We start from the raw sequence: 144,179 nt of genomic DNA on the forward strand, positions 1-144,179 counted from the left end.
CAGCCATGCAACATGATGGCGCAGTGGAAGAAATAATCATTTGGGAATCAGTAACATCTGTGGGGCTTTGGATAAGTCCCCTAATCTCCTTGGGCCTTTGTCACTCCATTTTTTTAAAGTAAGAAGTAGATGGAATGCCAAGAGTCTGCCCATATCCAGTTTCTTTCTGGTCAGGTACTTTTGAAAAAATGAGATGGCTGTAGTAATAATAATAATGATACTAGCTTTAGGTGATGGGATAGTAAGAAGACTGATGCCATTTGCTCCCAACGCTATTCTGACTACTTTGAGTCATATTTGATATATTTGTATTTTTGTATAGTTAATTTCCCTCCTCAGTTTCACAGATGGTAGGCATAGAATCAAGTTTACCTTGGTCTTTTCATTCCATATGATCTAAAAATTGGAGTCCCTTAACATTTGTAAAGTAATATCTGAATATTTGACTTCAAAAATATTTAAGTATGAGTTGTAAGAACTTTATAGGTTAATATTTATGTTTTTTCCAGAGTATTTAATGGATGGTACAGACCAATTAGCTGTAGGGTTTTCATTCAAGATAAGTTTTCATGACCGGTAAAGTAATTATGGATTATAATTAATCCAGTCACTGTTCCCAGGGTCTTTACTCCTATCCTGTATTAGGATTCCTATAATCTCCTCAAAGAACAGAAAATATGGTTAGAAGGAAGGTTGCCTTTCATTTACACTTTGTCCCCCAAGACCCATTTTCATAATCACTGCTCTAAATTGCAAATTATATTGACTATATGGTTTGTTCCAAATTATTAGAAACAGTTAAATTCAGCTCCACAACAGTAGTGCTTCCAGAAAATGATTAATTTGAACTCAGATTTCCTTCACCTTGACCATAAATTTAAGATGCAGCAAGTAGAGCATTCTGCCCAAATTTTCAAAACTGAGAACCCTCTTTAAAGTGAGCCCCTTTCAAAACACTAGGTTATAAATATTCTACCTATGATCCTAAGGGTTTTGGGAAACCCTGAACACATATTGACAGAGTAAATCTATTCAGATGAGTCACTCTTTACGGAAAATGGAAGTCCTTGGTTGTCCTCATTTGCTAAGAGAACATGTAACAATTGGGAAAAATCTAAGACGGTTTCCAAGGGCATGGAGAGATCTCTTCTGTATCTTTTGGATTTTCAATCCCTGGAATCTGAAAGGTCCTGTCTGCAGCGAGAAGGCTTGTCTTTTGAAATTATGCTTTTAATACGCCCTCAGAACAGTTCAGTCTATGAATATTCATTGTCTAAATATGGCTTGGTTTATTCTTTTTTTTTTTTTTTTTTTTTTAATAAAAAACTCATTACCTTAGACAGATTTACTATTGTCTTTCAGTTCAAAAAATTATAAGGCAATTTTGTATACAATTTGAAAGCACGAAGTAAAAAGTTATATGAATGTGCTTTCATATTGCCTACTTGTGAAAAATAATGCAACACTACCATAGCGCCGTTGGATACTAAATTTTTTCTTTCAACCATTTTATCTTATACTAGAAAATATATAAATCATTTACATAACATTAAACATTATGCAAAGGAAGGCACAGCCGGTTATAGTGTATATAAGCACAGTGCAGAATTAAGGGGATGGGGGGAAGCTTCACATCCTTATTAGATACAATGAAATCCATTAAGAAAAGTTCTTCACTGTCAACAGTGTTCAACACTTGAGAGCTAAGAGAATATAAAAACATGAAAAAAAATCATTTAATGCAAAACAGGTTTATATATATATACACACACACTGATACATATATATATAAACTGTCGAAAAATGCTAACTCAACAAACTAGACTATCCAAGTAATGGAAAGTGCAAACCAAAGTAACAGGGTTTCACAATGTCCTTGTCACGACACAGGAAAATTGGCCCGTTGGGGTGGATTTCTTCTTATATCAATTAATGAGTCCTTTTATGCAGAGAGATCATCAGGATTTCTGAGCATTTGAAGAAAGCAGTCCTGGGGAAGAGGCTCTATCCAGGCTGGGGATTGGCACTGGTATGTGGCCGTTGAGCAGAGTTGGAAACTAGACAGGGGAGAAAAAGCAAAATGTCACCATCACAAACCAGGCAGAATGGCAGCCCCATGATGTGAGTAGGAAGGCACACGGCCCTTGCAGCCATATTGATTGGCTTTTAAATATCAAGAGGAAACTTCACATGCAGAGGCTGATCCCCACTGACACTCTAAGTGAACGAGTCAATAATAATGAGTCATTAATACCCTAGGAATATTCCATGGAACCTGCCGGTGGCTCTCCAAAGGGTGCTACAGAGAGCCTTCCAGGCAACTGTTAGCTACAATGGAGAAGTCTTCTTGTCCTTTGAGATTTCGAGAAGTGGGGCAGCGAGGTGGCACAGCGGCATGGCCCTGAAGTTGGAAGGACCCGAGTTCTAATCTGGCTTCAGACACTTAACGCTTCCTAACTGTGGGATCCAGGGCAAGTCACTCAACCCCGATTAAATTACCTCAACAACAACAACAAAAAAGATTTCGAGAACTTCTCTCCTTGTGAAAGATAGGTAACGGTTCTTGACAATTATATCAATCGACGAATACGGGCTCTGAAAGGGCTGTGATTATGAGTCCAGAGATAGACTGTGGTCTGAGGGGTCAGCTTGGTCAAGATTGATTACTAAGCCACCTCTGGGGCTGCAGACTGTTGGGGCTGGAGGAATTTGACTTTATTAGATTATTCCCATACTGATAAAATCAAGAGTCTTTTAAAAGTATTGGAAGTACACACTTTAAAACAGGGAGCAGAAAGTTGATTTAGTTAATCTGGAATGTAGCCTCCATGGGACAGCTCTGCTTGAGAACAAAGTCAGAAGGGTTGCCAGTTTTAGATCTGATGGCCTATATCCATCAGATATATATAGCCATCACCACTCCCAAATGACTTAGAACAATTAATGGCCTTTTTGGCCTTTCAGGGGGCAGATAGTAGGTGGTACTAGACCTGAAGTCAGGACCCGAAGTCAACCAATCTCAGACCCTTACAGGTTGTTTGTTAGGGCTGATTAACTTCTGCCTGCCCCAGAATTCTTGACTGAAAATGGAGATGATGATATCATCTAACTCCCAGAGCTGATGTAAGAAGCAAAGCAAAGTTGGTGAAGCACAGTGCCAGGCGCATAGTAGGCACTTGATACATACTTGTTCCCTCCTCCTTTAAAGACTAGCGGGAGATGCACATGGTTGGATGTGGCTTATGGGAGGTTCTGGGTGATGCTGCCGGGTACCTAAAAGGCGACTAATAAATACTTGGCTGACTGACAGGTTCTTTGGACCAGGCATTCTTGGCCTAGAGTCCATGGAGGGCCACGCACTGGAATAGGGGACAGGATGGGCTGGGAAGTGACCTTTATTTTCATCAACCTTTGATAGAAATTTAGCACTTTCATCAATTACTAAAAACCTTACAATGAGAGAGGATCGTGAGGTTCTAATACAGGCTGCCCAAGGGGTAAAAGGTCCAGAACCTCTGGATCATCATCCAGAATCGCCTCTAAGCAAAACAAAATGGAACTTTGCCTCCTGTCTCCAAAGAGTTTATACTCCATCAAAAGGAAACAAGATGTTCTGTCATAGTCAGCAAGCATTGGCTAAGCACATACTCTGTCAGGCTCAGAGGGACTGTGATCGAGGGAGACAAGTATAGTTAACAGAGAAGGGGAATAAATGCAAATAATTAGGAGGTAGTTTGGGAGGGGAGAGAACAGGAAAGGCTTGATGCAGAAGATGGGTTGAGCCGCTTCCTCAGCAGGAGCAGCAGTGCAGGTGCCTGGACAGATGGCAGAAGGGAGGGAGAAGGAGCAGTGTCCACTGAGGCTAGAAGGGCAGTTTGGGGGAAGGCTTAGAGGCAGAGGAATCCCTGGTCAGAGCTCTCTGTTTAAAGGAAATTACTTTGGCAGCTATTTGGAGACACGAACCCCTCCTAAGGGTGAGCACCGGAGCTGGACCCAGTGGGAGCATCCCTAGCGCTGGCACAGGTGAAGAAGCCCCCGGCACCCCACAATCTGGCATCTCGGGCAGTGCCCGAGTCCTGCCGGCTGCACGCTGCTTTCGTTTCAAATTGAGACGTGAGCAATGTTCTACCGGCTGCGGGTCAGGCCCTGATAAGTGAGTCACCCAAGATCACACGGCCAGTGTGTGTCCTTCGGCCCCACACCTATGGGGACAGGCAGGCAATCCCAGCATGTTTCTCCTCTTGCATCTTATCTAGACCCATAATTATGGGTCTTTTTCAGGGGGGTAAACAGTAAAGAAGAGTTTCTCAGCTTTTTCTCTGCTGGTGTTTTGGGATTTACCTCACAATTCTATTTGTTTTTAAAATTTAAAACTTTATCTTTAGGGAGTATATGTGTGCACATGCGTACACGTGCCAAGTACCGACTTTCAGTCTTTCATTGACTATAGCCCGTCTGTCCCTAAGATTGTCTTAATTACAAAGTACTCTCGGGGAAGGATGATTTGTTCTTTTCATCTGCCCTCGTCTTCTCTGATGTTCCCCACTAATTTGCTGTAAGTGTCATCTCAGATTTCTCTTTTCCCCCAAAACTCAGACAACAGCTTTTTTTGTGCTCTGGCTAAGGCAGCTGAGATCTGTCAGCTCTAACCTTAAAGATTCAGATCCCGTTTTCTCTTCTAATTATCGCTACAGGAAAGTTACCAGGATTGTTGAAAATTTCATTACAGGCCAAGTTTGTGTGCTTGGTTCTCTGATTCTAGGACATTTGTGGCAGAAACAATCTTTGGAGAAGTAATTTCTGAAGCAAATTATTTTCAGATTTGACAAATTTTAAAAATTGCCTGCCCTATTCCCAAACACTCAAAACTGTCTTCCCTTTCTGTCTTTTCAGAATGCTCCCTTTTTCAAGCCCTTTTACAAAAGGGGAGAGGATCTGGCATTGTCTACCCACCATTTTCCTGACTAGCCTTGCCCCCAAATATACTTAATTTAACCCAATCTTTTATGCTGCACTTAATAACCTAGGGCCTGTTAAAGTGGCAAGTTTAAAAATAAATGAAAAATCAATAATCTATTAAAAACCTACTATGGGCCAGATACTGGAAGTTCAAACAGAGCATGCTCTGAGATGAGAAGGCTCCGCATTTCATGGTGGCTATAACTGAGGCCATTCTAACATTCAGTAAAGACACAGGCCCGAGGATCTGGTTTGGATCGGGGATTCCCATACAGCGGAGGGCAGCTTGACAGGCTCTCTTCCACCATCACTCCTCCCCGCCAGCCACCACACACATACATAGTGTCCAATTCAGTCATCATGAATCCCAGAAGCTGGGCCAATCCCTTCCTTTTACCCACCATGGTTTGTCCAAGATATGCATCAGAGGCAAAGTCAGAACCTCGCCCTCCTTGTGACACATCCTGGAAGGGGGAACCGGGGCTCTGCTTTGTGACTGAGGCAGTGGCTTACCACAGACAAGATGCAGGTCTGCCTCAGTGGAGGGAGTTACCCCACAACTGAGATTACAGGTATAGGCAAAGTTAAAAGTTAAATAAATCAAGAGGCCTCGCACCTGGGACTGCAGCTACTGAGCAGTGGGGGGACCCCTCTGTCCTCGACGACACCCCAACACTCCCCCTGGGGAGTTCCAGTTTTTGCTGATGTGAAAGTGCTCTCACAAAACAGGAATCCTCTGGCATGACCCTCCCCGTGTGTCTTTACCTGAACAGGGGCTAGACCTGACCTGTCATTGACCCGCAGAACCCCCAGGTCAGAAATCCCCTTTACCATGCAAGTGGGTGCCTCCTCAGCAAGAATGGGCTTTTAAAAATGTCAGCTTCGATTTCGGCCTGTCTCAATGGCTCCTCCTGAAGCTGGCCGTACTGCCGAGAACAGACACGTCCCCACCCCACCAGCCGTCCCCCTGCTACGGCCTGGCAAAGATGCCCAGATCCCATCGGCCACGGTAAGATGACTAACTCCAAGCAGCCTGAGACTTGAAAGCAAAATCCCTTAACCTTCCTTGTGTTGCCTTAACGTGTCCTAAGTACCAGGAAACTTTCCTCCAGACCTGGTCTTGGGGCCGCCTGAAGAGGAACAGGGTCTCCCGCAACCCAAGCAGGATCCAGAAATAACCCACAGAAAACCTAAATCCCCTGCTGTGTATGGTATGTGAGCGTGCCGGCCGGTCTGTTAAGGGAACCACCACACAAGAGGCGTCCAGAGCTGGTGCGCGAGAATGTTTGAGAGCCGAGTGCCCAGCTCCCCTCTGATATGCTGGAAGGCCGGACCTGGGTTCCAGTGTCACTCCTGACTCGCTATAGAGAAAGATGTCCAAAGTGCGGCTCATTTTCTTTGCCCTCCAATTTCTCTCCAATCTGTCCCCCTCTCAGCCACTAAAGGGATCTGCTAAAGCGCAGGTCAGTCAGATGAACACAGTGGTTCCCTGGCATCTTGAGGATCAAATAGGTAATGCTCTGGCATTCAGGGGTCTGCTTAACCAGGCCCCCCTCTACCTTTCCAGTCTTAGACCTTCCTTCCTTCCAAACATCCTATCAACAAAACCGGCCTGTTTCCTGGTTCTCAAACAAGGTACTCTGTTACTTTGGGCTTCCTCTAAGGCACGGCTAAAATCCCGCCCTAAAAAGCCAGGACCCTTGAAGCTCCAGTATCTCCCATTTGTATGCTGCTTGTACATCCACATTGTCCCCCGTTAGAGTGTGAGCTACGTGAGAGCAGGGACTGTCTTTTGCCATTTTCTGTATCCCCAGTGCCAGACGTCTTATTAGGGGTTCAATGCCAGCTCCCTGAATGAGAAAACACCACGGGGATGTGGGGTGAGCCCCCAGATCTAACGCCACTGTGTGACTTGTCACATAAAGTAACCTCTCCAGAATACTCCAGTTCATGGTTTCTTCAAATAAAGAATGAGGGGATTGGAGTAAATGATCATAACATCGCATATGGGACTCTGTGAGCCTTGTCTGCCCATGGACCCCCTCCTCAGAATAACATTTTTAATGTACATCTCCATTTTATCCTTGCAAGCTCTCTCCCATTAGTCCGACACATGCTAGACTTGCTAACTGATCAGTTACGGGGCAAATCAATTATACTAAAATACAGCTAACTATCCATCCCTCCTCTTTCCTCTCCTCTCCCTTTGTGTGCACATTAAATGTGCATTTTTCTCAGTGCAGTTACAAGTTATAAGGACACCATTAGTATAAGTTTAGGGATTTTGTTAAATACTCTTCCCCCCGCTCCCCAACCCCCAGTCAGCAGTTCTTGGCGTGCATAGATCTTTTGGTAGACTACTCAAGTGTGGGCGCCCTTCCCAGAGTCATCAAGTGAAAAACATAGGATCACAAAGGAACTTAGATTCATCACATTTATATCAAAGTATAGGCCTTAACATTTTTTCCTAAGTTCCCAGACCTTATATATATGAAGAGTCAGTCCCTCCCTGTGTGATGATCTAATCCTCCCTATCTATCAACAAGCCCTGAGGTAAAGGAAAAACTCCCTGTTCCTGAACTACCCCCAGGGACCTGCCTCCGGAGCAGGGGCAAGCACATTCATGTCTGAAGCTCACCTGGAACAAAGTGTTGGGTCCTTGCAGCTGGGCAGAACTCAGGGGGGCCACGGGGCTCAGGCTGCTCCAGAAGTGAATGCTAGACAGCAGCGGGCTGGGCGTCAGCAGCAATCCATTTGGACTCTACAAAACAAAGCACATTACAGTCACCTCCATTTCTGCAGAAGTGGCCACGCTGCTTCTTCCAAGCACAATGGATTCATGTTCAGTATGTCGGTAAAAGAATCCCGTGATGTCCTAGCAGAGTGCCTTACACAGAAGAGGGACTGCGTGTTTTTTTCATTTGTTAATTCATTCACCAAGAATACATTTATTCTTCATTCATTCATAGAAGGCATTTAAATGCTCATTCATTCATTCACACAGAAGACTTTAGTAAATCCTCACTGAATTGAGTTGAGTTGCATTTGCCAAGTGCCTGCATGATGCTATTCGTAAATGAGCAGTTCCTGACCTCTTGAAGCTTCTATTCTTTTAGGGAAAACAAGCAGTTAACTTTCTTGAGAAACATGAGCAATTTTATCATCCCCCAAATGAATCTAATTCGAGAAGCATTTATTAAATACCTGCTGTTTGCAGTGAGACTAGACTCGGTGAAGAGCTGAAGCTAGAGAGCCAAAACTGGCATATGTCTGTCTCTCTGCCCTTCAAGAGTTCCTTCTGGGAAATTGGAGGAATAAAGCATGGACCAGACATTTAAATACAGGATAAAAACAACATATAAAGACAATCATCTCAAAGAACTGGGGATAAATAGCAAAAGGTCTGTGGCTCAAAACCTTGACTTTTTCAAAGGAGGTACACTGCCTGTTGAAACAAGTGTATTGCTTTAAAAAAAGGTTTCTATTGCTTTGTTGTTTGGCCATGTCTGACTCCTTGTGAGCTCTTTGGGGGTTTTCTCAGCAAAGATACTGGAATGGTTTGTCATTTCCTTCTGCAGTTCATATATAACATGAATTTCCTGAGCTTCAGAGAAGTTACAGTGACTAACCCAAGAACACAAAGAATATTAAGCAGTGGGGCAGAGGCCTGAACTCAAGTTTAAGGATTGAAAGCTACTTTTAGGGAAGATTTACAGATATGGAAACCGATTCCCAACGCCAAGCTGTTTCTATAGCTTCCATCTACCTCCCCTCTTCCCATCCCCATTCTAGAAAAGAGGTTCTTAACTTTAGGTGCATTTAGCTTTCAGGAGATCTATGTACCTGAATGGGGTGGGTGGGTGGGGAATTACATCCTGATTTTAACTTCAGGTGGGATTTAACATTTCATTTCATTTAAAACCATGTTTCTGAGCAAAGGTCCACAGACTATGAGACTGTCACAGAGATCCATGACCCATAAAGGCTGAAAATCCCTGCTCTAAAAGGATGTCTTGCCAGGCCAGTCTACCATTTTGGGGATTCCTCTCCTTGTTCCCAGACTGTCTCTTACCAAGGTGGTTGACAAAGGGATCAAAACCATAAACCAAATGGAATTTAAATCTTTACCCCCATTATTGTCATCCCTGCCCTATCCATGAGCCTTCAAATGCTTTCTTTCCTTTCTACATCACCCCCATTTTCAAATATAATTCCTTCCCCAGTATGTAGAAAGCAATCTTAGTCCCAGTAAAAAGGGAAGGGGGGAATCAATACAGCACAACTAAACAGCCTTCCATTTGACAATCCATTCAGTGCTCCACACCTAGGGTCTGCTTCTTTCTGCAAAGAAAGGATCCTGCAGATGCTGGAGACGAGTTCCCCTCTCCTCCCCCGCAAGCTTAGACTGGTTCCAAATTTTGTCCCAGCCAGGAAGGAGGATGGAAGAGAAGACACAAGTGAACCTTTTCTGGCCATGTTCAGTTTTGGTCTTTTTTTAAGTAATCTATCTTAAGCCAGATTCTTTTTAAGGCCAAAAATCTGGATTTCCCAGGAGACTGAGCAATGAGCAACTGAGAAATTCTCAGTCTGTAAGGAACACTGACCCCGTGCTTTCGGCATCATTCCTATTCTCTGCAGGGAAAGCTCTCAGCCTTAGCAGCTTAGGAGCTGCTCGTGACATGGCAGCCTCCCCTAGGGAGGCTTGTGATGTCAATGAAGGCCTTTGTCTGCAAGGGACAGCAGCGGGGGCCAAGAGTGTTGCAGACTGCATCATGCTGGATGCTTCTTAGGCCGAGGGCAGGGAGATCAGGACAAACATCCTGAGATCTGGAGCCCTAATTTGCTGCCAGGAGCTGAGGCTCCTGCTCCCACTTGGATCAACTCAGACCTGGAATCGGGAGTACGGAGGTGGAACCCTGCCCTGGAGAGCTACAGGTGATTCATTTAACACAGAACTCTAATCTTCCTCAGCCTCAGTTTCCTCATCTGCAAAACAGAAAGAATAATCACACCTTTCTTACCAGGCTGTTGAGGATCAGAAAACATGTAAATACTTTCTAATCCCTAAAGTGCTACACAAACGTAAGCTGTTCTTATTGTTGCAAACCGCATGAATAGCTGCCATCACTAATTTACGATTCCTCAATAGATTTTAGTCATTCAGCGAGCGTTCATTAAGCACACATGCCAGGCACTGGGCTATTTTGTTTCGAGTCGGCAGACACACAAGTCAACCCCACTACACACGTTCCCTGGCAAGAGTTGGGCAGAAGAGGCTGCCAGGTGGATGGAGCACTGGCCCTGGACTCGGGAGGACCTCACTCCGGATCCCAGCCTCCCTTGCCCAGTCACTTGGCCCCAATTGTCTTTAAAAACAAAGATTGAAAAAAAAAAACAAACTGGCTACAAAACTGTCCACAGACTATATGTGTCAGACCTGCTGCTTGTATAGATTCCTTTTTTTTTTTTTCTTTGTTTTTGTTTTATTTTGAGGAAAACATGAGGTTAGCTTTAATCACTTGGTCATAATAATGACCAAGCTCCACTTTCCTATGTCCTCCCTTCTCCAAGAGATGGGAAAACACACACCCCTCCCTCCCCCTCCCTTCTTTGCAGAGGTCAGAGATTCTGCATTTGGAACGTGCTACAATTAATCAGCCGCCAAGCTATGAAGTAGTGCCAGACACTGCCCAACATGCTGGGGATAGAAAACTGAATGCCTTATTCATTTTATATACTGCTCGGCATCTGGGTGGAGATCGGGGCTAAGAAGGAGCAAGACCTTGTTTCAGTCAATAAGCATTTTTATAACAACATAGTTATGTTTGTAATTATATAATTCTAACAACAATGTAATAAAATGATAATAATGGCTTGAATTGATATAGAGCTTTAAGGTTTGCCAAGAACTTTACAGTATTATTTCCTCAAATTAGGTGCTATTTTCTTTCCCATTTTAGAGATGAGGAAACAAAGGAAACAAGTTGACTTGCCTTGCATCACATAGCTAGTAAGCCTCCTAATGCTGCATCTAAAGGTCATGACCCCAAGTCCAGGATTAATTAAGTACTTACTGTGTGCTCGGTTTTATGTCACATCCTGCCTTCAGCACTTTCTGGCTATATGACTTGTATTCTCTCAAATTGTCTTATCAATTATTGGTTAGTTCTACTGAACTGCTTTTTAAAAAAATTCTTTGTTACAAGGTTCAGAAAGGAGGGAAAGAGGAAAGGTATTTTTAAAAATTTAAATTTAAATTAATTATTCAATTTAAATTAAAATTTAAAAAGAGTACTTTCACATAAGGAGGTAACCTAGTCCAAAGGAAGGAGAGGCTCTGGATTCATATCACTTCAGTTTAACCACTTTGGACCTCAGTTTCCTCAAGTGAAAAATGAAAGGGTTGACCTAGATGCTCTCTACCATCAGCGTGGGAGAATGGACCATTCTTCTCAACAGTTCTCCAGATCAGCAGTTGATGACGTGGGGAAGAAACGCAGCTCGTTCTGGGCAATCGATGCCTTTGGCGCCTGACAAGTGTTCTGACGAAGCCGCCAGGCTCTTACATTTGACATGTCCAACCACAAGAAGGCCTCTCATCAATTTTTCATGGCAGAAGTATTCCAGGGTCCCTGGGGTCCATATCCATGAAAAGCTCCAACCCAATTGGGAATCTAAGCAGAATTCTCCACACAGGGTACTCCCTCCAGAACTACAGATGGAAACTGCCCTTTCTAAGCCTAAACAGGGCGGTTCTGGAATTGCTGTGGCCATAAAGGTCACCATCTGGTGGCTGGACCTCAGTGGCGAGACTTCAGAAAACAAACACACTGTCTAAGCAAAAAAATCCAAGATCCAATCAAAGCGTCCAACTGAATGAAAATGGCCTGTGGAGAGAAGGTTGGCCTGAGTCAGAAACTCCTGGGTCAAGTCTCATTCTGTCTGAGGGAGCCTGGGCAAGTCCTCTCAGTGCCTCCTAGACAACTCTGAGGCTATAAACTCAAGAATGGGAACTATCTTGCATGGGGAGAAGGGTCTTCGATGGAGATTTCCCTATACCAATGAAGTCAAAGGTCTAGGCCAAAAAAAATAATAATCCTTGGAATAATGTATAGATAAGTAATCAATCACCAAGTATTAAGTGCCAATCACTGTGCTAACCTCCGGGAACATTCTATCCCTCCTTAAAGGGCATCTCCGATAAAGCCCTGGGCCTGAAGTCAAGAAGTCCTAAGTTGGAATGATCCTTCACACACTTAGTAGCTGTTAGTCATGACAAAGTCACTTAAGCTCTGTCAGCCTCAGTTTCCCCATCTATAAAACTGGGATAATGGCATCTACCTGCACTCACCCATTGTTGTGAAAAGGAAATGAGAGAGTGTTTGTATTATATGAATTTAAATGAAAATGAGAGGGTATTAAAGCACTATATAAATGCTAATTATCATTACTATTACATTCCTATGAAGCAGGAAGGGCTTGTGATTTTTACAATAAGGACTCCCCCCCCCCCCACGCTTACCCAGGGCATCATGTGAAGGTTCATGATCTGTCTGGAGTCATACAGCTAGTAAATGTCAAGAGTCAGTATTAAATCTCAAGTCTCCATTCTGAGCCCAGAACTCTCTGCTTGTATGTGACAAATGAGGTATTCAGCTCAGCATCTGAGGCCATTTTTTGATCATGGGACCTAGTCAAAGTTAATTGTGTTCCAACTCCAGAAATATGTCCTGTAATCAATTCTTCATAGCATCAAAGCCTTGAAGTTAAAAGGGACAGAAGCTTTCCATTCTCCCCAGTCTCACACGGAGTATGAAGTAGGATTGCAACCCAAGTTCTCCAACTGCAAAGGTGACTCAGCCAGCATTTATAGGCTAGTTATTTTTATATTGTATTATTTTTATATTTATGTAAACACTAATGCTGTGTTCTGGGCACTATAAGAAGTGCTAAAGATATGAATGAAATCATTCCTGCCCTCAAGAGCTTACATTCTTCTGGAAGGAAATACATCTTGTACACAGATCAAACAAATGCAAGAATATACTAAATAAATACAAAGAACCTAGGGGAGGTGTTTGATTGAGAGATTAACAAGTGAAGTAAGTTAGAAAACAATCATTAAGAGTCGACTTTGTTCCAAGCAAAAGGAAAGATAATTTTTTGTCCTCCAAGGACCCCAGACAGACCTTCTCAGAAGGAGATGGTCCCTGAACCAAGCCTTGAAGGAAGCAGAGATTAGGAAGCAGTATGTTCTGAGCAAGCTTTGGGGGCAAGAGAGAATGACTGGCCTAACAGGCCGGTCTGCTGAAGCTCAGACATGTGAGGGGGACTCAAGGGGCATATGCCATGCAATCAGTATTCCAAAATCTGCACCCTTGGAGGGATCTGAGATTTTTGCACATTTCAATGACAAGGGAAGATACCAGATTGTAGCCTGAAGATCCAATAACTTGAAGGGAATGTTTTCCATGCTTTCTAGGTTTAAAATGTTATTTGTAATATATGCAAATAAATACAGTGATATTAACACTTCTCTCTTCCCCATGAAGATCATGTCATCTTAGAGGAGAAAACTTGGGGTGTGGGAAGGTGGTAGAATCCTAAGGAACACTGACACTGGAAACAGAGGGTTTGAATCTCATCTCTGATGCTTTCTACCTTGAACAAATACCTCCCAAAATTTCAGTTTCCCTCTCTTGAAAGTGAGGGAGTTGAATTGGATAACCACTGCGTTCTTTCCAGCTTTAAGATCATGGTACCATGACCCCTTTACAAGAAGTCACTGAACTTCTCTGGGCCTCTGGGGGTTGAGATAGAAGGATTCTCTCAGCTCTCAAAGTGAAGTTCCTGCTCTAAGCCTCTGATCTTATGATTCAGACTCAATTTCTTTCTTGTTGCACAAGAAAAATCATGTCAAAAAGGGGAAAAAATGAGATGGAAAAAAAGCAAGTAAACAACAAAAAAGGTGAAAATATTATGCTGTGATCCATATTGAGTCCCCATAGTCCTCACTTGCAGATGGCTCTATCCATCAAAAGTCTATTGAAATTATGTCTCCATTTCTTTAGCCATAAAATGGGGGTGTTGGATTCAATGGCCTTGAAGGTCCCTTCCAGCTCTTAGTCTATAATCTCATGAACCTATGAACTTCAGAGGCTATTTTGTCCACTGCAAGCCAGAATCCCCTCTATAATCTACTTGATTATCCAGTTATCCAGGCTTTTTTCAAACTCCACCACAGATGGTGAACTCGCCATTTCTCATGGCACTTTTGGATGGCTCTAAATTTTAAGAAGCATTTCCTGGCAGCAAACCTAGCCCCGGGCCGCTACAGCTTCTACCATTGCTCCTGCTGCAACAGAATATTTCTTCTCCTTGACTGTCCTTAAAGAAAGTGATTGCCCATCCCTTGAGCCTTCACTTCACTTCCTTCAACCATTTCTCAGATGGCATGAGCTCAAAGCTCTCCGTTACCTTGTTTTCCTCTCCTCTGACTGCTCTCTAGTGTGTCAATGCCTTTCCTGAATTGTCAGGCCCAGGACAGAACATAATACTCCAGGTGGCATCTGATAACAGACAGAGAGCAGGAGGACCAGCACCAGCCTTGTTCTGGCCCAGTTTCACTCAACCTTTCTTGACTCTGTGAGCTGCCAATCTGATGAAGCTCATGGATCCCTTTCTCAAATTTTATTTTTAAATGTATGGAATAAAATACAAAGGAAGCTAAGTATGTTAACATCATTTTTGGAATTTTTTCAAGTTCTAAGAATTCAAGAATTCCTGATCAAATGAGATAAGATTTGTAAAGCATTTAGCACAGTGCCTGGCAAGTCTGAGGCACTATATAAGTATTTTCTATCCCTATCCCCTCCCATTTTACATTCTATGTTTATCTTAAATGGAGACTTACAACACAGCTTTTTTTTTTTTTTTTTTTTTTTTTTTGATTGCTGTATCATACTGCTGACTCACATTTGAACTTGCAGTCCGTGAAAATCCCCAGATCTTTTTCAGAAGAACCACTCTTGAACTCTGTCTCTCCTGTTTCTAGCTGTGATGATGATGAACCCAAGCATGAAACTTGGCATTAATCCCTATTAAAATTTCATCTTACTAGTTTCCTCCCCATGTTCTAGCCGGTCTAAAGTCTCTTTGGATCCTGGCTCTCCAGTCACTTGGCTCCTACAGATTAGCTTTTTCTTGCTTTATGTCATCTGCAAATTTGATAAGCGTGACTTCCAAATCTTTATCCAAAACATTGATAAAATGTTAAGCCATGTAAAAGCCAAGAATAGCTCCCTGGAGCACTACTCTCGGGCAGGGATTTTCTTAACCTTTTCTGGATCATGGAGTCCATTAGCATGGTGGGGAAGCTTCACAGAATGATGGTTTTAAATGTGTAAACAAGAATTCATGGAATTACTGGGGAAATCAGCTCTACTTACACAGTTATTGAAATATCTTTTTTTTTTTTTTTTTTTAAGTTCATAGACTCCAAGTTAAGAATCTGTGCACAAGAGATCTCCTTCTAAGTTGACATTTAATGATCACTGACTTCTCTTTGGATTCCAGCCATTCAACCTGTCCCAAATCCAAACAACTCTACTATTGTTTGGCTCATGTCACTTCTCATCCGCTTTATTCAAATGCTGTACTACAGTCTAATTGTAGCTACACTTTCCCTCTGCTCTGATCTACCATGCTAGAAACCGTGTTAAAGAAGATGAGCTTAAATCTGGCATGGCCTGCACTTATTGAAACCATGCCGGACCTTTGCGATCACTGCTTCCTTCTTTAGATGCACACTGACCATCCCTTTAATGATGTGCTTTGTTGCTGAGCATTGACTTCGGACTCGCTGGGGCTACAGCACGCAGCCATTCTCTCTCCTCCTTGGGAAATCACCATTTGACCTTATTCAGTCCTCCCTCTTCCTCTGAAAGCCTCTCACAATGGCTCAATCCTAGAGCAGTCCCATGATTCTAAAAAAGCCATCACAGCAGGCATAAGCAGGAGACCTCAAGAAGGGAAAATTTAAGAGCAAAAAATAAACCCAACCTGCCTTATAAGTGTTCCTTTGGTCCTAGACCCAAAATAAAAGAACATTAGAAAAAAAAATCTAATTCTATATTGATCCTGGGCAAATCACCAAACCTCTCAGTCTCTAAGATCACAAAGTGTAGGGCAGGCACCCCACTAGGTGAGGACGGGGAGTTTCCTCGTGGAATTTCCCTACGGTAATGAGATCACGGTTTTTGACAAAACAAAAATCTGAACCAAATAGGTGGAACGACTTCCTGGTTCTGTCCCCATTGGATGCTAGTTCACAGGAACCTAGATTTGAGGTTAGGAAGGAGCCTAAGAGCTCCCCTGGCTGGTCTCTTGTCCTGTGAACCAAACCCCTCTGGGTAGTGGACATGGGAGAAGTCCCTGGCAGGCAAACACATGGAGGTTTGGGTGTGTTCTTTTCCCAGCCCCTGCTCCCCTGCCCCGTTCCCGCTTCCCTGCTGGCTGGCTGATTTTCAGCCCCGAGAAAGCCGGGGAGCCACCCGGCCGGGATGTAATGTGGCAGCCCCCTCCCTCACATCCACGCCCCGCTTTATCTCATGCTTAACATATGACTTCAGCCTCAAATCATCACATCAACTGGGTAAACGAAAGAAGGATGTCAGCACCTAGGACTACATCAAGCTTGAGTCATTGAGGCTGGCTTGTTGCTAACAACGTCCCTGCTCTGGCAGCGGCGAATCTCCCTACTTTGTGACCGACTTTGGATTCTGCATGTGATGGATGAGATAGACGAGTCGTAGGGTTTCACCGGTGGAGGGAGGTTCCCTACGGTGTACGCTCGGCCCCGCTGAAATAAATCCAGACTGCCCCCCCTCCCCAGCTTCCTCCAGCCTCACATACACAAAGTGAATCCTAGTTGCAACAGTTGGGATTGCAGAGTTGAGTCAGGAAGGCTCCTGCCTCTGACCCTTGGAGATTGTGGGATTCCAAGCAAGTCCCTTAATCCCATTTCGTCCTCAGTGTTCTCTGAAAAGTGGGGAATGGTCATCTACTTCACAGGGTTTTGAAGTAGGGATCAAATGACAACATAGAAGAATTTTTTAAACTTTTAAAGCACAAATGAATGCTATTAGAATACTGGAATATATTATATTATTACTATGTATTCATATTAATATCACTAATATGAATATGTAATATTATATATAAGGAATGCAATTATAATTATTTTTTTAGCAAGGCAATTGGGGTTAAGTATAGAGAGAGAATCATATCACACAGATCACACATGTGAGAAGTCAAACCTCCTATGATGCTCCAGGGTTGGAGAGGGATGGGGTTATCTAATCACATTCTTAGCCCAATGCAATCAGATCTTCAGAATCGGTGAGGTGCAAATACCCCACCAGGACCGTCATCCAACCTGCCCCAGCCTAGTTTCAGACCATCCCAAGACTCATCATTTCTATAAAACTGGCCTCTGGTTTCCAAACCCTCTTTATGCTGAAACCTAGAGATCAGGACTAGCCCCGAACCATTTACCTGCTCTTAGTTTTTTTTTTTTTTTTTTTTGCTTAGGGAGGAAATACCTGATTTCAATTACACAGAAAATCATTCTAACATTTTGCGGCCTATCCCTGATCCTTACCACAGTTTTGTGTGTCACTTCTTGTTTAGGGGGACTCTGGTGAGGATGAAGCTCACAGGTTTCTTTAAACTGCTGTGGGCATGTCCCTCCCTCCTCTGAGCCTCAGTTTCTCCATCTGGAAAAATGATGGCAAGGACTGATATAATACTCTTAACATCTGCAAAGAGCTTTACAAATAGCATCTTATTTTATGCTCATATCAACCATAGGTTGTAGGGGCTATTGCCATCTCTACAGATGAGGAAACTGAGGCACAAGCTAGTATTAGATTTGAATTTGGCTCTCCCTGAGTCCACATTCATCCACTGCCTCCAAGTTTTCTTGACTCCAAGTCAGACGTGAGAGAGGAAATCATATCACACATAAAAAGTCCTCACTGGGTCACAGAAAATGGACTAGCTCAATCCCACCTCCCATGATGTCATCGGCTTGACCTGTCTGAGCTCAGTTTCCTTGTCTATAAACTGAGGAAGGTTGGCTCCCTTCCATGAGCTGGAAACCTGGCAGGGAGCCAGCCTCTGTCCACCTCGGGCTTCTCGGTCCAACGGTCTGATGTCTAGGATCCCAGGAAAAACTCAAGAGCCCCAGGCAGATGAGAGGCAAGGCATGGAGGCTAAAGCCAATGAGCCCCAAGCCGGTAAGGTCACCGCCATTCAGGTCTGCCCTTCTGGCTCCTCACTCCTAAAGCACAGCGCTCTGCGGGCCCTGTCCCGCTATGAAGCAATGTGTGTTTGACTGTGGCTAAGCTTATTTATTCCTAGCCCCCTCCGGCTGTCCCGAAAAGCTCTCCCTGGGAGGAAAAGGCCATCTGGCTGAGACATCTGTCACCCGGCGACTGCCAGAGCTGTTGGAATCGATCCGGCTCACCAGGCCTGGCTCCTCCTCCTCCCCCGCCGCCTCTCAGAACACGGGGCTAGACTCGGGAGGCAAAAGCCAGGGGCCGGCCTTGTGACCATGGGTGACCTTGGGCAAGCTCCTTACTGCTCTGAGTCTCAGCTCTGCCATCTGTAAAATGGGAAGAGAAAATTTTACACTACCTGCCTCACGAGGCAGTACAGGGGGAAACATCTGTTGTTTGTCAGGTGCTCACTGATGTAATTGCTAACATTTATAAAGCACCTTAAAGGTGCAAAGTGTTACATGTACATATATATACATAAACACACACAAAGATGTGTATTAAGATGTAAATTAAGTAAATATACAAATACACACATAAAGCTGTGTAAATATATACACATACACACACAAATGTGTAAATATACATATACATAAAGGTGTATATATATATATATATATATACACACACACACATAAATATATATATACATATACAAACATAAAGATATACATATACACACATAAAGATGTGTAGATATACATATACACATATCTTTTTACATAGATAAATACTTATCTGTGTAAATTTATATACTTATTTATAATATATACTTATATAAAGATGTGAATATATATATATATATTTTTTTTTTTTTTAAATTCATTTGATATTATGCTAAAGATGGCCTATTGTTATCCTTCATGCTGAGGACTCAATGGCAGAACAATTCCCCCCCCCAAAGATTTGATAAATGGCAGCTCCTATGTGCCATGCACTGTGCCAGCTCCAACACCAAGCACTAAACACTCCCTGCCTCAAGTAGGTAATGAAATAGGAAATAGTTAAGCATTTATAAAGAGGACACTTGAAAAATATTATCTTATCCACAACAACTCTGAGATACGGGTGCAGTTATTGTTCCCAGAACTTGAGGCAGACAGCAGCAGGGAATTGTCTGGGCCTGGATTTGAACTCGGGTTTTCCTGGTTGCAGGCCCAGCACTTTGCATTGTGGCACCCCCTAGTAGTCGAGCTGGGATGACAGAAGGTAGTCTACAAGGCCGGACTGCATTTATCAAGCTACAATCCAGCACTTGCCCAGAGGTCTGCAGGATAACCTACTTTTGCCAACAAGTAGGCCTGGAAATAGCCCCAGCCTGCTCCCTTAGCTTGGAAATCTGGCCCCCGGAGAACTCTGCTGGCTCGCTTCTCGGCCCACCAGACAAGCCTAATCCCTGCTCTACTTTCTAATTAACGGAAAACGCGCGAGTGAGACTTTTCTTCTCCAGATATCCATCGGGCCTAATGGGGGGTCTCGCCGTTCATGAAAGGAGAAGGGTGGGTTTTCAGACCAGTAGAGAGAGAGTTCTAGAGAAAAAGATGCTGGATTTTTTTTTAAGCTTTGACACAAACTATGTGTGGGGGTTTGAAACAAACCCCAGATGAGGGGGGAGTGGATGAACAGATTGTGGTATTATGAATATTCCCATTTTTGGATTGATTTTCACCCCCACCTCCTCCCTTTTGAAATTACTTTGCACATAGCCTGACTTGCAGCCAGGTGGTACATAGTGCATGGAGCACCAGACCTGGAGTCAGGAAGACAAGTTCAAATCCAGCCTCAGACACTTCCTAGCTGTGTGACCCAGAGCAAGTCACTTTAATTCCGTTTGCCTCAGTTTCTTCATCTGTAAAACGAACTAGAGAAAGAAATGGCAAAACCCTTCAGTATCTTTGCCAAGAAAACCCCAGAACGGGTCACAGAGAGTTAGACACGAGTGGCAATACCAGATAGACTGGGAGATTTACTGACTAAGGTCTTGAATTCAAATCCTGACTCTGTCCCGGTAATCATGTGGCCTTGGATAAGTCATGTCCCCCCACAAATCAATGATAAAATCATATATGTACAAAACAGTCGTTTTAAAACAAATTTCTTCATGACTTATTACCAGTAAATGTTTGATTTGTACACCTGTATCCCGGGTCTCTGTAAAAATGTATCATGGGAAAAGAGGCCAGGAGTGGAGAAATTTTAAGAGGCCCGGGCAGGGTCAATGACCTTAAAGCCCTCTACCTTTCTGAGCCCCGGGGCTGCTTCTGCCTGTGCAGGGGGATGAGGATAATTATACCCCCAGCTCACAAGAGCATGAGAGGGGAGATGATGGTGCTTTTCCATCGGAAAGAACTTAGAGATCGTAACCCGTGAATGAACCTTGTTAATTATGGAACTAGTCTGATTCAAGTATGCGCCAGAACACTCGTGGAGAAGTCCGCTGTCCCATGACACCCGGCCACTTCTAGAGCTGCCCCGCCAGAACATTCTCGGTGGAGGCGGAAAGGCCGCTGCTTCCCATGACAGCCGGGCCCACTTTCTAGAGCTGCCCCGCCAGAACATTCCTCGGTGGAGGCGGAAAGGCCGCTGCTCTCATGACAGCCGGGCCCACTTCTAGAGCTGCCCGCCAGAACATTCTCGGTGGAGGCGGAAAGGCCGCTCCTCGACAGCCGGGCCCACTTTCTAGAGCTGCCCCGCCAGAACATTCTCGGTGGAGGCGGAAAGGCCGCTGCTCCCAGACAACCGGGCCCACTTCTAGAGCTGCCCCGCCAGAACATTCTCGGTGGAGGCGGAAAGGCCGCGTTCCCATGACAGCCGGGCCCACTTTCTAGAGCTGCCCCGGCCAGAACATTCTCGGTGGAGGCGGAAAGGCCGCGTTCCCATGACAGCCGGGCCCACTTCTAGAGCTGCCCCGGCCAGAACATTCTCGGTGGAGGCGGAAAGGCCGCGTTCCCATGACAGCCGGGCCCACTTTCTAGAGCTGCCCCGGCCAGAACATTCTCGGTGGAGGCGGAAAGGCCGTTCCCAGCGACAGCCCGGGCCCACTTCTAGAGCTGCCCCGCCAGAACATTCTCGGTGAGGCGGAAAGGCCGCGTCTCCCATGACAGCCCGGGCCCACTTTCTAGAGCTGCCCCGGCCAGAACATTCTCGGTGGAGGCGGAAAGGCCGCGTTCCCATGACAGCCGGGCCCACTTTCTAGAGCTGCCCCGGCCAGAACATTCTCGGTGGAGGCGGAAAGGCCGCGTTCCCATGACAGCCGGGCCCACTTTCTAGGGACTCTCCTTGGGGAGCGTAGGGCCGCATTTGAACTCGGGTCCTTCCGACTCCAGAGCCGGGTGCGCCACCCGCTGGGCCACCCGGCTGCCCGGGCTTTATTCTGACATAAAGAATGAAATGTAAAGGCAGGGAGGGGGCGGGGAATGGAGGCCTGAGCTCAACTCTGACCTCGGACACTTACCGCTTCCGGGCTGTGGGACCCGGGGCAAGTCACTTAGCCCCAATTGCCCCAGCAAAAAAAAAAAAAAAAAAAAAAAAGAAAGGTCCTGGCAGGCTATTTGCTCCCTCCTGCTGCGGGCGCGGCCCCGGGACCAATCGGAGGGCTCTTACCTGTGCGGTGAAGAAGGCCGGCGTGAGAGACCCCGAGGGGAGGGCGGGGCTGTTGAGGGCGATGGAGCCCAGGTCGCTGCCGGACAGCACCAGCGGCGGGGCGGAGATCTCCAGACCTTTGGGTTTTTTAGCCTTCGGGGGGAGGGACGGAGGCTTCGTCTTGGAGCCCGAGGACAGGTTGAGCGGCTCCAGAGAGTCCGAATCCCGGCAGCCGGACTCGAGGAAGAGGCCCCGGGGGTCAGAGGGCAGCGGGGAGGCGGGCGACAGGGAAGGGGAGCGGGAGGAGGCCGGGGAGGCGGAGGAGACGCTGGCCGCGCCGGGCAGCATCAGCGAGGAGAGCTTGGCCGAGACGGAGGAGGCCAAGAAGGCCGAGGCGGCCGCGGCCTCCGAGGTGGAGGGCAGAGTCACCGCGGGCCTCATGGCGGGCTTCTCGGCCTTGTTAGTCACAAACCTGATGACCGTCCTGACCTCGTCCAGCGGAGGAGCGCCCCCGTCCGGCGGCTCCTCCAGCTTCTCCGTTTTGATGGGCTTAAAAGTGTCCGGCGGGCTCTGCAGGGAGTTAATGGTGAAGGAGGAGTAGAGGCCCGAGTGCAGGTACTCGTTGCGGCCGGCGCTCTTGAGGGCCGGCAGCCCGTGCTTGGGCGCCTCCCGCGCCTCGGCGGGCACCTTGCACTCGGCCTCCTGCAGCAGGAGGCTCTCCCGACTCAGCTCCACGGCGTGAGGGTCCATCTTGAGAATCTCCGGGAAGGAGACGAACTTGTACACGAACTTCTGGCCGATCACCTTCTTGATGATGTTCTGCGGACACAAGAGCACAGGCGGCGCGCGTCAGGGCCGGGAGGGAGGCTGCTGGTGCTCCGCGCCTCAGGGCGCGGCCTAGGCCGGGTTTCAGGGGTCGCGGGGCCTGACGGCGCAGAGGGGAAGGGGGGGAAAGGAAAGGAAGGGAAGGGGAAAGAAGGGAAGGGAAAGGGAAAAGAGGGGGAAGGGGAAGGGGAAAGAAAGAAGGAAAAAGAAAGCAAGGAAAGGAAGGGAAGGGGAAAGAAGGGAAGGGAAAAGAGGGGGAAGGGGAAGGGGGAAAGAAAGCAAGGAAAGGAAGGGTAGGGGAAAGAAGGAAGGAAGGGAAAGAGGGGGAAGGGAAGGGGAAAGAAAGAAGGAAAAAGAAAGCAAGGAAAGGAAGGGTAGGGGAAAGAAGGGAAGGGAAAAGAGGGGGAAGGGGAAGGGGGAAAGAAAGCAAGGAAAGGAAGGGTAGGGAAAGAAGGGAAGGAAAGGAAAAGAGGGGGAAGGGGAAGGGGGAAAGAAAGAAGGAAAAGGAAAGGATTGGAAAGGAAGAAAAGGGAAATGAAAAAAGAGGGAAGAGGAAAGAAGGAAAAAAAGGAAGGGAAGGGAAAAGATAAAGGAATGGAAAGGAAGGGTAGGGAAAAGAAGGGAAGGGAAAGGAAAAAAGAGGGAAGGGGAAAAGGGGAAAGAAAGAAGGAAAAAGAGGAAAGAGAAGGGAAGAAAGGAAAGGATTGAAAAGGAAAGGAAAGAGAAGAAAGGAAGGGGAGGGAAAGGGGGAAAGAAAGCAATGGAAGAAAAAAGGGAAGGCAATGAATGAAAGGAAGAAGAAGGAAAAAGAGAAGGGACAGGGAAAAGGAAAGGGAAAGGATGAGAAGGAAAGAAAGGAGAAAGGAAGAAGAAGAGAAAGGAAGGAAGAAGGAAAAGGAAGGGAAGAAAAAAAGGAGGAGAAAGAATCAAATCTAATTCTACTCTGGAACGTAAAGCAAGTATGTAAATCTACAAAATTAACATTTTTTTAAAAATTTCTCCTAATTCTTAAAGCTGCAATTCAGAAACATTAGGACAGACCCCCAGTATCAGTGCCCCCCACCCTGTGCCACATCTGTTCACTGCCAGGACCTTGGCTCTGAACCCACAATTCTACCAACTTAATTCCATTGACTCCACCTGACCTCATTCTCACCCTCATAGCTAAACCGATGCCAAAAGCAACTTGCTAAACTTCATGGCCAGCGGAAGTTAAAAGTGCTCCTAGGCCTCCTGGCCAAAGGGTTGCAGCACACTTTGTAGAAATGTATGGGTGACAGACAGCCTCAGAGGCAGGGGCAGCTATGTGGGGAAGTGAAAGGAGTGCCAGAAAGACACAAGTTTAAGTCCAGCCCCAGATGCTTTCTGAGCTGTGTGACCCTGGGCAATCACTTCACCCTGTTTGCCTCAGTTTCCTAATCTGTAAAATGAGCTGGAGAAGGGAAGGCAAGCTACTCCAATATCTTTGCCTGGAAAACCCCAAAAGGGGTCCTGATGAGTCAACACGACTGAAACAATTAAAGAACCATTGCGGCAGGGGCATCCTTGATTCTTTATAGGTTTTTAAGCTGAAAAGTTAAGAAGTTAGAAATGATTTAAGATATGGAGGATCTTTAATCCAAGTTGAAAATTTATAGATTTTTGCATCCATTTTACAGATGAGCAAACTGAAACCCCATAGGTTGATGAGCAAACATCTATTAAGTACCTACTGTGTCCATGCTAAGTGCTAGGATATAAAGAAAATTTTTAAAAAGGAAAAAAGAAAAGGATCTCACAGTGTAGTGGAATCTAATAGATTAATGATTTTTTTTTTTTTTTTTGAGGGGGAAGGGGAGAGGGAGCCGTTCACATGGCAGTAATAGTAGCATCCGGATCTGAACACTGCCTCTGTTTTGTCCACATTCCTATGCTGCTATCCATGTCCTGGTCAGACTCAGTTTCTCCTCTAGCTTCATTTACAACTGGAAATGGATTAGTGTAGTGGCTAGAGTTCTGGACCCAAATCCCACACTTCAGGTACTTACCAGCTGGCCCACTCAATCACCCTGAGCCTCAGTTTCCTCATTGGTAAAGTGAGGGGATTAGACTAAAGGCACTCCTGGGCCCCCAACAAGCACTAAACTTATGAGCCTATGACTCAGTGTTTCTGTTATCATTCAGTCATTTCAATCGTGCCCAGCCCTTTATGACCCCATTTGGGACCTCCTTGGCAGAGATTCTGGAATGTATTTCTAGCTTGAGTGACATAGGGAAACCCAATAAAAATGTATTTTTTAAAGTTAAGAAATTAGAAATGTGTTTAAAAGAATTGCAGCATATTTAATCAGATTGCTTGCTGTCTTGGGGAGGAAAGAGGGAGAAAAAATTGGAACATAAAAATTTACAAAAATGAATGTTGAGCACAAGGTTTTGCAAGAGTAAATGTTGAAAACTATCTTTGCATGGATTTTGAAAATTAAAAACTATTATTAAAATTTAAAAATAAAAATAAATGAATGCTGAAAACTTTACATGTATTTGGAAAAATAAAATACTAAGAAACAAGAAATGTGAAGTTTTCAAATAAACTCAAGAAGACTTGTATGAACTGATGCAAAATAAAAAAAAATAGAACTAGAACAATTCATACATGTACCATAATCAAATGAAAGAAAATTATTAAGATTATCATGTGTTCAGTCATGACTTCATATCTCCTGGAAGAGATTAGGGAGGACAATGTGTTCCCATTTTCAGACAGTTGAGGAGTCCCAACTCCCAGCTGGACTATGTTCATTTGTTATGAGAGAGGGTTTCTGTTTCAGAAGAGGTAGGCAGGTAGTGAGTAAGGATAGAAATCCTCAAAATCAATAAAACTTTAGAAAGAAAGAAGAGGTTTATATGATAGAAATAGACATTTAATTACTACCTTAAATGTCATCTATAATTTTACAAAAATAAATTTTAATGGGATTCATGATTTCATATGTAATCCCCCTTTTTCTGTTGTTTTTTATATTGAAGGATTGGTTTTTGTTGAGGATTGTATTTATTACCAACAATATAAAAGATAGAAAAAGAAAAAGCTTTCAAATAGGAAAGTAGGGTAGATCATGGAGGCTTCCACCATAAATAACCACAAGGTCAGGGCCTTTCAGACGTGAAGTGGAATCAGGAGACAGAGGAGCTCACTGGTCGCCTGGAATATTTCATAGCAATGAGTAAGGGGATACATGCTTTTTGTTGCCTGGCAACCTGGCAAGAGTTCACCTATAGTGGGCTCCACTAAGTAGCTTGATATGATTTCAGAATGGTTAAACACATTTATTCTACCTGGTAGGCGTTGAACAAGCTCATTTTAAATTCCCCATTAGGTTTTGATTCACGAGAAATGGATGGCTTGTCTATATGGGTATTTGGAGAGAGAATAATGGAATCAGAGATGGGGTACAATTATGGCGCCAGAGGAAATGAAAATTCAACCCAAAGGGAATATAGTCCACATGGGGGGTGGGAAAGCTAATGATGTCTTTGGAAGATCATTTCAACTAAAGGTTTTAGAATGAAACCCCTTAGTGAAAAGGACCTATACTTCACACAATTATGAATGCAGGAACCTGCTAACAGAATCCTTCACACCATTAATAATAATTCTTTTTCCTTTCCCTCATTAAAACCCATGCGCATTTATTTCTGTTACATTATAAGGACATTCTAAGATTATTTTATAGAATTGAAGAATCTTAGGGTTGGAAAGACTCCTTGGGTTGCCTCATACAACTCCTATTAGACACACAAATCCCCATGTCTTCTATTAAATATAATATCCCATTTTCCATTTTCCTTGCCTTCTTATTGCCCCCATCTCATCTTACCTTCCTTTCCAATCTTTCCCAAAGCTCATTGTCCAACATCCATAACAGGTACTATAAAGATGTTAATGATGGTTGTGAATCGGTCCAACCACTCTGGAAAGCAGTAGAATTAGGCTGCAAAATAACCAAACTCTGCATACTCTTTGATCTAGCTATTCTGCTACTAAGTCTAGATCCCTAAGAGATCAAAGAAAGAAAAGAACTCATCTGTACCACAATATTTCTAACATTTCTTTTTGTTGTAACAAAGAACTAGAAATTAAGGGGCTGCCCTCTCAGAGAATGGCTAAAATATATATAATATAATGTAATAGTATTGTATCATAAAAAATGATGATAAATGTAGTTTCAGAGAAAGCTGAGAAGACTTGTATGAAGTGATAAAGAATTACATGACTGGGATCAGGAAAACAATTTATACAATCAGAACAACGCTATTATAGCAAACGGCTCTGAAAGACTTAAGAACTCTGATCAATTCAATGACCAGACACAATTCCAGAGGACCCATGATGAAGCAGTCTATCCATACATCTGATACAAGGGTGATGGACCCAAGATAAAGAATGAGACAGACATTTCTGGATATGGCCAAGGGAATTTGTTTTGCTTAATTATGAATATTTGTTACAAGGACTTTGTCAGCTCCTTTGAGGGTGGTGGTGGTTCTGACATGTCCAACTCTCCATCTTCTCATTTTGGGGTTTTCCTGGAAAATATCTAGAATGGTTTGCTCTAGAATGATTTGCCATCTTCAGCTCATTTTACAGATGAGGAAATGTAGGCAAATAGGATTAAATGACTAAAGACAGATTTGAACTCATGAACATGGATCTTTTTTATGCCAAGTCCAGTGCTCTATACACTGTACATCTAGCCTTTTTTCTTTCTTTATATTCCTAATGTTTATTGACTGACTTTTTTTTAATGAGGGAAGGAAGAGAGAGGTCATGGGAAGAAGAGAAAATAAATATTTGAATTGAAGAAAAATTGTTAATTGAAGAAAAAAGTCTAAAAGGAGAAAAATCTTATTGATAGCTGTGAACCAGTTCAACCATTTTGGAAAGAGATGCTAAGAAAATAGCTAAAATACCAATACCGTTTAACCTAAAGAGCTCACAGGTAAAAACAAAACAAAACAACCCCCCCCCAAAAAAAAATGATAAAATTCAATTCAACCAAAGTTGGACCCAGCACATCTCAGGCCTAAGACTACTTTGGAGAATTTCCTCAAAGCTACCCCCCGCCCCCCCTTTAGATACTGAACAAGTCTCACACCCTTTTCTCCCAAGGTTTCTTTATTCCTTTGGAATTTCCAAATTTCTAATTTTAAGCCCCAAGGAAGAATCAGATAAATGAGGTAACTTTCTACAATTGGTAAATCTATACCCAAGGATTATCATGGCTCCTGAGGCCATTCGCTACCTCCAGAATTAGCACTGAGACGGAGGTTAACAACTAGAACTAAAAGAGAATGACCTCAAGGTTGAAAATTTTCCAGCTTGTACCTTGGAAGAGACAGTGTTATGTGAGAGAGCACTGGATCTTGAAAGTGTGAGTTCTGGCACTAACAATAGTAATGAGGTCAGCTCCTGGAGACTTTCTTGTCTCATAAAGTTGTTGTAAGAAGAGCACTTTATTTACCCATGAAATGGAAAAGGGCTAAGGAAAAATGTGATACCTAAGTGTAGATTACTGAATAAGAAAAAAAGATGAATATGAACAACCCAAAAAACAAGGAAAACCTTACATGATTAGTGGTGAGTGAAGTAAACACAAGCAGGAAATCAATATCCACAATGACTACAATTTAAATGGAATGGAGAGCAGCACAAACTGGACACTCTGTAGAAATGAGCAATATATCCTAAAGAAGAGATGGAAATGATGTACTACCTTCTTTTTGTTGAAAAGACAGCTGGCAACATGTGAGGAACAGTGCATATACTACTATGTTCAGTTAATATATTAGTCAATTTTGCAGAAAACTGCATTTTTTAATCTCTCTCCATGAGGAAAGAAGGAAGGATATATTTAGAAACAAAGGGCATGAGGGGCAGTTTTATGGTAGTGAGCTGACCTCATTGGTAGGAGGAATAGACTTCAAATTCTTCCCATGACACATATTGGTTGCGTGACTATGGGGCAATCATTTAACCTTTCTTTTTGTGTCATTCAGTCATATCTAAATTTTCATGACCCCATCTGGGTTTTCTTGGCAAGGATCCTAGAGTGACTTGCCAATTCCTTCTCCAGCTCATTTTAGAAAGGAGGAAATTGAGGCAAACAGAGTTAAGTGAATTGTCCTGGGTCACACAGCTAGTCTGAAGCTAGAATTGAGCTCAGGAAGGTGAATCTTCCTGATTGCAAAACTAGTGCTTTATCTATTGTACCATGTAGCTGCCTTAACCTTTCTTACTGCTGCCCTAAAATTATCCAAGATGCAAAGTAGCAGAGAGGGTGTTTATTTAGATTGGTAGAGGACTGTTCATCATAAACTGCCTATTTGCAAATGATGAAAAAACAAAAGGTATAAAACATTTTTAGAAAAAAATTAAATACCCTTACTTCTTTTCATTTCAGAGGTGGGGGGACTAGGAAATGTGAATTACAGCATATACTATTAGACCCAGCTGATGCATCAAATTTACTGAGCTTTTTTTTTGTTTTGTTTTCTTTTTAATTCTTTGTTCCAAGTAAAGGGACTTTGTTCTTTCCTGGAGAGAAGGGAGGGGGACACATTCAGAAATGAATGTGATATAAAAACAAAAAGAGATAAAAAATAAGACAGTCCTTTAGAAAGCAATTCATAAAGACAAAAGTGCCGGAGAGACATGAGAATAGTGTTATTCTTGCTGTGTTACAAGGGACATCCATTCCATATCACAAGGGCCCCTACATGAAATATTCTAGGATAAATATTTCAAAGAAAGAAGGGTAATACTATTATGGAGGTACCATTGCATACTAGATTAAGAGCCACCCATAAGTCCTTGGTTCACGTCTTTCTCTATTACATCCTAACTGTGTGACCCTGGTCAAGTCATTTAGTTCCACCATGTAAGTTCCCTATATTAATAATACCACGGGTCTAGTCCCTGTTCTTAATAATAATATGATAACAACATTATTATATGTTATATAATAATAATATTCTTCACCGTTGTTCATATTTAATGTTAATAGCGAATTTTTAAAAGATGCTCATTTGTGTTTTTGATTATCTTGATTATTTCAACACTTTTTTTATAATGTGCTCAGGCATTTAGTAGACAGATTAACATCTGGTTTAGGCATCTCTGACAGGCTGGGGCAAGGCAATATTTTATTCAGTTGGAACTAGACAAGAAATAGATGTGAAGACCCTAGCACATCACACTTAACATGGCCAACACTATGACAGTCACTATCCCAAACAGTCGAAATAAATTAAATGACATTAATGGGGCTTGAGGGGCAGTGTGAGCAGTACTAAAGCGCTGACTGACCTGTGGTTAGATTACTATTATGGTTTACAACACAGGAGCCTCATGGCAGACCCTATAAAGTGACACAAATGCTAACCAGATGCACTGGCCAATTGTGTGTGTGTGTGTGTGTGTGTGTGTGTGTGTGTGTGTGTGTGTGTGTGTAAGAAGTATGGGGGGAGATTAACATTCAAAGCCAGTGCTCCAATACTTAGCATAGCTCTTACATCTCCTCTGGGGCTGGGGCTGGTACACCAGATGCTGGGAACGAACACATTGTCCCACGACAGAGAAGCCCAGGGGAAACCCCAAGAATAGCCAAGGAGGCAACAAGGAAACTCGTGGTTCCTGTATGAACAGGAATCCAGTTATCCAGAGATCACCTGGAAGGCTGAAGTCACTAGGACTAAAATCAAAAGCAGGCTGTAAGTCGGACTGTGCCTTGGAAAACCAACAATAAAGCCACATGGTCCAACTCATGAACACCTTTCATGTTTAGAGACTAATCATAACTAACAGTCATAAAGCATGGGGGGTTCTGAACCTGGAGTCCACATGCTGGGGGATTGTGGAGAAAAAAAATCTTAATTTCAATTTAATTGGCTTCCACTTAATAATATGTGTTTTATTCTAAGCAATTAAAACATTATAAGAAAGGGTTCACAGGTTGCCCAAAGTATTAGTGACAGTAAAAAAGAACAAAAACAAAAACACTAAATAGCTCTTCAATATTTGCAAAGTGCTTTACAAATATTATCTTATTTCTGGGAGTTTTTGTTTTTCATTTATTTATTTATTATTATTATTATTATTATTATTTTGCTGAGGCTATTGGGGTTAAGTAACTTGCCCAGAGTCACACAGCCAGGAAGTGTTAAGTGTCTGAGTCACATTTGAACTCAGGTCCTCCTGATTTCAAAGTTGATGTTCCATCCATTGCACCACTTAACCGCCCCAATATTATCTTATTTAATCCTTCCAACAGCCTTATTGTGTTATTATTATTATTATTTTCATTTTACAGAGGAAGAAAACAAGCCAGACAGAGGTCAAATGACCTGCCCACAGTCACACAGCTAGTAAGAGTTTGAGGCAGGATCCACACTCAGGTACAGCTAACTCCCAGCCAACTAGGTCTCCTGGGGATCATGAGATGAGACGCCAAACAGCCCAACCTTGTCATTTTACACAGGAGGAAAGAAAAGTACAGAGAGATGGGATGACTTATCTGCCATCACACAAGGCAGTTAAGTAATTAAGAGGTGGGACTCAAATTCAGGCCTCCTCACTCCAAAGTTGGTATGCTGTCCCTCGGAAAGATTAATGACCTTAAGATTAATATATTATGTTAATATGTGATTAATAAAATGACCTATAAAATTAATAGCTTAGTGATCATTTTGGCAGTTACCACTATTGGGCCTCAATACCTATAATTTTTAAAATTGCTATTAAAAATTAATAATATATAATAATCATAGATGGGGAGGAAAAGGGGGAGAAGGAGGAGGAAAAGGAGGAAGAAGAGAATAATTATGATAATGGTGACTGGGATTAAATATTTGGTCTCTTTAGTATAGGTTAAGAAGTTCCTTCTTCCAATATAGAGCAGTAACTTCTCTGTAAATGATCAGTGGACAGAGTACTCTCCTTTGTGACTTCATCAACAAAAAAAGGCCATTTGGGGCCCCAGAAGTCCTTCTTCTCCATCAGCTCTCACCGAGCCCTAACTTTTGTAAGCCAAGGCCATGTGTTTCCATGCGCACACAACCACCTGCAGACACCAATCCTGTTTCTAACATCTCAGAATAAAACAAGCTGGCAGATAAAAGCTTGGACTCTTGTCTCCGGCTCTCCGCTCTCAGACGGAATTGGCTGACTCCCTCAGCTCCAAGGGGCTCCTTTCTTGTGGTTTACAGTGGGATTCTGTTATTCTCTGGCACCGGGGAGCTGCTGCATGTGGAAAGCCGAACCCAAACTAACTAGTCCAAGATGGCTAGCTTCAGCCCTTCCCTTTGCCTGTAGAAATGGAGTGGGTCGTAAGCAGGGCTACGAGGAGGTCCTTCCCAGCTTTCCCTGGCCCGCTGCCCCAACCATGTTTTAATAGACCATATGCCGGACTTGCGCTCTCCCATCAAAACCAATAGTCTGTCTTTTGGCATGCAGACCGCTTCTCATTGGGCCAAGAGCTCAAACTGCCTCCTGGCTCTCTATAAACACTCGTGGTTCCTTTTAATTTAAAATCTTCTAACGTGTTAATAAAAATAAAATAAAAAATGGCTCCCAAAATAAAAAAAAAAAATCCCATATTTCTTCCTACTGGGTAAAAGTGCTGTTGGCTGGGAGCTGAGTTATTTTAACATAACCGCTGACTTCTCTGTTACAGGGATGAGGCCTGTTTGGGGATTGTTATTAACTACTTGCTGATACCAGGATTTGATCCGTCTGAGGTCTTAGTTTCCCCTTCAATTAAAAAAACAGAGAAGAGATGTGGTACTAAATTGCTTTCATTGATAATTAGAAATTTTAGAGCTAGAGGTACAAGTATGGGAAGGGAACAAGCGTTTTTCTTTCTTTTCTTAAAAATTGAAATAGTGTTTTTTTTTCCCCTGTTACATATGTTAAGAAAATTTTTAGCACTCATTTTTTTTTTCTGTCTCAGTTTCTTTTGTTATAGGTGGATTAATTTTAATCACCACAGAAATAACCATTAGAGTAGATTAATAACCCTTATATGGTAAGTTAGAGTAAATAGGAATTTGTATATTGTTTTTGCAGTAAGTAATAATGAATATGAGGAGCTGAAATAAACATTGGAGGATTTTTGATGAACTGATATACAGGGAAATAAACATAACAACAAAAATACATATAATGACTATAAAAATATAAATGAAACATATTGACTTTAAGAAAGTTAGCACTCATTTTTATAAGATTTTGAGTTCCATTTTTTTTTCCTCTCTCCTCCCCTCCTCTGTTCTGAAGATGGTAGGCAGTTTGATGTGGTTTATATGTGTGTTATCATGTAAAATGTATTTCCATGTCGGTCACAGTCATGAAAGAATAAACAGATCAGAAGGGGAAAAAAAAGCTTAAAAAAGAATAAGGTGAATGAAAAAAAAATGCTTTGATAAGTATTTAAATCCATTCTTTCTTTATCTGGATGTAAAGAGCATTTTCCTTCCAGGTCCTTTGTACTTATGTTTGCTTTTTAAATTTTTTAATTGTGTTGCTAAGAAGAGCAGAGTCATTCATAGTTGATCATCACATAACGGTGCAGATGCTGTGTACCGTGATTCCCTGCTTCTGCTCATTTCACTTTGCATCAGTTTGTACAAGTCCTTTCAGGTTTTTCTGACTGCACAATAGTATTCCGTTACTTTCAGATACCACATCTTGTTCAGCCATTCTCCAACTAATGGGGCATTCCCTTAATTTCCAGTTCTTTGCCACCGTGAGAAGGGGCTGCTATAAATATTTTTGCACTTGTAGGTCCTTCCCCCCCTCCCTTTTTTTTTCCTGAGACATTTAGGGTTCTGTGACTTGCCCAAAGTCACACAGCTAGGAAGTATTAAGTGCTCTGAGATGAGATTTGAACTCAGGTCCTCCTAATTTCAGGGCTAGTGCTCCATCCACTGCACCAACTAGCTGCCCCCTCTTTCCCCCCCTTTTAAGATCTCTTTGGGATTTAGACCTAGTAGTAGTGTTGGATCAAAGGATGTGTAGTTTGGTTCCCCTTTGGGTACAAGGGAAGAAGTATTTATTAAGTGCCTACTATGTGCAAAGCAAGCTAGATTTACAACTGGAAAGGAGGTCAACCCTCTCATTTAACACATAGGGAAACTGAGGCCCATGAAGGCTCAAAGTTACATGGACAGGATTAGGATGATAGGATCCAAGATTCAATTTTGGAAGGGACTTGGGAGACCATTGAGACCAATCCTTTCATTTTATAGGTAGGGACAATTCTTAGTTCCAAGATCTGGCCCTGACGTCCCACGTCCCAAGGGCCTGCCTGGTTCTGACATTCTGTTTCTTAGCCGCCTTCTAGCCTTGACCCTCCCAAGTCCCTTTTAACTCTACCATGCTATACACCAAAGTCTGTCCCAGAACTGATCTCCTTTGTTCTGGGAGCTCTCACGTTATCTGTTCCAAGGTCTTCTCTCAGCCTAATATTCTTTGGTTTCTCAAACTAGAGCCAGGGCTTAGAACCCCTGGTGCAGCCATACTGTGCTAAGTGCTAGGAAGACAGTCATGAAACACTGCCTACCCTCTGGGAGTTTATATTCTACTGGCATGTATGTATACAAACACACACACAAGGAAGACCCGAGTTCAAATCCAGCCTCGGATGCTCACTAGCTATGTTCTCCTGGGCAAATCCCTTCACCTCCAAATCTACTGGAGAAGGAAATGGCAAACCATTCCAGTGTCTTTGTCAAGAAAACTCTACAAGAGTCAGACATGACTGAAAAATGACTGAATGATAACAACAATTTAAACACAAATCAAATAAATACAAGAAAATTTAGAAGAAGGGAGCCATAGCAGCTGGGGAGGAGGTGCAGGGTACAGATCCATAAAGAGCAAAGATTAGGGGCAGTGAAGTGGTTCAATGGATAGAACATATAGGTCCTGGAGTCCAGAAGACTGGAATTGAAATTAAAAATAAAATTTCATCATTGGGTCAAAGGATTTAAAGGCACAAAAGCCCATCAGGTCCAAGTCTTATTTTACAGATGAGAAAATTAATTAGAACCGTCTATAAATTACACAACCCCTATCACCTCTGTAACTGATTTTCTTTTTGATTTTCTGTGAGTTCTAAAATATATTCCTCTTCTCCCCACCTCATAACAAAAATTGTTAAATGAAAGAAAAATAGCTACTCAATAAAACCAGCCTAACTAACCCAAAGGAACAAAATCCCATCAACCCCTCTGGGCCCCAGCAGGGAGGAGTTGCTTCCTGCCCCAAGCAGGGAGAGGTTCCCTCCTGGGAGATAATGCTATCTGGAAAGAATCCTACTTTTTTTTTTTTTTTTTTTTTTTTTTTTAAATAGCAAATCCTGGCTTACAAGGAGGTTTCCTTGCAGTAATCCTGGAAGGCAGAAAGTACAAATGTTATCATCTCCATTGTACAGATGAGGAAACTGAAGGACAGGGTTGATTGCCGTATTATTAATAGGTAGAGAGCATAGGATTAAAAACCAGATCTGATTTCAGATTCAGTAGTTTAAGACAGAACTGTCCACCTCATCAAATGCAAGATGCAAAAATTGACAGACATTCAGATGGATAAAAGAGATAGATGGACAGACAGAAAATATAAATAAAATAAAATAAAATAGAAGATAGATAAATGGAAGAGATGGACAGACAGACAGATGGAAGAGAGATAAATAGACACATCAATAGGTAAATAGACAGACAGATAAAATTTATTGTGTCCATCATGTGATGGGGCAGCATGTTGTGGGGTGGATCCAATAATAGAGTAGGAGCCAGAAGAGCTGAATTCAAATCCTGCTCTTTGAAACATACTGATTGTGTTATCCTGGGCAAGTCACTTAACTTAGTACCCTAGGCAATACTTTTAAACTAGAAGTTGCAAAGTACCAAAATGCACTGCTAGTTTCCTTCCCAGTGAAATTACAAGTCTATATTTTTTTTAAACATGCTAGCCCCTTCAGGATACAAAGCAGTTTTGTTCTGAAGGAACTCTAGACCTTCTACTTCATCTGATTATATTGACTTGTGATGGAAAGGGTCTTTTCCATCCATAGTCCTTTCAGTGCATAAGGCATGAGGACCTTTTGTCTCTGCCAGTTCCTCCATTCCTTAATTAAGTTTAATACGCTTCAAAGGATTCAGATTTGGGTCAGTTATAGGTTAACTTTCTTCTTACTCCCTGGACAGAGCTCATACAAGTTATGAATTCTGGATAAAAATAACAAACTGAGCATAAGGTGGAAGAAGAGGCCTTGTTTGAGTGAATATAATTAACTGGGATGTTGAAAGGAAGAGAAATGGTAGAGAATGGGAAGGGATGAGATGGGATATGAGGGAATGGAGTTGTATTGGAATGGGATATATTGGAGGGAATGGGAAGATTGGAGGGGATGCGGTAGATTGGACGAGATGGGATGGATTGGAGGGAAGGGGATGGGATTGGAGAGATTTAGGGTGGGATGGAAAATGAGACAGTTAAGAGATCTATCAGGTTGCCCTCATGGCCAAAAGCAAACTTCAACAAACGAACCTCTCCATTTTTCCTGCCAATAAAAGCCCAGAAGCAAGAAAATCCATCCTGGCAAAACATGCATCTGGTTGCGCTCCAGGCACTGGTATGATGTAAGTGTTCATTTGGCAAGCTGGTTCAAGCTTTGGCAGCTGAGCATTTAATGTGGAGATATCCTCATAAACAGAGATTTTATGGTTGATGCTAAGTCTCCAGGCCCCATTCTGGTTTCTAAGCAACAAGCCTAGTTGGGGGGAAGTGGGACGCCAGAAAATAAATATCACAGACTGTTAGAGGTAAAAGAGACCTTACAACACAGGATGCTGGAGCTCAGAAATACCTTAGAATTAAGAATATCAGGGCCAGGAGGAACCTTGGAACATGGAATGGCAAGACTGAGGACCCTGGAACTGTTGGTCAATTGTTATTGTGACTTCATTTGGGATTTTCTTGGCAAAGACACTGGAGAGTTTTCCTTCTCCAGCTCATTTTATAAACGAGGAAACCGAAGCAAAAAGGGTTAAGTGACTTGCCCAGGGTCACAAAAGCTAGTAAATGGAGCTCTATCCACTGTGACACCTGGTTCTCATAGAACTCTGGAATATAGATTGTTATATCTGGGAGGAACCTTAAAACACAGAATCTTAGGACCTGGAAAAGACCTCAGAGCACAGAATGTCAAAAGTTGAAGGGTGCAAGGAACACAGTATATGAAAGATGAAAAGGCCTTTAAAGAAAATAAGATAATATTAGTAAAGTGCCTATTAGCATAGTGCCTGAAACACAGGAGGCATTTAATAAATGCTCATCCATTTATTATTTATTGTTATTATGATTTATTATTTTTATTATTGTTCCCTCCTCCAAACAATGTGAAGTGTCAGAACTGAAAAGAATTTTAAATACAGAATGAATGAATGGATAGATGGATGAATAAATGAATGAAGAGTTCAAAGAATGAATATTCTAACTGGATTGGTTGGTTAGCTGTTATTCTTCCTTCTCAAAGAGGACCAAAATGACATTACTCTGTTAGACCTGAGTTACAGTGTCTGACTATGGCCGATCAGACCGACATCAGCTCGGAATGCTCTGCAAAGTTCAGCCACAAATAGTCCCCATGAATATTTGTGGTGGAAGAAAGGTTCAGTAGGGGCAATGGTCTGAAAGTGCAGCAACAAGACAAATGGCAAGGCTCGGTGTCCCCTGTCTTACTGGGAGCATTGTAGTGAGATTCAGTAATTCATTTATTACATCTACTCATCAAAGCAATGTCACCAATCATGTCTTCTCTTAACTGGGAATACCCAGGCCCAAGGCTTTTGGGAAGGGAAACAGCACCAAGGATCCTAGTGAAATGGAGGTTCCAAGCCTCCTTCTACGAGAGTGGGAATGGGAAGGAGTTTTGACATCAAACCAGGAAGGTGAATGGAAATTGGCAGGAAAGTTGTGAGAAGGGAAAATCCTGGTGAGATTTTTCCCCTTTGCCTCTCTGGACCACAGTCTCCTCACCTGTAAAATGACTAGGTAGGGCTTGTTGATATTTAAGGGCTCCTCTGAACTAAAGCAATTTTGATGAGTCCTGAATCCCTTGAAAGTCTATGGATCTCATCTCAGAATAATGTTTTTAAATGCATAAAATACAACTATATAGGATTGTAAAGAAAGCCAATTATATTGCAGAACAGTTAAAAAAATTTTTTTAAATCTAAGTTTACACACCCCTGATTAAGAACAGATTCTTGTTTCTCTTGAAAAAGAGCTTGATTATCAAAAATAAAAGGGGGCTTGATCAGGCCTGAATGGCCTCCATAAAATTGATAGAAATAATCAATATGTCAGGATCTTGGGCATTTTTCAGGAACAGCTAGGACCACTCTTTTTGCCTGCCCTCTACTAATCAATATTGGCCAAAAAAACTCAGGACACTGGGCAATTTTCCAAAAAACTCCCCTATTATTGCTATTGCAATGGGAACAGAAATTCCCAAGTATACTTGATGGGAATCAGGAAGGTCCAGCGATGGTCAATGAGTAGTTAGTTGCTTCAGTCTCTTGGAAAAGATCCCAAAAGATGCTCCGCTACAGAATTTTATGGAGAATAGCATTATTTCCTGATCACGATGATGTCTCTGTCTTCCTTCCTTCTCTGCTATCACAATAAATTGTATTGTTGGTTAAAAATTTATTTTTCAGAGTTAAATAATTACACCCAAGCCAGGCTTCTTGACACAAGCACTACATCAAAGGTATGTATTATTAATACTAACATTCTCCTGTCACGACTGCCCACTTAATTTAAAATGAATTATCCAATTAAGTTAGGAAGGGAAGCTTTCTACTTTCCAGGAAAATGCTCAGTCAGTGATTTTACCTTGACTATTCTTCCTTACTAATTAACGAAAAAATTGTTTCACAAGGACTTTGCTTAGTGGAAATGAGTGATGTTTTTGTTCTGAACATAGCAAGAGATGGCTTTTGTCCCACCTTTAACTCTCCGTGGGGAAAGGAGCAGCAAAATCTCTCAGCTGAAGCTTGTGCTTAGCATGTCATTGCAGAAAAGGAAGAACAGCAGCCCCAGATGTGAGGAGACACATTTTCTGCCTTTCATTAAAGATGTGGAAGACTGGGAGCCCAGAATGTTGTATACACTATGTGATGAAGTCATTATGGTTTTTCATAATTACTTAATTGTTTGGGATGAGGGATGTATCTGGAAATGACTTCAATGTGAAAAAAATGGAAGTGAGCAAAAGAAGGAAGGAAGGAAGGGAAGGAGGAAGAGAGGGGAGAGAAATAAGGAAGGAATAAGGAAGGAAGAAAGGAAAGAAGGAATAAGGAAGGAAGAAAGAAAAGGAAAGAAGGAAGAAAGGAAGTGGAGAAGAAGGAATGAAGGAAGGAGAGAAAGAAAGAAAGAAGGAAGGAAGGAAGGGAAAGAAGGAAGGAAGGAACGAAGGAAAGGAAAGAAGGAATGAAGGAAGCAGAGAAAGAATAAAGGGAGGAGAGAAAGAAAGAAGGAAGGAAGAAAAGAAGGAAAGAGTAAGGAAAAAGAGGAGGCAGGGAGAAGGAAGAAATGGATAGAAGAAAAGAAAGGAAGGAAATGGAGGGAAAGAAAATTAAAGAAGCGAAGGGAAGAAGGGGGAAAAGGAATAAAGAAAAAGGAGAGAAAAAGAAAGAAAGAGAAAATGAGAATAGGAGGAAGGGAGGAAAGAAAGGAGGGAAGAAAGGAAGGAGGTAAAGAAAGAAGAAAAGAAAGAGATAAAGAAGGAACTTAAGAAGAAAAGAAGGAGAGAGAGAGGAGGAGAAAGGAAATTGGTATTCTCTTTGCTCCTTACACCCACAGCACTCAATCCTTTCTCCTCCTCTCTCCCACAGCACTCAATCTCCCATTTCTAAGCCTATATGCATAGGGTTTCCTATATGTTTGGAACACATTCTCTTCTCATCTCTACCTCAAAAAAATCCCTCTCTTCATTGAAGAAGCAATTAAGTGTACCATCTTTTATATTGTTTCCCATCTACGAATCCTCTCCCTCTCTCACTACCTTATATTTATATTTGGATTTATTCTGTTTCTATTTCTCTATATGTACATATTACCTCCCCTGTTCCAGTGTAAGCTTCTTACTAGTAGAGACTGTTTGATTTTACCTTAGTATTCCCAGTGATGACACAAAATAGACATTTAAAAAATGCCTGTGGATAGACCGATTCCATTTGCATTATTTCATAAAGGTCTTTCCAGATTCCTTTTGAATTTTTCATCCTTGACAGCTAGACACTCTGAGAACCATCTGTACAGTCCCAAGAGTCCCCTCCTCCACACTGATGAGACATAATCAGAGAGAAGCCAAAATTTCCAGAAAGTACAAGGGAAACGGGTATGTCAGGAAGCGATCCTTATGACCTGAATCCAAACAGAAACAGCATTTGATGCCTCACTTGAAAACCAGGTAATTATTTTTGGATCAGAAAGCAACCTCTTCATAAAGTATCACACCGGCTGGCAAGATCATCGTTTCATAGTGGAAGCGCCAATTACAGAATCATAGAATCCCAGAGCTAGAAGACAGCTCAGGACTCAGCTGGCCTAAGCAATCCCTGAACAAGAACACCTCTTAATCAGTCCCCCAGCTTCTGCTTGACGCCATGACCTTCCAAGGCAGCCCATTTTACCTCTGGCCAGTCTCTCCATTAGATGGTTTTTTTTTACATTGAGTTGAAATCTTCCTCTTTTACAACTTCTCCCTATTGAGCCTGGTTTTAGACCTCAAAGGCCAAGCAGAACAAGTCTAATTTCAATCCTCACAGGCTTGCAAACCCAGGGAATATTGCAAAACACTAAGTAACCAAGATTCCACAAAATTTATAGGAGCCATAATCAGCAAGAAGTATTGTTATAATATGTTGGTCAGTAAGCATTTATGAAGACTTATGTGTCAGACACTGTGGTAAGTGCTGAGAATACAGTGCCTTCCCCCAAGGAGTTCACCGTCTAACAGCACAAACGACATGGAGATAACTATGTACAAATAAGACATATACAGGATAGATGGCAGATAATCAAGAGAGGAAGGCACTAGCATTTATGGGGTTAAAGTAAGGCTTCTGATTTAAGGTGAGATTTTCTTCCCCCCTCCTTTTTTCCTTTTTCCTCTTTCCTTTCCTTTCCTCTCCTTTTTCCCTTACTCTCTGTTCTCCTTTCTCCTTTCTCTTCTCCTTTCTCCTTTCTCCTTTCCTTTCCTTTTCGTTTTCCTTTTCCTTTCCTTTCCTTTTTTCCTTCTTTTCTTTTCTTGTGAGTCAACTGAGATTAAGTGACACAACTAGTAAGTATGCATTAGGTGTCTGAGACTGGATTGAGTCCTGACTTCAGGGCTGGTGCTTGACCCGCTGTGCCATCTAGATGCCTCTGAAGGTCAGAATTTTCAGTGGAACTTAAAGGACGTCAGGGAGGCAGGAGGAAGAGATGGGGAAGAGTACTCCAAGCATGGAATTGTCGGATGGAGCTCTTTGTGAAGAACCCAGGAAAGCCAGCAGCATCCCTGGATCTCAGAGTGGCTGGCAGTGAGTAAGGTACAAGGAGATTTCTTCTTCTAACTAAGGTATAAGAAAGCTTTTCACGATCATGTTATGAAGGGTTTTCAGAGCCAAGCAGAGGATTTTATATTGGATCCTGAAGGGAATAGGAAACCATTAGAATTTATCAAATAGAGGGCAATAAAGTCAGATCTGTGCTTTGAGGAGATCACTCCAGAAGATGAATTGGAGGAGAGACAGATCCAAGGCAGGGAGCCCCAGTAGTTATTGCAACAGTCAAGACACAAAGAGATAAGGTTCCTCACTGCGGTGGGTGGCAGTGTCAGAGAAAAGATGGGGCAAAAAGGAGAGATATTAGGAAGGTATATATTTTTAAAAATCTTTCTCATTCGGCCAGTGTTAAAGAATAGTGAATTTCAATGGATACCTTTGGAACTCTAAAACTATTTTATTGAGGAACTGATATTAACTGAATATGGGAAAAGTCTCTTCCTCATGAACTGACTTTGACAAATGTGATGGATTGGCTGAATTCACAAAATATAAATGTGGAGCTAATATTTAAATCAATTACTTTAATCCTCTTTCAAAATCAGTCCAGATAGAGCAGCTTACGATGATTACTAATGTCAGTCTTTGAGCTTAAGACTTCAAAAATGCAATTGGGAGGGGAGTAAGCTTGTATATAGCCCCTGCTACGTGCCTTGCATGGTGCTAAAAGCTTTGCAAAAATCTCACTTATTCAGGCTACCTCAGAGATAAGCACTAGTAATAATTAACTTTAGGCATAGAGGTGGTTCAGTAGATAGAGTGCCAGGCCTAGAGCCAGAAGGCTATGAGTTCAAATATGAAGTCGGACCCTTCCTAGCTATGTGACCCTGGGCGAGTCACTTTAATCTGACTGCCTCAGTTTCCTCATTTGTCAAATGAGCTGGAGAAGGAAATGACAACTCACTCAGGTATCTTTGCCCCCAAAAAACCCCAAATGGGGTCACAAAGAGTCAGATAGGGATGAAACAACCAAACGGAAAAAAATTAACTGACATTTATTTATGAAACTCTTTGGGTATTATCTCAAGCTGCCAAGCTGCCAAGCTCTCCCCTCTCCAAACACACCCTCCATGCTGCTGCCAAAGTTGTTTTCAAACGCTGAGACCACCAGATGGTGCTGTAAAGGAGTCTGGAAAACCCAAGTTCAGATTTCACCTTAGACATTTACTAGTTCTGCCATCTAGGACAAGTCACTCAACAGCTGTCTGCCTCAGTGTACCCATCTGCAAAATGGGGATAATAATATAAAGCACCTCCTGTTGAAAGGATGATAAAACGTGATACTATTTGTAAAGAACTTGGCAAATTTTAAACTCTTTGTGTTTTGATATTTATTATTTTTTTTAAGTATCCTCTATTTCAGTCCCCTGCTCAAGAAGCTCTGATGGTTCCTTCTCACCACTAGAATCAGATACAAACCCTTCCACTAGGCATTTAAAGCCCTTGACAAGCTAGTTGCCGGCTACCTTCCAGGCTTACTATATATTAATCCCCTTAACTCACTGGTCTACTCAGACTTCCTCATTTCTCCCTCCCAAAATCCACATTTCCCCTTCCAAAATCCATTCAAATCTTACTTCCAAGAGGTCCTTCCAGATGTGCCCTGTCAATGCTCCCCCTATCCCAAGGGGACGCTGTGTGTGATGTCTTTCATCTATTTCAGCATCTACAATACTTAATAAATGCCTGGCACACAGTAGGCACTTAATGAATACTTATTGACGAGATGATTTTGCAATACTTATATGTATACATGTTGTTTTCTCCTACAGAATATAGAGAACAGGGACTTTTTCATTTTGGTCTTCCTGGCACATAGTAGGTGCTTGCTAAATTCTTAATAGTTGATGTATTAATTAGAAACTCCCTCTATCAATACAGAGAAGGAAAACAGCAACTCCTTGATAATTAACAGTACCAGAGAACTGCCTGTAGCACTCAGAGATTAAGTGGCTTACCCAGGGGAACACAACTAATATGTGTCAGAGGCTGGTCTTGCTAATTCCCTTCAACCTTTTGAATAACAAACTCAGCGGTATTTTACTTGCCCAGTTGAGCTCTGAGCATTTTTGCTTTGTTCAGTTCCAGGAGAAAGCAGCCAATCCCTTCCTCTGATCTGGCTGGTCTCTGGCAAGAGTTTACCTTATCGTAATAGTACCGCAGGGCGCGGCTCAGCTTATCGTAGTTCATGTTCGTCTTGTTCTTCCGTAGTCCCCACAGTTTGGCCACTTCTTCCGCCTTAAGGAGTTTGAATTCACCATCGTTGGATGTCCAACAGATTAAGTGCTCATGCTTCTGGTCCAGCAGCAACTGCAACAGGAACTGCCACAGTGTGATTGCACTCTCCATACCTGGGGGGAGAGCAAAGAGGCCAAGGTCAAAGAAAGCCAGCCGGCATTTGTACCCCAATCTCCAGCTCCAAGGGAACTTCAAAAGCAATTGTTGCCGGCACTTCCCCTGGGAATAGAATGTAAAAGATTGTTTTTTGTTTTTGTTTTTAATTGCAAATCTTCAGCTAGGGGGGAGCAGTAGCTAGAGCACTGGATCTGGAATCCATCCTCAGACACTTGCTAATTATATGACCCTGGTCACAACACTTTGCTGCCATCCATAGGTCTCAGTTTCCCCATCTGATAAACTGGGGATAATAAAGATATCTCCATCCAAAGTTGTTGTGAGGGTCAAATAACAGGGTGTGCAGATCTCAAGATGCTGTAAATATGTAAGCTGTTCACATTTGTTATTGTTGATATTATTATTATTTTCATAATTATATACTAACATCCCCTATCCTCCAGCTGCCAGTGTCCTCGATGGAATTAACTTGTGAGATAGATTAAATACACATACATACATATACACATATACATATCTGTACATAAATGTATATATTACAACCATAAGTATTATGTATAAAAACACACACACACACACACACACACACACACACACATATATATATATATATATATATATATGTCTTGCCTCTCCCATATCACTCACACACATGTCCATTCTACCCACCTACTCCTACCATGTAAGTTTCTTGAGATCACAGGGACTGTTTCATATGTTCTTACATACCTTCTCTCCCCATCCCAGTGCCCGGTATATAGTGGGTGCTTAATAAATGCTCACTGACTGATTTAGCTGGCCCATTAATCAAGAACATTTAGTAAGCACTCACTCTGTGTAAGGCATTGTGCCAGTAGCTGGTGATAAAAATAACAAAATAAATTGATTGATGGATGTTTTGTGAAGAGGCAGCTAACTGGTACAATGGCTAAAGAGCTGAACCTGGAATCGGAAAGACCTGACTTCAAATTATGCTTTGGAGACCTACTAGCCATGTGAACCTGGGCAAAACATTAACTTCCACCTCAGTTTCTTCCTCTATAAAATGGATATAATAAAAAAAGAAGTATCTTCTAGGTTTGGTGCAAGGAGAAAATGAGAAAGTATTGTAAAGTACTTTGCAAATCTTAGAGCACCAATTGGATGCTATTATTATTACAACTGAAGAGCACAGTGATGCATTAGATTCAAGAATTCAGAGTTGGAAGAGACCTTAGAGACAAAGTTCAAAGATCCTTCATTGCGTCTTTCATGTTCAGGAAGGCTTAATACTAGCACCTTCCTTCTGTTCATTTTTTTCCCCCAATTTATCTTGTTTATGTCTAATTTGTACGTAGTTTTCATGTTGTCTCCTCCAATAGACCGTAAGCTTCTGGAGGGCAGGACCTGTTTTTTTTTTTTTTTTACCTTTCTTAGTATCCCCAGTACTTAACGCAATGTTTGACAAATGGCAAGCACTTAATAAATGTTAATTAACTGTCTTACTAACCTTTAGGATCAAATATAAACTTCTTTTGGAGGCATTTAAAGCCCTCCATAACTGGGGCCTGACTTTTCCAGATTTTATTACCCATTATTCTCCTTCGCACACTCCTCCTTCCAGACAAACTAGCTGACTTGCCATAGGTAATGACAACGGTATTGTCCCCATTTTACAGATGAGAAAACTAAGGCTAAAACAGTTAAAGGGATCCGTCAGAAAGTACACAATAACCCACAAGCAGACGTTAGCAGCAGCAGGGCCACAAAAAGAAGACAACAGTGGAGTGGAAAAGGCTCCTACTATTTAGTTTCAGGCGATCTGAGTTCAAATCCAACTTTGCTGTGAAGTCATGATCAGTTCCCTCTGCATCCCTTAATCTGTCTATAAAATTTCATTCAACCAGCACTTATAAAATGCCTGTTATGTCCAAGACAATGAGAGGCAGGATGAGGTAGTGGATAGAGTTGATCAAGTCTCACCTGTGGCATTGACATAAGGTAGGTGGTAACTCTCTAGGACAAAGATTTTTAACTTATTTTTAATTTCTTAGACCCCCTTGGCAAACTAGGCAACCCTACAGCCCCCTTTTCAATGTCATGCTTTAAATGCATAAATTTTTTTTAAAAAAGGGTAACAAAGAAAATCAATTTTATTGTAATAGCAGAAGCAAGTTTCAGGTCCCAGAGTTAGAAACTGGTCCCTTCTTCATTCCCCTTTTCCTGGATCTCAGAGCAGCTGCCAATGCTCATTGATGTAAAGGATTTATTTACTGGAACTTGTCTTTAACACTAACTTTAAATATAAGCTCTATAGTTCCTACAGTACCAGAACTACCTGGGCTGTTTGGAGGCTCCTGGATCTAGAGCAGGAAAGGACCCATCTAGTCCATCCCCCTCATTTGACAGATGGGGAAGCTGGCCCAAGAAGGTAAAGTGGCTTATAGGATTCTAGCCCTATAGTTGGGAAGCACCTCAGAGGCCATCTAATCCAACCCCCTCATTTGACAGATGGGAAAACTAAGGGCCCTATAACTATTAAATTATTATTTAGTCACTATTGAGTGACTTGTATCTATTAAAGCTCAGAGTCAGTGGAACAACTGAACCCATGTTCTCTGACTGTGGAGTCCTGCCTGTGAGATAAAGAGTTTGTGAACTTTTAAAAGGACTAGACAAATGTCAGGGAATAATGTAGCCATGTGGTCTTAGTTCTGATCCAGTGCTTCATCTCTCAGGCCATTAGCGTACTCAACCTAGATTGAGAAGGATCAGAAGGGGCAGAGCAGATGGTGGTGACGTGGGCTAGGACTTAACCCAGCCGCCCTGGGAGCCCGGGAAAGCATTCTGATGGTCACCCTCCCTCCTCCGCGCCACTCCCCAGCTTCCATCCACACCTAGGAACCTTAGTCCCTGGATCAAGATCTGAATCTATTGATGATTCATAGTAACTAACATCCTCTCTAGGAGGAGTGACTCACTATCTCTGGCTTATTCTTTCTAAGGCAGGTAAGGCTCACAAGTTGACAGATGCATTTTTTTCCTTTCCTTGAGATTACACAATCTACTCCTTTACACAGAATCCATACGTGGGAGCTCCCATGTTCCTCCAAACATATACATCTACACTGCCCGAAATCCCTCTGACACATACTCCATATGGGCCAGACCACGTAATTACTGATTCACAGAGATAGTGAGACATCTGGCCAGGGATTCAGGAGATCCCTAAGTTCTGATAGCGGGTGACCTAAGTAAATCATTTAATTCCTCTGAATCTCACTTTCCTCATCCATAATTTTAAGGGAAATGTTAATTCTAGGGTTCCCTTTGTCTCAAGTTTGTTATGAAAATCAGATGAAATAAAAGCGAAGATAGTTGGATTGTTTGTTGCTGTTTTTGAGGCAATCAAATTAAGGGATTTGCCCAGTTTACAACTAGTGTCGAAGTTCAAATTTGAACTCAGCTCCTTATGACTTTAGTACCAAGATCTATCCACCATACTGCCTAGCTGCCCCATCCCAAAGCTTTTTGAAAGTGTTAAATTTCCATGGAAATACTGATTATCATTAATTCCCTGTGAGTTTACAAAATGAGCTATGAGAAACTAATAACTTCTTCCCACCCCTTTTTTCTCTTTCAGAACAAAATTACCGAATGGGGTAGTTAGAGCTAAGATGTGAGCAGCGATGTGATATCATGGGGAGAATGATGACTCTAAACTCCCAAGGGCCAGTATTTTAATCCTCCCCCTTGCCACCTACTCCCCATGTGACTTCTGGTACCCACATTCTTCAGCTACAAAATACAAGGCTTAGAATCCATAGCCTCTAAGGTCCTTTCTTCCTCTGATTTTTTTTGGGGGGGCCCTCTGCCTTGTCATGAATTATATATTTAGGGTTATATCATTTTTTAAAATGTAAAATTTCACTTGTAAAATATAAACATTTTTTAAAATGTAAAATTCATTTTATAAAGAAGGAACCCAGGGCCCAGAATAGTTAAGTAGTTTGTCCAGGTTCACAAAGGGAACAAATGGTAGAAGCAGCATTTGAACTCAGGTTCTCTGCATCAGGGTCACTTAGCTTTAAAGTAATTTTTAGTAAAAAAAAATTTTCTGAATGCCTTGAATGAGGAAGTCCCATAAGACAAATGGTCAGGATTAGAATAGCAAGAAAGATAGTAAAATGATCCAGTTTTTCAGCTCTGTACAGGGTTTGTATAAAGGGAAGAAATCAAAGTCTCTTAGAGGGTCTCTGATCACTTATTATCCAGAACAGACCCCAGGTAGTTGGCAAAGCAGTTTTCCCAGGTCTACCAGGTAATCTGAGACATTTAGGGCAGAGGCAAACGTATTTGACCTAACAGGTCTCTGGCTATTGGAAATTGTTCTCCCGTGTCCCTATTCCTGGTCTTGCTGACCTAGACTTTGCTATTGTAGACTGAGTGTAAATAATTCAAAATGCTTAACCTAGTGCCTTTACCCTGGGGTCATCAGTTACCCAGCAAACTTCTTTCTCCAAGCCTCTCTCTCAACTATCACTTCCTTATTTGTTATGTGTAGATGTGGGTCAATGATAGTAGCTGGAGAGAAAGGGATAGAAAAGGAAATAGATTTGAAATGAGAGCCCGATGGGTACCTATGACAACATCTGAACTTTAAAACTACTGGGGATACAGAATACACACATTTATGGAAGGGTATATAAAGTATAGGGGCAACTAGAGTGTTGACTTGGAGCCAGGAAGACAAATTCTGCCTCAGACACTTACTAGCAAGTCATTTCTGTCTTTTTGCCTCAGTTTCCTCATCTGTGAAATAAGTGGAAGGAAATGACAAACCACTTCAATGTCTTCACTAAAAAATCGCAGATGGGGACTAAATGGGGTCACAAGGAGTTGGACAAGACTAAACAACAAGGTCCAACAGGAGAGCTATCAGGAAATAACTAGTTTAAAAACAAGAGGCAACAATAAAATTTGAAAATACAATGAGACGGTTCAATTCATGTTCCTTCTAGTTCCAATCTATGATCTGTCATCAATCAGCAGTTACTGAGGGATCGTTACCCCCTTCAAAGCCATTCTCTGCAGGGTATTAAAGTACCCTCAGGTGTCACTGATGTTTCCAAGGGATGCTGTAAATTCTCTCCTTTCTGATCAGGTAGCTACCTGTGCTCTCCTGGGCGCAGATTTTGGTTCTGGAGGCAAAAAGACACGAGTTCAAATGCTGTCTCCAATACTTCCTGGGTGCCTTTGGGCTTCCTTTCTGGATCTCAGTTTCCTCATCTATAAAATGAGGAGGGTGGATTCGATAGTTCCAGTTCAAAATCTGTAATCCTCTGATCCACTCCTGGGCAGTGGGACAACACAGAGCAGGGACAAAAGGGATCTAATCTGGGTAAGTCCAGATTTGCTTCTCTGGGTCTCAGTCTGCTTACCTGTGAAACAAGCAGGTGACACCAGCAGAAAGTCTTAACCTGATGCTCATAAATTTTTTTTTTAATTACTAAACATTTTGAAAAATGTATTGCAATATAGTTGTTTCTCATAGTCATCCTATGACTTTTTTTTCTTCTGAAAACATAATTCTGAGAAGGCGTCTGTAGGAGTTCCCAGATAGTAAGAGTGTCACGGCATAACAAAAAGTGAGGGATCCCTGACCCGGGGAAGCCTCCCGGCTCCATCCCCATGGTCCTGCCAGGCATTCAGCAGTGCAGACATTCAGTAGTTACCAAGCACTGGGCTAAGCACCAGGGATCAAAGCAAGAGCAAAAGCCGACTGCGCCCATGGAGCTGACATTCTGAAGGGCCAGGAGACCTCGGCGTGGAGCAGCAGACGCTGTGGGACTGTGATCAGGCCTTCTTTCCCTTGCCTGCATCTGCCAAGTGGCCAGGTCCAGAGGGCCTGCACCCCCATTTGTTTCCTTTCCTTGTGGCCCATTCTCTTTCTCTCCATCCCCATACATGTTTCTGTCTCTCTGTCTCTGTCCCTGGCTTTCTCTCCATCCATTTCTCCCCTTCCTTTTCTCCCCCTTCCTTTTCTTCTCCCTTTCTCTCTCTGTCTCTCCATCTCTCTGTCTCTCTATTTCTCTCTTATATCTGTCAGTCTCAGTCTCTGTCTCTATTTCTTTCTGTGGGTCTGTCTCTGTCTCTCTCTGTTTCTCTGTCTGTCCCAATCTCTTCCATCCTTCCCTCCCTCTTTTTCCTCTCTGTGTTTCTTTCCCTCCCTCTCTTCCCCTTTCTTTTTCTGACTTTCTTCCACTCTCTCCCTCTCTGTCTCCCTTCCCTTCTTCTGTCCCTTCATTGGAAGGAGAAGAGGTCAGAAAATTGCTGACAGACAGACAGACAGACAGAACCAGAGATTCCTGTCCAAAAACTTGGTCTCTTTTCCTCTGCTTGTGTTGTGTCTCATCTACCACAAGATGGCATAAGGCAGCTTACTTTGGAGGGAGGCTGGGCCAGAACGCCAATCTCTAGTCTAGACTGAATTGTCTCAGCTTTTCCTTTGCACGGAACCAGTTACAGATTTGGGAAGGACCAGACTATAAATCCGGAGCAGGAAGGAACCTGGGAAGTCTTCTCGTCCAACTCCCTCTTATTTTACAGATGGGGAAACTGAGTCACAGAGAAGAGAAATCTTTTGCCCAAATATATTTTATCATTAACTTTTCTCTGTCCTGTATGTGCATTGTCTCACTTATTAGAATATCAGAACAGGGCTTCTTTCACCCATTAAGTTTGCACTTAGCCCAAGGCCTGGGACACAGCAGGTGCTTAAATAATGCTTGTGACTGAGAGATTGCTCATATAAGAAAGTGATGCACAAGATAACCTCTTTTCCTAAGGGTTTGTGCTGCAAGAATGAAAGGAATCAGCAAACCTAGAATATTACCTAAAGAGGGAGAGAGGAAAAAACAATTTTTTCTCTAGTTTTGCAAAATACAAAGACAGTTCAATGTAATGTATTTATTTTCTACTTGTTAAAATCTGTTCCTAATGTCTCATGCCATCTTGTCACTAAGAATGTGGGGCTGCTTTTCCACCTTCCCTGCTATAAATTTTGAAATCAGACAATACTCTCATGAACAGAAATCTACCACCCAACTCCCCGCTACTATATCAAAATCCAATCGCAAAGTATTTATTTAGTGCCTGACACGCAAGACAGGAGAGAAAATTAGAAATCAGTGCATGAAAAAAAAAATGATCTAGTGAAAAACAAACATCTAAGGAAAAAATATAACTACATGCTGTGTAATTATGAGAATTAAGAGTGGAGATCAAGAAGAGATGAGCAAACACACTTCTCCCTCTTTTTTACAGAGGGAAGGAGGGAGAGAAGGAAAAAGGGAGGAAGAGAAGGAGAAAGAAAAGGGAGGGAGGGAGAGAAGGAGGTAGGGAGAGAGGGGAGGAGAGAGAAATAGAGGGAGACAGGAGGAGAAGGGAAAGGAGAGAGGGAGGGAGGGAAGAAGAAGAAAAAGGAGGAAGGGAGGAAGGAAGGAAGGGGAGGAAAGCATTAAAACAAATCAAAGAAACTCAAAAGGATCTATATCTACAGCAAATCAAAGAAACTCAAAGGGATCTGTATTTGAAGCTGGACCTTCAGAGTGATCCAGTCCAGAACCTTCATTTTCCAGATCATTTCACCATCTTGAGGTCCAGAAGGTAGAGGCGACCGGCCCCAAATCTCCTGACCAGTAAAACACAGATCAGGGTTCCAAACTCTGACAGCAATTCTTGCTCTAGACCCAGTATCCCCACTACCATTCCATACCTTCTGCTGCTTCTCTTAAAAGTCATGATAATTGAGAATTCACCAAAAAATTTAAATATTTTGAAAGATACTTCAGTGAATCACAAGAGAACAATTTTCAAAAAGCTGGTGATTAAGCACTTCTAAGTTCATAAAAAAAATTCCCATATGATAAAATGAATGCTAAGGATTCCTCTCCTTCTTTGTTGTTGTCGTCTTAAATTATTCCTTTCGTGAAGGAACTAAGATTATGCAAACCCATTTTCAAAACAGGTTATAATCACTGACAATGATTACACACTCCTAATGTTGCTCCTCTGAGATGCTCATACTCATAATTGTTCCTGTTCTTTTATCCCAAACTATTTAGAAGCCCTGGTATAGATCCCACATTTAAAAAGCAAAGTGATTTCTGTGAGAAATGCACTAGTATTGTAGAAAGGACAAAGAACCTGGATGAGAAGACTGCCTCCAACACCTGGCTGGGTGATGCTGGCTGGGCAGGTCGCCTCTTCTCTCTGTACCTCAGTTTCTTTCTTTATGAAATTAGAAAGCTGAGTAAGGTTAACATTCTCTTGAAAAGGAATATTGGAGATTGCTAAACTTGTTAGTCTTAAAGTTTTGTCTGAAACACACACACACATACACAAAATCAAAAACTTCTTCAAAGTCCAGGGTCCAACTAGGCAAAAATAAGAATAATAATAATAATCCTTTGGGCAAAATATCAATAACTTTTTGAACAACACCACACTGTTTCAATTATAGGCCTAAACCAGATCTTTTTCTTTTTGAAAGTCTATATTCTCTCCAGTCCATTAGAAAATAATTCATTGGGATCAGAGGTAATTTTTATGAGATCCAGGCTTTGTGGAGCAGGGGAAAAAGAAATAGAAAATCATGTTAACTAGAATACCTCTTGGGGCTCATGTAACATTGAGATTCTGGGTTCTCCCCCTAAGAAATATAAGCTCTTTGAAGGCAGACGATATTTTTTGTTTAGTTTTGTCTTTTTAATGTCCACATCTGTTATGTGATTAATAAATACTTGTTAATTGAATCCCTACCAGAGCCGCCTTGTCCCTGACTCCTGGCCTATAGGGATCACAGCATTAAACCAGTTTTTCTCAGCTTATATATTGTTTTGACAATTCCATTCTTACATAATTAATTTTATTTGTAATACTATGTATTTTATTTTATGCATTTAAAAGTATGATTTAAAAAAAGACCCCAAAGCTCCATCAAGCTGCCAAAAGAGGCCCAGGCCATAGAAAGGCTAAGAACTCCTGGATTTCTACCAGAAGGGCCCTTTTGTTGCTAATCAGTCATTTCAGACACATCCAACTCTTCCTGACCCCATTTGGGATTTTCTTGGCAAAGATACTAGAGAGCTTTGCCATTTCCTTTTCCGGCTCATTTTTACAGATGAGGAAACTGAGGTAAACAGTTTATATGCCTTGACCAGAATCACACAACTAATAAGGGTCTGAGGTTAGATTTGAACTCATGAAGATGAGTCTTCCTAACTCTAGGTCTGAAGTTCTATCCACTATGGCACCACCTACCTGCCCCTAAAGGTCTCATAGAGCTTAAGAGCCCTCAAAGCTCATCTATCCAGTGGTGCCCCTGAGCTGTCCCTAAAAGGCCCATAGCAGTTAAGGGCCCTTAAAGATTGTATAGTCCAATATATTATTGTGCAGATGAGGAAATTGAGGCATGAGGGGACCTTAGAGATCATCTAGATCAGTTGAAGCAACTGAGACCCAGAGAAGTAAAGGGACGTAGCTAAAATCACACACAGTCAACGAGAAGAACTGGAATTCCAACTCAGATCAGAGCCCAAAGCCTGCATTCTTGCTCTCACTGGCTGCCTTTGGCTATTCCTGCCCACTCCCAATACACCTACATCTGGAGACCAGGCAGGCAGTGGGGATCTGGGGATTCTGCTAGTTTACTCCCTGCCTGGAGCTATTGGCCAAAGGAAACTCCCCTATCTGGAGATCAAGCTTCTGGCTTTCCCCCCAACAGTCTTTGTGTTTGCTCTTCCCCACCTCAGGAGCAGAGCCAAAAAAACAATATACACAATGATTACAACAATATAAATGGAAAGAACCAAACAAAAACAGTAAAAGTGAACCTAGTGAAATTATAAAAATGAAGAAATATGAGAAGATATTGCCCAACCCACCCCTTTTGTGGGGTTGTTACCTTTTAAATATGAATCAATTGTATTGATTCTTTTCCTTTTTTAATCTTTAAATTTTTAATAATTTTCATACGGGATTCTCTGAGAAGAGGAAAGGGACTAGAAATAACTATGATGATATAAAAAGAAATGACACCATCATAGCAGCATTTATAAAGTGCTTTAAGGTTTGCAAAATACAAACATTTTCTTGTTTGATTCTTGAAATGACACTAGGAGGTAGGTGCCATTATCCCCATTTTACAAATAAGGAAACTGAAACAGATAGGGGTTAGATGTCTTGCCCAGAGTCACAGAGCTTGCAAGTGTTTGAAACTTGATTTGAACTCAGGTTTTCCTGACTCTGGACCTAGTACTCTTATCTATTGTCCCATCTTGTCATTCAGTCATGTGTGACTTTTCTGGTACTCTGTGGACCAACGTTCATGGGATTTTCTTGGCAAATATACTGGACTAGTTTGCTATTTCCTTCTCCAGCAGATTACCTTTTGTCCAAACTCTCTACTCTAACCTGTCCACTTTGGGTAACTGTACAACACAGCTCATATTTTTATTGAGCTATGGATGCTCCTCTCCCAACACAGGGCTATGTATGATTCAGGAGGGGACCTGCCTGTAGAGCCATCTCTTTCATCTTTTACACTAACTAGCACATAGCAGCAGTCAATAAATGTTTCCAGAATTTATATATATATATAATTTTTTTTTAAGAGAGGAGAGAGTTTTTCAGTTCTAAGATCCTTCCTTCTCCCAGAAAAGTGAAGGACTATGGGTACAAAACGCCACATACACTATCAAGCAAGGTAATTTTATTAATTGTTTTAACTGTTTTTATTTGTTATAAGTGATCATTTGGTGGATAAGAGGCTTATTAGGAAATAAGTATAATATCAAAATTATCAATAAAACACAAATCACCAACTCCTTCAAAATCATGACTGACCTCTAAAACATTTTCTTTCTCTTTCTGGCAGTCAAGGAGAATTACGTCCTAGGTAACCATAATAATAGAGGTGACATGGCACAGTTGATAAAGATCCAGCTTCAAAGACAGGGATTCGGATTCAAATCCTGCCTCAGAGCTATCCTTGGCTCTATAACTCTGGCGAGGTCAATTCATTTCTATAGGTTTCCTTAAATATAAAATAAGGAGTTTGAATTGTGAAAAATTACAAGGTTTGATCAATGCAACGGCCAACCTTGATTCCAGGGGAATAATGATGAAAAAAGTTACCCACCTCCTGATAAAAAACGTGACAAATTTCAAAATGCAGAATGAGACAGACATTTTTAGATGTGGCCAATGTTTTGTTTGTTTGTTTGTTTTTGCTTAACTGATCTTACAATTTCTTCTCTTTCATTTCCCAATTTGGGGGCTGGGGGATGTAGAGAAAACAAATGAGGGAAAATAAAAGCTTGTTAATTGGGAAGAAGTACATGTATGTGTGCATACTCATATATATTGTATACGTGTACAGATGTATACAAACGTGTGTGATGTGTTATATGTATTATATATATAAAAATAACACATTTATTCAGTAACTTCTAAGATCTCTTCTAGTTTAGAAGTCTATGATTCTATGCTCTACTCCCCAGGATTAACACTTTATGTTTTAGAAAAAAGGCCAATTTGCTGTGGTAGAGAGAACTCCCCTCAATGATGAAATCAGAGATCCAATCTAAAAAATAAAATCCCTCCCCATAAGAATACTGTAGCCTATTTGTAATTGTCAAAATGTTCATCTCTATAAAACCCATTCTTTGAAAATATCAAACCAAAGTTTTATTGGGCAGTTAAGGGAACGAGAGCAAGGCAGATCAAAGCCTCTAAATGGTCACCAAGCATCCCAATACTAAGTCTGTAACTCATTATCGTCACATGGGTTAACCACATCCACCTCCCTCATATATCACTATGCCCATGAAAGAGATTTAGAAGTCTTGGCCAGGGAAAACGCTCGGTTAACTAACTGTCTTAAGACGGGAACCATTTCTTGCGTGACCAGGGCAGCTGTAAAAGCTTCAGGCTGCCTCTGTCTCTCCTACCTCCCCTGGACTTAAAGGGAAGCCCATGCTTTGCAGACCCTTGAAACAGATGGATTGCCCCTTTCCGGACACCCTAGGGCTACAGATCTGGCTGGATCGCTCTGTTATTGTTTTTGTTCAACGGCGCTGGTTCATCTGTGCTTTGAGTATCCACATGCTGGCCCCAAGAGTGACGATGGACATTGTTAGCATGGGTCTCCTCCTTCTTAATTTCTGGCTTCCTCTGTTTCTGCAGGTTGCAGTTCAGGAAACCGGAAAATGGGCCACAGGAAACCTGGGGCCTCTTACATCTGTCCTACTTTGTAATCACTGCTCTGGTTTGATTTTGCCTGGTGTCTCAAGTTTGGTTTAAACCCCCGAACCCGACAATGGAATGTAGCCAGTCTGGCTTCCTGCACAAATTCATTTGGATGTTTTCTGTCCCCTAATCCCCTCCAGAATACTACTTTTTACTTTATTCAACAGAGACTCCTACTAAAGATAGGCTTGGTGAACTTTTTTTTTTTTTAATATGTGGATCTTGTAATTGGTTTCCTTTGTAATCCTTTATATTTTATTTTACACATATAAAAATACTATTCTGATCCAATATCCACTTCATCAAATAGCCAAGGGGGATCCATTATACAAAATGATCTGTAGTTCTTGTCCTACAGACAGAAGAAAAATTTACACAATGACTACACCAATGAAAATGACTAGCACATATGCACAAATAAAACTGAACACTTCCTTGAAGTATTAGCTAAAATTCCACCTTCTATTGAAAGCCTTTCCCAGACCTCCATAAAGCAAGTGCATTTAATCTGTTGACTGTCTCCCACTAATGGAAGGACTATCTTTTGCTTCTTTTTGGGTACGCCTAGCTTAAAATACTGCTTGGTACATACGAGGCACCTAAAAATGTTTATCGATCGATTGATTTATCTAAATATATGTTTTTGTTCATAAGTGTTTGCATGTTGTCTTCCCCATTCCATTGAGGGCAGGAACTGTCTTAAATTGTCTTTCTTTGTAATCCCAATTAACTGCACATAGTAGGTGTTCAATAAATATTTCTTGATCTATTGGTTGATTCATCCTTCACATAGCTTGTTTGTTCATAGCTGATGGCATATTCTCTCTCCCATTAGACTAAAGACAAGAACTCAATTACTGATCATTCATATGTGTGTGTGTATGTGTACATATATATATATATATATATTTTTTTTTTCCCCCTGAAACAATTGGAGTTAAGGGACTTGCCCAGGGCCATACAACTAGGAAGTGTCTGAGACCAGATTTGAACTCAGGTCCTCCTGACTTCAGGGCTGGTGCTCTATCCACTGCACCACCTAGCTACCCTTGATCATTCATTTTTGGAGATCAATGATATCACCTGTTGATGTCTTAATGTGTGTATGAATTGGATTTAAGTGAGACAAACCAAGGCAAAGTCAATAGTCTTACTCTCTCTTCAGCCATGGAAGACCAGTGGCAAGACAAAGGTCAAGACAACTGGTGATGGCCTGGGATGCAGTGGATGACCATGGCCCCTTTGATGGCTGACCAAGCTCTAAAGACTCCAGCCACCTTCAGGGTCATTAGAACAAATTGTGCTCATCCGCTTATTGTACCAGAGGAAGTCTTCCCAAGCTTCCCTCACTCACCGATGGGTACCCCCAACCTGGTTTAGCCTATCTGCCAAGATAGTTTCACCAGAGTTTTGTTTGCTTCAGGTGTTTAATAAATGTTCATTGATTAACTGGAATTACAATGGCCAACCTTGGGTGCAGAGAAAAAATAAGAAAATTTACTTCTCTTCTTTCTATTCAGAGGTGGGAGACTGTGGGTATGGTATATGACATATACTGTCAGAATGGGTAGATGGATTGATTTGTTTTACAGAACTGCTCTGCTTTCCTTCTCTATTTTCTATTCTTATGTTACAAGGTAAGGATGGTTAGATGAGTGAGGGAGGAAATAAATTATATTCCAAAACAAAGGTGATGTAAAAATAACAGATATCAACAAAAAATGTAAAACAAAGTCATATATTAAACATGTCACCCAAAAGATCAAAGCTTTGAGACCAGAAGGGTAACACAGAGGTAATGGAATCCAACTTTCTGGTTTTACAGATGAGAACTCTATAGCACAGTGATCACAAGTGACTTTTCCAGAAAGTCACACTGATAATTATGTTTCAGAAGTGAGATTTGAGTCTAAGACTTTCTGGCTCCAATTCCAGCACTTTGTTCACTAAATCACGTTGGTTTTCTTCCAATTACTCATGGTTGTCTTTCCATTAGAATGAGACTCCTTAAAAGAAGATACTATCTGTGTTTTTCCCCAAGAAAGCTTTATTCACAAATGTTCTATTCATTCATTCCAAAGAGTCAATAAATATTTATTATAGATATTTTATTATATCTATATCATATATAAAATTTTATTTATATTTTATTTTAGATATATAATAATTATTATATATTGTATATAGATTATAAATATTTATTAATTATTATGTGTTAGACACTGTGCTGGGGAAAGAAAAGGAGGCAATAACTTCTAAAGGACATTTTTGTCTTTTTAATCTCAATACTAATCACTAGAAGGAAGCCAAATTCTGAGGAGAAAAAAACAAGCAAACCAATAATGATCCAGGAACAGAGAAATTAAATATATCTCTTTCTTCTTTTTTTTTTTTTAATTTAATAGCCTTTTATTTACAGGATATATACATGGGTAACTTCACAGCATTAACAATTGCCAAACCTCCTGCTCCAATTTTTCACCTCTTACCCCCCCACCCCCTCCCCTAAATGGCAGGATGACCAGTATATCTCTTTCTTCTTGTCAGAGAGGTGGGGAGCTACCAGAGCAGAAAATTGCATACACTGTCGGTCTCAATCACTAAAAGCATTGATTTTTGATTGATCAGTTGAACAAAGGAGGGTTCAATCCAGCTGAGGGGCAGAAGAAGAGAAAATAATCTAGGAATGATAGTGTTTTCCCTAAGTGCAAATTATTTTTGTTGTTACAAAGACACCAATAATCTTTTTATTTAAAAAAAAATTAAAGGCAATTCTGCTTGGGAGATTATGAAACTGAAAATGTCATTCATTAGACAATGGAGAAATTCCCAGTAAATGAAAATTTGTAACTGATCAAAATAATATTGTGCAATTGAGTTTTTGTTTGGGGGGGAGAGAGGTGGTGCTGAATCTGTGATTTCCTCAGTGCAGGGAAAATCCTTGGTTTGGAAACTTCCTCCATGATGATTCAGTCTCCCAACTTCCATCCTTGAGAGAACTGCCTGAGTACTGAGAACTTTGATGTCTTTCACTGATTGTGTCACATTGCCATGATGTGAGGACTTGAACTCAGGTCTTCTCAATTCTAACAAACCAACTATTCTATTTGGTCTCTGATGAATCCAATAGAAAAATCACATGGATCTATTATTTTAACTTAGTTTAAGCACTAGATAGGGACAGAGATCCTGGGTTCAAATCCCAGTTCAGTTCCTTAGTATCTTGTCCCTTGGAAAGTCACCTTTCCTTGTCTCCTTCTCAACTCTTTTTTTTTTTTGGCCAGGCAGTTGGGGTTAAGTGACTTGTCTAGAGTCTTAGAGCTAGAAATTGTTAAGTGCCTGAGGCTGGATTTGAACTCAGGTCCTCCTAATTTCATAACCAGTGCAGTATCCACTCACTGCTCCTTATTTATCTGTTCCTTTATTTATTCATCCATCCCTAATTAATGAAATTATTTGCAAGACAATTGGGGTTAAAAGACTTGCTCAGGGTCACAGCTAGTAAGTGTTAAATGCCTGATGGGATAGTTTTGCTGAAAAAAAATTTTTTGCCTTTCTTTTTTATTCTTTGAGATGGGTGGATAGATAAGGGTCAGATTTAGAAAAGATGCTACAAAAAATAAAATTTGAACTCAGGTCTCCAATCTCCTCAACTCTTAAACCAGGAGGTTTGACTCTCTGGGGTCTAAGGCCCTCTTCCTACTCTGATCCCAAAGACCCTGTATTCGGTGGGAGGATTTGCCCATGAACAACCCCCATGAGCACATAATCTATCAATTATTACAATCTGTGGATCAAATAAGGGTCCCCAAAACATCCCAACCATACAAAAGAGTCCCTCATCAAAGGGTAAAGATATAATAGTAGGAAGAGGGATGGATTTGGAGTCAGAAGCATTCAAATCTCATCTCCCCCTACTCCCCATGTGGCAGTGGATTCAATACAAGAGATAGAGTAAAAAAACCTGGGTTCAAATCCCACCTTGGATATATGTTAGCTATTTGACCCTAGGCAAGTCACTCATCTCCTTTCACAGGGGATTTCTTATCATTAAAATGGAAATAATAGCAATTTATTTTTCTTTTTCAAGGCAAGAAAGTGTTATATGTCTGAGATTTGAACTGAAATCCTCCTGACTCCAAGGTTTGTGCTCCATCCACTACATCATCTAGCTGCCCCCACTTCTTAAAAGGGTCCAATGAAAATAATGCATGTAAAAAAAATGCTTTGTAAATTTTAATATAAATATTAGCTAGAATTATTAAGATCCCAAACAAATTAAATCACCTCTATGGACAAAATGACTATTTTGTTCATGATCCTTTGAAGCACTTTATATGAATTTACTTATTTGATCCTCACAAAAACATTTGTGACTTGTGCCATTATTGTGTCCATTTGATAGATGAAAAAAACTGAGACCCAAGCGACGTGCCTAAAGTCACCTAAGTTTTGTTGTTATTCAAGTCATTTTGGTCACATCCGACTATTTGTGACTTCATTTGGGGTTTACTTGGTAAAAATGCTGGAATGGTTTGCCATTTCCTTCTCCAGCTCATTTGATGGATGAGGAAACTGAGGCACACAGGATCAAGTGACTTGCCCAGAATCACACAGCTAACAAGTGTCAGAGGCCAGATTTGACCTCAGGAAGCTGAATCTTCCCTATAGCATCAGGTAGGAAACCCCAAGTCACATTTTAACTCGGGTCCTCTGACTGAACTTTAAGATCACAGACTTCCATTTGGAAGAGATCTCGGAGGCTGCCAGGCCAATCTCTTTGGTTTCTATGAATGATAAACACTAAGGCCCATAGAGAGTAAACCAGTTGCCCAATTCTTGCTCTTTAAGGTAGGATTTGAACGCAGGTTTTAGAAGCAGCTATGTATCCCAGAGGATGGAGCTTGACTCGGATACTTACTAGCTATGTCACCGGGGGCAAATGATTTAACCTCCCTGTGCCTCAGTTTCCACATCAGTAAAATAAGTTTAACACCCACCCACAAAGGATAAAATGAGATAATGTTTGCAAAGTGTCTTTTAAATATTAAAACGCTATTATCCGAAAGCCAAATCTGCCTCTCGCTCCTCCACCAAGCTGCCTCTCAAGCTAGTCACCGAGCAGCAAACGTAAGAGGGGGAACCTGAGACCAGATGTTAGCTCTCTTCTTGGACCCTCCAGTTCTAAAAGGGTCCTGCCAAATCTTCAAGCATCTTACTCATCCCACAGAGGGATTTTCTGCTGTAACAGTGGCTTCCTTCTTCACTCGGGAAAGGGGAGGCAGCTCTGAGAAAAGCTTAGTTTTTCATTCTGATGGGAATGAAGGCTTCTCCCTGCTGGGAGTCAGAGCAGGAAATTTCCTTGTACATTTCTGGTCCGGACCAAGGTGGCTCTGGTTCTGCCAGTTTGTGTCCGGTGTGGGGAAGCAGAGGAGACCCCCGTGCTTGGAGAAATATCTCTGTGCTAGTTTGCATATTTTCCATGCTTTACTAATATTCTACAGAAATGAGTCAGGGCATGAAAAAAGGAACTTCCTCATCCCTTTTCTGTAGACGTAAGGGACTATGGGTGTGGAATGCTGGATACTCTCTCAGACTTGACTGATGGGATCGTTGTGCTGAATTATTTTTTTTTTCTTTCTTTTTTATTCTTTGAGATATATAGATAGGAAGGGGGACGGTTACATTTAGAAAGATGATATAAAAATTAAAAAGCAACATGAATTTTTTAAGAAAAAAAAAAGCAAGTAAAACTGGTCAAGAACATGGTAGAAGCAGCCTGGAAAAATGGCTAGAGAGTTAGATGACTAGAAATGATCTCAGAATTAGGAAAATCTGAGTTTGAGTTCTTCCCCTGATACATACTGGCTGTGTGACTATGGGTAAGTCACCTAACTGCTCAATTTCTACAACTTTCCAAGAGTATAGGTTATATATAAGTGTTGATCTTTGTTCAGAAATAGAATTGGAACACTGACTACATTCTCAGACTTGACTGATGGGGATAGTTTTGCTGAAATTTTTTTTGTCTTTCTTTTTTATTCTTTGAGATGTATAGATAGGAAAGAGGGAAGGTCACATTTAGAAAAGAAGGTGACATAAAAATTAAAAAACAACACAAATTTTTAAAGAAAAAACCATAAATAAAACTGGTCAAGGACATGGTAAAGGTGATCGTGGCCACTAATAGTAGCAGAAAGAAGCCTGGCAAAATGGCTAGAAAGTTGGCTGACTAGAACTGGTCTCAGAGTTAGGAAGATCTGAGTTGGAGTCCTTCCTCTGATACATACTGACTGTGTGACTGTGGATCGGTCACCTAACTTCTCAATTTCCACAACTTTTTAAAAAGTATAGGCTATACACGATACAATAAAAGTGATTAAACAGGTTTTTACAGTTAGGTGTCAGTATTGGCCCCCTCATACCAGCATTATCATCGTACTTTTCACCATATTTTTCGTTTTCTTCCCTAGGGAGCATATAATCAAACGAAGGGTGTAGATAATTTTATGAAAGCAGGGATAAGAAAGAAAGCGATAAGAAAGTGTGTAATTAGATTTACTGGACACTAACTACTTCAATTTAAATAGATTGTCACTTGCAAGGATAAAGAAGTTTAAAGATTGTAAATGAATTAATATTAAAAGTTCTTAAACTTAACACTTTGTTGACACTGGGTGCAATAATTGAGTACCTTAGCATTACCGAAAACAACTGGATCTTTCTGCTGACAAAAGCTTTAAATCGAATGTTTCTTGTATCTGCCACACAACGTTAGAATGTTCAAACACCCTCCTGCAACTTCTCACGCTGGGCTAAATTGATATACCTTGAAGTCTGACTCTGTGCTTCCAGAATTTCATTTTAAATATTATATGATTTTACTTTTTGATAAAATGCTGAATTTTAAAGAAAGTTTTTGGGGGCCATCAAATATTTTGGACCATGCAGAGAATATATATTGTACTGTAGTCATTTTGCATTTACATTTGTATGATGTGACGGAATAGAAGCGAATGTTAATCACTGCTTGACGGTTAATAAAGTTGTTTAAAATTTTTAAAACAGAGTATAGTATGAATTCTGATCTTCACTGGGAAAGAGAACTTCTGCAATGGGAATTTCCCATATTTGTGAAGTCATAGTTCCAGGAAAAATAATTGATTACTGTCATCATCATCAATCTTACTCTCATCTTTTTTCATAAAGTTCAAATAGAAATAGTTCTAGCCTAAGTTGCTATCCTGTCATAATTATTTTATATTTAATGTTAGAGGCACTAATGTACGGGGAATAGAGAAGCAGACCTGGCTTGAGGAAGACTTGAATTCAAATCCAGCCTCAGGCACATACAAGTTATGTGAACCTGGGCAAGACACTTCACTCTGTCTGCCTCAGTTTCCTCATTAGTGAAATGGAGATAATCTCTAAAGATCAAATAAGATATGAATAAAGTGTTTTGTAAATCTGAAAGCACTTTATAATTCCCATTACAATATAATATCAAATTAGATAATATTAAATATCTAGCAGTATAAATTATTATTATGCTATCATAAGAAAATATTAATAATATTCTATAGAATCCTGGGCAAAAAGATAAAATATCTGATTTTTTATGACTGAATGAAATTACTAATGTTGCAGTAATTAGCCACAGAGCACAGAATAACTTCTTGAGATCTGGTCTTGGATTCAAGTCCATGGATACTCAGGTCCCCTTTCAAAGTGGAGGGAATATTTGGCCTACAATCAGGAAAACCTGAGTTCAAATCTAGTCTCTGACTTCTTTCAGCTGTATGACCCTGGGTCAATCACTTAATGTCTGCCTCAGTTTCCTCATTTGTAAAATGGACTTAGTAACAGCATTTATCTCTCAGGGTTGTGAGGACCAAATCGTACAAGGTTTGTGGGGCATTGTGTAAATCTTAAAGTGCCGCATGAATGCTACTTTTGTTGTTGAAATGACAATGATGAGGATGATATTATCTCTGCCGCACAGTAGCTGTGTGACCCTGGTCAAGTCACAGCCAAAGCTGAAAATAACCGAGCATGAACATTTTTAGGGAGTAGATACTATTCAAAAGTCAGTGAAAGTCAAAACGGTCCTTCCCCCAGCACACATTAAGAATACCCTTGGTCTGACATGAAACAACGGTGGCTTTTCCATCTCCCCAAACTCCGCTATTTCCTGACAGAGTATCCTCCGGCTTTTTTTCCTATTGTGCTGAAACTGTAAAAAACTTTCTAAATCGGGACTTCCTCCTATTATGCTGGAGAGGCGTCTTTCTGGGAAGTGCCCCTCAGAGGCAGAAGGTAGGAATTCCTGCAGCACCACCCAGTGGAAACATAAGAAGGGAAAAAAAAATGTAAAGGAAGATGTGGCTTTTGTTTTCAGGAAAGGAAAAGAAAAGAAGCCCCTAGCTCTCCAAAGTAAACTTCCAAATGTTCCAGTCTTTCCGCGGATGGCCATTAATAACATCATTTGCTTCGGAGTCTTAAGATCTAAACCTGGAAGGGAAGGCGGAGACCGTCTCGTCTCATCCCTTCGTTTTACAGCTGGGGAAACTGAGGCAGAGTCTTGCAATGACTCTGTCTGAAGGCCACGGAGAAGGCTCAGAAACAGACTCTGAATCCCAGCGTTCAAGGCTCTAAGACCAGCACACTAGCCACTAGCAACTGTGACACACGCTGCTTCCTAAATGAGCTCTCCCCAATAGACTGGAAACTTCCTGGAGATCAAGGACTATTTTATTTTGTTCTCTTTTCGGTGACTAGCACAGTAGTACCTGACATGTGGCAGACACTTAACAAACGGTTGAGGTGTGACCCTGGACAAGTCATTTGCTTGTTTGCCTCAGTTTCTTCATCTGTTAAAATGAGCTGGAGAAGGAAACGGCCAACCATTCCGGCATCTTTGCTAAGAAAACCCCCAAAGGGCATCTTCAAACAAATGACAAGAAAAAAGTGAACTGATGGATGGATTGATGTCAGGAGTGGGAAGGTCTGCCAGATCTTCAGAGTCCACATTCTCCACCTTATTTCAATTAACTCTGTCTTAAAAACCACTTCCTCCTCTTCTTTTCCCCAACTCAACCGCACCCTCCCACACAATCCTGCTTTCACGCCTTCCTCGGGTGTCTCCCCAACATGTGCACACGTGTGTACACACACAAACACACACACAGAGTACGTTCACACTTACATATTCAGAGAAATTCAACTTCCATCTGGCATATTTTGGGGATCTAGGAGACAACCACTCTGCAAATGGAAGTCCAAGAAAATCAGGGGGTCCATATAGTGCCAGTAAAAGCCTTGGGGGGCCGGGAAGTTCACGGCTACATGTCTATATTCTGAAGGCCAGGACAAAAGGCATCGGTTCCTGATAGAAAGGCAACTGCACATTTACCTTCCCTTTCCCCCATCCCCGGCTTTAGTTCCTTCATTGGTCCCAGGGGAGAAAAACAGGCCCGAAGGCCTCCTGAAGCACGCTAAGACATTTCTGTCCAAGCCAAAGACAGAGCTACCTTTCACTGCTGGCCAGAGGCCAGTCTCGACTCTGCCCATCCTTCTCCTGAGACAAATGGGTTGTTCCCGAGGCTTTGGAAAAGAGCTTTTTGGCTCGGCTGGGGAACAAAAAGGTTTCTCTTTGTCGGTAATTCAATTATCCTCATGACACATCACTGCATTAAGATTGTCAGGGATTGGAGAGGGCGATAAGAAAAAGTCTCCTACATTCGTGCTTTCCTCCAGGGGAAAGGAAGATCATCGGGGAACGTGAAGTCAGTTTCAGAACATGAAAACTTAGTTTTTCTCTGCTCTCTCTAATCTACAAAAGACGGCTTTAAGAATAAGAAGAAGAATAGCTAACATTTATATAGCACCTACTATGTGCCAGGTACTGTACTAAGTACTTTATAATTATTTATTCCATTTGGTCCTCACAACAGGCTTGGAAAGAGCTGTTATTGTCCCCATTTTAATAATAATAGTAATAAGTGACATTTATGTAACCCCTATTATGTGCGAGGCATTGTATCGAGTGCCTTACAATTATTACCCCATTTGATCCTCACTCACAAAAACCCTGGGAGGAGAGTGCTATCATTGTCCCTATTTTAATAATAATAACTGACATTTAGATAGCACCTACTATGTGCCAGGCACCATACTGAACGCCTTATAATCATTTATTCCATTTGATTCTCACAACAGCTTTGGGAGGTGGGAACTATCATTGTCCCTACTTTAATAATAATAATAATAGTAATAAGTGATATTTATATAGCCCCTACTATGTGCCAGGCACTATACTGAGTGTCTTATGATTATTACCCTATTTGATCCTCATTCAAAACATCCCCGGGAAGTGGGTGTTACTATTGTCCCCATTTTAATAATAATAATAACTTACATTTATATAGCACCCACTATGTACCAAACACTATACTGAGTCTTACAATCATTACTCCATTTGATCCTTACTTACAACAGCTCTGGGAGCTGGGTGTTACCATAATAATAATATTTATAAAACACTTACTATGTGCCAGACACCGTATTAAGTACTTTATAATTATTATCTCATGTGATCCTCACAACAACCTTGAAAGGCAGGTGCTATTACAGATGAGGAAACTGAGGCAAACATGTTAGCTAACTAGCCCAGGGTCACAGAAGTCGGAAGTGCTTGAAAATGGATTTGAACTCAGGTTTTTCTGATGTCAAGTTGGATCCTCCAGCTATTGTGCCATCTAAGTTCAATTGTTTTCTCCATTTGAAAATCCATAATCTTAGCATGATTTTTTAACTTTTATTTTTCATGTGTGTGTATGTGTTCTTTTGTAACAAAGCTGAAATGGAAAGAGATCTTGCATGATTCCACATGTATAATCAACATCATATTGTTTGCCTTCTCAAAGGCGGAGAAAGGCTGGGATAATTTGTAATTCTAAATTCTAAAACATGAATGTTGAAAAAATTTAAATGTAATTTGGAAATATTTAATGAAGTAAAAAATTGGAAAAAATTCACAAGCTTAAATGTGCAACCAAATTATTAAAATGCTTGAACCTGATACCATAAGTAGTTGGGGTTGGGAAGAAGTAGGACTATCTACCCGTTCCTTGCATTAATAACATTAATCTATGCTAATATTTATAAAGCACTTTCATGTTTACAAAGTAAACATCATTTGATCCTCCTAACAATTCCAGGAGGCAGATGTTCTTTTTATTACTAATCAACAAAGAAGGAAAATGAGGCAGAAAGTCACACAGCTAGTAAACATCTGAGCAGGATTTGAATTCAGGTCTGACTCTGAGTTCTATGCTCTACCCTATGAGCCACCTTTTGCTATTGATCAATCTGATCCAACTCTCTGTGACCCCATTTGGGGTTTTTCTTGGCAGAGTTCTTCCATTTCCTTTTGCAGATAATTTTACAAAGAAAGAAATTGAGATAAACAGGGTTAAGTGACTTTTCCAAGGTCACACAGCTAGGAAGTATCCAAGATGTTCTGGCCCCAAATTTGGCCCTCTATCCACTTCCCCATCTATCTGAGTCAAAAACCCATTTGAAATGTTTCTTCTTGAAGACTTCTACAAATAAAAATATTTATAACATTTTTTTTTGTTCTGGAAAAGAACTGCAAACTATGGGGGTATCCACTAATTGAGGAATCACTAAACAAATTAGATTATATTAATGTTATAGAATACTACTTGCTATAAAAATGATAAATGGCATGATTTCAGTGAAACATGGGGAGACTTTTATGAATTAATTTGGAATATAGTGAATATGATCAGGACAACGGTAACAAAACATTCTAATAACTAACAATTTTGAAAGATTGAACAACCTTAATCAAGACAGGTAATGAAGAAGGCTCCCCATCTCCTGACAGAAAAATGATGTACTTGGGTTCTGATTGAGACGCCTATATTTTGGATGCAGCCAACAGAAGAATTAGTTTTGCTCAATTTCTCATATTTATTCAAATGCTATTTTTTTCTTTTTTTAATGGAGAGGGTAGGAGGAAAAGAAAGTAGACTTTTGATAATTTAACTAATTGAAATTTTTTTAAAGGAAGAATTCATTTTTATTATCGTCACATATGTCAATAATAGTTGGCTAATCTCAACATCAACCAGAAGCATTTTAACGACACTAAAACGTAAGTACACACACACATTCAAACCTCCAGAAGTTATAGGTTTAATATTGAGAAGGAGTGTTCTATGTGGAAAATTGTACTATGAAAGGAAGACCTGAGTTCTAATCCCTAACTGGATGCATACTATGTGATGGATTTTAGGCATTCTCCCCAGACATCAATTTCCTATCTCTAGAATGGGGAATTAGACCATATGACCTCTGCAGTCCCTTCCAACTTTATGTCAACAGAAGTTTGAAACATAGACAGGATTTGTCTTGCTAATGGCTTACAGAGGTAGGATCCAAATAACGGAACTACTACATAAAAAAAAGATTTGTAAATTTCAATATGTTTTTCTCGGACTTAAAGCTGGCCAGACTTTCTTATATCCTATTTGAAGATTTACATGAAACCAACTTTTGACTAAAAATCCCTGGGTTCAAATCTTGCCTTGATCAAAGCAAGTGGGCCCTTTAAGTCACTTAACTTTTTAGCAGCTTAGTTGAATGACCATTGGTCAAAAATAATGTAGAAGGTATTCCTCCATAAGTGCCTATTGAATTAGAGTCCCCTTCTGAGATCCCTTCCTATTGATAGTTCAAGATTCTAGCCTTGACTAAAGCAGTGAATAAAGGACTCAACCCAGGGTCAGGAAAACCAGAATTCAAATTCTGCCCCTGATTCTAACTGTGTGACCCTAGGCAAGCCCTCTAATTAAAATCTTAGTTCCCTCATCTATAAAATGTGATAATGATATCACTACCTCCCAGGGCAATCAAGAAGATCAGATGAGATCATATTTGTAAAAATCATTTGCAAACCTTAAAGCCCCATATGGATGCTCACTAATTAATTCCACCCCCTTCTGAATCTCATTTACACCGATATAATTGTGGGAGGAAAGGGATAGGAGACAAAGTTGAATCTTTCAATCCTTCAGCCAATTTTCTAAACCATGAGTTCTGTACAAATTGCTTATCTATACAAGTACTGAAACTTTCTTTACACTGAGGAAAGAGGAAAGATAGAAACTCCACAAGCAATTACTCTTGTAAACAAATGAGAAAGCTGATGAGGTATTGGGAGTCACCAAGAGAATGTGACCAGTGAGATCTCATTTTTTTGGATACTTCTTTTAAAACTACCTTTTAAACATTATTTTATTTTTTCCTAGTCACAAGGAAAAATAAATTTTAATATACATTAAAATTTTTTTAGTTCCAAATTTTCTCCCTTCTTTCTCCTCCCTAAGATGGTAGACAATTTGATGTAGGTTATATATGTGCAATCGTGTAAAACATATTTCCATATTAGTCATCTTTTGAAAGAAAAAACAGACCAAAAGAAAAAAAAGTTGGAAACTTTTCAAAGCACAAGCAACCATTCCTCTGGAGAGGTCCTCCCACTATGAAATACTGTCTACTCCAGCCTTTGGAATTCTGTAACTTTTTAAATTCCATTGCTATTATGTTATTATAGTATATTATTATGTTATTGTTATTATATTATAATATCATATTGTTATATTATAGTAAAACTATATTGCATTCTATTACGATACTTATCTTGTATTACATATCACATATTATTTTGTATTCTTTTTGGTTAAAATATTTCACGGCTTAAGTTAATTTAAAATGAAGTTACACAGCCAAGTATATAAATCTGGGCTGTTAATATATTCACCTCAGAAGGGATATATAATAAATTGTGAATGTTCATTCTCCAAAGCAGCTTCATCTGGTGTACATCTGTAGCATATTTTAACTGTACAGTTCAAACTGTGAAAGTCTCTGGGTTTGTCCATTATATCTTTATTTTCTCAACATAAATATAATTCAGATGTCTACAAGTGACTAGGAAATCTAATCGTTCATCATTTATATGTGAAAAGCAAATTCTCTAAAGCAGTAGCATAGATTTTTTATAAATCTGCTTTCTTAGAAAGTTCGACTTGAAACATGAAGAATAAATTTAGAAATAGATTGTTAATAATGACTTGAAAAATGCCCACTCACACAAAAGATATGAAAATGACTCAGGTTCTACCTCTCAACTATAATACCAGCAAAAATCACATAATGCAAATGCATTAATGAACTAACAAATGAATTAATGAAAAAGTTACAAGCAGTATACTAAGCACTGGGGATAGAAAAAGTGAGATAATCTTTTCTCATGGAGTTCATACTCTATTTGGGGTAATGATGAGGTAAGAAACTTCGTGTTGGGACTATTGTGGAGAGACAAACTTATTCATTGCCAGTAGAATTGAAAACTTGAAAATGTGCTGGGAGTATAGAGACCAAAAGGAAACCACCAATTTGACTAAAAACCACTCTATTTTGTTTCTATCCTATTTCACAAGGTGATGTAAAAAATATTATATAGAAGAGGCCAAAACCTGAGTTCAAATCCTACTACCAACACTTAGCAGGATTATAGCTAAAGAAATGAAAGGACTCCCCAAGACCTTAGAGTATGACATCCCCTACCATTCCCATACCCATTGACAGAAGGAACAAGGGACAAAGAACTTTAATAACTGATCACAGGATGAGATAAGAGAACCAGGATTTGAACCCAAAACCTCTGACTTCAAAGCCACTGCTCTTTTTCTTATATACTAAGGAACAAGTCACCTAACTTCCAAGAACCTCAGTTTTCTTATCTGTAAAAGGAAGTTGAAAATATTTCTCTTTTCTTCCCACTCCACTGTTGTTCTTCAGTGGTGTCCAATTCTCTGTGACTCCATTTGAGGTTTTCTTGGCAAAGATACTGGAGTAGTTGGTCATTTCTTTCTTTCATTTTACAGATGGGGAAACTGAGGCAAACAGGATTAAGTGACTTGCCCAGGATCACATAGTTAATGAATATCTATAGCTGAATTTGAACTCAAGAAGATAAGTGTCCCTTTTTCCAGGGCCAGCATTCCATGCACTGCACACCTAGCTGCCATTCCATTACAGTTGTTATAAGGAACAAATAATAATAATCAAAACAACACCAATAACAGCAAGCATTTATATAATGTCTATTATGTTCCAGGCACTGTACAATTATTATCTCACTTGATCGTCACAACAACCCTAGGAAGAAAGTGCTATCATTATCTCAAATCTTACAGAAAAGGAAATCAGACAAAGAGAAATGAAGGGGCTGGTCCAGGATCACACAACTAGCAAGTTTCTAAAAACAATTTTGAACTTGGGTCTTCCTAACTCCAAATTGAGTACTTTCTCCACTGCACCACTGAGATCAATTCCTGCCTGAGAATAACATTTTATGGAACATGTCGGCTATTAATATTAAATTTAAAAATATTCTTGCAAGAGAATCGTTGTGCAGTTGTTGTTGTTGTCTGTCCTTGGTTCTTGAAGAGGACCATGACATTGGGGAGGTGATGCTATGATACCCAAGTGAGTTGGATTTAAGTGAGGGCGGGCTGTGTAAGGTCACCTGCCTCACTTTCTCCTCCAGAGCCATTTAGGGTCTGTGGTCAGATATAGATCAATTTGGCTAAAAATGGCCCTGAATGAAATGGGAGACCTTGGCCTTTTTAAACTAAGGTCTTCAACAGGTCTCAGTTTGCCTGAGGTTGCACTCATTCAGCCATCTTGATCTACATCTTGCCACTGGACCCATTTGGCTCTGGAGGGGAAAGTGAGGCAGGGGACCTTGCCTAGCCGTCCTTCACTTAAGTCCAATTCACTTGCATGTCATGGGATCATCCCCCTGATATCACAGTCCTTCTCTCCCTCTCCCTCCTCTTATCCTCCCCTCCTTCCTCCCCCTCCTTCCTCCTCTTTCTTCCTCCCCTTCCTTCCTTCCTTCCTTCCTTCCTTCCTTCCTTCCTTCCTTCCTTCCTTCCTTCCTTCCTTCCTTTCCTCCCTCTGTCCACATAGAATATTATATCCTTACCTACAGATGTTCTTAAAAGCAATTTTTTTCTCTTTTGCACCCCTGAATCCTCCCAAGACATCTTGGGGTTTACTGGCTAGATTTCTTTCTTAAGGTTCATGCCTTAAACCAAAGCCAATCTGATTCTAATTAGTCACCAATAGGTCCTAGGCCAACCTTTATTTGGTCACTGTGCAGTATGAATATAATAAATGTAAATAATGCAGAGAAATAGGGGGTGATCTGCAGTACCCTATGCACAACAGTCCCCACAATGACAACAATGATGTTAATAAAAAGGTCACTTTCAAAAAGGAAGTGGAACATCAATTGAAAACTGATAACAGTCCTAGAGAACAGATAATGAAACAGATCTCCACTCCACCCCACCGTCCTGGCAGGGGCACTGTACTAGGCACTTGGGAGACCAATATAATTCATTCATTCATTGTTTATTTATTACTAGGGTTCAATTTATAAGAGGGAAGAGCAGGGGAAGAGAAGAGAGGATGATATTCAGAAAAAGCAACAAGAGGGAGGAAGGAAGGGAGACCACTAAAACTTAAAAAATAAAAGAATTAAAAGTACCACCTTTTTTCCTACCTTTTCCTACATCTTATTTCCTCTTGGTGTAAAAACTTGACCAGATTACATATAGGTTTTTACATTTCAGGTTTAAAAAAAAGGGGACAGAAAAAAGGATGTGGCAAAGAGAAAAGCAGATGGGGTTATTGTGGCTCATCATGATTGAAATCACAGTGAATCAACAATTCTCCAGAGAAGTAACAAGCAGTCTTCCTGGGGTTGCAACACCCTCCTTACTGTCTCTTGTTCAATCTGTTACATCCTAGACTCTTCCTCCCAAGAGTTTTATGGAGCACTCTTTCTCCACTCGGTTATACTGTGGACCAACAAAACTCCTCCATAGCATCAATCAATTAACAAGCAATCTAGATAGTACCTATTATGTACCAGACACTGCAGCCAGTAGTGATGATGATAATAATAAACAGTCCCTGCCCTCAGTGAGCTTACATTCTATTCTTAAGAGTGAGGAGGGAAGGAATGGGAAAGCAGTGAGGAGAGAGCCCTAGAGTGAAAGAAACAGAAGGTTTAAGATTATACAGATTTTAAGAAAGACTTTTGGTAAGGGAAGGGCCAAAGGAATAAGGTTGTATAAAGAGCTTATCATGTACCAGGCACTGTCCTAAGAACTTAGTAAGAATTTTTAGGAATGGTTAAAAAAAAATGCTCTGCAGACCAGTGCTGGTGTTTGAGAAAGAGACCTAGGTAGTATTTTTAAGAAATAAAGTGATTTGGGGGGACTCAGTGGATAGAGTCAGGAAATGTAACCTCAGATACTTGACACTTAATAGCTGTGTGACCCTAGACAAGGCACTCAATCTTCATTATCTCACACAAAAAAAGTTATTTTTCTCAGTTTAAGATTTTTTTTTTCTGAGACAATCGGGGGTAAGTGACTTTTTAACATCTTTTAACATCACAAGAAACACTCTACATCTCACTGAAACAAGATTGAAAATTATTATTACAGAGTCTGAGAAAAAATTCCCCCAATCTAAGATTCTTGAAGGCAGGAACTATTATGCACGCATGCATGTATGTGAATGAGTGTATAAATGTATACGTGCATATGTGTTTATATATAATGTGTATATATGTGCACATATGTATTTTTCCTATCTATAAATCCACCTAGTAGAAAAGTGACTAATATAGCATAGGTGCTTAATAAACTCTCATTTCCTTCCCCTTATATCAATTCTCTAACCATTAAAGGCAAAATCAATCAATCAACCAACAGTTCTTGGGCATCCAAGACGGTCAGATTGATTCCATCCTTGGTGGTAGAGATATAAGACAGACAAATTGAAATCCAACCAAGTACTTGAAACAAGTGAAAAATCTGTATTTCAGATGTGATCAGATGCCAGCCACATGCCAAGTGCTAAGGAAACAGTTATGGTGAAAGTTATTTGCAGATAAGTTTCATTCAAACTTTATCTGATCTACCCTGTCCTATCTAGGGCTTTGGAAAGAATAATCACTATCAGTTCTGGTAGATTATGGATAAATAGCACATAATCTCCAAATTAATGGTGATGACGACAATGATAACGATCATAGCTAACGTTTATGTAACATTTATTATGTGCCAGGTACTAGGCTAAGTGTCTTACAAATATTATTTCATCGACCCTCACAACAACCCTGGGAGGTAGAGACTATTATTAATCCCATTTTATGGATCAGTAATCTAAGGCAGATAGCAATAAAGTGTCTTGCCCAGAGTCATCCAGCTAGTATCTATGGTCAAATTTGAATTCAGAGCTTCCTAACTCCAAGACAAGGGTTCTATTCCCTGTGCCGCCTAGATGCTGAATATGTGATAAGGACTAGACAAGTCTGAGATTGATTAGCTTAACTATAGTATTTTCCAAGTGAGTGAGTAATTAAATTAGTATATAATGGACATTTCTATATTATTGCTATTGTACAAATGAATCAACAAGCATTAAGTATGCAGCTCGATGTTACAATGAAGAGGGTATCAGATCTAGAGTCAGAAAGATCTGAGTTCAAAATCTAGCTGTAAGACCCTGGGAAAGTCATTTAACCCTATTTACCTCAGTTCCTCCTCTGTTAAATGGAGACACATTAAAGAAGGAAATAACAAACAGCTCTAGTATTTTTGCCAAGAAAAGCTCACAGACAAGTCCCTGGAGTCCCAATGAGTCCGACATGACTGAATGACTGAACTACTAGATAGCCTAGCACTGGGGATACAAAGAAAAAGGTGAAATGATCCCTGCCCTCAAGAAGCTTGCATTCTAAGAGGAAAGTAAACATATCCATATATGCGTATACGGTACAGATCCAAATCCAAAAAGAATACAAAGTAGTTTAAGGAGAGGGTACATTAGCAGGAAGTGGAGTTTTGTGACTGTGGATCATTGAAGTCTACAATCTTGAGCAAACAGAAACTGAGTATCACTTCAAAAGCAATGGAGAGACATATGGTCGGTGAGAGTAAACTACTATACATTAGGAAAACACACGAGAACAGGGATAAACAGACATCAACAAAAAACATGATGGAAAAACATAAGACTGTCAACAAGACTAGTGTGAAGTACAACCATGTGATGCTCAGAGAAGAGGAGGAAAGTACTCAGCATCTCGGTGGACTCCGTGGACAAGTATGGGAGAGCACAGACAACAGTTCCATGGCATGGAAATGCATGATTAGATTTCAATTAAGGGTATACTGGAGACAGCTCTAACAAGCTTTAGAGAGCCAACTGCTCAATTTTCCCTTGGAATTTATATATCTCAGAAATCATCAAATGCTATAAATCATATCTTGATTTGTTTATTGATGGTCTGGACTTAAGAAATGGAGAAAATGCCAATAATGCAAATTAACTTTAAAGGCGTATTGTGATGTTTAACATATATTGGATTACTTGTGGATCTAGAGAAGGGGTTGGGGGAAATTTGGAATGCAAAGTTTTGCAGGGGTCAATGTTGAAAAATTATCCATGCATATGTTTTGAAAATAAAGAGCTTTAATAAAAAACATACAAATCCAAAAAAAAAAAATTAAAATACAATTGGTCAAATGGGGGTGTATATTGTGAGAATGTTGTTTTATTCCAGACAGCTGGTTCCCAAACATTTATCAGCACAGCACTGGTTCCGAAATATCTTACAGTTGGGAGCATCTTTACTTCATTTGGACCTCACAATAACACTCATTTTATAAAGCATGAGGCTCCTAACATCAAATGGATGCACCTCATACTAACCGATCTTTTTCCATCATGTTTTTTTTTGTGGATGTCTATTTACTTCTGTTTTTGTGTGTCCCTGTATAGTAGCTTACCCTCATCTACTGTGTCTCTCCATTGCCTTTGAAGTAATATTCATTTTCTGTTCACTCAAGATCATATAGTTCTATAACCCAGCCACAAGATCCCATCCCCTGCTAATGTATCCCTCCATAAATTGCTTTGTATTTTTTAAATCTAGTCTGTACACACTTATATGTACATATTTTCTTCCCTGTTAGAATGTAAGCTTCTTGAGGGCAGGGATCATATCGCTTTTTTCTTCGTATCCCCAGCACTAGGCTATACAGATGTTCAGTCATTCAGTCATGTCTGACTCGTTGAGACTCCATGGACTTGTCTGTGAGCTTTTCTTGGCAAAAATACTAGAGCTGTTTGCCATTTCCTTCTCTAATGTGTTTCTGTTATACAGAAGAGGAACTGAGGCAAATAGGGTTAAGGGACTTGCCCAGGGCTGAAACTCTAATATACTGAGTAAACTAGAGAACTGATCAATTGGCAAGGATTTTTTGAGCATCTATCAGGGACCAGATCATGCCCTAGGCATTGAAGATACAAATAGGAAAATGAAACATCCCCTCATGTATAGTATAGGAAAAAGAACATAGACACATATACAAACAACAACAACAATTATATGATGAATTCAGTTTTCATAAAGTCTTTGGCCTTCTCATTCTAAAGAGAAACTACTATAGTCCCTGATAGTGGTGAAAGCAAGAGGGTGACTTTTCTTCCTTCTCCAATCTCAGTTTTGTTACTTACTAATCATAGCAGTATGATCACAGGTACATCATTCATGTTCCTTAACTTGAGAAAATCATTTATTTTCTACTTTCCTCATATGCATAATGAGGGGATAATGCTATTCGGGCCTTTCCAGCTGAAGATCTATGACCCTATTTCTTCTCTGTGCCTTGATTTCCTTACCTGCTAAAAGGAGGGGGCTGAGCTAATTGACTTCTGAAATCCCTTCTCTAAGCCTGTGACTTCTCTGGGTCTCAGTATTCTTATTTGATAAAATGAGAAGCTTGAACCGGATGACCCTTAAAGTCCCTTTTTGCTCCAAATTAGTGAATCTTTGAGCTTCAACTTTCTTATAAGTCTCAGGGATCATATCTTAGTTCAAGCAGAGAGTCACATGGAAGGGAGCCAGTGAATACCAACAGCTCAAAATTCATCTAAGGGATACAAGTTGATGCCACAGGGATAAGTGAAGGATTGTCACTGCTTCTCCCAGACAATGTTTACATATGGTGAAGCAAGCATACACAAAATCTTCAAGGAAATAACAAGAGGTCAGTGAGCGTACAGAGACATACCCTTTAGGGGAAGAGTAGGAGTTGATTTTTCCCCTTGTGCTCATTCAAAAAACCCAGAAGGTCTTGCGAATTCATCAGGAGATAAGAGTAACAGGAAAATTTTGTCAATTCCCACTAATGCCCAAATCACACTGGGATGGATATCCTTATTTACCTAAATTATATCAGGCTAACTGGGTGAGGGAGTGATACTTGTACATCAGGCTATCTCAACTCCTACCTTAACAAAGGGAAAGTTAACTTTGCCATTAAACTTTAGCTGATGAAAATTCCTTTCTATTTCATTCTTTGAGGAAACTCCCACCAACAATCATGGTTATAATACTAGAGGAATCCCTAGACTCCTAACTTGAGAACTAGAGAAAGAATCTCAGAAAAAAGTTAATGCAGCCCTTCATTTTCAAGGAACTGAGGCTGAGGGAAGACCTAAAGTCACAAGATCACATATATAAGTACTGGAAGCTTAAAGATGATCTAACAAAACTCACTCATTTGTCAGATAAAGAAGCCACAATACACCATAGCATTATAGGATTTAGATGTGGTAAGGTTACAGGTTATCTCATTAAACTCTCTTATTTTTTTAAAATTTTTTTAAAAATAAATTTGATGTTTGTAGCAGTCATTTTTATAGTGGCAGGAATTGAAAATTAAATGGATGCCCATTGGTTGGGGAGTGGCTGAATAAGTTATGGTACAAGAATATAAAGGAATATTATTGTTCTATAAGGAATGACTAATGGGCTGATTTCAAAAAAGCCTGGAAAGATTTACATGACCTGATGCTGAGTGAAGTGAACTGAACCACTGTACATGGTAATAACCAGATTATGTGATGACTACCTGTGATGGATGTGGCTCTTTTCACAATGAGGTGATTCAGGGCGATTCCAATAAACTTGTGATGAAAAGGACCATCCACATCCAGAGAAAGAACTACAGAGAATGAATGTGAATCAAAGCATAGTATTTTCATTTTGTTGTTTGTTTGTTTGCTTGGTTTTTTCTTTCACCTTTCTGATTTTTCTTGTGCAACATGACGAATATGGAAATACATTTAGTAGAATTAATTACACATTTAACCTGTATTGGATTGCTTGCTTTGCATGTATTTGGAAAAATAAAAAAAGCTATTAAAAATGAAAAAAAACTATTAAAAAAGGAATTTTAAATCCTACCTCAAGAAGCTTTCCCAGTCCTCTTAATACTACTGCCATCCCTCAAAATTTTATTTCCAATCTATCCTCTCTCTTTCCTGTATGTTCATAATCGTGCTCATGTTGTCACTCTGATTAAAGTCTGAGCTCCAGTTATATATACTATTGAATAATGGAAATGAATCCAATTGGAGCAATGACATCTTATTTTGGCATCAGTGAGATCAGTCATCAAACACTTATGTGCTCACTATTTGTCAAACACAGTAATAGGTAATGGAGCCCGAAAGACAAAAATGAAACAGCCCCTGTTCTCAAGGAGATTATATTTTATGAGAGCAAATAAGCATTCAAATGAATACAAAATAGGAAGGAGCAGAAGAAATAAGCATTTATTAAGCACCTACTATGTGGCAAGCACTTTACAAATATCATTTTACTTGATCCTTAACACAACCTACAAGGGAGGTTCTATTATAATTCCCATTTTACAGTTTAGGAAACTGAGGCAAACAGCGTTTAAGTGATTTGGCCAGTCACATAGCTAATAAGTGTCTGAGGCCAGATTTAAATTCAGCTCTTCTGACTCCTAGCTGTACAACTCTGGGCAAGTCATTTAACCCTGTTTACCTCAGTTTCCTCATCTGTAAAATGAGCTGGAAAAGGAAATGGCAAACCACGCCACGATTTTTGCCAAGAAAACCTCAAATGGGTTTGTGAAGGATCATACACAATTGAAAATGACTGAACAACTTTCTGATTCCAAGTCCAGTATTCAATTTTTAGCTACCATAAATAAACAAAATAGATACACAATACAAGATTTTTTAAAATGGACAGATATTTCTTATTACTTAGGAGACAACTGAAATGGAGTCTTATCTTGGGAAGATGACACAGAAAGACCCTTTTAAGCTTACTATTCTATGTATTCTTTTGTGATTAGCCACACTGATGGAGCCAGCGGCCATCATCCAGTCAGCCTTCTCTTCCCTTCAACATCAACACCACAAGATTAGAGTTCATTTGGTGAGATCACACAGCCAGCCAATAAAAAAGCACATTTATTAGGCACTTACTGTAGGGCAGCTAGATGGTACAGTAGATAGACTGTTGGCCCTGGAGTAAAGAAGATTCATCTTCCTGAATTCAAATGCAGCTTCAGATACTTACTAGCTGTGTGATCCTAAGCAAGTAATAATCCTGTCTGTCTCTGTTCCTCATCTATTAAATGGGCACATATTAACAAAGCATTCCAGAGTTATACATGAGTGAACAGCAATAGTTGTGCCAGACCCTGTGCGAAGCACTTTTAGGGTTAGTGTTTGAGTTGACAAAGAAAGGGGAGGAAATTTCCTGCTTTCAATAAGTTTCAATAAGTTCACAATCTAATGGAGAGTGTAACATGTAAACCACCAATGTGTGCTATTGTAAGCCACAGATAGAATGGATGGAAGGTAAACTGTGGGGGGAAGGCCTTAGAAACTTGGGTTCTTAACGTAGAGTCTGTATCCTTAAAAGAAATTATCATTTTTAATCTTTTTATTATCATTTTTAATCATTGTCTTTCAATGTAATTGGCTTCCTTTGTAATTCTATGTATTTCATCTCATTAATTTAACTTTTTCATGAAATTAACCTTATTTAACTATTTGAATTTTATTTCATGAACCTATTCTGAATTAGATTTCATAAAACTGCCAAAGGGATCTATGACACCAAAAAATTAAGAATTTTTGTACTAGCCAGGAAGCAGAAAAGAGAGCTGGAGGAATTTAAAAGAAAAAGGGACATAAGCTGATCTATTTCAATTTAACTATTTTAATTTTATTTAACTATTTCAATTTTATTTCATGAACTTATTCTGAATCAGATTTCACAGGACTGCCAAAGGCATCTATGGCCAAAAAAAAAAAAAATTAAGAACCTTTGTACAGATAGGAGAAGCAGGAAAGGATTCTAAAGGAATTTAAAAGAAAAAGGACTGTCAGCTGAGTCTTTATGGAAGTTAGTGAAATAAAGATCTGGAAGTTAAGAGGCAGGGAATTCTGTGAAGGATTAACTCATCCAAAAGCATAGAAAGAAGAAATGGAGAATCCCATTCTAGGATCTGTTAAGTAGAACAATGGACCTGGAAAGTCAAAAACAACAAGCATTTATTAAGCACCTACTATGAGCCAGATCTTGTGCTGTGCGCTGGGAATATAAAGAAATGTAAAAGATTGTCCCTGCCCTCAAGGAGCTTATGGTCTAATGGAGGAGACATGCAAACAAGATAATGCATAAACAAGATACAGACAGGACAAAGTAAGTAATCTCAGAAAGGAGGCACTAAGATCAAAGAAGGAGGAGAGACATAAAGTAAAGAGAACTGAAAAAATAGGAAGGGAACAAGTTAAGAGGGACTTTAAAGCTAAATAGATCTCGCACTGAAAAGTACTTCACTAGACATCCAGTCTTAACTCTCTCATGTTATCAGTAAGGAACCTGATGGGCTAAGGAAGTTAAGACCACACAGGTAGAGATGTTATTAAATGGACTGGTCACCATGTTTCTCTTTCAAGGAACAACAACTGAAAAAAAGAGGGAGGAAGGAGGTACCTATGGTTTGTAGGCTTTGGACTGAAAGATATCTTAGAGTTCACCTAATTTTTAGCTTCTTAAACTGATCCCATGTGGATTCTCGTAACTGAATGTGAAGGCTGTGAAATTATGATTTATCATCAGTAAATGTTTGACTTGTATAACTATTTTGTGTACTTATAAACTCAGAATCATTTGAAAATTTCTCTGATGAAAGGGGATCACAAGTGGAAAAGGTTTAAGAAGCTCTGAATTAGCTCAACTCCCCCATTTTACAGATGAGAACATCTAAGCTCAGGTAAATTGAACAAAATGCCCAAGATCACATAGCCAGTAAGTATTCTGAAATATCAGAAGAGTCCATTATTATTCAGCACTGAAAAAATCTAATGCAATTAATCTATTTTCTCAGAAAGTTTGATTATGCAGAACACCAAAGAACTTTTTTTCCCTAAGGCTGCTGCCAAAAAAAAAAAAAAAAAAAAAAGAATTATTGACACAAAGCCAATTTTATTTCTTCCAATTCTTTCTCAAAGAATTGGATGGGATGCTGTCTGATGCAGTTAAAAGAAGCCTGGTCCCCCAAAAGAGATGAGAAACACACCATGTTCCTTTCTTTGAAGAGGTAGAGGGCTATGGGTGCAGAATGGTGCATATGCTGTCAGATTTTGTTGACATATTATATTTAGTTTTTATTAATTGATTTTCTGATCTTTCTTTTTATTATCATCATTATTATTACTTACAAGGGCTGGGTAAGAGAAGGGGAGAGCACTGGACTTAAGGGTCAGAAGCCTTAGGTTCATTCAAGTCCCAATTCTACCACACATAACTACAGGTAGGTTTTTTATTCTGTAACAAGTCTGGGAGGGAGATGCTCTTATTATCCCTATTTTACAGATAAGAAAACAGAGACAAACAGAGATTAAATGACTTGCTCAGAGTCACACAGCCAATAAATGTGTGACACCAGATTTAGACATATCTTCCTGACTCTGGTCTTGGCATTCTACCTAATGTGCCACCTCGATGCCTCCTTGATTTTTTTTTCTGTTTTATTTTTTGTGAGGCAATTGGGGTTAAGTGACTTGTGCAGAGACACACAGCTAGTAAGTGTTAAGTGTCTGAGGCCCACATTTGAACTCAGATCCTCCCAATTCCAAGGCCAGTGCTCTCTATCCACTGTACCATCTAGCTGCCTCCAATGCCTCTTTGGGAAAGAAACTGATTCTCCTTAGAAGGGCAAGTAATTCCGGGGTGAAGAGCAGAGAAACATCAGAGACTCCTCTGAGCTCTCCATAAATCTCCTCCAAACACCTTTAAAAAAGGCCTCAAGGACATTCAATTCTCAAAAGTAATTTTAACTTAATTTATCAACTCATTTTAGTTAGATTAAATTTGGTTTAGTGTCAAATAATGAGAATATTGTAGGGTTCTATTGATCAAGATTTGCCTTGAAGAAAAAACAAGGCAATCGACCGCCCTTCCTTCTTTGGATACACTGTCAAACTTTGCTGATACATTTCTTATGGTTTATTGAAATACTTTTTTTTTCTTGTTTTTTATTTGTTGGTGTGTTTTTTGAACCCTGCTGGGTTGTAGAGGAGAGAGAGAGAATACCTTTAGAAAGGAAGTTGATGTAAAAATAAAAGTTATCAATAAAAATTAAATATTTTAAAATAAAGAATATGGTAGATTTTTTTAACCTTATGGTAATTTATATCATTTCACATGACAAGTGGATGCTATATTTAGGAGTCAGGAAACTGGGTTTAAATCTCATATCCAACACTTACTAATTATGAGATATTGGGCAATTTGTTCAATCTACATGAGTCTAAACGTGATCTCCTATAAAATAGGGGAGTTGAGCTCAAGGACCTCTAAGATGCTTTTCAGCCAAAAGTCTACAAACCATAACACCACCAAAAACAATATTAACAATAACAATGTTCACTGAATCTTACATCCAGAGTCAGAAAAGATCTCAAGGGCTCTCTCTTTTTTGCAAATGAGGAAACTGAGGCCCTGAGAAGTTGACTTGTCCAAAGCCACACAAGTATTAAGTAGGATTTGAACTCAGCTCCTCTGATCAACACACTTGCCTTCCTTAAGGATGGAAAAGAGAACTGGCCATTAATTATTTGTAAATAATTGGAAATGTGGTCCATGTATTTTCAAGCAAATTTCTAATGCCCTCTACTTGAAACCTTTTTATCTAGTTTTTTTCTAATTCCCAAAGAAAAATAAGAGTAATTCATATGTAAATATCTCACTTGATCCTTACAACAACATTGTGAGATAGATACTATTATTATCCCATTTTACAGATAAGGAAACTGAGGCCGAATGATGAACTTTACCCAAGACCACCCAGCCAGCAAATACAGGAGCCTGGATTCAAACTCAGGATTACTGACTCCTGGGGCAGAATTGCATCCACTACATCTCATTGCATTTAAAAGGATTAATTACTTATGCTCATACTAATATTTATACTTACTGAAAGTCACATCTGTCTTTTCCTCAGAGGAAAGTTGCAAATCCAACCAATGTCCCTTCCTGCTTCACAAAGCTAAGATCCTAAGCCTGATTCAGATCCTTTTTCTTAAACAACAACATCAACAACAGGAAAGTAATTACTTCCTATAAAACATATTAATTTGCATCAATAATAGAGTCAATGACAGGAGATGTCTGGTGCATTGTAAGGAGCCCTGAAGTCAGAGGATCTGTGTTCAAATCTCACCCTCTATAATTATTGACCAAGTCACTTAATTTCTTATTCTATAACTTCCTTATTTATAAAATAAAGGTGTTAGACTATATGGCCTCTGAGACAGATTTGGATCCTGGTCCAACCGTTTACATCTCACGTGATCCAGAGCATCTCAGTTTCCTCATAGATGAAAGGGGGAAGGGGAGGTGATCCTTGGAATTTGGAATAATGTTATCATGTGTTCTGCTGAATTTTCATCTTTCTCTTCTTAAAATGTCTTTGTACATAGCATTTGCACCTTTTTTGGTTGGTTGTTTGCTTTTCTTTCCCCCTTTCTCGTATTTTTTTTTTCCTTTTGTGCTGTATAGCGAATATAGAAATATATTTAGAAGAATTGCACATGTTTAACCTATATCAGATTGCTTGCTGTCTTGGGAAGGAGGGAGAGAAGGGAAAAAATTTAAAACACAAGGTTTTGCAAAGGTGCATGTTATAAAAAGACTATTTTTGCATGTATTTAGAAAAATAAAATACTATTAAAAATAAATAAATAAAATGTCTTTGTAATAAGGAATGGCTCTCGAGAAGGGAGAAAAGGAAAAGATATAAGGAGGAATACAAGTTACATGATGATAGAATATATCAATTAAAATCTGGTACAAAATTTGTGAAGCTTAAGACCATTCTTTTAAAAAAATTGATAAGGGAAGAAAAATTTATTATTAGTTAAATTAATTTATTTAATTAAATTAATTTTTAAAAATTATTAATAAGAGATTGCTGTATTGGATAGAATAAACACCAGACTGACTTTGAGAAGCTCTTACAGACCAGACTGGATGATTTCTGAGGGATTGCAGAAAGCTCTTTTTGATGATAAGTGAGAAAATTCAGGTTGGCTTAACTCTCTAGGCAGCTCCAAACACCATGAGTCGCTATCTTCTAAGTTTACATTGCTTTTATGTAACTACACAGATGAGCAAACCTCAATCAAATGAGCCTTGGATGAAAAAAAAATTCAAATCTCTAAAAATCTAAATATCTGGTTCACCAGTAGATAACACAACAAAGTGAGGATGATGGATAATTTCTAAGTTATAGAGGAGCTATCTTCCCCTCCCCCTATCTTTTTTTTCCTCCCAAGGAAAATGTGTTTGCAAGAGACAAGGTATATTTTCTACTTCATCTGGCTTGCTTCCTGTCATCATCTCGCTAACATTTTCTTTGGATTTGTAGCAGAAGTGGACTGACTTCCTGTTGCTCTACCTTGATGTTAGGCTGAAAATCCTGACTCATCCATAAGTCACTGAGAGAGCAATGAGCCACTTCATCATCCCAGCAACTCAGCCCTTCAAGAGTCCTCAACATTCCAGGAAGAAGAGTCAGTTTAGTCAATCAAATTATAAACACACCTACTGGCCCCCTAGAAAAATGCTGTTTCAATGTGTTAGGTCATGACAATCAGAATGATGGAAAAGGCAATAGTTCTGCTGGTGTTCTAGGACCCAGGTTCAAATTCTGATGATGGGGCTTCCTGTCTCTGTGACACTGGGCAAATTACTAAGTGAGTCTCAGTCTCCTCATCTGTTAAAAAAAAAAAGAGAGAGAGAGAGAGAGAGAAATTTGGACTTAATGTCCCTTTCCAGCTGTAGAATTACGTGTCAACATTTCATGGCCAATCAATGAGCTCACCGAACAAGAACTCTGGGTGAAATATCCATTCATTTTCCCAGTACCAGGTTGCTGGCATGAAGAAGTAGAAATATCCTGAATTTTGTAGTCAGAGGACTTGGATTTAATCGTGTAATCGACCTCATGAATCAATCTTCCTTATGAATCTAGATTTATGATCTTTGAATTTAACTTGGGACCACTGACACCCAAACCAAAGAGCGGGGATGATTTTAAGAGCCGGTTCAAGACAAATACAGACTCCTGCCTAAAAAAGCTCCATATCCAAGACAAGTCCTCTCTCAACCAGTCAGGATGCTTCATTGTGTGTATGGACTAGCCTTAGAGCAACCACACAGCCAACTTCCTCATCTTTCCTACTCAGGAACAAAGCAGATGGCACACCACCCTCAAAACCACAGTGAGTGAAGGATTCACCACCTCACAGAGAGCTTTGATGGTGATGACTGAGTCACTCCAAGTGGCTGGAAGAAAGCATAGCTGCAAATTAGCAAGCAGTAAATCATTTTCAGTGAAAACAAAGCTCTTCCTCCACTCCAGGAAGTAAAAGCATGTCTTTGGAGAGTTTTTAATTAATTTCTTTAACGAGCCCATTGTTTTGAAAAATTCTGCGGGGAAGATGCTTCTGGAAACCTAACCTGTTCAGATTATAAGGACTTGGACATTTGAGGATCTGGAAGGGATTTCAGAGGTCATCCAGTCCAAATCTCTCATTGCCCCAAAAGGAAACTGAGTCAGAAGTCCGTAAGTATAGGGTATCTGGTACTCGATAGCATGGAATGAGTTCTAGAATTGGACTTCAACCATAAGTCCAGTGTGAATACAGGGCAAGTCAATTCACTTTTGGGAACCTCAATATATTCATTTATGAAATGGGAATAAGAAAAAGCAAATTCCTAATACTTGTATTCACTTACCAAAAAGTCTGTATCCACCCATGCATGTAACATACATCATTAAATATAAAAGCATAATAGCTGAATAATGACTTTTCCCAGAATAGTTTCTTTCTAAACTCTATCAACAAAGATCATTTTTCTTGTTCAATCATTTCAATTGTGCTTGACTCTCCATGACCCAATCTGATTTTGTTTGTTCTTAGCAAAGATACTGGAATAGTTTGCCATTTCCTTCTCCAGCTCATTTTACAGATGAGGAAATTAAGGCAGACTTGCCCAGAGTCACATGGTGAGTATCTGAGGTCACTTCTGAACTTGGATTTTCCTGACTCCAGGCCTGATCCTCTCTGCACTGCATCATCTAGCAGCTCTGACAAAAATCTAAGGAACACCGAACCAAAACCCGAAGGCTTGAGTTCAACTCTCTCATTTTATCCTGGAGGAACTGAGGCCCAGAGAGATGAAGAGACTTGTACAAGCTCACAGAGTCAGTCTACAAGCATTTGTTAAGTACCTACTATGTACTGGGCACTATATGTTGTCAGTCAACAAACATTTATTAAGCACCTGATACATGCTGAGAACCTTAAGCTGTCAGTCAATAAATACTTGTTAAGTGCCTACTATGTGCTAGGCACTATATGCTGTCAGTCAACAAACACTTGTTTTGTGCCTACTATGTGCTGGGTACCATATGCGGTCAGTCAACAAACATTTATTAAGTGTCTGTTAAAACATTAGGCATCATACTAAGTACTAAACAAGCAAACAAATAAAAACAACAGCAATCCTTCCCGTTAACGAATTCACTACATAATAGGAAAACAACATGCCAGCAACTCTGTAGAAACAAAACTTATACCTTGTTTGGAGACATATACATGTATGTGTGTATATATATATATATATATATATATATATATAGTTGTTTATACATATATATGATAAATTGGAGGTTATAGGTCTATGTTAGAGATTTTAAATACAGGAGAATATATATACATAATATATGATAAACTGGAGACTGCATATGTATAAGGAAGAGGTATATATATGTCTATATATAGAGAAAGAGAATTTTTTAATAGAATATTATGTATAAAATATGATAAATTGGACAATTTAACCTAGAGAATACATATACATAATATATGATAAACTGGAGGCTTTGCATATCTATATGGAAGATTATATATATGTATATATAATAAATTGGAGGTTTTTTCAAATAGGAGAATATATACACTAATATAACAAATTGGAGATTTTTATATTGGAGACATATATGTACATAATATGTGATAAATTGGAGACTGTATATCTATTTGGGAGATTGCATATATACATACATTGGAAATTGTATATATAGGAAAATATATGTACACAATATAATAAATTGAAATTTTTATATAGGAGAATATATACATAATATATGATAAGCTAAAGACTTTATGTGGGAGATTATAAATATATATCTATGAAATGCTTATCTGTAGGAAAATATATATAAACATACTATGATAGATTGGGGATTTTATATATATTGAAGATATATATTATATGACAAATTAGAGATTATATATATAAATAATATAGGATAAAATAGAGACTATATCTATATGTGATATTATATTATTATATATAGGAAAATTTTATATATGGGAAATGTATATACACATAATATGATTAGAGATTTTATGTGTGTATATATAGTGATAATATATATGATATGATAAATTGAGAGCATACATATATAAGAATATATATAATATATAAGTTGCACATTTATATATAGGAGAACATATATATTAAAATACACACTATATATATACTTATATATATTTATATATGCATGTAATATATATACACAAATACATTTATATGGAATTATTTTAAGATAATCAACAGAGGGAAGTTGCCAAGATATGGAATACTGGGAACCTTTTCTTAGAAGTTGAAATTTTAACTGGGATTTGAAAAAAAATCAGGGAAACCAGGAAGCAGTGATGAGGAAGAAGAGACTTCCAAGCATGGGGACGCCAAGAAAACTCTGAGAAGGTCAAAGTCATTGAGTCATAGAGAACACAATGGGGAGTCAGGTATAAGAAAATTGGAAGGGTGGGAAGGGACCAGGTCAAGAAGTCCTCTGAATTACAGAGGATTTTAGATATAGTCCTAGAAGTGTTAACTAATAGAGTCAACATTTAAACCATGATTTTCTGAGTACACTCCTCAGATTTAGACGCTTACTGCCTGTGTTTACTCTAGGCAAGTCACTTTGCTACCATCTTCCTCAGTTGAAAAAATGGAGATGATAAAACCATTTATCTCCTGGGGCTGTTGTGTTTCATTAAATGAGATAATATTTACAAAGAACTTTGCTAACTTTAAAAGTCCTATATAAATGCAAGCTAGTGTTATTACATCCAGCATTCTTGTCTCTGTCCCAAGATGCAGAATGAGATAATAAATAACAAGAACAATGGTTTCTAGAACACAGGGTGTTAGCCAGGGGTCCATAAAATGAGTTTTAATATCTTGATAGCTTCATTCAATAAAATGGTTTTTCTTCACAATTCTATGCATTTAACAACATGGGTTTCAGTAGGCTCTATCGAAGGCCTATGACACAAAAGCTGTTAAGAACCTTGTTCTAAAAAATTAAATTTAAACAAATGCTAGTAAGAGGCTGACTAATCCTTGGCCATTTTTATAGGAATATAATAATAACAATAATAGATTCCCAGAATGCATTTTCTCCTTACCTCCACCTCTCCTAGGTAGATAGAAGTTCTATCTTCTATCCATAGTGTTTCCCAATCCCCCTAACTATTCATGTTCTTTGCCCCCCCCAATTACTTTATATATTATTGTTTATATTTTGCATTGCATTAAATGCAGATATGTTGTTTCCTCCCAGTAGAGGATAAATCCTTTGAAGGCAGGGATTTCATTTTGTTTCTCTGTATTGGACACTCTGTAATTGTTTGTTTATTATATGGCTTAGATAACACAATTGATGATGAAGTGTCTTATCTATGTAAACTATTAAGATTAAGAAACTATTTCATTTCTCATCTATCATCTGAAAAGTATCTTGCTTACAAGTACATTTAGAAAGAGGATCAAGTCATTTCTAAATCCCTTAATGCTGTTATAAATGCAGATGACCAGATATTCTTAGAGATATATCCATGCATAACTTTTCTATTTTAAAATTTTATTCTTGATGAAAAAGGGGGGGGGGGGATGGGGAGGAGGCAGTTAGGTGGTACAATGGATAGAGGCAGGAAGATCCGAGTTTAAATATAGCCTCGCTGTGTGGTCCTGGTCAAGTCACATAATCTCTATTTGCCTCAGTTTCCTCCACTGTAAAATGGGGCCAATAATAGCATTTATTCTAAGAGTGATTAAGACAATCCAATGAAATCACATTTTGAAAGTGCTTAACATAGCATTTGGCATGTAATAGGTGTCTGCCAAGTGCTTATTCCCTTCTCATGTCAATGTAGGAAACCACAACATTCAGGTGCGTCAGTAAATAATCTGTATTTTGTTTTCTGCTTCACTTAATGTCAGTCATTCCAAGAAAATGGAGAAAAGGCATTACTTCTAGTTTGTTAGTTTTTTGTGTCTCCAGAAACCAGGCTATGGTAGTTCAGAGAACTGTTCTGAGAGGTGGAGAGGACCATAGAAATGGAATCCAACTTTCCCTTGCCCCTTCCATTTTACAGATGAGGAAAATGAGGCCCACAGAATTTAAGTGAAAGGGCTAATGGATCTGAAGCAGAATTTGAAATTAAGCCTTTTCAATGACTAAATCCCACTCCTTTCACGACAACATTCATTAGCTTCCGCCTAATAAATTTTTCTTGAATCCAAGGCATTTTAACAGCCTGGTACAGTGGAAAGAACATTGAATTTGGAATCCAAAGACCTCAATTACAACAGTTACTGCCTGTGTTATCTGGGGAAATCACTTTCATTCTCTAGACCTCATTTCCCCCATATGTAAACTAATAAAATGACACAACAGACTAAAGGCTTTAAGCCACAGTATAAATGCTAGCTGCTGTGTACAAATTGGATTAGAGTAGAGGGTTCTTAATCTGGGGGTCTGTGAATTTAACCAAAAAAAAATTCATAACTATTTCAATAGAATTGTTTTTGTTTATAATCCTGTGCATTTTATTTTTTGCATTTAAAAAAACCCCATAGTTCTGAGAAAGGATGTGTAGGTTTCAACAATCATCCAAACAGGTCCCCAACACCCAGAAATGGTCAAGCATCCCCATCTTACATGGTCTCTGGGTCCTTTTCAGCTCTAAAAGTTTATGTTCCCATAAGAAGCATGACACAAGTGCCCAGAAGCCCTGAAACCTATAATTTTGCCCAATGTGGCCAAAAAGGTAAGCCAGTGGGATAATATCAGTGTGATACCATATTTTTCCAGAACACATTTATCTATGTATTTACAGCATTGCAGATTACAACTTTAAGTGTCCAGTCCAGTAATGAAATATGAAGTTTTATACTGACCCAATACATTCCAAGTAATAATCTGAATTCTAAGACTTTCATCTTTTTTAAATTTTAAAATGGACAATCTCTAAAAATAGGAATGCTCTAAGTCTTCATTCATAAAGAAATTTCAAGGACACCTAACCAAAGCTTTTTGTTAGAGTAATTCTTGCCTTGCTTTATCATCTTTGAAGGGAACAAATAATCCTATCTGCCTATCTGATGAAAGGAAAGAAGAGGCAGTTAGTTAGATGAGGCAATATTCAAATCCAGCCTTAGATACTTATTGGCTGGGTGAACCTAGTCAAGTCACCTAACCTCTGTTTGCCTCAATTTCCTCCACTGTACCTGGTCAAAAAAGAGAGATCAACCCACACTGGTCAGATTGCTTTGCTATATCCTAATACTGGGATGGAGGCCGAATCTGAATTGAAATTGAATATGAGATTAAAGAATGAAAGAATTCTTTTACTTATGCAGGTTTTAGTAGATTTCTTCAAAAGAAATTTCATCAAAGAAATTTAGAGTCTGGGAAATTGAGAGATTAAAAGACTTCCTTGCCTAAGGTCACAGAGCAACCAGTAAGGTTCACAAACCAGTCTAGAATCTAGGTTTTCCTGGCCCTGAGGTCAGATCGCTAATCAATTTTCCTTTCCATAACAATTGACATATATGTGATACATTAAAATTTACAAAGGATTTTCTCCCCAAAGATCAAGAGAGAGCAGGTACAAAGTATCCCTATCCTATCCCACTTTTGCTGAAAATAAAAAGAGGCTCAGTTATTTGCCCATTCCCACCACAAACAAATGTTGGAACTACAACACAATTCAATTCCCCTCAATTCAACAAGTTTTTAAGTCTGACATTTCCCACTACAGGAAGGTGCCCTCTGAAATGGGGCGCTGGAACCACACACAATTTAACTCCACTTAATTCAACAAGTTTTTACACTTCTTACTACCCTAAGGTGTCCTCTGAAATGGGGCACTGGAACTACAACACAATTCAATTCCCCTCAATTCAACAAGTTTTTAAGTCTGACACTTCCCACTACAGGAAGGTGCCCTCTGAAATGGGGCACTGGAACCACAACACAATTTAACCCCACTTAATTCAACAAGTTTTTAAGTCTGATACTTTGAACTACAAGTTGCCCTCTGAAATGGGGCACTGTAAATAGATACCCTGCAAATTCTAATAACACTCCAAGACAGAAAAGAGTCATGGGACACTTTTCAAGAGTGTAGCATGTCTTCCAAGCTCACTCTCTCAATTTTTTTTTTTTTTTGCCCAATTCAACACCTCTTTATCTTTTTTAATGGCATAACTACATTTCTCTGTAATCATGAATGATTTTTAAACAACAAACTTGTCCGCTAAAGCCTTCATCCTTTTCATAACTGCCATATAAATGCCACAGTCTTTCCCACACACACAATTTCTACTTGTAAGTTTATTACTGGCAAGTTAAAAAAAAAAAGATTATAAGCAACTTTCTCTATGGACAGACCCAGGAACCTTCTAAGACTATCTCTAACTTTATAATCTCCATAAACTGAAACTCATAACTGACTTTTCCCCAAATAAACTTGTACAACGGAGGGGGAGATAGCAGAGGGTTATTTGGCTTGGCAACGGGGATCTGAAATTGATTTAGGGTCATTAATAGATGTCTGGAACATGTTTCAGCTTCTCTCTTTCTCTCTCCGTTCCCCACCACCCCCCAATGAAAACTACTGTAAATATTTGAGAAGATGGGTCTGCATGAACCCCTGGAAGCCAAAAGGCTCAAAGCACATGCAAAACAAATTAGGGAGGGGGAAAGGCAGGCTGGCTGTCCAGAAAAGAAAACCAATATAATGAAGGAAAGGGAGAGAGGAGACTCTGCAAAAATTTCAAGGGTTATCCTCCTTGAAAGGATGCCGAGGCTGGAAAGTCTTGTTTTGTTTCAGAGCCCTAAATAAATAAAGATGTAACTTGTCTCCCTTTCAGTGGCTGGGCTGTGTCTGAGAAAGGCAGGACAGGGGTTTGCTTCACAAAAACCCTCCTGTGTTAAAAGAACGGAAACTCCTAATGAGATTAGTTGCTGTGTGTGTGTGTGTGTGTGTGTGTGTGTGTGTGTGTGTGCAGACATTACTTAGCGGTGACTGAAGGGGCTCTCTTCCTGCAAAAGCCAGTGGAAAATTCAGGGAACTTTTTTCCCCCTGCAGCATCAGAGTCCCTCTAACCTTCTCCTGCAAAGCCAAATCCAAAAACAACTCTCTCCTTTCTCTCTTCCCCACCCTCCCCTCCCCCCTTTTTTGCAGGAGGGTGGAAAGTGGCAAAGTGGGCCAGGGGGCTTTAAAAAGCTGGAGGGGGGGGGGCGAGCGGCGGGAATAGGGGGCAGGGGCTGGAGAGACTCTTGAAGACTACAAAGGAAACTGTAAAAAGCGCAAATACATAAACCTGAGCAGGAGAAAAACCACAGAGTTTCTTTGTGAGCTGCTGAAGTGACTCATTTTCAAGATGTTGTCTGGTGCCAGTTTCAAAGCGGAAGCGCATGGCAATTAGTCCTCCTGTTTCCAGACAAGCCAGAAATTCTCCCGACACTCTCCTCCTTTTTTTTTTTTTTTTTTAAAGCCCCTTTTGCAGTTTCTGAAATCATAGCGTTTGCTCCCACCCCCGGCCCCAGAAATGACTCCTCCTCCTCCTCCTCCTTCTTCTCCTCCTCCTCCTCCTCCTTTTTTTCTCCTCCTCCTCCTCCTCCTCCTCCTTGCACACACTTTGATCAGCTGGGGAAACCTAGCCAACAAACCCAGAACTCCTTTTTTTTGCCTGGAAAAAGCAAAAGAAAATGCACAAGCAACCCTCTCCGCGATGTCACGCCTACCCACCCCCTACACTTTATTGACAAACATTTGCGATCTCCGAAAGCAATACTGGCCCGGTGGAAGCTTAGATCTCCCCTGCCCTTGGCCTTAGCTCCAACCCCTGCCAGCTCCAGGGACCTTTAAATGTCCCACATGGGGTGGGGAAAGGAGTTCAAGACTCTCACCAGAGTGACTGCTCCATATTCTCTCCCCCAGCCCAACTACACCTTCTCTCCCCCCAAGAAAGTGACTTCATCTTTTCCCTCCTCCATAGCCCTTTACTTCTCCAGAAAAAGCTTTGCTCTCCGTCCCGTCCCAGGGGTTCACCTAGGACGGCTGAAGTCTCTTCTAAACTCTAGGCTGAAATAAAGCTCAGCAAACAGCTGTCCTCCCTGCTCCCTTTCCTTCCAGACACTCTCCCTGAAAGACGGGCTCTTCCTCGTCCATCCTTCCCCACCCACCCCCCCTTATCCCTCAGGGGTGCGCTTCCGACCCCACCACAAGCCCTCTCCGGACGGGAGAAGGGGAGAGCGCTCCAAAGCTCTCAGAGCATCCCTCCTGCTTTTGTCTCCCCTACTTCAGAGCAAGAAGGCTCAGAAAGCAGCCCTGCAACCCACTGGTCACACAAGCAGACAAAGTGGGGCAGCCCGCCCGGATGCCCAGGGCTGGTGTCTGCCCCGGGGAGTGGCCGCCGGGGAGCCCCAGCAGCATCGGTCTGTCTGCCCCCCTGCACACACACACACACACACACACCCGGGAGGGCCCCCCAAAGCTCCCCTCCCGACACCCCTAGTCCCAGCCGCGGAGAGCACGCAAACTTTGCAGCAGCTCCCTCTGCAACCGCACGGGCGAAACAAGCCCCCCTCAACTTACCCAGATGTCGGATGAGCTTTCACCAATTCTTCTGCTGGGCGATATTTTAAGAGGAACTAAGTAAAATCCCCTGATTTTCCATGCTGACAGGCGTCTGCGAACGGTCTGTTTCTGTTGTAATGAGATCCTGCTTTTTCCCCCTTTTTTTCTTTCACTCTCTCTCTCTCTCTCTCTTTCCTCTCTCTCTCTCCCTCTCTCCTTCTCTCTCTCTCTCTCTTTTTTTCTGCTGTGTGTGTGTGAGAGAGAGCAGGAAGTTGGAGCAGTCAGACAGAGAGCCGGCTCACTTCCTTTACTGCACTATTCCCCAGGCGGTTTGCAGTCTGTGTAAACAGGCTTTTCCTCCCTTCTCCTCTCTCTCTGGCCGCTGATGTTCAGCATGGCTGTAATATAAGACACACACATAATAAAATGGTAATGGTAACTACACACACACACACACACACACACACGCACGCACGCACACGCAGACACACTCTCTCTCTCGAACAGACACAGCGGAGCTCCTGACCCCCCACCTCTTCCTGTTCCACCACCCCAAGGGAGGAGCTTCTAACCAGCTCCAACTTGGTACAACAGCAGCCCTTTCCTAACATTGGACAAGGTGGCTGCACTGGAGAAAAAGAGACATTTTCCCCTTCACTTCCAACCTTCCCTCTACTGTCCCACTGGGCACTCTCCGACGTTGCTCTGTGGGGCAGCCCCAGAGGTGGATTGACACGACGAGCATCCATTTCATTTTTCCTAATTCAACTCCACTGCTCAAGCCTTATATCCTAAAATAAAAGAAGCCCCTGGTCATCCTGAAATAGTAGAAACGGAGAAGAGACCCTGCGGCTCCGGGAGTTGGAAGGACCTCAGAGATCCTAGGAACAGAGATCTAGAATTGGAGGCTATTTCACTCTTATTTACAGATAGGTAAACTGAGGCTCCAGGGATAATAAGGTGGGGCAGTGGAGTCAGGATAACCTGGATTCAGATCCAGTCTCAGACATTTACTAGCTCTGTGTTGCTGGGCAAGTCTCTCAAATCTGTTTACCTCAGTTTCCTCATCTGTAAAATGAGCTGGAGAAGAAATGGCAAATCACTCCTGTATCTTTGTTAAGAAAACCCCAAATGGGGTCGTGAAGAGTAGAACAAGTTCAGAAATGACTGAACAACAAATAGAGACTCCAAGTGTTGAAGTGACTTTTGGTAACTAAAGTGCTAAACTGAGATTTGAACTCAGATCCTCTTTTCCCCACATTCTTCCCTAAATTTCTATTCTTTTTATATAGCCTTGAGGGATCCGATCCAAAGCTGAAGGGAGCTGAGAAGTCATGAAGCTAAACTGAGCTTTGAACTCAGGTCCTCTTCTCCCACACTCTTCCCTAAATTTCTATTCTCTTTATATATCCTTGAGAGATATATAAGTTGAGAAGTCAGGAAGTTTAAGAACAGCCTTTTACATATAAGTAAACTGAGGCCCAGAGCCATCATTTAAGTCAGACCATCTTGCTTTTATCAAGGAGGCCATTGTTTAATCCCCCTGGTTTAAGCTTCTCCCCACTCTAGTCTATCTTCTACTGGGCAAAGTGAGAGTCTGACCTCTACTCCTAATTTAATGGTCTCCAGGGTCTCTTCATTACCTTCAGGATTAAATCTAAAATCCTCTGTTTGGCTATTAAAGCCTTTCATATTCTGCTCCTCTCCCTCCCTACCTTTCCAAACTTCTTCCCACCTGAGTCAATGATACTGACTTCCCTGTTATACTTCACAAGATCAAAAGTCATGTCCCAACTGTGTCTTTTTCCCAGGCTTGGAATTCACTCTCTCCTGGCTTCCTTCAAATCTTCCATTTTCTGCAGGAAGCCTTCCTCAGTCCTCTTTAATCTTAGTACTTTCCCTCCGACACTACCCCAAGTTATCCTCTTAAGCTAGGCTTCTTAAACTTTTTTCACCTGAGAAATTTTTACCTGACCTTGAATATATAGGTATATAAAATAGGCATACTAATCAAACATTTACTGATAATAAATAGTAATTTGGGGCCCTTCACATTCAGTTATGAGACCCCCATATGGAGTCATGAACCACAGTTTAAAAAGTTGGGCTCTGTATGACTTGTTGGTATATAGATGTTTGCATGCTGTTTCCCTCCTTAGAATGGAAGCTCGATGAGGGCAGAGAGTGTTTTTGCCTTTCTTTGTGTCCTCAGTGCTTAGCACAGTGCCTGGCACATGATAGTCACTTAATTAAGACTTGTTGATTTGACTTAATACAGAGCCTCTGCCTGGTCAACTTTGAAGTCAGATGTGATTGTTTAATTTTAATGTATGCAAGAAAAGAGAATCCAATTTCAGATAGAATATTCATAGCTTAAAAGTCAAGATCCTATTGGAAAAATCTTTTCTCTGAGTTTCTGAAGGACTTAAAAGTAGAATTCCATATGGCTTTCTGTATGCCACAGAGCTGATTTCCTGGCTGCCTGAGAGGGTTACATGAAACCAGCAGCAACCAGGAAGCAGCTTCGAGAGGATGAAGAGTCCATGGTCCCTGTACCTGAGATGGCCAGAGGGATTCCTGGTGGAGAATGTTCTCACACCCCAAAGATCCTAAATCCCAAATCCTTTCTCATGGTGGCTCAAGTCAGAGATCCCAGACCCCAGATCTTTTCTCCAGGTGGTTCAGGTCAGACTGAATAGAGAATGAGTATTCTCTACTTTAAGTCTCCCCATGGAAGAAACTGCCTATGGAAAGGGACTCAGCAGCTTGTTTCTAGTGGGTGACAACTACATGGAAGAAGACAGGATAGGGGTGGAAAAGAGGAACAAAATTGGGGGGATGTGAGTGAGGGGAAAATAAGAGGAGCTTGGCTAAGCATCCAAGTCTTGGTCATCCACAGTAAATTTTCTACTTTGTGGATTGTCCAAAGCAAAATTTTAATCCCTACCACGCAACAAGCATCCAGGCTCCTTCCCTGAATTGCCCCAAACCCAGTTCAAAATCTATCCCCTTCTCTGTTCCCCGTCTTCTTACACTTTATTTCTTTCCACTTAGTCTATGGTCCACAAACATCTGTCTTCTTGCTGGTCCTCAAATGAAACATTCCCTTCTTCTGACGCCTGGCATTTTCATTGGCTGTTCTCACTCCTGGATACTCTTCCTTCTTGCTTCTGGCTCCTGGCTTCCCTATCTCACTGTAAGATTCAACTTTCTGTAAAGGATCTTTCCTGATTCTCCTTACCCTTAGATCCTTCCTCCCTGAGATCACCTATCATTTATCTTTGTCTCGTATTTATAGAGCTGCTGCCACATTGTCTCCTCCTTTAGATGCGAGCTCCTGGCACACTGGAACATTTATTTTTACCTTTATTTATATTCTCAGTATTTAGTGCCTGACCCTAGACGAAATCCAAGAAAGGAAACATTTCATGGTACTTACTATATACCAGGCACAATGCTAAGCATTTTATAAATATAATCTCATTTGATGCTCACAAGGACCTCCAGAGATAGGTGCTATTATTATTCCTATTTTTACAAATAAGGAAATTGAGGCAGGCAGATGTTAAGTGACTTGCCTAAGGTCACACAATTATTAAGTGTTTGAGGCTAGATTTGAACTCAGGAAATTGAGTCTTCTTAATGTCAGGCCAGTACTCTATGCCATTAGTTGCCCTACTTTCCCCTCTGTCTCTCTGTCTGTTTCTCTGTCTCTTTGTCTATTTTTCTCTTCCTCCCTCCCTCCCTCCCTCTCTCTCTTCTTCCTATCTATATAGACACATACACATACACACATACACACACATATACTTGTAAAATAAATAAATACAAGGCAACAGTAAATACTGGAGGCAAAATACCATAGTTTGTTGTTGTTTCATTTCATTTATGTCTAATTCTTCATGATCCCATTTAGGGTTTTCTTGGTCAAGATACTGGAGTAGTCTTACCATTTCATTTTCCAGCTCATTTGACAGATGAGAAAACTGAGGCAAACAGGGTTATGCAATTTGCCCAGGGTCACACTGCTAGGAAGTGTATGAAATAGGATTTGAATTTAGGAAGATGAGTCTTCCTGATTACAAGCATAGCACTCTATCTACTGTACCACCTCATAGAAACTCATGTAAAAAGTAGTGATTGAACTGAACTTTAAGGAAAAAAAAACACTAGGAATTCTACAAGGAGATGAGGAAAGGGTCCATGATATGGGGCAGAGGGAAAGGAGATTAAAGGGAAACACCCCACTATGGAAATTTAGCTGGTTCCTAATGCATGTGAAAGGGAGTCATGGGTAATAAAGTTGGAAAGGCAGGCTGGAATCAGGTCAACGAGGGATTTAAATGTCCAATAGAAGAGTTTGTGTTTTTTCCAAGCAATAGGGAGCAATGGAAATATTGTTATTGTTGTCCTTCATACTTGAAGAGAAGCAAAATGACATCGTAACATTGGGGTCAACATACAGTGTGTCCAACAGTGGCTGATCAGACCGATATGAACCTAGAAAGCTCTACCCCAGATCGGAAACAAATAGTGCAAATGAACATTGGGAGTGAAAGTGGCTCTAAATTTGCACATCTCACGTTTCTTTTGAGCTACTGCAATTCTACTTTGCTCAAAGAATACAGCGACTTCTTTGATGCTGGTGTGCCATGCTGGATGTTCCTGTGCCAGTGTCTCAGTGATATACGAGGAGCGACGGATCAGCCCCCAGTGCTTAGAAAACCATTTGGGGAGATTAGGGGGGAAACTGAGGGAAGAGACTTGAGTGAGGGAGACCAATTAAAAGACTCCTGCAATAATCCAGAGTTGAATTGATTTGTGCCTGAATCCTGCAGGTCAAGAGAAGGGAATAGATTGTAAAACTGTTGAAGAAGCAAGAAGGTCAACTGACCATTTTGGAAACTAAGGGAAAGTGAAGAATCCAGGATGATTCCAAGATTGTAAATCCAAGTGGAAGAATGGTGATGCTCTTGATATAAACGAGGAAGGGAGAAAGAGAGTGAAGAAGTTTTGGGCATGTGGATTTTGAGATGCCTGTTGGACATCCAGTCTGTAATCTCCAATGAGCAGTTAGTGATGTGGGGATAGAACTCAGCAAAGAGAATAGGGCTGGAAATATAGATCTGAGAATCATTGATATGGAGATGACCGAACCCTTTTAGGATATTAAAAGACAAGAGGATAGAGAGGAATAATTAGAGAGAGCAGGATGGGCTTGTTATATACACAAAATTATGGGCTGGGACAAAGATTATAGTCTGATAAAGGAAACTGAAGAGGGACTAGTCAGGGGAAGCCTTCTGGACTTTAGAGTAACATCATATCTAATATACCTTAATTACTCTTCATTCTTATTATGTGACCATTATGTAGTCAAATAATTTTATTACATGGTCAAGTCATTTAAATTTCTCAGGATCTCAGGTTAACCCAGCTACTAAATCACAAATATGTGTCTTGTTTTTTGGCACCGAAAATTCCTCCACAAGGAACCTTTGACTCTCATATTAAATTAGAAACCTTTCTCTTATGTGTATGTACTTTTGTATGTTTGTATGTACATACATATATCACATGTGTGGGGGGAATTAAATGACTCAATTGTTAGAACACTGATCCTGGAATCAGGAGGAGCTGAGCTCAAATCCAATCTCAGACCATAGCTGTGAGTCACTTAAAGATCAAATGAAAGAATATTTGTAAAGTACATAAGTCGCTCCATCCTGTTTGCCTCAGTTTCCCCATTTGTAAAATGAGCTAGAGGAAGAAATGGCAAACCACTCCAGGATCTCTGCCAAGAAAAATCCCAATGGGGTCATGAAGTGTCTGATACGACAGAAAAATGACTGAAATATGTCAGGTAATGTGATAATTCCCAAGGGGATGCAAAGAAAAGCAAACATTAATGGGACTATATCTGAAAGGATGGGAAGATAGAAACCCCCTCTCCTTCCAATATCTCATCATACATCATAAAAATCATCCCCTATAAATTGGGAGTTGCAGAGGTATAGAGGGATGAAATAATGCATGTAAAATCATTTGCAAACATCGTTAGGGTAGAGAGATGAGGTCATGGGTCCTTTGCAAACAGAGATCTTGATATGCAGTCTTAGTTTTAGAATTAGAAGGGGTCTTTTGTTAGGAAACTGACCTGGGAGAAGTTAAGTGACATATCCAAAGTCACAAAGGATGTCATTGTACCATAAATAGGACTTGAATCCAAGTCTATGATCCTATGAACCGAACCGAACCTCCTCCCCTTGCCCCAGCCCCAACCAGGAAATTCTCCTTCAGACAATCCAATTCTTTCCTGCAACAGGGTTAAGATCATTTAGTCTTGTTTTATCCTTAATCAATAACCATTTCTTAAACACCAACTATGTGCCAAGCACAGTACTAAGCAATAAGGATATAAAAAGATGCATAAGACAGTCCCTGCCCTCAAAGAGTCCATTATCTATTGATGAAGAGTAGCCGGTCCCCTTGTCTTTTCTACCCGAGATTGTTTAGATGTTGCAAAGGATACCTGAAGAGTATGTGATAGAGTCTCTACTCTTGGGAAAAAGCATCTAATTCAGATTTTGAGATCCTACTATTAATGATAATAATAACTAATATTATTAGTAGACAGCATTTGTATAGCGCTTTAAGGTTTCATAAAGCATTTGATCTTTAGATTTTGAGATCCTACTATTAATGATAATAATAACTAATATTATTAGTAGACAGCATTTGTATAGCGCTTTAAGGTTTCATAAAGCATTTGATCTTTACAACAACAGGAGGGAAACACTTTTATTATTATTATTATTATCGGCATTTTACAGATGAGGAAACTAAGGCAGACTAATATTAGGTGACTTGCCTACGCTCACATAACTGGTAAGTATATGAGGAGGATATGAATTCAAGTCTTCCTAACTCCATCTCTAGATTACTAGCTCTACAACCCTGAGTAAATAATTTTCAACATCTCAGTCTCCTCATCTGTAATTAGGGAGTTGGACTTGATAGCTTCTAAGTTCCCTTCCATTTCTAGATCAGTGTGACATTTAAAGCCCTCCTTAATCTTAATGCCTTTCCACTGAGATTAAATCTAATTTATGCTGTCTATATTTTACTTGTATAAAATGGTTTGCATGTTGTCTCTCCCATTAATCTGTGAACTCTTTGAAAGCAAGAATTGGTTTTTTTTCCTTTTCTTTGTAATCCCAGCATTTAGCACAAGTCTTGGCACATAGTAAATGCTTAATAAATGTTTATTATTGACCCTCCAGCTACACTGATCTCCTGGGAAAGGGGATAATAATAATAATAATAATAACATCATGGCCCCAAGGTCAAATGAGTAGGTTCTTTGTGAACTTTTAAAATGCCATACACATGCCAACTATCATCATTATTAATATTATTATTAATCTAATCAATTCTCTCTTTATTCCTAGAAAGGATATATTATCTCTATCCCTAATTATATCTATGGTTCTGCAACCCAAAATATCCCTCCCCACCAGCTCTTCCTCTATTAGAATTTAAGTTCCCTGAGGACAGCAATTGTCTTTGATTTGCATTTGTAACACAATTTGGAGCACATATCAATAAATACTTTTTCATTTATTTGTTACAATATATACAATGATATGATGTAAGCTCTATAGTTGGAGAGAGTGTCACCATCACCAAAATCCTCAGCACAGAGAGTTAAACATCAGAAACGCATAGGCTTCCTACTGGGTCTGTATCCCAAAGATATCATAAAAGAGGGAAAAGAACTCACACATGCCAAAATGTTTGTAGCAGCCCTTTATGTAATGGCAAAAAACTGGAAACTGAGTGGAAGTCCATCAATTGGAGAATGGCTGAATAAGTTAGGCTATATTAATGTAATGAAATATTATTGTTCTGTAAGAAATGATCAGCAGCCTGATTTCAGAAAAGCCTGGAAAGGTTTATATGAACAGATGGCGAGTAAAGCAAGCAGAACCAAGAAACTATTGTATACAATGACAAAAAGATTATGTGATGATCAACTGTGATGAACTTAGCTCTTCTCAACATGCAGTGATTCAAGGCAATTCCAATAGACTTGGGATGGAAAGTGCCATCTGAATTCAGAGAGAACTATGGAGACTGTGGATCAAAGCATAGTATTTTCACCTTTGTTTCTTCTCTTTTTGATCTGATTTTTCTTCTACAACATGACAAATATGGAAATATGTTTAAAAGTATTGCACATTACGAAGATGCCCATCAATTGGGGACTGGCTCCATATCCTGTGGTTTATAGTGGAATATTATTGTTTTTTGGGAAATGATGAGCAGGATGCTCTCAGGAAAACAAAAATCTGTTAAATTGCATAATAAACAATTTATGCAAATAATTTCTTAGCATATATTTTAATAAAATAAAATTTAAAGTTTATTACTATTCCTATATTATCACACATTTTAAATAAAAAATAAAAACAATACACTTTTTTTTAAAGCATTGCACAAATCAAACCTATCTCAGATTACTTGCTGTATTGGGGAGGGGGGTAAGGTAGGGAGGAAGAAAAATCTGGAACACAGTCTTACAAAAATGAACGTTGAAAACTGTTTTTTTCATTTAATCCAACTTCTTTATTTTTTAGCTAAAGCAACTGGAGAACAGAGAAAGTAGATGACTTTCTTAAGCAAGTCACTTATTTGTGCTTCCACAAGCATCAGAGGCAGGATGTGAATCCAGGTTAAGATTCTCTAGAGCCAATTTTTTTCTACTATACAAAGCTGTTCCTCAGGTAAAGGAAACATTGTTTTTGGAAAACTATCTTTACATGTATTTGGAAAAGTAAAATACTACTGAAAATTGAAAATAAATAAATAAATGGTTAGGCTTTTGTTCCTGGAAGTGACACTGAAGAATTTGAATCACCTTGTCCTTGTCACTTGCAGAGTGCAGCTAAAGTATGTAGCTAGGGGAGATAAGAATGATAAGAATGAGCTCCTTCAGAAGGGGAATGTCTCAATATTATATCTGTATCATCAATGCTTTGCAAAAAGTTGACTCATAGTAAGCACTTAATAAAAAGCTTTTTCATTCATTCACTCCCTCATACAGCCATTCACTCATTCATTTATTCATGGGAATGAAGCATCATTGTAGGTCCAGAAGTCAGGGGAGTTTGTGGATTAGTGACTCACAGAAACTTGTTTTGTTTCCAACACTCCAGGGTGTCTCCAAGTGGGCTTTGAGGACATTTGAATTTCACACTAACTTCTCAAGATGGTATGAATTCTCATTCATTTTGATATTTTAAAGAAAGAAATGCCATCTAACCATCTAACCCTTTCTAGGAGGGAGAAGAGGATGGAGAAAAGGGGGAACCCAATAGAGCCATCAGCATTCCCACTCACAGAGCCCAATTTTGAGATTTGCAGAACAGACACAAAGAAACTGTCTGGAGCCATCCTGAATCACTTCCTGTCATGGTACAAATGTGCTGTGCCCCAAAAAGGCATACAAAGAAAGCATTCTAAACAGGCAAATGAGTCTTCTAAATTTATGTTTAAACCATTTTATTTGGGGTTTGAAATCAGGATGTGGAGATAAATTGGGTACCCCTGTGGCACGTGGCATCGGTAGCCACTGGACAATCCAGAGGAGATTTCCTAGGAAAAAGAAGGCTCTTATCAGAAAATCCCCCCCAAATCAACCCTGCCAAAAACAGTTACAGGAAATACAAGAAGAGTCTGATAGCACAAGATGGTGTGAGGATGGTGAAATGGGAAGATTGAAGAAATCAGATGCCTTGGGCTGGATTCCTTGCTCCATGACTGGGGCAAATCACTTAAGGTATTTAAATTTTGGTCCTCAAACTATAAAATGAGGGGCTTGGCCTAGACCCAAGGAGTCCCTGACTAGGGAATCAGGAAGTTGGTTTTTAAAAATGTTTTGATAACTATATTTCAACATAATCGGTTTCCTTTGCGATCCTATGTATTTTATTCCATGCATTTAAAGACATTTTGAGGAGAGTCCTTAGGTTTTACTATAGACGTTGCTTCCTGCTCTTACTTTCTGTTCTATATTCTATAATGTTTGTTGAGCCAGGGAAGAAAGATTTCAAAATCCACTTCTGGATAGTGGAGAAAGTTTTCAGAAAGGCAATGAAAAATACGCCTGCTTTTCAAATAATTATCGACATTTTCAGGAGTTAAATCCTTGATCTGGATTTTAAGGTAGAATGAACTTTTGAGATCACTAAGTTCAACTGTCCCACTTTACACAGGTGAAAACAGGGAATGAGAAAAGTAAAAGGACTTAAATTAATGGCACAGGGTGTAAAGCACAACCATGGTTTTTGAACTCAGCTCTCTTGATTCCAGATCTAATATTCTTCTCACTGTACCAACTGTTCCTCGGGGATAAGAGGTCTCTCCCAATTCCCTCAATTATTGATGCCTCCTCTTCTTCAGAGTTCCTTGGACATACAGGATGTTCTAAGAGTCTCAGTGCAGTCTTAAGCTCTAATAGCTGCATATGCACTGTCTCTCTTCCACAGAATGAATGAAAAGCCAAGGACTGTTCCATTTTTGTCTGTATTCTCAGTATTTAACTCAATATCTGGAACGCAGAAGGCATTTAAGTTGAATTGAGTTAAAATGAACTGTCCCAGAAGCACTCCGTCCTATCCACTCATCAACATGGCCAGATTTCATCTCCACAGACACTGTTTAGGGGGGAAGGGAAGGGAAGTACTAACTAATTAAGTAAATCTCTCCAGGCCTTTGTGATTATAGGGCAGAAGCAGGTGCTCTTAAATGCAAGGGAGAAAGAAAGGTGAGGAATGTGGCAATTAGCTCTTTAAAGAGAGGGAAAGGCTTGGCCCACCTTGATCATGGGGTAGAGAATTAAAAAGGCAGAGAGATAGAATTAGGAAAACACTTTTATGTCAATATTCCCCTGAAACTGGCCATTTGTTGTTCCCCGAATTAGAACGATGGAGGGAGAGGCAAGAGGAGGAGGAGTTCCGTTACAATATCTTGAACTATATTTACTTCATCCACTCATTCGTTTTCTTGTTCTATATCCCAAAAGAAGGCAAGCTCCTTCAAGGTAAGAAGGGTGTCATTATTAATCAGAACTCCCAGAGCCTTCTACGCAATGAACCCTTAATAAATGTCTGTTGACATCAGCTGGGGAATGGCCACGCAAATCTTGGTACTTGAATGTAATGGGATATTTCTTCACCTCCAAAATTGGCAAATATGAGGGAAGATATCTCAAATATAATGCAAAGAGAAGAAAATGGAAAGAGGAAAAGAAAATACATAATGACAGTTATAAGAGAGGGAGAGGGAGACAGACAGAGAAAGAGACAAAGACAGAGACAGACAGAGGTGGGGGGAGAGAAAATAAGTAAGCACCTACTATGTGCCACACATTGCATTAAGCATTAGAAATAAAAATGGCCACAAAAAGAAAGAGACCTTGCTCTCGGGGAATTTCCATTTTAATAGAGGAAGCCAACCCATAAAAAGAGGAGCTGAAAAATTGGGGATAGAGGGAGATGGGAAGTTACCAGAAAGGATAGAAAGAAAAAAAAAACCAATGAATTCTTTGCAATTATAAATGGCCAATACTGGATCTGAAGACAAGATGAGAAAATAAGCCTCCTTCCTCCCTTTGCAGAAGTGGGAGACGATGGATGCAGAATTTCACATATACTATCAAATTGAGTTGATTTTTTAAAAATTCTGTTGAGTTGCTTCCTCCTATGCCTGACATTTTTATTATAGAGAATTGCTCTTTGAATTGCATATTTGGAATTCATAGCATAATAGATTCAGAGCTGGAAGGGATTCTCTAGTCCAACTCCCCAATTTTATAGATAAAGAAACTGAGACCCAGAGAATTTAAGTGACTTCTACCTTACTAGAGAACCCTCCAAAGCCAGCAGTATTCTTTACACTCTCCCATAATGCCTCATGAAATGAAAGTGATATAAAAACAAAGCACTTTAAAAAGTATTAAAGATTTTTTAAAATGTATCTTGAATTAAATTTTCCCAGATCTCCTTCTGACTATATATTTTTGACTCACTTCATCTCTCTAGGTCTCAGTTTTTTTTTTTCTTCTCTAAAATGACAAGCTTGGACTCAGTGATTTAAGTTCCCTTTTAGTCCTCAGGGCCCATCTTTGGCCAAACCCAAAAGGCAGCTCTCTTCAAGGTCTTCAATTAACAGAGTAAAAGTTTTTTTTTTTTTTTTCTGTTGCTTCTTTTGCTGCTCAGAATTAGTCAAAATCTGACTCATTCACTTTACTTCATTCCAAAGCTAGACCCTCCCCTCCAAAAAAAAAAAAACCCCAAAACACTGTCCCCTAGAGCTGGCCAAGGTGGGGTATGTTCCTGACTCAGAAGGAGTGTCCTTGAGTCAGCAAAGCCACTTCCTGTTCTTCTTCTCTAAGCCAAATTCTGATGGGGTTTAGCCTTGGTGGCTAAACATTGATGGGTCTGTATATATCACAAGACCTAGCAGCCTAAGGGAGAATAGACTCTGAGGACAAAAATGTGGGAGAAATTTAAACAATCACATATCAGATTCCAGAGGGCAGAACAAGGACCGGTCTTCCCAAGACTGGAAGGCTCCCAAGAGAGATCAGAAAAAAGAACTGACGCTCATTTAGCACGAAGCAGTCTGTAGACACTAAAGCAACATGTGTGGTAGACAGTGTGCTGGATGTGTGGCCAGAGAACTTGGGTTTGAATCATGTCTTTATCCTTTTACTATCTATGTGATCTTGAGTAGATTCTCAGTTTCCTCATCTGTAAAATGGGGGATATGGACCAAAGTGACCTCTAGGGTCCCTTAACGCTCTGAACTCATGATTCTGTGTTCTGATCTGTATACAGTTTGCTTCATGGCTGAATCAAGAGTATGAGACTTGGAGAAAACTTTCAACTTGACTCAATAACCATAAGGAGTCACTAAAAATTTTTGAGCAATAGAGTGACATAATAAAATCTTTGCATAATAAAGATGAACCTCAATTTCCTTACCTCTAAAATGGGGGTAATTATACTCCCTTGATGCTTCTTAGCTGTGTCTCTGAGTCAATTTACCCATTGGAGTCTCATTCAAAAGACACTTGCTAAGCATTTACTGTGTGCTAACAAGGTTGGCTTACAGTGGCTGTTCACTCTCTAGGGCTCTAGGTTTGGAAAACTGTATAGAAACAGGGGAAACTTTGGGAAAGTTTCAGGGAGAAGGTGATATTATGATCTTCCCAGAGGAAGCTGGGAAATGAGGGCAATCTAAGGATAGTTTATATTGTGAGCAGGAAAGTGGAGGAGTTTTAAGGACCAAGAAGATTATCTAATCCAATATCCTCGTTTTACAGATGAAGAAAAGATAAAGGTCTTACGGTAAGTGAATATAATAAGAGTATCATTGAAGGGGAATGAGAGATCATTTAGTTCAACCCCCTAATTTTATATACAAGGAAACTGAGGTCTAAAATGCATATGTAACTTGCCCAAGGTGGAATAGGTAGGAAGTGGAAATGTTGGGATTTGAATTTAGGTCCTTTGATACTGATACACTGTTCTTGCCACTGTACTGCCTGCTTAAAGATACCTCAGAGGTGACATGAGTCAAATCTTTCTCATATTCAATCAATCCTACATCTAGGTGGCCCAGTGCATAGAGCGCTGGGTTTGGTGCCAGAAAGTCTCAGCTACATGAGTTCAAATCCAGCCTCAGATACTTACCAGTTGTGTGACTAGGCAAATCACTTAACTCTGTTTACCTCCATTTCCTCATCTGTAAAATGAGCTAGAGAAGGAAATAACAAATCACTCCAATTTCTTTGCCCCCAAAAGACAGCCAAATGGGGTCAAAAGAAGGAAATGATTGAACAACAACAGTTACTTCCCGAATGATTTATGGTCCACTTTGGTTGGATTGTAAAGTCCCTCAAGGAGAGTAATAAGAGAAAACTTTGGAAAGACTGGGTGGGGACAGATTAAGGAGAACCTTAAACACTAAGCAAGGAAGTTCGAATTTGATTCCAGAAGACACAGGGAGCCACTGAAGATTTCTGAGCAAAGGTGTGACTTGGCTAAATATTTGCATAAATAAGTTAGCCTCAGTTTTCTCATCTCTAAAATATGAGAAATAATAACAAATGCACTATCTTCTTCACAGGGTCTCTGTGCGTTACAACCTTAACTCTATTGAAAGTAGGTTATTCTTATTATATTGATCTCAGATGCTGTATTAGAATAGGGTAGAAAACCTTTCAGCTAACACAGCCATTTCTTCCTCAGATATTTCTTTACTACTTGGAATGGGCTGAGCCCTGTTCTAGGTGCTGAATCACCTTATATAAATGACCCCTGCCCACCTAGAACTCACAGCCATCTGGAATAAAATGGGAACATTATGCATGCGGTTTCCTATACTAAGGAAGATTCCATTCAAAATGTGCCAGTCACTGTGCTAAACACTGTGGCTACGACAAAAATCCAAAAAGTTCCTATCTTCAAGGAGCTTACAATCTAACAGATGTGGCTACTGACTGATGGAGACTTAGAACTGAGCACAATGCTCTTTATAACGGATGTATTGTTGTTTGTACTTCATTTTCAAAGAGGACCAATGACATCCCTGTTTGTGTCTTGTGTGTGTGATGTCTTGACTTGCAGGTGAATTGGATTTAAGTGCAGAGTTGCACAAAATTGTCAGATTCTCGTTCTTCCCAAGTTATCAAAGTCCAGTGGTGAGACAAAAGTTAGAATGACTGGTGACGACCTGGGACTTAGTAGATGACCTTGATCTCTTTGATGGCTGATCAAGCTCTAAGTGCTCCATGGAGCTTACTTCAGCTGCCTTGGTGGCCACTGGAAAAAACTGTTCTCATCTGCCCATTCCACTAGGGAAGTCTTCACATGCTTGGGATAGGCATCCTTACAACTCTCCAAAAGGTTCGAGGCCTATAAGTTACTTTCAACATGGCTTAGCCCATCAGGTGAGAAACCATCTCCCCCATGTGTGCTACAGCTCTTAGAGCCACAGGTGAGAGTTGGGTGAAGATAGACACTAAAGGTGGATGAACAGCTCTGAAAATGGTTCAGCAAACTCACCCCAGACCTCCCTGAAAACCCCATACATTCCATAAGGGATATGTAGAGTTGATTTCAAAATTCTTTGAAAAGAGAAGCAATAGTCAAATGACAAAAGAGATGGTTTCAGAGATTGTACAAATTGATGCAGAATGAAGTGAGCAGAACCACAACAGAAGCCAGCTCTTCAACATATTCCATATTTCCCATTGACCTCCCTAGAATGGATCTCCATAAGTCAGTCACATTGGTCTCTTCCATTTGATTTGAACTAAGATATTATCTTGCTCCCAGCTGTCGTATCATTCATTCTTGTTTATTTTCTGGTATATTCTAATATATATTACAATTTCTATTTGCTGCTTTGCTTGAGTCAATAGATTTACTCATTATGTCAATTATGATGATCTTTTGTGTAAACATTGTTTGATGGGAAGGAGCTGAACAATTGAATTCAAGCTAAAGGGTATCTTTTCCTTTATGAGTGATCAGGGAAAAATTTCTCCTTCTGAACTCAGAAGTTCCCCAAGATGAGACATTTAAGGAGAGCAGAGATATATAATTCTAGCCCCATGCCTCTCTAAGAGATTGGATAAAAAAGTATCCAACCTCTTGGTGCTCTTGGGGTCTGTCTGCCTTCTTTTGCCACACAACCCCCATCTCACCTAACTTTGTTACAAACACTACTCTTGTTTCCCCTATTCTTGAAAGAGATGGAGCAGATCTTGGATCATATTTGCCCATACCACCCACAGGCAACATCTAAATATTTAGACAATCCATTGGGATATACATATTTTATACTAGTGAGGGGATTGTAGATTTCCAGATTTCCAGCTGGAAGGCATAATAAGCATTTAACAAATGATTGTTGACTGATGGATTGACCTCCATCAAGCAATTACTGTTTTCTAGAAGTAGAATTGTCTACCTCGGTAGGAAGTGAAGCTTTTTAAACACGGGTTGGATACAGAGATAGATTGGTAGAGATGATTCTAGTCAGGTGCATGGTAAACTGAATCGCTTGTGAAGTCTCTTCCAATTCAGTAATTCTCTACTTCAGTGAAAGACTCAGAGAGGCTGTGACTTGTTCCTAATTATATGTCCTAACTGATCCAGGATGGAACTCAGTCATTTCTATTCCAAGTTTAGTGATATTTTTATTGTGCTATGATGTATCTCATACTTAGAATCTGTAGGCAATTAGATGGTGCTGGACCTGGCATCAAGAAGCCAGTTCAGTTGAGCCTCCTTTACTAGTTTTATGGTTCTGAGCAAGTCACTAAACCTCCACTTGTCTGAGTTTCCTCATCTGCAAAATGGGGGTAATAATAGCACCTCCCTTCCATGGTTGTTGTGTGGATTAGATAAGATAATATATATCAAATGCTTTGCAGCTTTAAAGTGCTACAGAAATTTTAATTTTAAAAGAGAACTCAAAATGGGGGAAATAAAAGAATTTAAGAAGTAAGAATACCCTAGATTGCCTCTTACACAATTGGGGGGTGGCTGAACCAAATTGTAACATATTACTATAATGATGTATTGCTGTCTTCTAAAAAATGACAAAAAAGATAGTTTAAGAGAATCTTGGATAGTATGAATTGATGCAGAATAAAGTGAGCAGAACCAGAAAAATAATTTATACAAGGTATCAACAGTGTAAAGAAAAACAAGTTTGAAAGAATGAAGAAATCTTATCAAAGCAACATACAATTAGAAGACCTTCCATGAAACATGTTTTCAGTCTGATGAAAGAAAAGTATGGGACACAAGAGGCTTAGATATTATTTTTGATTATTGCCACTGTATTAATTTTATCTGTGTTTAATGATTACAAGGGTTTCTTCCCACCCGCACCCCCATTCCCTCTAGCTTTAGTTTGGTTTTTAACTGGAAAGATATCAGGAGAAAAGGAATTGCCAATAGAAATGCTCCCTCAAAAGTGGTCTATTGTTAACACTTTCCCAAATTTACAGGAGAACGGAAGGAAGTTTAAAAGAAGGCAGAGCCAAGTAGGATAGTTTTGAAAGTAATATGCAGACTTTATTATATACCTTTTATAGTTTTTATTTATGATTTAAAATTTTGAATTCCAAAGTCTCTCCTCTCCAGTCCCTCCCCCATCCATTGACAAGACAAGAAATATGCTATACATGTAAAATCATGCAAAACATATTTCCTTGTTAGCCACATGGGTGGGGTAGGGGGAAAGATAAGAAAAATAAAGAAACTTTAAAAAGTGTGCTTCAAACTGCATTTAGAGTTCATCACTTCTCTCCCTGGAAGTGAGTAACATTTTTCATGAGTCTTTTGGAAAGATTTTGGATCACTGTCTTGAGCAGAATAGTTAAGGCTTTCAGGACTGATCATTGTTACAATATTGATGTAACTATCTACCATGTTTTCCTGGTTCTGTTCACTTCACTGATTTATTTATTTAAGTCCTCTTACCATTTTTCTGAAACCATTCTCCTATTCTATACATTTTTTTTAAAGCTAGTGTGTTTTTTTTTTTTACAATTTCAAACAGAATCCTTTTTGTATTTTGACATGTATATGGAAATACTCTTTTTGCTGTTTAAATACAGGATGAAAACAATCTTTTAAAGGAATATTAACTGTTATTATTGTTATTAGTTCAAGATAATGATCATGTGCTCCTCTAAGACTTTTCTTCCCCAGGTTAAAAATCCTGAGCCCTCATATGGTATTGTCTCCATCACCATCTTGATCATCTTTCCAAATGTCAGGCTATCCCCAGTAAAAGTGCTCAATACTCCAGCTGTGGTCCAGTCAGAGTAAAGGCTAGCAAAATCTGGGGGAGAGGAAGCCACACCTCCTTTTCTGTTTGATTTTTCTCTATCAGGCAATTTAATCATTTTTTTCTAAAATTATTTGAGATTTTGGGTCTTATTTTCATGAATAACAATGCACACACATGTCCTAGCTGTGTGACCCTGGACAAGTCACTTAACCCCAATTGCCTCAGCCAAAAAAAAATAAAAACAAAAACAATGCACACCTAATGTATATATGTAATGTATGTATATATATACATATAATATATATGTGTGTGTATGTATATATACAATATAATATATGTAATGTATGTATATATACATATATGTATATATGTAATGTATGTATATATACATACACACATATATGTATGTATACATACATACGCATACATATATATGTATATATATCCACATAGATAGATATATGTATTTGGTTGGTTGTTGTCCTTTGTTCTTGAAGAGATCAAAATGATATCACTATATTGGGATCAAGGTACTGCTGATCAAACCAATATGAGCTTGGAAGGCTCTGCCACAGGTTAAGCACAAATGATGCACATGAACATCTCGAGTGAAGATGTCTTTAATTTGGTCATTTTACATTTCTTTTGAGCTACTGAAATTCTGCTTCACTCACAGAATGCAGAGCATTCTTTGGTGTAGACACACCATTCGGGGCAGTCCTGTGCCAGTGTCTCTCGTCTTCCAATCAACTCCAAAGTTCTTCAGAGAGACCTTAACTATGTCCTTATATTGCCTCGTCTGAGAACCTGCCTTGAGTGAGTTTTTTGTAAAATAGTCTTTTAGGCAAATATATTTTTGGCATTCAGATATGTATATATACATATAGAACTAAGTTGGGGTGACTTGGTGGCTGAAAATAATAAATTATTACTATGCCACAAAAAGAAAAGATTTATATATGCCTGTATACATAAATGTATATGTAATATATATATATATATACACAATATATATCATACTTATGATTTCAATGATATAGGAAACTATCAGTGAAGAAACTCCTTTTACCAATTGAGATCATTACTTGTTCAGCAATTTCTCTTCCTAATACATTGCCTAAAACTGTACCATAAGAAAATAAATTATATATGTCTGTATACATATGTGTTTATATGTGAACATACACATCCATATCTCCACATATATTCCATATTTGTGATTTCACTGGTATAAGAAAGTAGTAATTAAGAAGTTCCCTTTACCAATTCAGATCAATCCTCATTAAGCAATTTCTCTTCTTAATACATTGCCTAGGGCTGTGCCAAATAAAAGAAAGATGATTTATATTTGATTGTAAAATATATGTATATTGTGAATGTTTGCATATGTAGATATATGTATATATGTGTGTATATACATATACATACACATATGCCATACTTGTGATTTCATTGATATAGGAAACTATCAAAAAAGAAACTACCTCTATCAGTTCGGATCAGTGTTCATTTGGCAATTTCTCTTCTTAATGCATTGCCTGGCTTTGTAAACTTTTGCAAACTTTGTAGACTTTGCAACTCTTTTTGCCTAGGAAATATGTATGCAACCTTGCCTCAGATCTGAGCAGAGGGGTTTCTGGCAACATTTGTGCATGCACAGTGCAGAGGGCATATGTTGGGTGTTCAGAACCAAGGCTGCAGTAAAATTGCACAATGCAACACAGGCAAGCAGTGCGAGAAACATCTTGGATTCATTATGTGTTTCCTTTTGAATTGATTTTTGATCACTGCATTCAGAAATCTGTTACTATTGCCAATTTTTTTGTGATCCTCACATTCTGTTACATGACCCCAGATAGAGTTGCACCAAGATTAAAGAGCTTTGACCAAGGACACTGGAGAGTTAATAGTTAGCACTTACAGAGAATTTTAGGATTTGCAGGTGCCTGCTGCCCACCTGCAAGTTTGGTTGCAAACCCAAGTTTTGCAACTTGCAAAGTTTGACATTCCTGCCTTAGACCATAGACTTAGAAACCCTTTAGTCTCCATCTTTATTTTACAGATGAGGAAACTGAGGCTCAGGGAAACTAAGTAACCTTAAATTGGGCATATATCCTGCATACACACACACACACACACACACACACACACACACACACAACTATATTCTATTTAACATGCTAAGTTCCCAAGACTAATAAAAATCAAGGTCTGAGATGGAAAGGCTGGTTGCTAACTAGCTTCCATGGAAAAGATCAGAAGAAGTTTCACGTAAATGACAACTTCGGACATGGGACAAATATACAAAGGTAGCAGTAGAAGAATTGGGATTGGGACCCAAATCCCTAGACTCCAAATCCAAGGCTCTTTTCCATTTAGGAACCTACTTCTCTTAATTGCTTAGTCTCTAAACTCTTCATTCACCTGGAAAAAACTCAGCTTTACAGGGTGATTTGGGTTAAATTAGTGGTGGCCAGGAACCCATCTTGATCTTGCCTCTGTCTCTACTACATTTTCCATTGGCTACACCCCCAATCTACATTCAAAGAGAGCTCTGTCTCCCCCCCTGCTCCCCTAGCCCACCCACCCACATACATCCACTCTCTCACATTCTCTTCCTACATCTTCCCACTACCTACTCCCTTACCACATACACAATACTGAACTCACAAAGATGATTGGGGGCACAAGAATGCTTACACAGGATTTAGCAGGTTGGGGCAGCAGCAAAAGTGAGCTCACCCATCACCACCTAGCTTATCTGAGGATTCCCTTCTTCCTCTCCCCTCGGCTCCCTAGCAAGGTTTTCCTTCTTCAAATACTCAGGTTCTATTTGTAGCTCTTCAGAGAGAACACTGCTTTTGGAGTCAGGGCCTGGGATTCAAATGATCCTCTACTTCCTCTTCTGTAAAATGAAAGGATTGAACTTGATGGTGTCTGGAAGGTACTCTTCCAATTCCACAAGCATGCCTTGTTTTATTGCAGTTCACTTTATTGCACTTTGCAGATATTACCTTTTTTATTTTTTTAAACAAATTGAAGATCTGCAGCAATCCTATGTCAAACAAATCTATCTGTGCCATTTTCCCAACAGCATGTGCTGTGTCACATTTGGTAATTACCACAATTTTTCAAATGTCTTCATTATTATCATATGTCACGGTGATCTGTGATCAATGGTTTTTGATATTACTATTATAATTTGGGGCTCCATGAACCATTTCCCTATAAGACAGCAAACAGTCACTAAATGTTGAATGTATTCTGATTGTATTCTGACTATTCCATAGACCCATCCTTTCAGGTCTTTCTTCCTCTCCCCCAGCCTCTCTATTACTCAAGGAATAATATTGAATTAGACTAATTAATAATCTCTAAGTGTTCAAGTAAATGGAAGACTCAATAGATGGGGCAAACTTTGTCTTATTTTAAGAAATTACCATACCCTCCCCAGCCTTTAGCAAGCTCAACCCTGAACAGTAAGCAGCCATAAACATAGAATCAAAATCCACCACCATCTACTTCAGTGAGTCACATTATGACTCACTGAAGGCCCAAGTGATGGTTAACATTTTTTAGAACTAAAGTATTTTTAATTAAGATATGTATATTGTTTTTTTAAGACATAATACTATTGCACATTTAATAGTCAACAGCATAGTATAATTATAACTTTTATATGCACCAAGAAACCAAAAAATTCATGTGACTCGCTTTACTGCGATATTCTCTTTATTGCAGTGGTCTGGAACCGGACCCACAATATCTTTAAGGTATGCTGGGATATATTTCATCTAGTGATCCAAAGGAGGGGACTGGATTTTTATGACTCCTTCCAGATCCCAAACTTTAACCCTATGATCCCAGATATAAGACCAAAATCAGTTCTTTTGCACAGCTACGTGGTTCACTGGATAGAGCATGGGCCTGGAGTCAAATAAACCTAAATTCAAATCCAGCCTCAGACCCTTAACTAGCTGTGTAATTCTAAGTCACTTAACCCGTGTTTGTTTCACTTTCCTCCCCTATAAAATGGCGTTTAATAATATTACTACTTCCCAGGGTCATTGTGAGAATCAAATATGATAATAATAAAACACTTAGTACATGCTATAGAAATGCTCTCCTTTTCTGCAAAAATCAGTTAAATGAATTCAGTTAAAGAACACTGTGATACATCAAAGTTAATTACCAACTTTTTTGTATTCTCTAGGATTATATATCTGGGTCTAGAAAAGACCATTTAGGTCATCTAATCTAACTTCCATTTTATAGATGAAAAAACTGCACCCCAGAGAAATTAAGCAACTAATGAAAGATAGTGACTGAGGCAAGTTATTTATTGTTCTTGTATCACCTGGTTAAAGTAACCCCAGACATCCATCATTTGAGCCAAATCTTTTAATTTTCAGGAAATCCCTCATATTTCTATATAACTCTGAGGTTTAAAGAATCCTTTGCTTCCCATATCCCTGTGTGGTAGGTTATGTAATTCTTTTTTTTTTTTAATCTCACAAAATGTTTTATAAAAACTTCTTCAGAAATAGTAATTTCAGGTAGACAACAGTAAGGAAGATGATGATCAGCAGCAGCAGGGTAAGGCAACATGAACACAAGCCCCAATCAGACAGGTCAGTGCCTTGGATTCTCAAAAAGTCCTCTCCAGAACACAGTGCATATTCACAGGTTCTGTTCAGAGCTATTGTGCTGATAGTAGGAGAAAGTTTTGACCAAGAAATTCATTATATTGCGGCGTTGTATATCCATCTCAAGGAATGTTGAAATGGTGGACCCCAAAAAGCTAGAGCACAATGATTTAGATATTTACTAATAACCCTGAAAACATCTTCATGAAAACAAATGAAATGTTCACGAAAATATTGGCCCCAGATACCAGACTCTGACCTGCATTAACAGCTAGCATCATAAAACTCGCAAGCATATGAAACGTATATATGAAATACATATGTCAACAGGTGAATATCACGAAGAAGAAGTCCCCCACCTCCAGTTTCAATCCTAACATAAAATACATTATACGAGTGAATCTGATGCTTGGAAACATTCTCATAGGTAGTAAATCAGACAACACCTTTGGAAAAAAATTATAAAGAAACTCTATAGTATCCCCTAACATAGTTGCGTATAAATAGCTTTTTTCCTCATAACCAAAAGCTTGACTGCAGAGACACTGCTGAAATACTGTTTGTTGGTCAGGGAAAAGTCCCTGATTCTGTTTTGATTTCCAGTGATATCACCTTTTTAAGCTCAAAGAAAATGGCACCTACAAAAATCCAAGGAAAATTGTGATAATGACCTGAGCTATGGAAGCCTGAGGGCTGCATAGTATGTTTTTATTAATTTTATTAATATCTTTGACAATTTATTGATTTTGGAATTAATTATGGTCTTCTATATTTGTTAATTGTCAATAACCCTTTTATAGGAAATGTGATACAATTATTTTCCACTTTCTGTTCTTTACCTTCTCATTATGCTCCTCCCCACATATCTGTGTGTAGTTTGTGCAGAAGTTTTTCACTTTTGTGTATTCAAATTTATTTTATCTTTTAAAAATTTTATTTATTTAAAACTTAAATCACAGCAAAATTTTTTATAACCTTTTGGACACCCATTTGATGACAAAAGGAGGTAATATAAGTTATTTCCAGAAAGCAGTAGTCTTCATCTTTTGAAAGCTTACAGAGAATATATCTAGTTCTGCTTTAGTTTCCTTTCTGTAGGGGAATTAATATAAATTTCTGCTAATTTATCACTAATGGGCTTATAATGCTCATCAGGTTCTACAGTTTTCTTAACTTTACCAGTTCTGTTTACCAGCACAGCAGAGGAGTCTCCATTAATGACAGCCAGGAAGAAATCTATTGGATTATTATTGTTATTGTTTGTCATTCATTCTCCAAGAGGACCATAACATCAGGGAGGTGATGCTACGACATCCAAATGAGTTGGATTTAAGTGAGGGAGGGCTGTGCAAAGGTCACCAAGCTCACTCTTTCCTCCAAAGCCATCTGGATCCTGTGGCAAGATATAGATAAGGATTACTGGAAATGACCTGGATATAGTGGGAGACCTTTGGCCTTTTCACAATGGTAGCCTAAATCACCAATTTATGAGTAAATGAAAAAAAAATTGACTGTACTAGCAGAAACAAAAGATTCCAAGACAGGACCATAATAAATCAATTTTCCAAGAGCCAATGAAGTTAGACTGTCAACCAACTTGAAGATGGAATATTGAGACTGATGTCTAGAGAAGATGATTTTTTTCCCTGCTTAGATAGCATCTTCCAGAGTAAAAGAACATCATTTTTTATGCTGAAATCTAAGCCAATCGTGGGGTCATCCAAAACCAAGACAGATCAGAAATGAGCTCCATTCCAATACTAGTCCTTTTGCTCTCTTCTCCAGATACACCATGAGAAAACAGAGTTCCTATCTTGGAATCAGCTGCTGTCTCTGAATTTAGCTCCTTGATAATCCTATTAATTCATTCCTTCTTTTCAAGGTTCTTCATGCTTATAAGACATTAAAGTGCTGCTAGGAACTGTACCTTTTCTCTTACTGTGAGACTGCCCATTACAACATTATCTTGTACAATATAGCCTGTGTTATGTTCGAAGTTGACATATAAAAAAGCTCCGTTTGTTAAACCATGTCTAGATATTTCAGAGGGATGGGGGGGAGATGGGAGGTGTCTTTCCTAGAAGCTAAGACATCTAACAAGGAAGACTTGCTACCACCTGTGGATACCCAAATGGTGTTAAGGTCTGGCTTCCTGATCCCATTGACATTCAGGAGCATTTCTTTCTTAATGATCTTCCAACAACCTATGGCTTCAGTCTTCACTTTTACTTGATAGCAGATGTTATGAAAACTCAGCACAGTAGCCTCTGATTGCCTCTTTGTTCCTGTAAGAGTCTCTGAGATCTGCTCAACGGGGTCATTGGTGTTTCTTTGTAACACTGGGTCTATGACTTGAATCTCAACTGCCGACATTTGCAGTCATTGTCTCTCTCTCTCAATCCCCTACTGAGGCATCTCAATACAATAAGAAGAGTGCAGAATGACTGGGATCAAGAGGCCTTCCCTGAGATCCGAGCTTGCACAAATCACCTTAACCCCTCTTTTTCATTATCCAGTTGCCATGGAAAGAGAAGCTGGAGGAGGAGCAGGAACAACAGGAGTGGTGGAGGAAGGAAAGGAAGAAAAGGAGGAGGACCTGGGTTATGTGATCCTTAATGACAGTGTAGAATAGAAAGAAAAACACTGGATTTTGAGACTGTATTTACTAGATATGCTACTAACTTCCATTTTCTGAGGGGGATAGACTTAATAATCTTTTCCCCCAACCCACCTGCTTTGCTCCTCCCTGTTCCTCCCTTTCTAAAATCTGTGATCCTCCAGCACTGTTACTACTGGGCTTATATCCCAAAAAATCTTAAAGAAGGAAAAGGGACCTGTATGTGCAAAAAATATTTGTGGCAGCCCTGTTTGTGGTGGCCAGAAACTGGAAACTGAGTGGATGCCCATCAGTTGGAGAATGGCTGAATAAATTGTGGTGAAACGAGCAGAACCAGGAGATCATTATGTACTTCAACAATACAATATGATGATCGATTCTGATAGACCTGGCCATCTTCAGCAATGAGATGAACCAAATCAGTTCCAATGGAACAGTGATGAACTGAACCAGCTACACCCAGCAAAAGAACTCTGGGAGATGACTAAGAACCATATAGAATTCCTAATCCCTATATTTTTGCTTGCCTGCATTTTGGATTTCTTTCACAAGCTAATGGTACACTATTTCAGAGTCCGATTCTTTTTGCACAGCAAAATAACTATTTGGACATGTATACTTATATTGTATTTAATTTATACTTTAACATATTTAACATGTATTGGTCATCCTGCCATATAGGGGAGGGGGTAGGGGGAAGGAGGGGAAAAATTGGAACAAAAGGTTTGGCAATTGTCAGTGCTGTAAAATTACCCATGCATATAACTTATAAATAAAAAGATATTAAAATTAAAAAAAATAAAATCTGTGGTCCTTATTGTGCCCATCTTATAGATGAGAAGACTGAGATTCAAGGAGATTTTAGTGATGTGACATGCCCAGAGTCACTCAGCTGGTAAGGGCTCTGATTCTATCCCAGGTTTCTGGACCCCAAGTCTAGCTTATTTCTGGGATGCTCCTTCAAGACTCAGCATATTCTGGACAGAGCTGGGACTCCCTCCCTTATCTCCTATTTCTCAATCCAAGGGATCTTTGCAACCCAGTAAGGGGTATCGTGGCTTATACTTACTTACTTTTGAACCTGAACTGATTAATATAATGAGACACTGGGGACTCTAAATTGGATAGCTTCCCTAGAATCCATCCTCCTCTTTCCTCCCTAATAATAACTGAAATCAATATCATTTTTGAGTGATTACAAAAGCCTACATATTATCTCATTTGTATATGATAAATGGTGGTAGTAGATAGTCCTGGTTCTGGATTCAAATCATGACACTTACTGACTGCATATGAGCAAATCTTTTCATCTTTCTGGGTTTCAGTTTACTCAACTGTCAATTGGGGTGTGTGTGTGTGTGTGTGTGTGTGTGTGTGTATGTGTGTGTGTGATCCCTTCTAACTTTAATATGTGATTTAATGAAATCTCAGTTTTCTTATCCATTAAAATTGGGGAAATAGCAGTTATATTTCAAACAATAGCATGGCATAGGGTATATCTGGGTTCAAGTCCTTCCTCAGATACACATAGACTATGACTTTGAACAAATAAATCATTAACTTCTCAATTCTCCCAATCATCTCCCCAAGATTAAATTCTAGAGAAGTCACTGATTTTCATTGGTAGATGGACTTTTCATCACCAAGAGTACCCTACCATAATGAAACCACAAGTCTGGACCAAAATAAAAGTAATAGCAACAACCCCCACAGAGTAAATGTGAAGAAAATGCTTTGTTAAACTTCAATATAAATTAAATTATCTATGTATATAAAAATAATAATTTACATATGAGTTTATGAAAGAATCATTATTTAGTGTCCTAATAGAATATTTCTTCATTAAAATAAAAGTCATTATAAAAAGTGACCCCCATTTCCTGTTCCCCACCATGTTGCTCCCTTGGAAGGCTGGTTCTCTCTCATCTCTCCTTCATCCCAGTTCTGGTTTCTACTTCCCTTCCAATGCTAAATATTCTATGACTCTATAAATTTCATGACCCCGTTACAATGTGGCCCACAAGACATTTTTTCCAAAGAGCAGCTTCATGTCATAAGACAATAGAAAGAACAATGAATTTAGACTCAAAAGGATGAAAAATTCAGATGTCAACACTCATACTTACCAGAAGAGGTTCTTAACCTTTTTTTACTCATGGACCCCTTTGGTAGGCTGATGGAGCTTGTGCGTCCCTACTAGGAATAATATTTTTAAATGTATGAAAAATAAAATATGGAGAGCTATAATTTTTCAATCATATTGGGAGTTTCCAATTATATTGAATAGAATTTCCAATTATATTGAAATTATTATCCATTTTTTTTGTTAATTCTTAAAATGTTTGTTTTCAGTTCTAAATTCTTTTCTTTCCTCCACCCATTGAGAAGACAAGAAATATGGTACACAGGGAGTCATGCAAAACACCAAATATTTTTTCAGAGAAATTTATGGACTCCAGGTTAAGAACCTATGGACTAGAGAAAGTAGGAGGTTCCTCCCCTTTTAAAATCTATTATTCTTTGTTGAGAGATGCTTTGAGCATTAATGGAATAAGCATGCTTCTACCACAGTTACTGCCTTAAAGAGTACAATTCTCTTATGGATGTTGACATTCTAGGTATGAGAAAATCTAGAGTCACATCTTGAGTGGATTCTTATTCTTTTGAATTGTAAGATATTCAAGGGACCAAATCAGACAAGTCTAATTTATTTCCGAATGGTCTTTCTAACTGGGGATAGTTTAACATTTTCTGTGTCAATTTAATCTCTTCTTTTTGAAAACTCCTTGAGTTTCTTTACTCCACCCACCTGCTCTTATCTTTCATGATTTTCATGATTTCATGATTCCCTAACAATCCTGGGAGAATAAACATTTATTGATTGAATGTATAATTTCATGAAATTCCTTGCAAAGATGCAGATGGTTATCCCCTTTAACTTCAGTCCTTCAGATTAAGTGAACTGCCTAGGGTTACACAGCCACTGTAGACTCCAGACCCAGCTTTCTGGCTACTACATCATACCTATATCTGCTCTCCACTCTACATCTGCTGCTATACTTGGTTTCAACTTGATAGAACCAGATAGTCTCCTTTTGGCCAGTTACCCCAGACTCCCACCCTTTCTTGCCTTCTTTTGTGTGTTGTTTTCCCCTTTAGATTATAAACTCTGGAAGGCAGGGACTGTTTTTTTTTTTTTTTTTTTTATTGTATTTTCAGTAACTTAGCATAGTGCCTGGCAGACTACAGGAGCTTAATAAATGTTGATTAGGATATAGAATTGGATTTAGTGATTTACAGGAAAATAATACAAAGATTACCGGCTCTACCCAGACCCATTTAGTCTTTCTCCCAGGATAAGATTTTTATGTACCATAAATGACATAAGGAGACTAGAAAGAAGTTAATTTTTTTTCTAATTTTAAGTGAGATAAAGTCATTGAGATTAAGGAAATGGAAATTGAGATAAGAGTTAATTTTTTTAAAATGTGTAATGGCTTTTCTAGATAGCTGACTGAGTGTAGATGGTTAGTGCCTACACCATAAAAGAGTTGACTCAGCCCCAGGAGTATGAGCTAAAAGAGCTGATAAACCCTGTCTTTGGCTCCATTCCCCACCTTAGAGGAAATGGAGCCAAAAATGAGAGAAAAGCAGTAAATGGCAACTGAGTAGCAGTAACAGCTCAATGGAGATGCCTATCATAGAACAGCATCAACATAGACTGCAGCAGAGGGCAAGTTTTGGAAGTGGGAACAAAGAAAACAGATCAACAAAGAACAATGGAAATTTTTCAGGGCAAAACTCTCAAACATAGCATTGGAAGTATGATTTGCCCTGATCAATATACTTTTGGCCGTCCTTGCATATGACCTCTACCACTGGTAGTGTGGTAGCCTATAATATAACCTTTTGTTTAAGAAGAAAATTGTTTTTGTTTTTTACTCCGCTATGTCACTTAAATACCTTTTGTTCAAATTAATGAATCCTTGGAATCAATGGAGGTTTGTGAGCTATGGTTTGCGGTATATGCTGACTCAACAATGTATATCCAATCCAAGATACCTTTCAGGGGACCTTCATATTAGGGAATTCCTGGATTCTATAATATGAGCTAACATATATACAATGTTATAAGATTTGTAGATCTTACATACACAACTTCATTTGAACCTAACAACAATACAATGAGGTAGGTGCTATTATTATATCCATTTTATAGTTGGGTCACACAGCTCATAAGTCTCTTGAGGAAGAATAGTATATAATATAGTAAAAGTATATATTCAAACAGTGTGAAGTGGTTTTAGATGAAATCTATTTTTTTTATGTTGTGCTATATACTTAGAAATGTAATTTTATTTTTATTTTTGTATTTAAGTTCAAAATGAATTTTTAAAAAGTCATTGTTTTTTAAAAGAGTATATTGCAGAGCAGAGGCTGACTCGCATGGATAGAGGAAGCTTCTCCCTTGGAGAATTCCTTTTATCAATGAAATCACAAATCCACTCCCAATCTCTTGTGTGCATGATAAAAAACAACTCTGTCAATTCCTTTCTCTTCCTCTCTTACCTTTCTCTTTAATCATAATTTTCTTTTCTTTTACATTTCACTTATAGAAAGAATGTCAATAGAGATATGGTTCACTTCTTTCAATAGCAGGTTAACTTGCTGGTCCCTGAACCAAGGTCATGCATGATGAACCCCAAGAGTTAAATTTATATTTGCTCATGATTCAAGGACCAGACAACTCTCAGCACTTTCTGAAACCTTTTCTACCACTCTATACTATTTATGAAGAATCAAAGGAGGTTACTGTGATTTATTAACTCAATTCAAATCAATTCAATTTATTAAGTACTTATTTTGTGCCAAGAACCATATACTAAAGCTGAGGAAACAAAGAAAAAACAAAAATAATTCCTATCCCTTTTTACATTCTAAAAGATGGCTATGGACAATAATGTATTTTTTAAATCCTTAACAAAAAACAAATAAAAGATTGTTTCCATCTACATTATAAAATAGAATATTATTGTATAATAATAAATTCATCTAACATGACATAACGAATGCAATGTAAACTAAGAAATTCATCATATAACTGACAAAGCTATGCAGCTTCTATGTTCTTTACAACATTCCTTATATTTTCTCCTTGATTTTTGAACCCTATCATTATCTTCCCTTTTCTCCTTCCTTTTTCTCCTTTCCTTTTTCTCCTTCCCATAGGGGAATGAGATGGTCAGGCTTGAATTTTAAGAAAAAGCCTTTGCCAGCTGAGAGGAGGATGGACTAGAATGGGAGAGACAAACCATGCAGACCTGCCAGGAGGCTATTGTAATAGTCCAGGTGGGTGGTGAGGACGACCTGAACTGGAGGAATGGTAATGTGGTCAGAGGAGAGAATGGGATGTTGCAAAGGTAGAAATTATAGGATTTGGCCCCAGATTGAATATAAATTGGAAAGACAAAAAGATCATTAAGTACCTATTATGTACCAGGCAGTTAGATGGCATAGTGGATAAAATGCTGGGCCTGAAGTCGGGGAGGCTCATCTTCCTGTGTTCAAATCTGGCTTCAGCCATTTCCTAGCTGTGGGACCCTGGAGTAAGTCATTTAACCCTGTTTGCCTCAGTTAAATGGCAAACTACTAGTATCTCTGACAAAATAAAACAAAACAAATGGGCTCCTGAAGAGCCAGACACAGTTGATAAAGATGTGCCAATCACTATATAAATGCTGGGAATATATGGGAATGCAAAAAGAATGGTCATCTCTCCCCCCCCCCCCAAATTTTTATATTCTAAGGAGGGACAACCACAGAGAGAACTTGAAAAGGGTTAGCAAGAGAAGGAAATCAGAAAGGTGGGAAAGTACATCAAGTCAGAAGCTGAGAAAGATGAACAGGGAGCACAGGAAAATTTCTGAGATGAAGACAGAGAGCAATTCTCAGAAAAAAAAAATATATCCCTTCCTGGTGAGAAGTTATTGGTGCCAGACCTGTCAAGGCAACTAAGTGATACAGTGAATAGAATACAGGGCTTGGAATCTGAAAGATCTGCATCTGAATCCAGTCTCAGACACTTATAAGCTGTGTGATTCTTGGAAAGTTTATTTGACTCAGTTTACCTATATGTAAAACCAGGATAACAATAGCACTTTTCTCCCAGTGTTTGTGAGGATCAAATGAGATAATTATAAAGTGTTTAGCATAATGCCTGGAACATAGTAGGAGCTATACATTATATCATTTTATATAATTTTGTGTATTATTATTATTATTATTATTTTAATGTCAAATAACATCTATTTTTCACACTTTGGTCATGAGTTAGCTAAAGTGAGTAAGAGTGAGGAGTTGAGCATGACATTGAGTTACTGGGGGGAAAGCGGGGCTCTCAACAGTAATGAGGAAATTAGGAAGAGAGGCAGATTTATAGGGATTAAGATAAGGATTTCAATTTTGGACATAGTTTAAAATGCCTACAGAACATTCAATTGAAGATATCTAATAAACATTGGAAGATTTATAGATTGGAGGTCAGGAGAAGAGGCTGAATAAACAGATGTGAGAATCATCTGCATAGATATTACAATGAATGAGATCTTTATCCAAGAGAGGACAGAAGGAGAAGAAGAGGGATCAGGATGGAGCCTTGGGAGAGAACCAGGAGACAGAAGTGTCATGAAACCTTAGAGAAGAGAGAGATGGGGATAACTGATAGCGAAGAGACTGCACAGAAGTTAAGAAATTAGAAGAGTGAGAAAAGGTTATTAAATTTCATAATTAAGAGATCATTGGTAGCTTTGTGGGGAGCAGTTTCAGCTGAATGTGGAGTGGAGCCAAATTGTGGAGGGTTTAGAAAGGAGTAAGAGGAAAGGAAATGGACATCAGTTGTAGACAAGAATAGTTACAAAAGTGAGGAGAGAACACGATGAAAACCAGCAGGGATGGTTGAATCAAGAGAGGAATTTTAAAGGATGGAAGACAATGTTTGTAGTCAGCAGACAAGAAGAAATTGAAGATTATTGAAGTGGGGGTACCAGAGGGGACAATCCATTGGAGAAGACAGGATAGAATGGGAACACTTTTCACATAGAGGAGCCTGCCTTGTCAAGGAGAAAAACAAACCCTTCATGTGACAAAGGAGTGAAGGAAATGGTGGGGGAAGATATTTGAGTGATATAAATGAAGAGGAATGGCTTCAACTTTTTTCAGTGAAGTATGAGACAAGGTTTTCAGCTGAGAGGACTGGGGGAAGGTCAAGCTATGGGAAATTCAAGGAGTGATAAAAATATTTAGAAGAAACATTTGTGTTGATAGGGGAATGAATCAATTAGGGAGCACTAGAAGGCTTTCCTTACAAAAGTAAGTGTTCAATTGAGATTATGTAGCATAAATATAGAGAGGACCCAATAAACATGGTTTTGCGGTTTTTCCAGATCCATTAAAAATCATGTGAATAATAGCAAAAGCAATGGATAGTGGAAGCAATCCAAATTTGAGACTTGGCAAGGAAAGGAATTCAAGGGAAGAGAATAATGTAGTTTTGAAATGGTTTACCAAGGAGTCAAGATCAAGAAGAGAAGAGAGTAGGGGGATGACCTAGGAAATTACTAAGGGTTGAAAGGATGGCCTGGCCCAATGAGAAAGACAGAGGAATATGAATTGTAAGGCAGAGGAAAAGACAGAAGTAGAGAAATCTGGGGAAGAATTTGCTAAATCCACTCAGACTAAATCCATATCTAACTTGATATTAAGGGATTTCAATGCCACTTCGGTTTCAAAATAAAAACTATGTTGGAAATATAATTCAGTATTATTGTCCTGTAAGAAACGATCAGCAGGGTGATTTCAGAGAGGCCTAGAGAGACTTACATGAACTGATGCTAAATGGGATGAGCAGAACCAGGAGTTCATTGCACACAAGAAGATTATACAATGATCAGTTTTGATGGACGTGGCTCTCTTCAACAATGAGATGATTCAGACCAATTCCAAGGATGTTATAATGAAGAGAGCCATCTAGACCCAGAGAGAGGGCTGTAGGAACTGAATGTGGTTCACAACATAGCATTTTCACTCTTTTGGTTGCTGTTTGCTTGTATTTTATTATCTTTCTCATTTTTTCTGGTTTGATTTGATTTTTCTTATGCAGCAAGATAATTGTATAAATATGTATGCATATATTGGATTTAACATATATTTCTTTTTTTTTAATTTTCTTTTCTTTTCTTTTTTTAATAGCTTTTTATTTACAAGTTATATGCATGGGTAATTTTACAGCATTGACAATTGCCAAACCTTTTGTTCCAGTTTTTCCCCTCCTTCCCCCCCTCCTCCCCCATGGTCATCATGGAAGGATGACCAATATATGGATTTAACATATATTTCTTTCATGTTTAACATATATTGATCTACTTGCCATCTAGGGGAGGGAGAAGGGGAAGTGGGGGGAAAATTGGAACACAAGGTTTTGCAAGGATTAATGCAGAATAATTATCCATGCATATGTTTTGAAAAACAAAAAGCTTTAATAAAAAATTAAAATTTTAAAAATAAAAAAGAAATTTAACAAAGAAATATAATTGAGAAATGAAAGAAGGTTCTCTCTTTGTTAGTACACATACTGAAATTGGAACAATATAGAAAAGATTAGCATGATCATTACCCAAGGACAACACTCAAATTTATGAAGCATTTCATAGTTTTTAAAAAGAGAGAGAGAAGTGAAAGCTGCCAAAACTTATTGACCATTCAGAAGCATTAGACATGCTTTTGAGTCTTTACCTAGGCTATTTCCTATCAGTATTTTTTGTTTTCTTGCTTTAGGAGGCAATCTGGGTTAAATGACTTACCATTCAGTTAGTAAGTGTTTTGAGTCTAAATAAGAACACAGGTCCTTCTGACTCCAGGGCTGTTCGGTTCATTGTAGCACCTACCTATCCCAATTTATGTCTTACTGCTATTGGAGATACTGATGAGAACTGAGACAGGCTTTCCTGGTTTCCTTAAAAACTCAGTTCATATGATGCTGAGTGAAATGAGCAGGACCAGGAGATCATTATATACTTCAACAACAATACTATATGATGATCAATTCTGATGGACCTGGCCATCCTCAGCAATGAGATCAACCAAATCAGTTCTAATGGAGCAGTAATGAACTGAACCAGCTACGCCCAGAGAAAGAACTCTGGGAGATGACTAAAAACCATTACATAGAATTCCCGATCTCTATATTTTTGCCCACCTGCATTGTTTGATTTCCTTCACAGGCTAATTGTACAATATTTCAGAGTCTGATTTTTTTTTTTTTGTACAGCAAAATAACAGTTTGGACATGTATACTTATTTTGTATTCAATTTATACTTTAATATATTTAACATGTATTAGTCATCCTGCCATCTAGGGGAAGGGGTGGGGGGAAGGGGTGAGGGGAAGGAGGGGAAAAATTGGAACAAAAGGTTGGCAAGTGTCAGTGCTGTAAAATTACCCATGCACATAACTTGGAAATAAAAAGCTATTAAAAATTAAAAAAAAAAAAACCTCAGTTCATACATTGTGGATGAAGTTGTGAAACGATCCAACCATTCTGGAGAACAATTTGGAACTATGCCCAAAAGGCTATAAAACTGTGCATACCTTTTGATCCAGCAATGGGATACTGGGTCTGTCTCCCAAGGAAATCATAGAAGAGGGGGAAGTTCCCACATGTACAAAAATACTTGTAGTGGCTCTTTTTGTAGAGGCAAGGAATTGGAAAATGAATAGATGCTCATCAATTGGGAAATGGCTGAATAATTTATGGTATAGGAAAGTAACAGAATATTATTGTTCTATTAAAAAATGATGAACAAGCTGATTTTAGAAAGGCCTAGAAAGATTTACACAAACTGATGCTGAGTGAAACAAGTAGAACCAGGAATACATTGTACTAGTAGAGATACTAATAGTTTGCCATCTAACTTTGGCAAACAGGCAAGATTATGCAATATCAACTATGAAAGACTTGATTCTTCTCAACAGTTCAGTGTACTATCTAGATCTAAAGAGACAACTATGAAAAATGAATATAAATCAACACATGCTATGTTCACTTTTTTTCTTTTTCTTCTGTTTTTTTTTTTTTCTCTTGCAGTTTTTCCCTTTGGTTCTGATTTTTCTCTCCCAACATGATTTATAAAGAAATGTGAGATTTTTTTAAAAAATTGATGTACATGTAAAATCAGAAAAAAAATAAAATATATATGTATAAAAAGAAAAAAGAACTGTCCCCCTTATATGGAGTCTTAGTTTTTCTGAATTCTGAGTTCTGAGCCTCCTGTTCATTGGCAAATTTGCACTTTGTGCAAAGAGATCAGAGAAAAAAGGAAAAAAAAAGACTTCTATGTATAAAAATATGCATAGCAGCTATTTTTGTGGTATTGAAGAATTGGAAATGGAAGGGATACCCGTAAATTGGGGAATGGCTGGACAAGCTGTAGTATATGATTATTATGGAACACTATTGTGCTATAAGAAATGATGAGTAGGTTGCTTGCAGAAAAATCTTGGAAGACTATATGAACTGATGCAAAGTGAAGTGAGTAGAACCAAGAGAACATTGTACATAATAACAGCAATATTGTAATAGTGATACACTGTAAAAGATTTAGCTAAGTAAACAATACAGTGATTCAAGAAAATTTTAAAGAACTCATGACAAAAAATATTATCCACCTTTGGAGAGAGAATTGATTAGCTCAGCAAATAGATTAAAGCATACTTCTTTCACTTTATTATTTTTTTACAACGTGGCTAATATAGAAATAGTTGGTATAACCTCACATGTATAATTGATATCATATTGCTTGCCTTCTAAATGGCTGAGGAAGGGGCAGGAGGGAGGGAAAGAAATTGAGCCACAAAAATTTCAAAAATAAAATACAAAAAAAATTTTCTCTCCCCTTCTGATATCTAGGTTAATTGCTTATGCAATGAGATGTCTTACATTTTCTTCAATTTTTTTTAGTCTTTTGCTTGTTCTAAGATTGTGTCTTGAGTGTCCCTGTCATTATGATAATTTTTTAATCACAGATTTTTTACTTTTTGGCATTCTTCCAGCTTACTTCCTGACTTCAGATTTCAGATTAAGGCCAAGCTCTGAGTACTTCTCAAGGGAATTTCTGGGTTAGTCCTACTGCAACTTTCTTGGGAGTGTAGAGTATTCTATTACTCAAGGATCTCAGGGACTTCTTGGGCTGCTACAAACTTTCATGTTCCTAAAATAAAAAGGGAAAAGTCTAATTTCTGTCCTATGAATCTGACCTCCACAAGTTCTTGACCAACATTTGAGTCTGAGCAACACTTCTGTGTACTTTTCCTGGTTGGATTGCCAGTAGACTACTATTGGACTTAACTACTATCTATCAGCCAATTGGGAATCTGCTGGTTCAGAGTGATAGAACTGTAGGATCCTTTAATCTGGGACTCCTCCCCTGGTTATTGCTTTAAGCTGCAGATCGGATGAGAGGCCAGAACTGAGACCCTTCCTCACCATCTCCTCCCTCCCCCACATATATATGCTCCCAAAGTCAAAGCCACACTGATACCGCTTCCTTGGAACTTTTTCCTTGCTCAATATACAGCGGAGGGCTTAGGTTCACTCTTCTCCCTAGGGATACCACCCAGATTCAGGTTCTTTCATCATTCACCCTTATATCTGTGGCCCAAAATTGGGTAGGGAACAACTAAACTACCATTTTGCATTTATTCCTGTAGCCTGCACGTGTTTAGATTCTATGATGTTGGATTTGTGGCATCTTCTTGTCCTAGTACATGGCCTCTCCCTACTCTGGAATACTCAGAACAGTCATTTCTGGCTAAACTTCATCATTCATGTTCACAGACCTTTATCTCTTCTCCCTATGTTGACCTGGACTGGGGAAAATGACTCATGGTAACATTTTCTCGAATTTTCTCAATCAAGTCTGGGATATTTGAAGGAATCTGGAGAATCAGTTGTGCTTCTTCATGCTACTTCTCTATTTTGCTTCTCTAAATAAGAGCTTCTTGAGTGTCATTATAGAATTTACATTATTTTTAAAAGCTAAAGAAGATATATATATATATATATATATATATATATATATATATATATAAAATCAAATAGAAAAATGTATACAAGGTAACTTCTGGAAAGGGAGGCACAGTTCTAAGGCGAAGAACAATTTGTTAAGAATGAAATGGAGAAAAAACATTTTAAATTTTTTATGAAAGAATGAATTGGAGGTTGCTGAGAACTCAATGGTAGAACAGAAGGAAGTAGGATAGATAGTAGATAAAATGGAATTGATAGATAAGCTTCTTCCAAGGAGGGATTGTTTCTTTGCATCCTCAAGGCAATGGCATATAGCAGGCATTAATAAATGCTTACTAATTGATGGATAAAAAAGAGGGATTGGTGAATGGGTTCCAGGGAAGAGACATTTTTCTACCTAGTCAGAATCACAAGCGCCTTTCATAGGAGTAAGAGTAATTTTGATTTATTTTTTAATTCCTGAACAGAAGGTTAAAAAGGTAGGGATGAATGGAAGCTAGTTGTAGAAGTGACTTGCTCTGAGTCACACGGTTTATCATTTTCTGAGGAGTCAAACTAACTCCAATTCCAGAGTTCTATCCACTATATTGTCTAACAAGAGCCAAACATCTAGGCCAGCTTCATTTTACAGGAGAGGAAAATGAGAGACACAGGGGGCTGAGGTCACATATTAGAATGTATTTAAGTTGGGATTTGAATTCAAGTTTTCCAAATGCCAAGTACTATTGATTACATTCTGCCTCTCAAGAAGGTACTGATCCATGATGGAACAGTCAATCAATAAGCATTTATTAATCACCTTCTATGTGCCAGGTGTACTGGGACACAACATAAGTAGTTTGTAACAGAAGAGAGCAAAAATGTAAAAGCCATGACCTAAAAACCCACACAAATCCACTCAGGAATCTATATTTGTCTGCTATGAGCAAGGTTAAGGCTTAATCATTTCTGTGGGGCCTCTAATTCCCCAAAGTGGTAGCAACTGGAAGAACTCTCTTTCTCTAAACACTTAGTCGTGGCCATTTCCTACTGAGAGTCATTACTGACCTCAGCTTTGCTTAGGAGGGCTCACAAAGTGGCAGAATTTTAGAGATGAAAAGGACCCTAGAAATCACAGAATTTTAGAGCTGATGAGAACATTAGAGATCATCTAACTCAGCCTGCTCCTGATGGAGTGATTTGCCCAAATTTGCACAGGTTATGAGTACCTGGGGGCCAAACTCAGGTCTTTTAGCTCTTGTTACATTTCTCATATCACACAGAAAACTTGAGTTCCAATCCCATCTCTGATGCTTACTACCTATGTGATATAGGCAGGTGATTTAGCCTTTCTGTGCCTCAGTTTCCTCCTGTTAATGAACTAAATTGATGATATCTGAGCTCCCACCAATCTTTAACTTGCTCCGTCTCTCTGGGCCTCAGTTTCCTTATCTATAAAATAAAGGGGTTGGACTAGACAGTCCCTGAAACCCCTTCCAGCTTTATGATCCCATTTTTTAATCAAAGCTTTTTATTTTCAAAACATATGCATGGATAATTTTTCAATATTAATCCTTGCAAAACTTTGTGTTCCAATTTTCCCTCCCCTTCCTCCATCCCCTCTCCTAGATGGCAAGTAACCCAATATATGCTAGAAATGGTAGAAATATATGCTAAATCCAATATAGGCATACATTTTTATACAATTATCTCACCACACAAGAAAAATCAAATCAAACAGGAAAAAAACGAGAAAGAAAATAAAATTCAAGCAAACAACAACAAAAAGAGTGGAAATACTATGTTGTGGTCCACCCTCACTTCCCACAGTCCCCTCTCTGGGTGTAGATGGCTCTCTTCATCATAAATCATTGGAAATGGTCTGAATCATTTCATTGTTGAAGAGAGCCACATCCACCAGAAGTTATGATGCTATTTGTTACATTAGTGTTACAGGACTTCAGGTCTTCTTCATTACACCATGCTGCCTTTATCTACAACTGAACAATCAATAAGCATTTACTAATCACCAATGAGGTGCTTGGACTCAGTACCTCATTTGCTAAAATGAAGTTGAACTAGATGATCTCTGAACTTCTATTCAGCTTTAAGTCTAATGAGGTCCCTTGTAGTTCTAGAACTATAACCCACCATCCAACAGCAGCATTCTCTGGTAATGGTTCTCATTCCAAACCAGTTCCCCATCAGCTTCTGGCAGCCCATGTCCAGTCAAAGCTGAGGATGTGAAACAAAATCTTTAGCCTACTTCCCCAAAGGTGCACTCGGGTCATTTTTGCTTTTGATAAATGCTGGGTCAATGAGATCCACCCTGTCTACCCTGAACCCAAGGGAAACATACGCCTCCCCCAAGAGTGACAAATGGAAAAGACAGACCAGACCCTTCCCCGGGGAGCCAGGATCAAGTCTCTAGAAAGAGATTGTTTTTGTCTGAAATGCCCTCGAAAACACATCCTCTGAATTTACTAATCAGGGAGGCAATGTGAGCCCACACAGTGGGAGTTACAGAGGTGAACAGAGTCTTAGATTAAAATCGACCAGCCCCAAGAGCCATGAAAGAGGTCTGGGCAGAAAAAGGAAATGGACTCCACTGTTGGTAAATGTTTTTGGATGCTGTTTACGTTTGAACTTTTCTCTGTTTTCCTGTCACAGCTTCCGTATCCTCTTCCTGTGTCCTTACAAAGGTTTGTACAATGCAGGCCCAGAATCCCCAGCCAGCCCCACCTCGCTCCTTCCTGCAGGGATATCCTTTCCATAGAGAAGAGCGGAGAATGGAGTGCTCATGTGAGAATGTGATTATGTTCCTTATCTCAGTCATTTGGTGATTTGCGGCTTGGCCACAATGAACCAGGCCTCCAGGCTCACAATTGGAGGTGGCCAGAGTCACTCCTTTGGCACATGCTGTTTTCTCAGCTGAAGAGGGCAAACGTCTGTGGGGAAGGCGCTGATTGTTTTTCTGGATCTTATCGAGGGTTCACGTCGAAGGCCAGAAAGAGAAGGGTGGACTCCATTTTTTTTTTTTCCTCCTCATTGTTTCCAACTGAAAGAACAGGAAATAGGAGTCCTCTACCTGTCCCACTCTGGAGCAAAATGGATTAGATTCCATTTTTCAAGTATGTTCCCATCACAGTCTGAAGTTTGGGACTTTTTCTTCATCTTCCTTCACCCTTGAATTGCACATATAATATTGGGCACTGGTACAACCTCTTTTAGATTTGGAAATGAATAATAAAGTCAATATTACAAGAGGAAAGTAGCATGGCATAATACTGCTACAAGCGGCCCGTGGCCCACAATGGTCCTGAGCGTGGCCTAAAGGAGATTAAAATGAAACTGAGAAACACTTAACAAAATAATTTAACAAAATAATACTTAACAAAATAATAAATTTAACAAAATAACACTTAACAAAATAATAAATAATTAAAAATGTAATAAAAAAGATCATATTAATATATGCTTTTCTGAGTCATTCTAAATCATATGCATTTTCTAGGTCACTGAGGCCTTAATATGTGGTTTAATGGACCCTATTTTTATTTGAGTTTGACATCACTGGCATAGTGGATGAAGGAAGAATAGGAAAAAGAGGAGAAACAGGGACAGAGAGACAGAGAGAGAAAAGCACATTTATTAAATCCAAGGCAGTATTGTTCAACATGTTAAACACTAAGGAGATAGATAGACAGCAGACAGATAGACAGACGGACAGACAGATAGACAAAGATGATAAATAAATAAATGATAGAGATGGTACATATTAGAAAGATCGATTGATAGTAGACATGATAAAGAGATAGATGATAAAATGATAGATGATAGAGATAGATGACAGGAAGATTGATAGATGATAGAGCACTTATTAAATATTCTCCATGTGCTAAGAATTGGGAGCACAAATGAAAAGAAATAGTCCATGCCATCAAGAGGCTTACATACTAATGGAGGAAGATAGCACATACAGGAGTGTTAGAAACGGAGTGAGGCAAAAATACTGGGGCAGAGACATAGAGAGGAGACTAAAGGTGGTCTCATCCCAACAGAGTCAGAGGAGCCAGAAATGGAGTCCAACCACCTCAGTACAATCCCAGACTTTATCCCTGGCTCTCTTAGCTCCACTAGATTTCCCCATTCCTCAAATTATAGGGTTAGACTTGATGGCAAACTCTACAATCCTGATGACTAGGAAGCTAACGGGCACAGTGGATAGAGTCGTGGGACTCAGTATGTCCTGAGTTCAACTTTGACCTCAGACTAGCCATGTCATTTAAGCTCTTGGTGTCTCAGTTTCCTCATGTGTAAAATGGGGATAACGATAGCACTTACCTCCCAGGTTGCTATGAGGATAAAATGAGATAATATTTGTAAAACACTTTGGAACCCACAAAGGGTTATATAAGTGCTATGATCATTATCTTGGTTATTACTATTATTATTATCATCCCAAATTTGATTCTCTCTTCTCTGATAATTATAAATTCATAGATATAGAGCTGGAAGAGATCTTAGAGGCCATTTGGTTCAATTTCCTCCTTTTACAAACCAAAAGATGTATATGTATATATATATTAAAACACACATATATAGTTTGTGTGTATGTAGAAAGACATTTATATCCATATCTCTATATATGTGGCCTTGAGTGCCACACCAAGGAATTTGAACTTCATTATTATATAATAATTCTTACAGTCCATATGTATAAAGTGCTTTTCATTTTATAATGAACTCTATGTATGTATGAATATATGGGCATGCATGTATTATTTGTGAACACATGTGTGTGACCATATCGTGAACATACATGTCTGAGTTCATTATAAAACAAAGGTACTGTATCCATATGAATACATATATGTATATTATGCATGTATGTATATGTTCTTACACATACACACAGAGTTCATTATAAACTGAAAAACACTACATACAGATGAATTGTAAGAATTATTATTTAATAATGAACTTAATTATGAAGTCCAAATTCCTAGCTTGGCACTCAAGGCTGCCCATGATTTAACTTAAATGGGGTTATGATGGTAAATATTTAACCACCAATTGGACTGAAGAGAGAAGGAACACACTTTAAAGTTTAATCTATATCAATTGACATTTTTTCCATCACTTTATTAAATCTAAAAAATCAATAAAACAAAAAATCAAACACTGTATTGCAGTTCTGATTTTTGAGGTATAAAAGTTCACACTGAAGATTTACCAATCAGTTCTCTATTGAAGTCAGATCCAGCATATACCCCTCCAACTGCCAAGCTAAATGCATTTTACCAATGGAGAGGGTTGAGAAGACCATTCCAGCTAATGGGAACAGTTGAAAGTAGAGTTCAGAAGGTGGCAGGTGGTCTACTTTGACTCACTAATATGAATCAAGTCTAGTTTGACTCGGCTGATATGAATGGAGTGTAATGAGAAATGAGGCTGGAAATGTATCATCAGATCACAGAATTGTAGAATTCCAGAGTTGGAAGGTATTTTAGTGGCCATTTATATCAGTCTCCACCCAGCTCATGACTTATGGCTGAAGCATCCCTCACCAGAACTTGGGCTGTAGATTAGGGTAAAGATTTAGGCAGGGGGCAGCCCTGTGATTTCACTTCCTGTTTTTCAAAGACAGGTGTCCTGGACACATTCCATCCTGGCTTTTGGGTCACTCGCCTATGGCATGAATGGATTAAATGCTTCATGACTCAGCTCGCCTTCCAAAAAAAAAATCCCAACTATTTCTTATCTGCAAAGTTACACATTTTATTTCTGGATCAGTTACTACTATCTGTGCCTTTCTCAGGAACTGGGGTTTCTGATTCTAATTCAGCAGAGCTATGGGGTGGATAAACACAGGATGGAGGAAGCCCAGAAGCCCAGATGTCTACAATACACGAAACTTCTTTTAGTTTCTTTAAAACATATTTTAGATGCCACAATAAATATTTTTTTAGTTAAAGCTTTTTATTTTCAAAATATATGCATGGATAATTTTCAACATTCACCCTTGCAAAACCTTGGGTTCCAAATTTTTTCCCTCCCTTCTCTCCCCATCTCCTGCCCTTGATGGCAAATGATCCACTATATTTTAAACATGTACAATTCTTCTATACATATTTCCACAAATATGCTGCATGAGAAAAATCAGGTCAAAAAGGAAAAAATGAGAAAGAAAACAAAACACAAGCAAACAACGAAAAGAATGAAAATATTATGTTGTGATCCATGCTTAGTTCCTACCATCCTCTCTCTGGTTGCAGATGGCGCTCCTCATCACAAGACTGTTGGAACTAGCCTTAATCATCTCATTGCTGAAGAGAGTCACGTCCATGACGATCGCTCATTGTATAGTCTTCTTGTTCCCGTGTATAATGATCTCCTGGGTTTGCTCACTTCACTCAGCATCAGTTCATGTGAGTCTCTCCAGGTCCCTCTGAAATCATTCTCCTGATTACTTCTTACAGAACAACAATATTCCATAACATTTATATACCATAACTTACTCAGTCATTCTCCAACTGATGGGCATCCATTAAATTTCCAGTTCCTTGCCACTACAAAAAAGGCTGCCACAAACATTTTTGCACATACAGATCCCTTTCTCTCCTTTAAGATCTTTTTGGGATAAAAGCTGGCTCAAAGGATTTGCATGGTTTGATAGCCCTGTGGGGGTAGCACAAAAAATATTTTACAGAAGGAAACTGAGAATCCCCTAAACTAGTGTCAGAAATACTAGGTTTCTACCCACATTTCTTTTAACTCCAAATCCAATAATCTTTTCTGAAAAGCAGTAGAGTATAATGGGTTCACTACTAGACTGAAATACAGAAGAATGCCACATGAAATCTTGTTTCTAATATTTTTTTAACTGTGGACAAGTCATTTAACATCTCTGCCCCTCAGTTTTCTTTTTCTGTTAAATGGGGATAATGACGAAGAGTTAAAAAACAACTAATTGATAAAAATTAAAATAAACTAATTATCTCAAGGAGTTGGGTGAGGCTCAAATAAGATAGTGAATAGAAAACTCTTTGTACGCCTAAAAGTGCTATGTAAATGTCAGTTATTTGTTATTATTACTATTATTTCTCTCATATCCACATGCCTTTCTAACTAACAACACAATAAGTCCTACTCATTTGGTTAAGAAGCAGCTAATTTAGACAGTGGTTTCTTAACCAGGAGTCCTAAAGAATTTTTAGGTCATCCATGAAATTGGATAGGGAAAAAATACATCTTTATTTTTATTTACCTTTGGTTTCTTTGTTGTTTAGTGGTATCTGACTCTCTGTTAACACATTGGAGGTTTTCTTGGCAAAGATACTGCAGTGGTTTGCTATTTCCTTCTCCAGATCATTTTACAGCTGAGGAAACTGAGGCAAACAGGGTTAAGGGACTTGCCCCAGATCATACAGCTAATAAGTATCTGAGGCTATATTTGAACTCAGAAAGAGGAGTAGAGTGGGCAGCTTACGTACTACACCATTTAGCTACTACTTGATTTCTTTGATAATTCTATTTATTTTATTTTGTTCATTTCAAAACTTTATTCTGATAAGGAAACCATCACCTTCTTGAGGTTGCTATTGGTCTCCTTGACAGACTCTATTATTACATTTTCAATGTGAGCATTTATTGAAATTGAGTCACTTAAGGCATCAAAGTCAAATGATTCTCCATGCCCCCATTTGGAGTTTTCTTGGCAAATACCCTATAGTGGTCTTCTATTTCCTTCCTCAGCTCATTTTACAGATAAGGAAACTGAGGCAAACAGGATTAAGCGACTGCCCAAATCACACAGCTAGTACCTATCTGAGGACACATTTGAACTCAAGTCCTTTTAATTCTAAGGCCAGTGCTCTATACATTGCCCTACCTAGCTGTAAGCATTTGCACCTTGGAAATGAGCAAATTCTACAAGTCAGGGCTTGATTTATTGTTTTGTGGAATATCTAGTCTTAAGAAAGGGAAGTAGAAAATGTCATTTTTGCAGATTAATCTTAAAAAGTGTGTCATGGGTACATTATTATTTTTTTTTTTAAAGCTGAGTGAAACATTTACCAGCATACTCCCAATTGGTTAGAACCCCTGATCCAGACATTTGGCATCATGGGAATTTAAATGTTAATAAGTAAATTTTAAAGTGAATCTACATCTTATAGTCAAAGCTGAAATGTTATTTTTCGCTCAGTCCAGGAACCCAGAGAAAGTAATTATATATATGGGTAAACGTCTGCCTGGTTGAGACTCAGCAAAGTGTAAGGTCAGAGGGGTCAAAAGCACACTAAAAAGTGAAAAGGAATCTGCTCTTTCAATTACAGAGGAAACATTCAGTCCAAAAAGCCTTTAAGGCTCGAAAAGGCAGCCACAAAACTAGGAACTTACTTCTAGACACCAGACTGAAGTCAAATCTCCATCTTTGATTGGCAGATCCCAGCCAGAGCCTGGGAAGCATCCCGGGATGAGAAGGGAGTAACTTGGCCCTCAGGGATGCTCTGGGCCTTTGAACTGGCCATGACTCCGACCCCCAGCCTCAGCCTACCCTCTGCAAGAGCTTGGAATTCTCTCCCTCCTCATTTCTGTGTCTCTTGGCTTCCTTCCATGAAATCCCATCTTTTATCGGAAGCCATTCTTCATCCCTTTAATTCTAGTGTTTTCACTAGGATATTTCTAATTTATCCTCCATTAAACTGTGAGTTCCTGGAAGTCAGGGATTACCTTTTACCTTTCTTTGTATCCCTGGCACTTCACACAGTCCCCAGAACACAGTAGATGCTTAATAAATGCCTAATGCCTTAATGGTGGAAATTTAGACATTCATATCTGAGTCTTTCTTATGTCTCTGACACTTACTAACTGTGTGACCCTGGATAAGTCAATTAACCCTAATTTCCTCATCTATAAAATGAACTGGAAAAGGAAAAGGCAAGCCACTCTGATATTTCTGCCAAGAAAATCCCAAGTGAGGTAAACAAGAGTCTGAAATGACTGAATGACGCCAACAAAATTGAAAGCTAAAGGGGGAAATTTTCAAAAAGTACTTTAGACATAAGAAACAGCTAGAAAAAAAAAGGAGAGTCATATCTGAGGAACAACAAGAAGGTGAATGAATCATAAAATATGTGAACATATTATTAAAGCTGAGGGCCTGTACGACCCCATAAGCAGCCAGAGAATCATAGATGCCTTTGGTTTTATCTCTTAGCTTTCCAATGTTGACAACTCAATAAGCATTTATTAAGTATATTTTATATATCAAGTGGAAGAAGCTAAGTGATTGAGTAGATAGCGTGCTGGACCCGGAGTGATGGGGAGAAATCATTGACCCTCTGTTTGCCTTAATTCACTGGAGAAAAAATGGCAACCCACTCTAGGATCTTTGCTAAGAAAACACTATAGACAGTATAGCCCACCAGGTTACAAAGCCTCGGAAGTGACTATGATGGAACATCCTCAGACACGAGGGAACAATATACATTAAGCATTACTCTATATACTGGTGGGTAATAAATCAAACAGACTATTTTCAAGAACCTTATTACTATGGGAGGGAGACAAAATATGCATAGAAAATTGATTACAAAATAACTTCAGTTTAACTTGATGCTTGGGAGGAGATAGAAAGCAATTATCCAGCAATCAATGTGCAACCACGCAAAAAATACAAGGTACTACTGATTGGATTTATATTAAAAAGGAATTTGTACCAGAAAAGTTTAATTTATTCTAAGCATGACAGGTCTTATTGGCAATGGAGAAGCAAGAAGCATCCATCTGGATGTAGTAAGGCATGAGGTTATGGGGGAACCCCATAAAGGTTCACTTTATGAACCTTTATCTTTTCCAAACAGCTAACATTAGGAAATGTGGCTTTCTGACAAGTTGCTTATTGAAAATAATTTTTTTTTACTCTATAATCTTCCAGAGGATAGCAAGAGAATGCCCATGGCCCCTTTATATCAGAGACAATTCTCTCTTGTCCCCACCCCTCAATGAATCCTCACGGAAATCCTAAAATAGGTGCTATTATTATTCCCATTTTATAGATGAGGAAACTGAAGCTGAGAGAGATTATGTGATTTGCCTAGGGTCACACTGTTCCCAGATACATGCTGGGAGGTGCGTCAGATTGAGCTCATAGAATTTTGTTCCCTTTCCTTTTTTTTCTCTCTCTATTTCTTGACCTTTCCTGCCTCACAACACTGTGAAGAGGTTTAATGAATGTTTATGAATTGCTTTGAGATCCTCCAATTAAAGTTGCCATTAAAGAACAATTATTTTTATAGTTCTCAGCAAATTACCAAGAATTCTCATAAACTTTTAGTCAGTGAGTATCATTACTCTGGATTTGAATGAATGAAAATGTTAATATGTTTATAAGCAATTGCAAGGCCTCTGGCTTGGGGAAAGTCCATCACGGAAAAAAAAATAAAGATTTCAAACCATGAAATTATTAGGATGAAAACAACCCATGTGGGATTAAAAATGGCTACTATAAAGGCCTAATTTATCACAGAGATAAAAACGCAAAACAAGATGGTGCTGGGATAGCTTTTAATAAAATATCTTATGGGTTAAATATCATGAAAGGGTTATCCTCATACTTTCAGTATGTTGTGATTTTGCTGTACAAAGTGGGTTTTGGGGGAGGAGGAGGATTATTTTGAAAGGTAGGAAAAGGTCCACACCTCTGACTTGGGAAATTTCCTGCTGATTCAGACGGACAGCTCCTTTGCCAGCTGATGTTCCTGACTCTCTCCACTCCAGTCTGACTCTGGAAGGAAGAATAACTGTGCAACTCTGCCTCAATTCAACCTAATTCACTCACAAATCAAGACATCACATGTGATGTGATTGGTTCTTTTGGGGAAAAAAAAAGGATGAACAATAACAACAAACTGATCTTTCTAAAGCACAGACACAGTCCAACCTGTGGATCCAACTCCCTTTTGATTGAGATGAGGAGACTGAGACCCAGAAAGATTTAATGCCCAAGTCTATAAGGTGTTAAGCGACAGAGTTCTCTGACTTGAAAGCCAATGTTTCCATTGTCCTATATTACCTTTGTTACTAGTCTAAGGAAGACTAAGATATAAGATGCTTCCAGTAATCTTAAAGCAATTTGCAATAGAGATGTCTTAATCCCACATGCTGATTTATCTGTTTAGATTTATCTGTTTAAAACACCACTTTTGTTAAAAATAAATAAATAAATAAAAGTAGCGTGGCACAGGGGCAGCTGGGTGATGCAGTGGATAGAACACCAGCCCTGGATTCAGGAGGACCTGAATTCAAATCCTGCCTCAGACAGGCACTAGCTGTGTGATCCTGGGCAAGTCACTTAACCCCAATTGCCTCAAAAAATAAAATAAAATAAAGTAGCGTGGCATGGTGAAAAGAGCGTTGGATTTGTAGTCTAAGGTCCTGGGCTAAAATGATAGTTGCTGCTTACTCCCTGTATGACATTGGGCAAGTTACTTTACCTCTTTGTGCCTCAGTTTCCTCATCTGTAAAATGAAGGGATCGGACAAAATATTTCTAAGATCTCTTGCAGTTCTAAGTCTAGGAGGAAAACCAAATCTCCTGCTCCAAATCTTTCAATGATTCCCCATCATAGCTAGAATAAAAGCCTGAAGCCTCAAGGCCTGGAAGCTCTGAGTTCAAATCCTGTCTCTGGTGCAGCCTGGCTATGTCATTCTGTGTAAGACATTTACTCTTTCCAGGTGAAGACTCTAAATTGTGGAGAAGGGTAGACCTGCAGGAATAGAAGCTCTTTCCTGTATCAATGAAATATCTTAGGTCTAGTCTCTGTTGGCAGCTAGGGGATGCCATGGTGCATAGAGCACTAGACCTGGGGTCAGGAAGGCTCATCTTCCAGTTCATATCTGCTTTCAGATGTTACCTAGCTGTATGATCCTGAACAAGTTACTTAACCCTGTTTGCCTCAGTTTCCCCATCTGTAAATGAGCTAGTGAAGGAAAAGCAAACCATCTTTGCTGAGAAAACCCCAAATGGAGTCATGAAGAGTCAGATATGATTGACCGAAAAAACTGAACAACAATATTATCTGTTAATCACAGATTGCCTCCAATTGTTCTTGGACTTTCCATGTATAGAAAATTTGACTTTTCTTTTTCAATTTGACTGCGACTTTCCTGAGAAAAGTCATAGCTTTGTATCTTGTGTAATGCCTTGGCCATTTGAACAGGATCTAGAACTCTGCTTCTATCAGCGTAAAGAACTCCCAGAATAGCAACTTTTTCTATAAATGCAGAAAGTCACGAGCAGAAGCAGAAACCAGAATTTGGGTGTCCTGAATCCCTGTCAAACCCCTGGCCCACACTCCTTATCTTTCAGTTCCTTAAAATCATTCCTTTTTTTAATGGCACATTCATAGTCCTCAATAGTCTTTGCT

At 39.4% G+C, this 144,179-nt stretch overlaps 1 protein-coding gene, 1 long non-coding RNA gene, 1 other non-coding gene and 1 pseudogene across 6 annotated transcripts; 2 read left to right on the forward strand and 2 right to left on the reverse strand.

Annotated features, from left to right (window-relative positions):
* Positions 1-1,274: 1,274 nt before the first annotated feature.
* ELK3 (ETS transcription factor ELK3) lies at positions 1,275-95,057 on the reverse strand. Its single transcript, XM_031939817.1, has 5 exons — positions 94,560-95,057; positions 43,503-43,711; positions 21,903-22,700; positions 7,598-7,720; positions 1,275-2,057 (listed from the first exon to the last, which is right to left on the reverse strand). Exons 2-5 carry the CDS (start codon positions 43,707-43,709, stop codon positions 1,959-1,961), a joined length of 1,227 nt encoding a protein of 408 aa, XP_031795677.1. The 5' UTR covers positions 43,710-43,711; positions 94,560-95,057; the 3' UTR covers positions 1,275-1,958.
* Positions 23,558-47,632, forward strand: LOC116419460. Of its 4 annotated transcripts, XR_004229778.1 has the most exons (5): positions 23,558-23,665; positions 36,321-36,386; positions 38,469-38,521; positions 43,443-43,830; positions 47,338-47,632. It is a non-coding gene; the product is annotated as an uncharacterized LOC116419460 (long non-coding RNA). The 4 variants fall into 4 exon arrangements; XR_004229779.1 differs by lacking the exon at positions 38,469-38,521; XR_004229777.1 differs by lacking the exon at positions 36,321-36,386.
* A 21,887-nt stretch (positions 95,058-116,944) lies between the features above and the next one.
* Positions 116,945-119,624, reverse strand: LOC100931069 (annotated as a pseudogene).
* An 8,665-nt stretch (positions 119,625-128,289) lies between these two features.
* Positions 128,290-128,396, forward strand: LOC111721049. The gene has a single exon (XR_002770423.1). It is a non-coding gene; the product is annotated as a U6 spliceosomal RNA (small nuclear RNA).
* The last annotated feature ends 15,783 nt before the right edge of the window (positions 128,397-144,179 follow it).

Source organism: Sarcophilus harrisii, chromosome 5, assembly GCF_902635505.1.
Source record: "Sarcophilus harrisii chromosome 5, mSarHar1.11, whole genome shotgun sequence".
Taxonomy (NCBI): domain Eukaryota; kingdom Metazoa; phylum Chordata; class Mammalia; order Dasyuromorphia; family Dasyuridae; genus Sarcophilus; species Sarcophilus harrisii.

Coding starts and splice junctions, on each gene's coding strand:
- ELK3 (XM_031939817.1), bottom strand. CDS start 43,709: ATGGAGAGTGCAATCACACTGTGGCAGTTCCTGTTGCAGTTGCTGCTG. Junction 7,721..21,902: donor CGGCCTTCTTCACCGCACAG/GTAAGAGCCCTC, acceptor TTTGTTTTGTAG/AGTCCAAATGGATTGCTGCT. Junction 2,058..7,597: donor GACCCAACACTTTGTTCCAG/GTGAGCTTCAGA, acceptor TCCCCTGTCTAG/TTTCCAACTCTGCTCAACGG.